This window comes from Danio rerio, chromosome 18 (assembly GCF_049306965.1).
Source record: "Danio rerio strain Tuebingen ecotype United States chromosome 18, GRCz12tu, whole genome shotgun sequence".
In the NCBI taxonomy this organism is placed as follows: Eukaryota; Metazoa; Chordata; class Actinopteri; order Cypriniformes; family Danionidae; genus Danio; species Danio rerio.
The window spans coordinates 43,909,306-44,053,484 of NC_133193.1; the positions used below are offsets into that span (position 1 = coordinate 43,909,306).

The following is a 144,179-nucleotide window of genomic DNA, read 5'->3' on the forward strand; positions in this document are numbered from 1 at the left end:
GCGCCCTAGAATGCTTAGGAACAACTGTAATGTGTTTGCCCATCTGTTATGCTACTGTGAGGAGCTGAATGTTTAAACAAGTACAGACTTCTTTACTCGTAACACCATGGGCCATTTGCTAAAGGTTTGCAGCACTGCACGCCATCAATTGGTGGATTAGATGGATTAGAGTGGACACACACAATGGTGTCATCAGATTTAAACCGTTTTATTTCACTTTGATGGAGTTACGAGCATCAAAGCTTCCCACAAGTGTGTGCTGCAATTCACCACTACACACAACAAAATGAACATTTTCTACAACCCCAAATCATAAAAAGTTGGGACGGTATGAAAAATGAAAAAAGAAGAAAGCTGTGATTTCCAGATTTACTTTAACTTATGTTTCATTGCAGACAATATGAACAAGAAATGTCATGTTTTGTCTGGTCAACTTCATTTTATTTGTAAATATACATCCTTTCCTGTCGTTCAGATCCGCAACACACTCCAAAAAAGGAGCAGTTTAGGGCTAGTAATCAGGTAAATTGGTTAAATAATGATGTGATTTGAAACAGGTGATGTCAACAGGTGATTTTAATTATGATTTGGTTCAAAAGCAGCATCCAAGAAAGGTTTAGTCCTGTAGGAGTAAAAATGTACAGAGGATCGCCAGTTTGCCAACAAATACATGTGAAAATTATTGAAATGTTTAGAACAATGTTCCTCAAAGAAAGATAGGAGCATTTTGGATATTTCACCTTCAACAGTGCATGACATCATTAAAAGTTTTAAGGAATCTGGAGAAATTTCTGTGCATAAAGCACAAGAGCGCAAGCCTAAGCTGAACTACTCTGATCCCTCAGGTGTCACTGCATCAAGAAACAATTCATCACTTGCTGTCTTCAGTTTCTAAATGTAATTTAAGTGTTGTGAAAAGGAATGGCAACATTACAAAGTGGTAATATTTTTCTCTTCCAACTTTTTGAAAATGTGTGGAAAAATGTGTTTTTTTTTTTATTGGAATACATGTTTGTTTTTTATCACAAGGAACACATTAAATAATGTTGTATTATGTTGTTTATTATGTTGTATGTTGTTGTATTGTCTGTAATGAAATACAGGTCAACATAAATTTAGAAATAACTTTTTTTCTTTTTTTTATTTGCTTTGTTTATACTTTCCCAACTAATGTATTTCTGATTTCAGGGTTATACATTATGTTGTAATAGATACTTCATTGTAGGGCTGGGCAATATGAAAAAAATATATAATATAATGGTAAACGTAATTTAAAATAACATTTTAATTAATGATATAATGCCTTTTCTGTAAAATCAGTCAATTAATAGTTTTTATTTACAGTATATACTGACCACATGGAAAAGGATATTTTAAAAACAAATTTGAGAGTTTACTCGTGTGATTTTTATTTTTTATTTATTTTTTGTCACTAATTACATAAGTATTAATGGAAAATAAAACACTTTAAAAATAATGATGCAGGCTAAACATTAAATATTGCTATATATAAAATGCAGCCATGAACATTTTCAGGCTTGCCGTTTTCCCTTCAAGTTGTTATACATGTTTCATGGTGTAGTAAATGTTGTAAAAATGTAAAGAATGTAAAGAACATAATACCAATGACAGACCTATAATTTTATCCATATATATATATATATATATATATATATATATATATATATATATATATATATATATATAAATATATAAATATAAATATATTCATTTATTTATTTATTTTCTTTTTGGCTTAGTCCCTTTATTAATCGGGGGTCACCACAACATAATCAACCGCCACCTTATCCAGCAAATGTGTGTTTTACACAGCAGATGCCCTTCCAGCTGCAACCCATGATTGGGAAACCTATATAGACACTCATTCCCACACATACACTACGGGCAATTATATATATATATAAACCAGCATTTTTAAAAAATATCTTCTTTTGTGTTCAGCAGGTTCTCATACTAGTTTAGAACTACAATTTTTGCACCCACCTCGAATGTTATCACTTGATTGAATGGGCATTATCAGTTGATAGATATGGGTAAGTAAGAGCCTTCTGTGCCTAATGGTAGACTCAGAAGGCTGTTATCATCTATCCACATGGTTAATCAGCTATGCTAATAGAGAAGATTCCAGATCCAGTTCGGTTTTGACATTACTGTGATGGCTAGTTTTAGAGTTGGGGTAGGGATAGACGTTGCAGTTTTTCTTAGTCGCTTTAGTGCATTTCTCACAACACTATTTACATTTGCACCACAGTTAATGCATTTCTCAAAACAATTAGTCATTTGTGCACATCCTAGTAGCACTTTCTCAATCCTTTCAACAAATTGCAAATGCTTTCGGACATGCATCAATTGCTTTCATACAACTCTCTGCTATTTATAACATTATTATTTGCTCATGTCATGTCAGTCAAAATTAACTAAACTTGTGAATCCTGAATAGTCATTCCATATAAAACTAATAGTCCTCATTTCATTACTTGAGTCATTACATACAAAAATGTTGAACTAGTTGTCAAAATCTAGCAGGCTAATTTTATAAAAAATAATGTTTAAATCTTTATTTTACTGAAAATGTCTTCTAAATTGAACAGTTTCATGAATGATTTACAGACCTGTGTATGTATGTTGGTTCAGTTCCAATATGTTCTGCAATATTGTTTACAGTTGTGCACAGCTCGACCAAAAGAAAGGTTATGTTTGTAAATAAGAGTGTATTTATTTTTCTGCACAATGCTGTGAAAAAATTCAAATTGTAAAGAGCAAATGCAGAAAAAATGTGAAACATACATATTTAGTGTCTTGTACTCAGATACACTCACTAAATGCAGTGATTTCTAACTTTTACTGTATTTTTTAATTGGCTGTGCTAATAGTATATAGTACTATCTTGAGCATTTTCAGGAAGTTTCACCAAAATATGACTTTTTTGCATTGAAAAAATGTACAGAGTAAACTGACATAATGAAAACATGACAAAGCCATTTGACTATCTTGTTCATAAACAATGGTGTCAGGACTTTTTATTTTGATAACACTGACGCTTTGATTGACATGAATACTTGCTTTTGCAGGTTATCAGCTAGATTTTGCAGTTTGTACTAATTGTTTTGAGAAATGCATTAACTGTTGTGCAGAAATGCACTGGTGTTGTGAGAAACGCACCAAAGCGACTGAGAAAAACTGTAATGTCTTGCGGGCGAAAAGTTTGTTGTAACGCATGCGTTACTGAACATGTACCGAGTAAAATATTACTAAAAATGTATTAATATTGCCTTACACTACTGCGTTACAGGAAAATGTAATACATTACTGTAATACATTACTTTTGTAACGCATTACTCCCAACACTGTAGATGGATAAATGAACAGATAGATAGATAGATAGATAGATAGATAGATAGATAGATAGATAGATAGATAGATAGATAGATAGATAGATAGATAGATAGATAGATAGATAGATAGACGGACGGATAGACTGATAGACAGATAGATAGATAGATAGATAGATAGATAGATAGATAGATAGATAGATAGATAGATAGATAGATAGATAGATAGATAGATAGATAGATAGATAGATAGATAGATAGATAGATAGATGGATAGACAGACAGACAGACAGACAGATAGATAGATAGATAGATAGATAGATAGATAGATAGATAGATAGATAGATAGATAGATAGATAGATAGATAGATAGATAGATAGATAGATAGATGGACAGATGGACGGACAGATAGATAGATAGATAGATAGATAGATAGATAGATAGATAGATAGATAGATAGATAGATAGATAGATAGATAGATAGATGGATAGATGGATAGATGGACAGATGGACAGACAGACAGATAGATAGATAGATAGATAGATAGATAGATAGATAGATAGATAGATAGATAGATAGATAGATAGATAGATAGACAGACAGATAGATAGATCCCACCTACATTGTTAACAGCTGGGTTTTAACAGAGGGGTGTAATAGATTGCTTTCTGTTCACTGAAGGGCCTCCCTTCATGAAAGATGTTATCAAGAGGATTATGAAGGAAAGATGTTCACAGGAGGATCTCACATCAACAACGAGACAGGGCAACATAAAGAAAAATGAACAAGACATGTCATGTTTATAGCACTCTGTAGCTTGTTCGTAAAGTGTTTCAAGCGCTTTTAGCTTTTTATCTTTGACCTTGTAAGGTTTGGGAGGATCAGTCTCCTTCAGCGAGTCTGATAAATGCTTAGGAATGGAGTGTTTGGGTTTGAGTCTGTGTATGGCGTTAGGGCGGGTGCTTTTGAAGAATCTATCTGATAAATGTAAAGCATGTGAGTGTGTGTCTCATAAGACAAACGCAGCATACCGTGCCATTGTCTTCCCTACAAATTGCTATTATTATTGTTTTTGGAAGCCAAATTCAACCCTCAAACGCACTGTATCCAAAATTGTAATTCAAATCAATAAATATATATGTATCACTCCACACATCTTTATTTTGTTACCTTTAACAGTGGTATCTGCCATTGAGTTTTAACACTTTTCATTTTCAGTATGAGAAAATGTAGCCCAGTAACTTATTAGGGCGTACTCACACTATGCTATCCGAACCGTGGCCAGGCCCGTTTCCCGGATCGTTTAAGAAGTGTGAGTGCGCTGAATAGGGCTCAGGCATGGTTCACTTGGCCGGCCCTGGCCCGGTTGGAAGAGGTGGGCCTGAGCGCGGTTCACTTGGGATTTGGTGCAGTACGCTTGTGTGTGAGTGCAAAACGCGCCTAAGCCTGAAACTGAAAGCGAGACGTGACTTTTAAGGGAGTTTCATATGGAATAATTAATCATTCTTACTGTTCAATGAACGCAAACTGTCGTAGTTTATTAAAGACGCAAACCCCTCACTGCACCACAGCTGCGCACCTTCAGCAAACCTCCTCATTCCTGCAGCAGCAGCAGCACGAGTACTCTATGGTTGTTTATGAGCGCTATAAGTGCCTGATCTGATCAGTGAAATATTTGACTGCCTGTCACCGCACTTAAAACGACTTATACGATATAACTAGAAAAAATCTCCACTGTGCAATGATGTAAGCGTGCCCAGGCCTGAATGTATTGTGAATTTGGACCGTTGGGGGAGATGGGAGGGGGACAAGCGTGCTTTTGCCCGGTTTAAGGCAGCTGTACATAGTGTGAGTACGGCCTTAGAGACTTGCAAAAAAAATGTAGACAGCGCCCTCTAGTGGATTTTTCAACAAAACCTCAGTTTACAAAAACGAATGACTGGGCACATATTTCCAATGAGGCTTTGTTGGATCCAACATAGGGTCATTCTGAAAATAGCGAAGTATGTAGCCAGAGGAACGTATGGCTGCATTTCATCTTCAAAACAAACACTACGCCATTCCTTTTCACGCTAACCAGCTGACCGCTTATACCTCATTGTTACCAGTTTGTCCAGTGGCTCACCGTACACGTCGGAGGATTTGAGATGAAGAGCGGAATTGACCGTGATGACGGGGTTCAAGTTCGGCGAAGAAAGGTTCCAGAAAGCAGGTAAGATAAAAATAAAAGCCAAAAATAATACAAACAAGGAAATAACAGGGTGAGAATGTGGTAAAATCTAGTTAGGTTTAGGTTTAACCCAACTAAATCTAATTAGTTGGGTTTAGGGAAGTGGGTCGGCGCTGGTCAATCTGTGATTTTGAAAACACTATCGGTTGGGTTTAGGGAGGGGCATGGGTTGATGTATTGGTCGGTTGGTCAGTCAGTCGCATACCTGCCAACACTCCTGTTTTTCTCGGGAGTCTCCCGTATTTCAGACCCATCTACTTCTCCGGTATTGTTCTGTCTCCAGGAAAACTCCCTGAATTCCACCCCCCTAAACCCTCCGCCGCCCCACTCCTCAGCTTTTTGGTACAGTCCACATAGCTTTTTGGTTCATTCCCCATGCAAGCCAATGTTCCGAATGTTGGCAGGTATGGTCAGTCGACAGAGGTCTCTGGTGGATTTATGTGAGAAGACCAAGAGCAATTGACACAGTGGCCTCTGGTGGATTTGTGAAAACAAAAACTGCAAAAAAACCTTTGCCCCTGGGATGTATTTAGTGCTTTCCAGAAATGTGTAAAGGGGTACGTAATCAGGATTAGCCTGGGTTGGTTGGGACATCTCACATTTTTAATTATATTGTAGTGACTATTAATTATGACTTAAACTCAAAACTAAAACATATATATCCTGTCCTGACATGGTTTCACGATCATTTTAGTTTGTAGCAGATAACTGTGGAAAATTTTAAACAAAACAGTATTATAACCGTCCTCGGTCTCCTCAAGTTATGATTCACGCATCCGGCATTGGCCCCTGTGAAATCTGAGCAGTTGTTTTCGTCTTATCTCAGTGAACCCTCACTAACCAATCCTGACCATCACTGATAGTTTCAGAGATTCAAGCTGCATGCAGGCTGAGGAAAAAAAAACATCACCCAGCAAGCGCCTCACACTATCAAACGTATCATGTATCACTGTGTGAGTTTAAACACTCAGCAGTATGCATTAAATGTGGCACATAAGCGCAAATAAAGTAATGCATTTGGCGAGAGATACAGACCGCCGACTGAATTTAAAGGTGAAATTACATAAAGAATCTAAGCTTTTATTACAATACAGAACCGTTTTGCTCTGCTAACTAGATCCACCTGCATCTATAGAAGGCTGTGCTGAACTGCAGAAATAATTTACAGCCTGGCAGGAATGTGGCTTTTAAATGAATCCCAGCTTAAAAAGGCATTTTGCTGCACATTTAACGTCTGACTAATTCGGAAAGGCCAGAAACACTACAACACCTAACATGCTGTTAGTTTTATAGCACTCATTTGGAACGACTTTGCTCAGTCCTCAAACCGAATTTTATTTTAGAAAACATCCGTATTTTTCGGGCACTGTTATTTTTACTGCTATATTGTTGTATTAGTGGCATTATATAAAAGTCATTTTAATCTTAAACATCCTAAAATGTGCTTTTTAATTAGGCTACTGCCATGTGGTCAAAAATCTGTTAAAGCTGAAATTGATTTGACTCACCATCTGACTCATTTTTCTCTTAGATCTTTGAATTTTTCACAGAAAACGACATGGAAATAAGGAGAGACTGAAATCTGAAACACAGAAGAAACATTTTAAGACAGGCCAAACATATTGTTATTCTGTAACGATCAACAGCGATCTAGGGACTACTCACTCAAGCTGCGTCCCAAATCACATACTTATGCACTATTTTACTCCATTTTGTAGTATAAACAGTGTAAGTAGTACGTTCACACTGAAAAATCTAAAAGTAATGAGTGCACTTTAATTACCCGGATGATGCACTCATTTAGCCGGTAATATGAAGTGTGTAATGATGGACACTTCACGCACTCAACGATCGCAGCTTTGCTCACGTAGCGGAAGGGGCGGAGCTATCGGGCGCACATGTTGGATAACTTTATTTATTTTGGATGGTGAAAGAAAAATTCTACCACGAAAGTGATTATAGCGCCGTCAGATGGTGAATGCGGTTATACTCACGGCAGCTATTATTTGATAGTACGGAAATTTATTTCACTGATTTAGCAACCGTCAAACGTCATCAGGAAAACGGTTTGAATTTCCGTTTAGTAAAAAAAAACATGGTCACACTTTATTTTGATGGTCCGTTTGTTGAATTCATTGTATCTACATGCTAACTAATTCTCATTAGATTATAAGTAGACTGTTAGGTTGGGGTAAGGGTTTGGGTTAGTGTAAGCTGACATGTACTTGCTATGTTTCTTATAGTCAGTTAAATGTCTGTTGAAGGACCAGTATCAACAGATATTAAGCAGACAGACTACTAATACTCAAATGGACCATCAAAATAAAGTGTTACCAAAAACATTAGTGTGCCATTTGAGACAACACTACATACATATACTATATACTATGCTGTTGAGTGTGTAAGTGCATAAGTACATAGTGCATGGGTGCATAGTGTGCCATTTGAGACGCAGCTTTACACACCAAAAGAACTACCACTACCAGAATGCTTTGCACCGATCTCCCCTGCTTCAGCTGATGGGCATTTGGACACACACAAATGTGGGGAGGGCGGAGACACTCACAGCTGCGTTCACTGCCAATCATTACCGTGAATTTATATTTCAGTTTGTGTTGCCCTCTCGATGTCTGTTGTTTTTTGTTGCTTCCTTGTCCTGTCCTGTTCTGTAATGATCACTAGTGATCTACAGTCCCTAGATCACTGGTGATCATTTCATATTCAGTGCTGGGGAAGGTTAGTTCTGAAAGTAATGCATTAAAATATTGAGTTACTCCCCTAATAAGTAACTAGCTGTGCTACTTAGTTACTTTTTATGGAAAATATGCGTTACATTACTTTTGAGTTACTTTTTTATACCTGCCTGAGGCTTTATCTCTTTCAGAACGTGTTTTTTTTTTTTAAATAGAGGAGTATAACTTACACCTTCATAAAAAAATTGAATAATGGGTATCACTTTATTTTTTTGGCCCGCTTGCATTTTGTCGAATTTAAGTTACATTGCACACTGAAAACCCTAATAAGTTGACTTAACTAAATTAAGTCTGATTAAACTCGTTGTCTCAATTTAATTGAGTAGTGGAGTCTCCCAAAACTTGCATATTTAAGTTTATTTAACTTGCTGGTTTTGTAGACTATATTCAGAACTGAACTATATAGTCTACAAAACCGGTATGCAAGTTTTGGGAGACTCCATTGCTCAATTAAATTGAGGCAATTATCTGCAAGTCGTTGAAACAACGCAAAAGTTGATCAACATATTTTTCTTTTTTTTTCTATGTGTATATATATTATTTCTTAGATGGAACATATGTTGAATTATGTACCCAAAACTAATTCACTAATTAAATATATTAGAGAGATAAAATGAAGGAATAAAAGGCAGACTCCTTTGTGACAACTTGTCTTTAAAATTGTGACATCCCCCACTTTTGTTGTCATGGGTGTCATGAGTCGTGAGCCTGGGCTGTTTTATAGATTTTTCTCATTAACCCGTTTAGAAAATAAAAAATGTGTAATATAAACATCCTATAATGTAAATGTGTGACAATTAACCACCAAATGAAATGAAAATCTAACCTGTGTGTGTGTGTGTGTGTGTGTGTGTGTGTGTGTGTATGTGCGTGTATGTATACATACATAACATTATACTATTATATATATATATATATATATATATATATATATATATATATATATATATATATATATATATATATATATATATATATATATATATATGATATTGTTACACTCAAATTAGACATATTAAATATACCGCATCAAATGGAACAGAAGTTTCCTCTGAAAGTAAAACTAAGAACAACATCACTAAGGAGAGATGCAGCTGAGCTCGTCCACTTTGCTCAGGCTCTAATTTTACGACCTTAAATTCCCCGGTGGGCGCGGGCACGTGTATAAAAGCTCCCGCAGTCTCGGCGGCGTGCAGAGTCCGGTCAATAGCAGTGAGGGATTCCGTGTGGATTATAAACATTTATAACGAGGAGGACAGATGACAAACTCACAGGAAACGACACGGCGCGACGCTGCTCCACCACACACTGTCGCAGGTAAGAAAACAAACACTTCAGCTTAAATAAATGTTTCTAATTAGAGGATTTGTATTGGTTTTGCGGCTCCCATGTTATATTAAAGTAATAATTAATCGAAAATATTTTGTCAAAAATCTGACTCGTTTTGTCACTGAATGATAGCCTAAATACTTTAATGTACCCGACATTAATTACTCCCAGATAACAATACTTACTTTAGTAGCCTAATTTAAATACTTTAGTGTTTTAAATCATACTATAGTTTTCTTAAATTATTTTGTAGCTGTAATTCTTTTACCGAGTAATACAGCAACTAATATAAACAAATACTGTAGTTTTATACAACTTCAGGGTAAACTGTACACCACAGTTATTAAAGATGAGATAAGTTAACTAAAGTGTACTAGAATATTTATTACAGTTTATCAGTTCATTAGTTTCACACTTTTCAATTACAATGTGTTACAAATACTATAAAATATACATTAAAAAAATTAAGTTTTACTCTAGTATGATTCAAAACCACTAGCATTTACTATAGTATTTTTTGTTTCTTGTGGACTTATTCAATGCTGTCTGTCATTCTAAAAATGTTTTAGAATTTTTGACGTCATAAAAGATATGATCAAGCTTATCACTGGATAATGGGAACCGCTTACTGATTTTTAATGACGTATTTTTTCACAATAGAGCTCATTTGACCTCAATGATGATGATGATGATGATAGCAATAATTATTTTCATATTACACATTTTAAACTAAATATTACATGTTTTTATAACTTCAATTGTATAAAACATTTACTTATAACTTTTAGAACAACTTTTTCTGTATGTATTTATTGCATTACAGTCAAGAATGACACTGAATTTCAGCACAATTGCAGAAAAAAAAACGTAATTATTGAAAAGCTGAGATTATTAAACGTCATTTTTAAAATTGATTACTTATATGTCCTAATTCTCACTGAAAACATTTCAATAGCTTAATATAAAACAGAAGAAAAAAAAGTTATTTTTACCACACGGAAAAATGCAGGACAGGGTAATTATTTCACATCTCAAATAAGTTTTTAAATGAAATTCACTTTCAGTTAACTCTGCCTTTCTTTCTCTGGCAGATGTGTTAAAGATAAGGAGGAGAAAAGCTCAGTGGCTGGTTTCTGGGATGTTAAGTCTGTCTTTGCTAATAGTTGTGATGGGCATCTACATCAGTACACGCACGGAAAGTGTCAGCATCACAGGATACATTTCAGGCATTATTGTAAGTGTCATAATTACATTTTTTATATATGTAAAAAAGAAAAAAAAAAAATATATATATATATATATATGCTCATTAACGGAAATTTCTAATCATCCAATCACATGGCAGCAACTCGATGCATTTAGGCATGTACATGGTAAAGAATGGGGAAGAAAGGTGATTTAAGTGACTTTGAACGTAGCATAGTTGTTGGTGTCAGCTACAATTCTCAAAGGCTACCAATCTTCTGATGGCCACTTCCAGCAGGATAACACACCATTTTATAAAGCGTGAATAATCTCAGACTGGTTTCTTGAGCATGACAATGAGTTCACTGTACTATAATGGCCTTCACAGTAACCAGATCTCAATCCAATAGAGGACCATTGGGATGTGGTGGAACGGAAGATTGGCATCATGGATTTGCAGCTGACAAATCTGCAGCAACTGTGTGCTGCTATCATGTCAATATGGTCCAAAATCTCTGAGGATTATTCTCATTATCTTGTTGAACCTATGTCACAGAGGATGTCAGGCAGTTCTGAAGGCAAAAGGGGGTCCAACCCAGGATTAATAAGGTGTACCTAATAAAGTGGCCAGTAGGTGTGAATATATATATATATATATATATATATATATATATATATATATATATATATATATGGCAAAGCAGTGGTGCAGTTGGTAGTGTTGTCGCCTCACAGCAAGAAGGTCGCTGGGTCGCTGGTCCGAGTCTCGGCTCAGTTGGCATTTCTGTGTGGAGTTTGCATGTTCTCCCTGCGTTCGCGAGGGTTTCCTTCGGGTGCTTCGGTGTCCCCCACAGTCCAAAGACATGCGGTACAGGTGAATTGGGTAGGCTAAATTGTCCGTAGTGTATGATTGTGTGTGTGAATGTGTGTGTGGTGGATGTTTCCCAGAGATGGGTTGCGGCTGGAAGGGCATCCGCTGCATAAAAACTCGCTGGATAAGTTGGCGGTTCATTCCGCTGTGGCGACCCCGGATTAATAAAGGGACTAAGCCGACAAGAAAATAAATGAATGAATATATATATATATATATATATATACACACACACACACACACACACACACACACACACACACACACACACACACACACACACACACACACACACACACACACAGTGTTGGTATTCTGATATTTATATAAATCTTTCAGCACATACTGTATCCTGCATGGGAAACTATAGAGTTTATTTTTGATCACAATGAAAATTCCAGTCCATTCCAGCCAACCAATGAACGTACTTAAATCTCTCACTCAGTTGAATCATAGTCTGTGAAGAAAGCAGCCATTAGAAATGTGTCTTCTGTCAAGACAGGAAGAAATCCAATTTCAGCTATAGTAGTCATTCCCTCAAAAGCCAAGGCAAATCCACTTTTCTAAGTCTATGTAACACATAGAAGCTGCCAAAACAGACAGAGCCCCACCAAGCGTTCCAAGGCAAATCTTCATGAGAAAACTGCAAACTGTTAAATAGACTATCACTTTTCATCTGAAATACAATATATAAATGCAGTTTTGGAATAAATGCAGATTTAGCCCTTTCATCCTTACATACAGTTACAGTCAGCATTATTAGCCCCCTTTTGAATTTTTCAAATATTTGAAATATTTCCCAAATTATGTTTAACAGGCCAAGGAAATTTTCACAGTATATCTTATAATGATTTTTTCTTCTGGAGAAAGTCTTATTTTTTTTTATTTGGGCAAGAATAAAAGCAGTTTGAATTTTTTTAAACACCATTTTAAGGACAAAATTATTAGCTCCTTTAAGATGTATGTAAATGTGAATGGGTGTTTCCCAGTACTGGGTTGCAGCTGGAAAAGCGTGTGTAAAACATATGCTGGATAGGTTGGCGGTTCATTCTGATATGGTGACCCCTGATAAATAAAGGGACTAAGCTGATGGGAAATGAATGATTAAACGTTAATAAATGTACAGTTTTCTACTACTGTAGAGTATATTGTACACCACAGTTTACTGTAGTAAAAACTAAAGTATACTACAGAATTTAATACAGTTTACCAACCCATTAGTAACATTACAGTTAGCATTCATTAACCATGTGTAAGCAAATACTATAATATATACATAACAAATATGCTTCACAATAGTATAGTGAACCATCTTTAATTGTGCTGTTTCATTAAAGAAACACTTCTTGGCATAGCATCAGCAAGCTGCTGGAAACTAGAGATTTCAGTCCATATTGATATGATAGCATCTTGCAGTTTCTGTAGACTGTAAATATCCCTTTTCACCAGATACCAAATGTGCTCTTTTGGATTTAAACCCAGTGATTGCAGAGGCTACACTGTAAAAAATACACTTACATTTTATTTTTTATTTGCCTCCGTTCATTTATGATTATGAATTGCATTAGGGGACCTTGATCTTTCTTCCAACAACTTTTAACTTTGAAAAGTTAAAAAAAGTGACTTTTATTGACATTTGTAATAGTTGAAAGTGATATATTGTCTGGGTTGGTGTGGTATATTACGATACAAAAACCTTGTAATAAACTGCCAGGACATTTTCTGTTATTTTACAGACTTATTTCTCTAGTCTTACACATTATATTATTTCAAAGGACTAAAATGTCAATAAAAGCCACTTTGTTAAATCAATTTGAATTTTCAACACCAAAAATCGACAGAGCGGAGATCAATGTCCCATAATGCAATTTACAGCCGTAAATAAATAGAAAACACTTGCGAATCACAAAATACAAAACGGGATATTTATTACAGTGTATGGTGAACTCGCTGTCATGTTAAAGAAACCATTTTTTTTATTCGCTATGCTATGAGGCAAGCCATCACCAGATCAACGCTCTGTGGTAATGAAGAGATGGATATGTTCAGCAACAATACTTAGAAAAGCATATCTGAGAAACAGGGGCAGACTTAACCAATAAGCAAGGTAAGCAGCTGCTTAGGGCCCCAAGGAATTAGGGGGCTCCGACCAATGCCAAGAAGCCTATTTTAATCATATTTGATAAATTTACCGTCATGTTGTCATGATAACCAGCGATCGTACTCCATAAGATCGCTGGATTTCACTCTCTATAACCATGGACTACAAACCCGCCATTTCTGGACTACGTTTTCATACATGCACTCCGGTCACACTCACACATGCTTCCTCATCCAGACTGATTACTCGCACCACCTGAGGATTGTCAGAGACTGATTGCACACACTATTTAAGCAGCACACTCACTCACTTCCATTGCCGAGTCTTGTTAACTGTAATAGTAACACTACAACTCGGTTTCCTTGTCTTGTTTCTCCGTGTTTTGACCTTAGCCTAGCTTATCCCTTTGTCCTTGTTTGCTGCCTGCCTTCTGACCTCCTTGCCTGTTATTCGACTATGATTCTGGATTGTCTGCATATATCTGTTTGCACCTGAATTGACCTTTGCTTGCCTGACTACTGATTAAACCTGCATTTGGATCCAAACCTTAGTTGTTTGTGTCACTCCCCGACGTTGTAAATCTGTCTATAATCATTAAGGTTTTATTGGTATTATTTCTTTTCAATACCTGGGACCCTGTGAATAGTGGAACTTTAGTTAATTTTAATTTAATTGTACATTAAGATAAAGGTTCCACTTGAAATATATTTTTAACATGCAGTTTATTAACAAAAAACAAAAATAACAAAAAAAAATGAATCTACAGTAGAAAAAATAACTATAAAGTGTTTTGAGTTTCAATGCTAGGGTCCCATGCCTGAAATTGTTTAGGGCCCCTAATTTAAGTCCACCCCTGCTGAGAAATAACAAGTGGTTATTCGAGTTATCGTTGGCTTTCTGTCAGTCTAACCATTCTTCTCTGACCTCTGGCTTGAGGCATTTTTCACCGCAGAAAAGATTCAACAGTCATTTTTTAACACCTTATCTGGCATCAACAAATAGGCAACATCAAAAATCACTTCACACATCGTTTCCCCTCATTCCAAAGCTTTTTGTTTTAAATTCAGCTCTTTATTTTGAACATATTTTCATGCCTAAATGCGTTGAGTTGCTGGCATGTGATTTGTTGATTGGATGCTTCCATTGACAACCACACTATTGTACTACATTTTTTTTGCAGTTTTCGTTTTCGCTAATCCACCAGAGGCCGCTGTGTATGCTTTTTCAGATCTCTCGCGAGTGCCATTTGCACCTGCTGTTCTCACGTTAACATTGCTGTACATTACCCCTAAAAAATACAAGCACAGGCTGATTAGGAAAATGTTCACTGGTGTACATTTTTGAGAACCAAGAAATATGTACTCGTGTGTACATATGGCTGCATTTTATATGTAATTGAACACTATGGGGCAGTACCGCTGACTGCTTATCTCTATATCAATGGCTTTTCTGGCGTGCGCGGTTTGCATGGTAGCTCACTGAGAATAGCTCCAGACGTGGGAGCGGAGCGGAGTTTGAGTATTTTGGATTCCATAAACCAGGTTAAACAAATCCTAAAAAATTTAGTGTCAGGACGCTGTAGAATTGTGCAGTCACAATGGTGTTTTTCTTCTAGTTTGCTTTTGAAAACACTGGGCTCTATCATACACCCGGCACAAGACATGTTTGGTGGGATTTGTTGCTATTTTCAGACAAGCGCAACCCTAATTTTCACGTTTTGCACCTTGTTTGCATCCAAATCCATTGTTGCCGCTTTGTGCGCTCATTGTTAGTTTATTCATGACAATTTGTTTAATGTTATTATTATTAGCAGTATCACGTTGCTTAAGACACACTGGATGTAGAGCAATACACAAATATCTTAACAAATGAAAAAGATATAAAGGATTAAAATGTTGCAAAATGTATTATTTTTACATAAATATAAAACACACCGCCTCCATGCCTAATCGGGGGGGGGGGGTTGGTTTATTCATGACAATTTGTTTAATGTTATTATTATTAGCAGTATCATTCATTTTTATTCATATTTATATTTGTTTTAATAAAAATAAGTTTAGATTTGTCCACCTGTCCGGTTTTGGGGATGTATGCATCACCATATGTGGCATAAGTATAGGACGTGTGTTTGGATATAACTTTTATAAATACACTTTGTTATTGTTGTTCATTTATTAATTTGCTGGTAATCGAATTTAGAAATAATTCTGAAACAAATCTTTGCGCTTAACAAACGAAATCAAATATTTAGGCCAATAGATGTCTTCAGTGGAGTGAGTTTCCACTGTTTCCTTACTTCATGAAAATAAAGGAGTAAAGAGTAAAAGTAAAGAGGCTGAATGGAGAAGACTCATTCTTTTAACTCGCGCTGAAGATGGTCTGTTTAATTGTTTTCTCGCTAGTAAAGTATTCAATTTTTCCACTTACAAAGTCCGCCATGTAAACAGCAAATGGCCTGACGCAACTGACTTTTAAAGGGAATGTGAGATGAGACTCTGATTAGTTTAATGCACGTTATGCTCAAAACACACCTATAACTCATTAAGAGAATAAGCACAACCCTGTTAGACCATGCACTGTGGCGCAAAGCGTATTTTTCTGTCCTTAAAATAGCATACCTGGATTCGGACACACCCTTAATGCTTTTGCACCATGCGCTTTAGACTATGCGGCTGTATCATTAAAATAGAGCCCACTAACAGTTGGTTAGGGAAAGAGAAGTGTGGAGTCAGTCCATATCAAACTGATATAATATGCACGACTGGCCGACCGGCTTCTCTCTTGGACGCACACGAGAAGGGCGTTAATATTTGTAGAAATTTACACTCTGGTGGATCCACAAGAAATGGCATGGATGAGTAACATATTTGCCCTAGTTACATATTTGAGATGGCCACAAATATACATGGCACCCTCTAGTGGATTTGTGAAAACCAAAACTGCAAAACAACGTGCTATTTGTGGGTTTTCAAAAATGTCCTGGGCACATTTTTACAATGTCATGTAAAATTAACAATATAATGTTGACGTCATGTTTAGATTCTCTTCATGTTTCATCAGTCCAAACATTTCTATCTGTATTGTATTAATCTACACAGATAGTTGTATGTATTTGTAAATAAGAGAGATAAAAGACTCACATAGGTTGACATAAATTTTCGTTCATATTTCCTTCTTTATACATTGCATTTATAGTCAAAAGTGGTTCATGTACTTTTAAACCAAGCAGCGTTCTGTTGGATAACATAGTGATTGGCACATAAACATGAATCATTTGAGTTGCAAAACCTGCATGGGGAAATCTTTCACCTTGATGTAAAATTCCTGATGGTGTGAAAGGACTGAAGTGAAAATCCGCCAAAGAATGATAAATGTGACAGCACTTTTATCAAACTTCTGCAACTCGCCCAGCATGCTACAGAATGGCTGTTCAAGACTTTATTCTCCCACTTCACATCACATCTCTGCTTTCTATTACAATTTCTGCCAGAATCAGATTAACAGGACCTGTATGTGTCTGTTATCTGTTCGTTTCTTGGAGCTTGATGAACTTCATCAAGGCCTGTATTCACAAAAATTTTATCTTAACCACTAATAGTTCTCCTAAAATTTTTAGCCAGAAGTTTTCTCTTAAAACATTTTTACAAAGCAGCTGAGACCAATTTCATAAAGGAATAGAGACAAGTATTAAAGGGACAGTTCATGAAAAGTTGAGTTCAATATTATGTTGTCACTTCAAATAAAGACTTTAAAATGCAGGCTAAGAAAATAATTGCGTTCTAAAAGGTTAAATTTTCACTAAAATAATTAAAATATATGTATAATAAAATGTTCATATTCGTATTCATAAAGCATAAATCTGCATAAACATTTTTTTAAATATTTTTGTCTTCTTGTTATTAAGAAAATAAATGTAAATATATATATTAAAACATATATTTTAATTCAGCCATTTATTTTATTTTTGTCTTAGCCCCTTTATTAATTAGGGGTCGTCACAGCAGAATGAACTGCCTACTTATCCAGCATATGTTTTACGCAGAGGATGCCCTTCTAGTTCCAACCCATCACTGGGAAACACCCATACACTCTCATTGACACATATGAACTACGGCTAATTTAGCTTACCCAGTTCACCTGTAGCACATGTCTTTGGACTGTAGGGAAAACCGGGGCACCCTGAGGAAACCCACACCAACACAAGGAGAGCATGCCAACTCCACACAGAAATGCCAGATGACTCAGCCAAGACTCGAACCAGCGACCCTCTTGCTGTGAGGTGACAGTTCTACCCACGGAGCCCACATATTTCAAATATTTAAATGTTACATTTGATGTTTTTTTTTTTACCAATGGTGGCTCAGTCCTTAAGATTTCCTCCTAAATCTACATGTTAGGAATTACTTTAATCCTTAAATTAACACTCCACATTTTTTGAAAAAGGTTAATTTTTCAAGTCTCCTAGAGTTAAATGGTTGACTTGAACCTTTTTTACAATCCATTAAGCCGATTTCTTGTTCTTAGGTCACTGTTAGATTAGCTTAGCATAATGAATTGAGTCAGGTTTCATATTTCGTCTGCCTGATGTAGCCATGGTACAGCAGCAGCGTTTCTTGAGAATATAGTTGCTTGCGATGTTAAAAATAGAAAATAGTCATTTGTCATTTAGGCGGCATGGTGACTCAGTGGTTAGCACTGTTGCTTCACAGCAAGAAAGTCACTAGTTTGAGTCCTAACTGGTTCAATTGACATTTCTGTGTGGAGTTTGCATGTTCTCCCTGTGTGTCCCGGTTTCCCTCAAAGTCCAAAGACCTGCTCTCTAAATGACTTGAGTTTGAATGTCAGAGGGTTCCCAGTACTAGGGTTGCAGCTGGAAGGGCATCTGCTGTGTGAAACTTATGCTGAATGCTGGCGGTTAATTCCACTTTGGCGACCCCAGATGAATAAATGGACTAAGCCAAAAGAAAATGAATGAATGAATTTTTCATTTTCCATTGGTTGTATTACACAATAATTTACTTTGAAATACTTTATATATATATATATATATATATATATATATATATATATATATATATATATATATATATATATATATATATATATATATATATATATATAATAAAATACTTATTAAAAATACTTTGGTTGTATTCACAGAAGACTTCAGGTTTAAATAGGATAATAATGAAAAAACTCTTACATTTTTTTAAGGTAATGCTAATGGCCAAACCCGCAAACAAGCTATGCTAAAAATGAAAAGGAAATCGGCTGAACAGATTCAGAAATGGTTCCATTCAACTGTTCAATTCAACTCTAGGAGATTTGTAAAATGAGTCTTTAAAAAAAAAAAAAAGATGGAGTGTTCCTTTAAGGCTAACAATAGTTACAACAACATGCCAATTTAGGAAAAAATCTAAAAAGGATTAAGGTGTTTTGTGAATATGGCCCTGGTGTGTTAAATAAGGGTGACATATAAAATGTGCTGTGTGTCCCCTGGAGCCGGATTAAATAATTAGTTCTAGAGAACAAAACAGTAAATACTCAAGCACAATCCTACATATAGTTATTGAGTTAGGATTGCCATTTGAATGCAATTAAGGAACAACTTGAATATATAGTACACACAGTGTTTCTTCTTTGCTGAATCACGATGGGTCAGTTTGTTTATCAATACAAATTTGTATGATTTTGTACAATATTTTGAGTTATGGGGTGTTTCCCAGTGATGGGTTGCGACTGGAAGGGCATTAGCTGCATAAAACATATGCTGTATAAGTTGGCTGTTCATTCCGCTGTGGCAACCCCAGATTAAGTCGAAAATGAATGAATGAACGAATTTTGAGGTACAGTATGTGCTTCTCAAACCATTGACAGTGCTTGCTTTAGACATTCTGTTGACTCTCATTAAATATTAGTGGAATAGCAGACTCTAAGGTTGGGATTACAAGAAAAACAACATGCACTTGCAAAGTTATTTACAGATGTGGAATGCCTATTGAGAGAGTGTTAACAGAAATTAGGCAGTCAGTACACTACAGTAATACTCTAATGACTGGGTGTTGTTGACATGTACAGTGGAAATTAGGAAACAAGCTACAATTTGCTAAATTTCAAGGTCTCTGCTCAGTCCTTTTAGAAGTTACAAAAGTAAAAGAGCTGTTTTTAAGCATATTTAATGAGTCACATATGCTCTGATGAGTATAATGAGTATAACAAAAACCTAAATGAGATTTATGAAAAAGAACACTGATGAAAATGAGATGAAATCAGATCCTGCCAGATAACCGTGTTAATATGTACCTGATGGAAATAGTTTTTTTTAGGAATAGGCTCATTTTACAACTGCCCCAGAGTTGAACAGTTGAGTTTAACAACCTTTGAATCTATTCAGCAAATCTGTTGGTCTGGCGAAGAACTTTTAGCTTAGCTTAGCATAAATCATTGAATCGAATAAGGCCATTAGCATCTCACACAAAATTTTAAAAAGAGTGTTGATTATTTTCCTGTATAAAGCTTGACTTTTCTGTATTACATTGTGTAGTAAGACCCATAGAAAATGAAAAGTTGTGATTATCTAGGTTGATATGGCTAGGAACTATACTCTCATTCTGATGGAATAATCAAAGTGCTTGCTTTTGTACCATGACTGCAGCAGGCGCAATGATATTACGCAGTGTTTTTACTTAACTACCTTTGTAATATCATTGTGCCTGCTGCAGTCATGATACGACAGCAATGTTCATTGATTATTGCACAAGAATAAACATGTCATATCTGAAATGACAGCAATGATATGAAAATGTAGTTATCAATGTGATCACAGTTTTGTTAAAATCATCTGAAAATGTAAAAAAAATAATTGTTGCACACTTATTCAAGTGTATTATTCCAAAATACACTCATTTTGTATCTGAAAAAAAACAAACGGCAACTAAAATTGGCAGCTTTACGCAATTTTGTGACAAAAAATGTAAACATGGATCCTGCATTTTGGATTTGTTTATGTTTGTATTATTTCATGTACACAATTGTTTGTGTTTTTATTAATAATTCAATGTATTCTTTGCTAAACCTGCATTTGGGAAAAAAATAAGATCAATGTTTGCATTGTTTATTGTAATACTGCACGTAGCTGCTTTATAAAAGCCAAAAGGGTTGTGCGATTTGATGAAAAAATCAAATTGTGATATTTTTGTCTTAATTAAGGACTAATTTCAAATATGACAGGCACTGTACTAATATATAAGTATATGCATGTACTTCCACATACAATATATAGGTACGTTATAAAACAACAAGTGTATTTCAATAGCAGGTGATACAAGTTATACAGAGAAAAGATTTGTATCAGCTTGCTTCAGGAATCCTACAAAGGGATTCCAAAATTTTGAAAAACTATTCAGGTTTTCTCTTGACTGTTTAAGTCAATTTTTCTAAAGCCAAACAATAAAACAATTCCCACAACCGTTGTCCAAAATGCTGCCTTTTTATATTTTTCCAAAAACGAGCTATTATAAGTTTTGCATGTAATAAGCACTAAGTTATTAGTTTCTTATCAGTAAAATATTTAGAATGCAAAATTGTGGACAGTTTGTTTTAATACTATGGATAAAAAGTTTAAAATTTTCTCCCAAAAATTTTCAACCAAAGGACATTTCCATAAACATTCAATCACGGTTTTAATGAAAAGACTAAAGTTTGAAATGGTAATACATTAGAAAATTTACCTTGAAACTGGTAATCGTGACAAAGCTAGTTCTGGCTTGTTTACCCCTCAAAGCGGCATGTTCTCCATTAATGAATCGCATTAGTGACTTCATCGCTGAGCTCAAGTCCGTTCAGACATTATAAATACCAAGCTTCTTATTGATACAGCGTCAAACATTATCAAAAGCTCACAGCAGGAAAAAGAAGATGATAAAACCAGTCTGACAGTGAGAAGTAAACCACATACTGTGTTACCAAAACATCTCTTTTTCCATCTGTGAACTTGGACGCTTTGTGAAACTCCTGCAGATACCCTGCTGGAGACCTGGACTAGGAGAACAACTGCAGTATATCTCTAATAAACCGACAGCCTTGAAGATCATTTACATGCAGAGGGGTTTGGATCTGTCATTTATCCCATGATTGCTGAAATATTTGCGTGTTTCCGACTTCCCCCTCATATTTTCTTGTCACTTAAGCTTGATAGAACCATTGAGGCCGTGTCATAAATCTTTTCGGATGAAATTAATCGAAACGATGATAATGATTTCCAGTGCTCATATGGCGCTGCTTATGTTCTTAAGAGAAGTCTGCTTCATTTGTTTCTCTTCTTGCATTTACGTCTGTCTACTGATTGCAGTTGGCGTTTGGATCGTTCTTGGGAGTTCTTGGACTGAGCTTGGAGGAAAACCGCAAACAGCTGGTAGATATCACCACATAACTTTTTCAGCCTTCCATCATCATCTTGGGCTTTGTCTTCCTGTTTTATGATCCTGCTCAGCATGATACCTAGTCTTTCTGCTATGGTCCTTTCTAGTTATGCTTCACAAAAGATGTACCCTTTTTATGATCCCTTATCTTCATGGTGGTGGTTATGGAAACATTCGAATCTCATGCTTCCAATGTGCAAATATGTGAAGTGCAGACTTAAAAAAACATTTAATGGAGCCTGTATTTAAAATACATCATATGGGTATTCTTGAAGGGATAGTTCACGCTAAATGAAGTTCTGTCATTTATTACTCGCTTTTAAAAATTTATTTCTTTGATTAAACACAAAAAGAAGAAAGCTTTGTCCATTTTTTACCAATAAATGCAGTGTAAGTAGATTAAAAAAAATCTGTTCTAATTCAAAGTATTCTAAAGCCTGTTTCACACTGCAAGTATGAGCAGAACGTGAGCATCGCTGAAGCAGCTGTAGCTCGGTAGTTTCGGCGCAGGGTCTATTTTTGCCACACTTCTCACACTCAATTAAAGCAACAGTGAATTGATAATGCCCAAAAAATACATTAAATGTAGAACTGCACAATTAATCGTTAAAAGATCGCAATCTCAATTCGACTCCCTAGACCAGGGGTGGCCAACCCTGTTCCTGGAGAGCCACCTTCCTGCAGATTTCAGTTGCTACCCAAAAACACCTGAAACAATTAATTAGGACCTGAACACCACGTGATAATTACAGGCAGGTGTGTTTGATATGGGTTGCAACTGAAATCTGCAGGAAGGTGGCTCTCCAGGAACAGGGTTGGCCACCCTGCCCTAGACGATCTTAATCCAGCATTTCTGCAATTCTGTCAATCATATTTTCAAGTTCAGTAGCAATGGTGGCCGCGCAAGTCTTCACATTGTTTTACATACGTTGTTCAGCAATGAGGACACCTCCAAATTGTGTTGAAAGAGTCACATGCTGTATTTGTAAGATATAATTCACCTCAAAAATGCAATTTCTGTCTTCATGTAATGTATTTGCGACTGCAAAATCACACGTGACGTGAGATGACCATCAGCTGTTACCACAGAGAGGGCGGCGTGCGCGCCTCTGAAAAAAAGTCTACTTTAGTTAACAAAACCTGCATAGGCTGTGAATACAAGTAAATTAGTTGTATTCAGTTTGTGGCACAGAGTGATCCTTTAGGAGCCGCATGTTAAGTGAACCGCTCTTAGCAGTGGAAATGAAAGTGCACACAGTGTTGCCAGATTTAGCTGAATGATTCCAGCCCAAAAAGTATCCAACACCTGCCGTTATACAAAAATACCCACCCGGTCTTCTGTATTCACGAAAATCACATCAGTGACAGTTTTTACGCAGAACATTACAGATTGTAAGCATATGTCTCAAACACAATATTTTAACATCAGAATTATCATCAGCATTAATGACCAGGACAAATCTAACTATATATATATATATGTGTGTGTATATATATGTATATATATATATATATAATTTCATATTAACGCAATGTGATTAACTTATTGCAACGTTTCAAATTGCAATTGCGATTCAATTTCAATTAATCACACAGACCTAATATAAAGTGTACTTTTAAAAAGCGCCATTAAGTTTGATAAGAAAGTCGCAAAAGTCTACTCTTCAAAAGACAAATTCTAGAAGCCTTGAAATTATTAAATATTACTTTATCTGATGTACACACTGTTATAAAATATCAGTTAATTAAAAGTCACAGGTGTTTTTCCTTTTATTTACGGTTTTGAATTGCATAATGGGATCTTGATCTCGGTTTGTCAACTTTTGATGTTAAAAATTCAACTCTACAGTTTAACAAAGTGAGTTTTATTGACATTTTAGTAGTCTGAAATAATATAATGTAAAAAAAAATAAGATCTAGAAAAATAAGTCTAAAATAAATGTAAATTAACAGAAAATGTACTGGCAGTTTATTACAAGTTTTTGTATGGTAATATACACCAACCCAGATAATATATCAATTCAAAGTCACTTTTTGGAAATTGTCAAGGCTAAAAGTTGATGGAAGAAAGATCAAGATCCCATAATGCAACTTAAAAGCAAAATGGGGGAAATAACAAATAAAAAAATGAATCACAAAATACAGAAAACTGATAATTTATGTATATTTTTACAGTGCACTTTATTTTTATATGCAGTCATCTCAAAAAATTTGGACCCTCTATCAAATTTCATGGTTCCATATCAATAAATATGGAATTTATTATATTTTTTATAATAAACATAATTTAAAAAGTATGTGGTTTTTGTCAGGTTTTAAAATCTGAAAAGGAAACCTTAGATGAACACCAACACGTGACAAATTGCATTGTGTCATTATTTATTTAACAAAAAAATAAAGCCAATATGTAGAAGCGGTGAGTGCAAAACTATAAACACCCTTACAGTTAACATAAGAATTAAGAGGGTCAGTATTAGCCAAACACTACAAACTGATCATTAACAAGTGTGAGAAGCAGAAGTTTTGTCAGCTTGTGTTTCTAGAGCTTTCAGGTGTGTGAACACAATGCCAAAGATGAATGCATTAGCGATGATCTTAGAGGAGCAACTGCTGCTGCCATCAATCTGGGAGGGAAAATACAGCCATTTCCAAACAATCTAAAGTCCATTATTCCACAGTGAGGAAGTTTATTCACAGGTCGAAGACATTCAAGGCACACACAAACACTTCAGGACTCCAACAAATTCACCCCATGATCAAACTGTGTAACACTGAGAGAAATAGCGGACAACATAAGAACTTCACAACAGACTCTACAGGCTTCAGTTCACGTATTAAATTATACATTTCATGAAAGTACTAATGAAAAAAATGGCACAAGTAGGGTATTTTTGGAAGGGTTACCAAAAGGAAGACTCTGTGGTTAAAAAAAGCACGAAGACCTAACCATAACCATGCATTCATACCTCCGTGGCTAAAAGTTGAGTGTCAAAGTGTCTAGAAGTCATTCATTTACAATGGGATCTGGTGGCAAGTTCCAGTGAATTTGGCACATCGCAGGAGAGGAGAGTTGAAATTAGGTCAACATTATGGTAATAAGATACAGTATGGTGCAGTACGACAGCAAACAATAAGAATGCAGAAGTTCACTACGGCCTGATAATCTTTGATTCTGACCACATTCGTTTCCAAGCAAAATGAAGTAGAGTTTGGTTGTTGCTTTGGTGCAGGAGTGTCAAGATCAGTTCCTAGAGGGTTTATAGGTAGCCCTGCAGAGTTTAGTTCAAGCCCTGCTTCAACACATTACCTGAAGTTTTCAAATAAGCCTGAAGGACTCCGTTAGTTTGATTAGGTGTGTTTAATCAGAGTTGAAGCTAAATTGTGCAGAGCTGTGGACCTCCAGGAATGGAGTTGGACAACTACACACACAGCCATTGGAATTTTTTTGGCTTGAGAGTTGCATTCTCGTTCACTTCTATTAATTTTAACCCAGGCTCATTCTGAAAACGTAGTCCAGCGGACGTTTCTGGAGACCGCGAAAAATGTCCCGGGAGGTACCTATTTGTGCAGTTTTTGTTTTTGCGAATCCGCGAGAGGCCGCTGTGCGCACTTTTTTGTATCTCGAACGTCTCTCGCGAGTGCCGTTCGCGCCCGCGCTGTTCTCGCGTCAACCCACCAGAGGCCACTGTCTGACTGACCGAATGATTGACTGCACAACCGGCCAATTGGCTGACCCACCCTCCTCCTTCCCTGAACCCAACCAGTTTTACAGATTGACCCGATTGACCGTCTAGAAAAATAAAAGCCCTTATCTGTTTTTTTTTTTTTTTTTACCACTTTTTCGGATTTTACCATGTTCTCACCCTGTTATGAACTCATTCGCTTTATTTTTTGGATTCTGTTTTTGTCTTACCTGATTTCTGGAACCGCTCTTCCCCGGACTCAAACCCGGACGCCTTTGTCAACTCCTCCTCTCTGCATCTGAAGTCCGCCGACGCACAAGATGAGCTGACCGAACAAACTCATTGTGGTGGGAAAGCCCTCCACATGGAGGTAAGCGTTCAGCCGGCAAGCGCGAAAGGGAACGGCGTCACACCGCCCCGTAGCGTTCGCTTAAAAAAATAAAATGCTGCCATACGTACCTCCCGGGACGTATTTCGCGGTCTCCAGAAACGTCCACGGGACTACGTTTTCAGAATGAGCCTGCACTGAAAAAAGTGTTGCATGCAGAACTGTTGCAAACAATTTATTTGTGTTGAATTTAAACAAACAAATTAAGTTTAATTATGTTCAACTTAATTTGTTGGTTTAAATTCAACACAAATAAATTGTTTACAACCACTTAACGTAAAAAAATTGAGTAAATCCAAGGAATCATCTTTGAATAATTTTTTTCAGTGTGGGTTGATTAATTTCTAGTGTTAAAACACATAGTTATGATGCTTGATGTTTCAAACTGATGCTGAAAACTCTTCACGATGTAAAATCATGAGAACACTGGTTTGTAGAGCAAGATTGTTTTCTGCCGTTTACTATTTCTCGTAATTTCTCCCATAGACAGCTGAATATTCCATTCCAAAACAATCACAAAAACAACTGCAGTTCCGCATCGTGGAATGAGATCAGTATTGCTTGAATTGAGTCTGAATTGTTTTATGTTATTTCTTTTGCAATGGATTAATTAATATGCATCGGACCAGCCTGACTCCGCGAGGAAACCTAACTATTTTATGTTTTGTCAGTTTAGTGGCTAATTCGTACAAATTTGTACAAGTTAAGCCTTATGAAAATGTCAGATTTTAAAAAGGCATGTCACCCAGCCCCGCTCCTAAACCCAACTATCATTGGGGTATAAGCAAATCATACTAAATAGTACGAATGAGATTGTACAAATTCATATGAATTAGCAACAAAAATCAAAAAGTTACAAATTGCCGTGAGATAGCATCGATAGGACTCATTTGGATACCAACACAAAAACAATGCATTCAAAAATTTTGGATAAAGTATTTCAGAGTTCTAGAACAATGACCTACAACCAATTTGAAAATGTTTGGCCACAATGAGCATCATCACAAGCCAAAAGAGCAGATCAGCCCAAACACCTCATACCCAAACTACAGCGTGTTGTTGAAGGGGTGATGATTTTGTTGGGCTTATATACTAAAGTCTCTTACAGCCAACTGTGAGGTTGTCCATCTGATAGCTAAAGCTTGGCCAAAATTGTGTCATTCAACTGAAAATGATCCAATCCAGTCCAAAAAACAAAAGAATCAAAGTTAAACAGTCCACCTAAAGTCCAGAGCTCATCCTGACTGAAATACTGATGTGGAGAACCAAAGCGCAGCACAATTATTGCACGTGCAGTAATCTTACATTATATATGATGTTTTGTTTTTCTGCAATCTTAACTAATATTCGGTATATACTTACGCTGAAATTAATAAATCGTCACAATGTGTTTATTGTCTAAATACAAGTTTTTACATTGTACTTATGACTGATTAAATGCATACATGTAACTACATCTTTGATTAATTTATGTAATTTCATTTGTAATTACACTGTTGATCTTCCCTATATTTTAACCCACCCTTAAACCTACCCATACCATCAAACCTTTCTCCTACCTTACTCGTATCCCTCCTCAAGAGCCCCAGAAGTGTTCTCCGATACATTATGAACACATTAAGTACATTGTATCTATATTTTGATGCAAGTACATAGTAGTTAAGGACTCTTAATATAAAGTAGGACCACAATTTTACGTCGTGAATAGCTCTATTTATAAAGAATTCACTATTTTCAATGGATTAGAATGATTTTTTAGAGGAGTGAGTCAAGCATTACATATAATAAACTACTTAGAAACATAGGTGAATGCAATAGAGCTCTGATAAAAGTGAAATAAAAGTGCTTTATGGTTTTCTGGGAAGATTAGCAGTATTCAAGTACAGAAATATATTAGTAAAATGTAAAATATCACTGTATAATCTTAATTGTTTAAATAATTAAATAAAATTGACTTTTATTAAAGTTACAAACAATGATATTTCTTGTGCTGAATGCTTTAAACTCGTTTGTAATGCTCACAAAGTCACAGGCCTTAAAAGCACATGAAAATGATTACATTTCACTCCATTCTAGTTCATCTCTGCAGTGACTCCACAATACTCATGTGTTCTGAACTGTGGCTCCTGGTCAACTTTAATCCTGAATCAACATTGCTTATCCTGTGATGTGACTATTCTGGATGCTTGAACACATGCTGAAACGATATATTGTGCAGCCCTAAAATAAAATCCAACAAACCTCAATAAACTGAAGCAACACTGTAATGAAGAGCGGGCCGAAATTCCTCCAGGACGATCTGAAAGACTGAAAGTCATATAGAAAATGGGTAACACTAGAGCATTACTTAAATAATGATGTACTAATATGTACACTTGGACGTCTCGGTGGCGCAGTGGGATTGCCTCGCAGCAAGAAGGTCGCTGGTTTGAACCTCGACTGGGTGAGTTGGCATGTATGTGTGGAGTTTGCATGTTCTCACCCGTGTTTGCATGGGTTTCCTCAGGGTTTGTGAATGGGTGTGTATGGGTGTTTCACAGTGATGGAAGGGCATCCACTGCGTAGAACATGTGCTGGATATGTTGGCAGTTCATTCCGCTGTGGCAACCCCAGAATAATAAAAGGAAGTTAGCCTAAAGGAAAAGAATGACTGATATGTACACTAAACATAAACACTTTATAATGAACTAATGATGTGTTGAGGCATGTGCTAATCAAGAACTTCAAGATGAGTTTATGTGTACCTTGGCTTCCTTCATTTTGTTAGTACATTAAGAATTATTAGACTTATTATACACCTTGGATTTTATTTACAAGTTAAAAGTGCAACTTGACCAACATAGGCTCAAATACTATTTTAATCCAGTGTCAGATTGTTGAACACTAAGCAGTAATGCGTATTTATGTGCTTTTAGTAGGGATGCTCAAAATAATCGATTAACCGTTAACTGAATCGTTTTTAACAGATTAATGGTATCATTTTAAACGATTGAAAATATCATTATCATCATATCATTTTAGATATTTTTAAACCATCTTTTAAATGGTTGACTAACGGCCGTGTGTATTTTGTGCGCTGCTTATCCACCCTGCGCGTTTCACGTTTTCGCGCTCAATCAATACCCAGCTGATTCAGTCGATTCCCAGCGACATAAAAAAGAGCTCTGCACTTCTTTTCTTCTTGTCAACAAAAAAGGCAGTGAGGTGTGCCTCACGTTTTTTAAACAGAAAAGCGCATTCGCTGTGATCGGATCTTTATTCGCTGTGATCGGAAATATGCAACACATATTTGTTAACTTGCGGGATGGTAACGTGCAACCACATGTGCCTACAGACATATTTGTCAAAGAAGCAAAATGGAAGAAGAATATAGAAGAAGTTGATGCCAAAACCAGCTTTGATGCTGATTCCTCCTGGATCTGTGTCATAAACACAACAAATAGGCAATAGTTGTGACGATTTCGTGTACAACCAGCAAACCAACCTTTTTTTTCATTTGGAAAATTACAGGTATTAATTAATTAATTCATTTTCTTTTCGGCTGAGTTCCTCCATTAATCTGGGCTGTCCACAGCGGAATGAGCCGCCACAGTTATTAATAGTTCTTATAAAATATAATTTTTAAAAATAGTCTACATAATCTACGAATAAAAAAAATCCAAAGAACTTCTTGATTTTTGCTTAATGATAACTCCACATCAAACTAAGGCTTTTATTTTACAGCTTATGAAACAAGTATGCAAATTAATGCTATATCATATTTAAACAACAAAACTGTTCACAAAAAGTCAACATGTCGGCATGTTGTCATTGTCTTTCATCAAATGCATATTTTCTGTGGAGCGATCGATTTGAGGTAGGCTGCTATTTTTATTTGACAGAAGAAAAAAATTATTGAAAAACAACAGCCTATGCTCTTTCTTAAAAGGGATTCAGTCAGTGTTTTTGTTTTGTTGTCTAAATTTGTCGTTCATTCATTCATTTTCTTTTGGGCTTAGTCCTTTTATTAATCCGGGGTTGCCACAGCGGAATGAACCGGCATTTTCTCCAGCACGTTTTTACGCATATGATGCCCTTCCAGCCGCAGCTCATCTTCCGGGAAACATTCACACACACTCGTTCACAATCATACACTACGGACAATTTAGCCTCCCCAATTCACCTGTACCGCATGTCTTTGGACTGTGGGGGAAACCGGAGCACCTGGAGGAAACCCACGCGAACGCTGGGTGAACATGCAAACTTCACACAGAAACACCAACTGACCCAGCCGAGGCTCAAACCAGCGACCTTCTTGCTGTGAGGCAACAGCACTACCTACTGTGCCACTGCGTCGCCATTATCCTTGTCATTTAAGTGAAAAATATCTAGGGTAGACCTATTCACTTTATTCTTTTTATTTAGTTTATTCTTTTTTTCTATGCCATTGGATGTTCTGTTGTTATGTTCTATTAGTATGTTCACACGTTAAAATAAAATGCAATATTTAATGTGTCAGACACAAAATAAACACGTCAGTTTTTAATTTCTTATTAATTAAATAATAAGTAAATATTCATCTGACCAGTTAATGGTTAATATTCGATTAATAGGTGGCGGTTATCGGTTGGCAAAATTAACCAAAATGAGCCTCCCTAGTTTTTAGTGTGTGTTTTTTACATTTTTTAATCAGGCTGAAATACTTAAGAGTTCACAAAAAAAATCCCCCTTAGGGGACAATAAAGTATAAAGACAAACAAAAAAACAACAAACAAAACATGCACACATAAGCTGTTATTTTAATCATTATGTCATGACACTACTTTGAGGGCCATATTGCAATTAACTCATTCCTCACAACTTACAAACTGCTGTGTAATATTCAATGCCAAGTCCTGACTGGCAGAGAGGTGGATGATTACTTCCTGACCTGCTTCATTTGTTTCAGCAGGATGAATTTAATTACGCATACAAAGCCTTGCTTCGTAGACTGAAAAACATCTGTAAAGTTTACAATGAAAAACTGGCAGCTGGGGAAATTTAAATAAAAATATAGTAGAATCCATAAAAGAAGCTACCATATTTCATTAATTTATAGTGTTACCAGTGATTTGAAGAACTAACATTTACACGTTGTACCTTTATTACACAGATGAAAACATAAGCATAAGCAGTTGGTGATGAGAAAGTCATAATGAAGCAATGTTTGCAAACAGAATCACAAAACAGATTATCTACATGTAGATAAACATATAATATACATGTAGAAGGCGCTCTGTGTCATTCACATAATTACTAAACGTCATGACAACACACATAACATTAAAGTAATGCTATAAATATAATAAATCAAAATTAGATGAAACTCACATATATGTACAACACATACACTTAATACACAAATACACCATTTAACATGTATGTGCAGTTGAAGTCAAAATTATTAGCCCCCCTGAATTATTCGCTCCCCCTGTTTATTTTTTCCTCCACTTTCTGTTTAACAGAGAGAAGACTTTTTCAACACTTTTCTAAACATAATAGTTTTAATAACTCATTTCTAGTAACTGATTTATTTTATCTTTACCATGATGACAGTAAATAATATTTTACTAGATATTTTTCAAGACACTTTTATTAATTTGTTCTGTAGACTATCAAAAACAATTAGCTTAAAGGGGCTAATAATTTTGACCTTATTTTTATCTGCTTTTACTCTAGCCGAAATAAAACAAATAAGACTTTCTCCAGAAGAAAAAAATATTATCTGACATGCTGTGAAAATTCCCTTGCTCTGTTAAACATCATTTGGGAAATATTTAAAAAAAGAAAAACAAATTAAAGGGGGGCGAATAATGATAACTGCATATAATAACTTAATTTGATTGTAATGCAGTAATTTGCACCTTTTGCAAAGCTGCTTTGAAACAATAACTATTGTTAAAGCGCTATTCAGATAAACCTGAATTTAATAGAATAACTGATGAGAGAAAACAAAAAAAATTTCAACAAAAAAGCATAAAATATAAAGTGTCATGCAAGAAATTCGATGAAAATCAGTTTATGGTTATTTACTGTATATATTAAGGAGAGTTACTGATTTAAAAAATATTAGTGTTCATTTTTCAAATTTTTTTTTACAGTTTACCATCATTGCCATTTTTTTCAGTGTAGACTTCCATTGTAAATCCATACATTATACATGTTTCTGCTTGTTTTGTTTTTTGTTTTTTTTTGTTTTACAAAATGATGAATCAGCATCCAGAGGTGTTTTAATAGAGCATAGCAAACACAACGAGTTCCTTTATTGGTTTACAGATGTAAACTAATGGTCAAAAGTTTGGGGTCAGTTTTTTTTCAGGTTTTTTAAAATTCTGTTTATCAAGGTCGCATTTATTAAGTGTAAAAAAAATTGTTCAATTGTTAAATATGTATTTATTAAATATTTAATTATTACTTATTGTGTGTTGTTTCAAATGAAATTATTACTCCAGTCATTATTTTTTTATCACTAGTACCATTTAAAAAAAATTATAAATAAAACAATATAAAAAAATTTATTAATAAATATTAGAGTGATTTCTGAAGACTGGCACTGTAATTTTGGGGGTCGTGAGTCACTGGCAGTGTAATTTTGGGGGTCGTGAGTCACTGGCAGTGTAATTTTGGGGGTCGTGAGTCACTGGCAGTGTAATTTTGGGGGTCGTGAGTCACTGGCAGTGTAATTTTGGGGGTCGTGAGTCACTGGCAGTGTAATTTTGGGGGTCGTGAGTCATTGGCACTGTAATTTTGGGGGTCGTGAGTCACTGGCACTGTAATTTTGGGGGTCGTGAGTCACTGGCAGTGTAATTTTGGGGGTCGTGAGTCACTGGCAGTGTAATTTTGGGGGTCGTGGGCTGAAAAATTTGGGAACCCCTGAAATAGGCAATTCAGGAGCTAATGATGTTGACTTAAAAAATTAAAAATTAAAAACTGCTTTTATTCCGGCAAAACTGAAGGAAATAAGACTTCCTTCAACAGAAAAAAAAACATATATAGTAGGAAATACAGTAAAAAATGTCCTTGCACTTGGGAAATATCTGACAAACAATTAAAATATCAGCACTTTCATATCTGTATTTTTAAGATTTTTTCAAATGGAGAAGTTGCCAGTTTATACAGTTAAGTGCAGCTTGTATTCGCAAGGGCAGTGTAATGCACTTATAATGGAATTCATTTTTGCGGAAATATGCAGCTTGTGTTGTTGTTAAAGCACTATTTTTCATACAAATTGTCAGTTGCTTCAGCAGGATGAATATAGTTATGCATTACGCACGCAAAGCCTTTCCCTATAGACTCCCATTGCAAGTCCATCCATTATGCGTGTTTTTGTTTGTTTTTACGAAATGATGGACACAATTATTGTGTGTGGACATCGGCAGCATCCAGAGGTGTTGTTGATAGATCCTAGCCAACTTAATGGGTTCCTTTAACGATTCACAGATGTGCGTTTTGTGTTGCTCCATGTAACACAATCCGTTTTATACTTGACCAAAATGCTTTTTTCGCGTGTTTTAACTGAAAACAACAAGAAAAAGTAAATAATGCTCAGAAAAATAAAAAGTACGAATTAAGCAGACCACCCATGTTTTAATGCACTGCTACTTTTACGACCGTCCAGACACTTTGTGTTTGTTACAGTAGGTTGAAGATTTGGCTAATTTAACTTTAAAAGAACTTTTGTTTTCTAATTAGGATGAGTAAAGAGGTTGTAATGCGACAGACGTATGTTCAAGCCACAGGATTTGCTCCAGACTGCTGTTCCAGATCAATTCGGCATGGTTTGTTTCTCCATGAGCCTCCAGAAGTTGAACTTTTGGAAATGGCAGGAGCGCTTATCGTGTTTTTAGGGGTCAGTAATCGCAGCCGATATCCTGTCCAGTTCTTTTGGGCCTGGTGTGAAAATTCTGCAGATGTGTACTACAGAGTGAAGAATCTAACTAAGGATCTGGGAATGCTTGTAGCAAACTTATGTGTGTGTTGTTTGAAGAAAACAACCATTCATTTGTGTTGTGTTTTATTCTCATTTGTTTTTATTCATTTATTCTTCATTTAATCATTTTATTTCATCATATGATCATTAGTCAATTACTTAATTATTATTATATCATTTTTATTGATTATTACCTAATGATTTGATTATTATTGATTATTATTTGTCATTTAATTATGTTTTTATATTTTATTATTATTATTTTCCTATAACTATTGCTTCATTATTATTTCATTTTTCCATAATGTTATAATCTTATGACTGTGGATTCAAGCGATACTTGTTTTCATGAGTAAGACATAAAAGAATGTTTTTATTTCAAGGCCTGCATTGTCTCTGGACAATGTTGTGAAGCAGTAATTTTTCAGTGCTGTTGGTATTGAATCATACACAGTTAAGATTATTCAGTAAACTCTGCTTTTTCTTTATCGTCATTACTTTGTCTCCTGCTTCTGCTCCTCTCTAGCTTTCTTGGTCAACTCTTAAAGTGTATCTGGAAAGTATTCATGGCGCTTTATTTTTTCAACATTTTTTGTTAGAGCCTTATTCCAAAACTGATCTAATTCATTGATTTCCTCAAGATTCTACACACAATACCCCATAATGACAATGTGAAAAAAGAGTTTTTGAAATTGTTGCAAATTTATTAAAAATAAAAACCCTGAAAAATCACATGTACATAAGTACTCACAGCCTTTGCCGTGAAGCTCTAAACTGAGCTCAGGTACATTCTGTTTCCGCTGATCATTCTTGAGATGTTTCAGCAGCTCAATTGGAGTTCACTTGTGGTGAATTCAGCTAATTGGACATAATTTGATATGGCATACACCAGTCTATATGAGGTTTCAGGGTTGTCAGTGCATGGCAATGCACAAACCAAGCATGAAGACAAAGGAATTGTCAACAGGATTGAGACAACAGGATTGTCTCGAGGCACAAGGCTGGGGAAGGTTACAGAAAAATTTCTGCTGCTCTGAAAGTTCCAATGAGCACAGTGGCCTCCATCATCTGTTAGTAAAAGATGTTTAGAACCGCCAGGACTCTTCCTAGAGCTGGCCGGCCATCTAAGCTGAGTGATCAGGGGAGAAGGGCCTTAGTCAGGGAGGTGATCAATAACCCGATGGTCACTCTGTGGTCACTCTGTCTGAGCTCCATCGTTCTTCTGTGGAGAAACGAGAACCTTACTGAAGGACAACCAGCAATCCACCAATCAGGCCTGCATGGTAGAGTGGCCAGGCAGAAGCTACTCCCCGCCTGGAATTTGCCAAAAGGCATCTGAAGAACTCTCAGATGATAAGAAACAAAATTCTCTGGTCTGATGAGACTAAAATTGAACTCTTTCGAGTGAATGTCAGGCGTTACGTTTGGAGAAAACCAGGCACCGCTCATCACCAGGCTAATACCATCTCTACAATGAAGCATGGTGGTGGCAGCATCATGCAGTGGGGATGTTTTTCAGCAGCAGGAACTGGAAGACTAGTCAGGATAGAGGGAAAGATGAATGCAGCGATGTACACAGACATTTTGAATTAAAACCTGCTTCAGAGTGCTCTTGACCTCAGACTGGGGTGATGGTTCAGCAGGACAATGACCCAAAGCACAGAGCCAAAACATCAATGGAGTGGCTTCACAACAACTTGATGAATGTCCTTGAGTGGCCCAGTCAGTGCCAAGACCTAAATCCTATTGAACATCTCTGGAGAGATCTGAAAATGGCTGTACACTGTCGCTTCCCATCCAACCTGATAGAGCTTGAGAGGTGCTGCAAAGAGGAATGGGCAAAAATTCCCAAAGACAGGTGTGCCAAGCTTCTGGCATCATATTCAAAAAGACTTGAGGCTGTAATTGCTGCCAAAGGTGCATCAACAACGCATTGAGCAAAGGCTGTGGATACTGATGTACATTTTTTAGGGTTTCTATTTTTTTATAAATTTGCAAAAATTTCTAAATATATATTTTTTTCACATTGTCAATATGGGATATTGTGTGTAGAATTTTGAGGAAATCAATGAATTTGATCCATTTTGGAATAAGGCTGTAACATAAAAAATGTGAAAAAAGTGAAGCGCTATGAATACTTTCCGGATGCGCTGTATATTGTTAGGAGACTGTTAATTCAGTTGAATACTGGTTAATATGTTTGGGTATTGGGTGGCTACGCTGGCTTGTTGTCTGGATACCCAGAGAAACAGACATTTTCTGACAGGATCTGGCATCCGGGGCTAGATCTCATTTATGTGATCGAACAAGAGTAACTAGATATTGCTTGACCATGTAAAAAGTCACTATGATAGAACATTAATTATTCTTTTTTTGCTAAGGGTGGTTGCTATAGGTAGATACACTGTTGCTGCAGCTGCAGATACACACATCAATGTAGCCTAATTTTTGTGACACTTTATAACAATAATTAATATTTTTACAGAACTGTGATGGGTTTAGGATTGGAGTAAATGTTCTGCGATCGTTACAAATTTAGAATTTATCTACAACATTTTTTTATTAATCTGCGAGTCACATTTGTTCCAAACTATGGGTTGGGATCCATACGTATCACAGATCAACGTTGATCTGTTAAACCCCTAATATTATTATTATTATATTATCAAGTGCATTATTGTGTCCTATTATTGTGATGTCTTGAATTTTAAAAGTATTTTTTATATGCTGTTTGACACAAAAGACAACACAGGCACAAATAATTAAGTAACTAAAAGTAAATGGTACTGGAAATGAATTCCAGAAGCCCAGTAGGCTAATGCCTCATAATGGAAAAGTTAATTTGTGTTCTGAGTGGAGGAGACATGAGAATTGGCTAGCAAATGACCAGAAGAGCCAAAAGCCTGTTAAAGCTGTCTGTTTTCATCACGGTCCAGCTTCAGTGCCATGCTAAACCCAAAAAGATGCTACAAAACCTAAAAGTCTGAAACCAGATATGGCTTGTTGCGTGTCGGTAAAAAGCAAATGCTGCGTGAGGTGGAAGGAAAAGGAACATTCTGTACAGCAGGAAGTGTCCAGAATGTTTCACAGCAGAAAAGAATTTTATAGGCCTGTAATTCCAATGCACTAGTGAGAAGGAGATCACAGAGTGTGCAGAGAGCAGTTCTTATCCCAGAGAGAGTGTATTTAGATAGATAGACTCTGGGTTTCTGTGGAGAGACACAAGCTGTGTATTTTGGACAGCTTGTTACAGAACTACAGTTTACTAAGAAATATTAGAACAGGAGTGTCCAATTGAGTTCCTAAAGGGCCACTGTCATGCAGCGTTCAGCTCCGGACTTAATTAAATACACCTAAACAAGCTGCTCAAGTCCTACTACATTACTAAAAACTTCCAGGCAGGTTTTTAGAGCTGGATGAAGCTAAACTCAAGACAGTGGCCCTCCCAATGGAGTTTGATACATCCAGGCTGTATCTCATTGATTAAACATTCAGGGCTGTTTAAAGTTTGTTAAAGTGTTTTGGTAGTTTTAATTGTTGAAAAAAGGTTGTGTTTTGAAAACATTTAACTTTTACATGAGTTAAAAAAGATGTTTACATATCAGCAAAAACAGACAAAGAACAATGTATAATGTACATACTGTATGCCAGACCAGTATGTAACACTCGTCTTTAAATCAACGGGATACACAAGAAAAAAATAAAAGATATGGTTCAATTCTCTAGTTTCTGTATTCAAATTTCATCATGGATTGAGAGATAGTTCATGTAATAGAACCACAAATGTCTCTGAACAAATCTTAACAATGAAACAAAAACACAAACAACATTTATACAATGACATAATACAAAAATGGTGAGTGAGGGTGTGTGTGTATGTATGTATTTATATGTGCAAAGTCCAAAGTCCGTGGATGAGTAAATGCAAAATGGATTGTTCTCACCAGAAAGGTTTGAGTCCAGATAATTGTACCATCATAAGTTGCAAGTGTCCTCTTAGGATAGTCTTTACTTCAGACCTGAAAGACTAACAAGTCCAAAAAGGGCAAACGATCCACAAAAACGATTGTCCTTCGCACACAAAAACAAGAAAAAGGTAGACCTTGGCAAACTCTTACTCCATGTGCTCCTCTGACTTCTTCGGATGACACTGTGAGTAATGTCCAGGTGCCCTCTATCTCCCCCTTGTGGTGAGTATGTTATGTGAATGTGTATATATAGAAAAAAGATCAACAGAACAGGAAATAGAACACCGATACAATCACCTCACCTCATCCCTTCAAAATAAAGAATCTAAAATAAAAGTCCATTACTCAGTTGTATATTTGGAGCCTCAAGAACCGTGAGTATGCTTTACTGCCAGGCCTATTCACACATTTAATGAACATAACAGAAAGCGTACCTCAATTATGTGGCAGCGCTACATAGATCCCCCCCCCCCCAGCCGGCATCTCGGAGGAAGAACGACCATAAAAGCGTTTTAAATTAACCACATTAAAACAATCAGTTCTTGGTGGATCACCCCATGATACAGAGTAATTTATTGGCCCTTTTCTCTAAGTAATCACCCCAGGTCCTTCCCACTTCGGAGCTAATTTGGAGGTGAATTTACTGACTGCACTGGATAAAGGGTGAGTTTTAAGCCAAACTAAGTCACCCACCTTAAATTGTACATCTTTCCTTTTAAGGTTGTAGTACTTAGCTTGTTTAGCCTGGTTCATCCTCATTCTTTGCACGACCTCCTGTTGAAGGTAGTGTTGTCGATCCAGTACAGTGTATGATGCTTGTTCAGGTGATGGAGGCAAATGTATGAGTCTTTCCAGAGGTCCATGGATCTGACGTCCTACCATAAGCTCCGCTGGGGTACAACCAGTTGTCTCCTGCTGTGCGGTGTTGATGGCATACCTTAACTCGGGCAACCACTGGTCCCAGTTCTGGTGTTGTTGGCCTACATAGGAAGCGATCATGGTTTTAAGAGTCCTATTTACCCTCTCAGAAAGATTGCTTTGTGGATGGTAAGCAGTAGTTAGCTTTTGTATGCAGCCCCAGGATTTACACACATCGGACAAGATGGAAGAAGTAAATTGTGGACCTCTGTCTGAGACCAAATACTTTGGGACACCCCATCGGGTAAATATTTCCTCTTTGAGAATCTTTGCAATCTTTTGGGTCTTACTGTCTCTCAAGGGAAATAATTCAGTCCACTTTGTGAAGTAGTCCACAATCACAAGAATATAAGCATTCCGCTTCTTGCTCATATGGAATGGTCCCATCAGGTCAGTCCCTAGAGTGTGTCCTGGTTCAGTAATTAAATTACTCTGCAAAAGTCCAGAGGGTTTACTATTACTAGGCTTGTACTGCTGACAGAGCTTACAACTCTTAACATAACTCCAGACCTCTTTTCTTACAGATGGCCACCATGCCACTTCCAAGATCTTCAGAAGAGTTTTGAGTTGACCCAAGTGACCAGCTAGTGGATTATCATGGAAGTAGTGAAGAAAGTTCTGAGTGAGTTCTTCTGGTACCACAAGCTGATACTTATTCCCTTCACCTTTTAGGGGAACTTTTCTGTACCAAATACCTTGGATTTTTTCAAAGGTAATGGCTTGATCTTTGGCAACACAGCGTGATGGAGTGGATGTTAACTGGAGGAGAGCTTTGTCATCTTGTTGAGCTTTTTGAATTTCATCCAGACTGATGGGTAACTCTGATGCAGTTGTTGAAGTGATGGAAAGACAAGGGTTAGGTACTGATGAATCACCAGCTCTTGACAGGGCGTCAGGTACTAAGTTTACGCACCCTTTACGGTGATGCACTCTAAAGTCAAATTGCTGAAGCCTCAGGGTCCAGCGTGTTAGACGAGAAGAGGTCTTTGGGCAATTAAATGCCCAAGTCAATGCAGAATGATCTGTGAAAACATCAAAAGGCATTCCTTCCAAGTAATGTCTCCACTTTTCTACTGCCCAGACCACCGCCAAACACTCTTTCTCTGATGTACTATAGTTCTTCTCTGCTGGAGACAGAGTCCTTGAAGCATAGGCGATTACTTTCTCTTGGTTGTCACAAGTTTGAGTAAGTACAGCTCCCAGTCCCACATCACTAGCATCTGTGTGTATCTGGAAAGGCTTAGTGGTATCTGGTTGTGCAAGTATAGGTGCATGTTGTAGGGATTGCTTCAGAGCATTCACACTTGATTGACATTCCTCAGTCCAATCCCATCTCACTCCTTTTTTCTTTAACTGATTTAGGGGGGCAGTGATATCAGCAAAATGAGGAATATAGCGGTGATACCAACCTGCTAACCCCAAAAACCGCTGGAGGGACTTCAGGTCAGATGGTGTAGGAAAATCCACCACTGCTTGAATCTTTTCTTTGTCCATTTCTATCCCTCTTTCAGTGATCAGGTGTCCAAGGAATTTCAGTTGTCTGGTGAAAAACTGACATTTCTTCATGTTCAGGGTGAGGTTGGCCTGAGTAAGTCTCTCGAATACTTGGTGTAAGTGTTTCTCATGTTCTTCTGGGGTTTTTGAATAAATGATGATATCATCGATGTAGACAAAGCATATCTTACCCCTCAACTCTCCCAACACTCTCTCCATTAGTCGTTGGAATGTTGCAGCAGAGTTTTTCAGTCCATATGGCATCGATTTAAAATGGAATAGGCCTTTGGTGGTGATAAAAGCAGTCAACTCCTTGCTTTCCTCTGCCATCTCGACTTGCCAATATCCAGATCTTAAATCCAAGGATGTAAACCAAGTAGCTCCCTCCAATGACTCCAAGATGTCCTGAATTAGAGGCATGGGATAAGCATCAAAGATGGTCTTTTTGTTAAGACGTCTGTAGTCTACACAGAAACGATAAGTTCCATCTTCCTTAGGGACCAGGACCACCGGAGAAGACCAAGGTGAGAAAGAAGGCTCAATGATGTTGTTCTCCAGCATTCGATCTACCTCTTCTTCAATAATGCGTTTCTTCAATGGAGATACTCTATAAGCTCTTGATGTTACTGGAGTGTGGTCTGTGAGGGTGATTTTGTGTTGATAAATCGATGTTTGCCCAAGTTTTTCTGAGGTGGTAATTGGCCATGCAGTGATCAAGTCTCTTACTTCTTCTGGAAAACAGATGTTTGATGTGTCAGATGGATAAGTAACCTTTGGTTGATAGTCAGGTGGAACAGCACAGTACAGGTGGAGTGCAGCATGTCTCACTGAGCAGGATGGACTTACAGGCATTTCCTGGGAACAAGGAGGTAAAACAGACATGAAGGGGAAGTACTCACAGTCTTTTCCTCTTCTCATACCATATCTCCCATGTTCTAAATCCACCACCACTCTGGTGAGCTTCAGAAAGTCAAGTCCAATGATGACAGGGAAAGCCAAATGAGAATCTTTCATAATGAAGGCTCCAATCTCGAACTTTCCTCCATGCCACTCAACACTCATCAACTGATGATCCTTAGAGTGGTGAATGGTTCCATCAGCCATGATGAATTTTTGAGAGGATAGAGTCTTTGATGCTTCAACTCTCTTACATCTTAGTCTCTTCCACACACTCTCTTGAATTAAAGTAAAGGTACTACCTGTATCCAGGATGGCTGTTATCTCCTGTTCATTCACTTTGATGGTTACTCCCAACAAGAAGGATGTTGGATGATGTTGGGTTAAAGTCACACCAGCCGGATGTTTACGTGAACCAGCTTCAGATGATTTCTTGTTCTTGTCTCTTTCATTACTACTTTCCACTTTCTTCCAGTACTCCTTTGTCCCCAAGCAGTCCTTTTCCACCAGTGCTCCCACTTTCACCAGTTGACTAACAGTATTAACTGTCCCCCTCAAGCATCCTGCAACTCTGGGGTTGATGTTATTCAGAATCCTATTCACCAGCTCTTCTTCTGAAGCATCTGGTTTCCATTTCAGGCATAAAGCACGATAATTGTATGCAAAATCCCTGAGCCGTTGATTGGGCTGCTGTACCATATTTCTAAGTCTTTCTTCTACTTCAGACATATAGTCAGCTGGTAGGAATGCATCCATTAATGCTCTTTTAAAGGATTCCCAGTCTTTCACCTTTCCCTTTTCAGCCTTCCACCAACTTAAAGCTGGACCTTGCAGGACAGTGCTAAGTGTACCTAATAGCTCTATATTGGACAATGGTCTCACCTCTAGATAGTCTTCACATTTCTCTATGAAGTTGAATACATCAGCTGTCTCACAGGTTTCACCAAAAGAGGGGAACTCCAGACGTACCGGAGGTCGAGCGAAAAAGGAGGATGAACCAGGTAAAGTGTTAGCGTCAGACCGTGTCTGGTGACCTGAGGAACTAGGGGCAGAAACATGGTAAGTAGCAGATGGTCGGGTTATAGGTGACTGTGCAGCAGAAAAAAGATCAGAATGGATAACATTTGTCTGTCTAGTTTGCCTTCTAGAAGGAAAAGGGGTGTTAGTGGAGTAAATTTGTTTAATTTTACTTTCCCATTTTTCATCTCTTCTTAGAAAACAATCAATGACAGCTTTTTCTAATTTCTTCAATGAATCCTCAAAGTTTTCTTGCATACTGTTCAAACGATCATCTAAAGCTTGTCTAAAGTTTGTTTCACGATTCACTGTACTCTCAAAAGCTTGGTTAAAGTCATGTTCCATATTTTGAACTTTATCAGAAAGGGCCAATAAATCCTCCTTTAACTGAAAAACTTCATCATAAATTCCTTGATTACCCACTTCATCAGAAACAACATCAGCAGTTTGATCATGATCCGATATATATAATGAACTAAGCAGTGATGTTAATTGTTCAGTTGGATTACGTCTAGTTGTAAATTGTTCACCTGTATAATCAGTTTCATTTCCTTCACTTGAATCAACAGTGTGTATTACAGGGTTAATTTGTGGTTCTGTAATTTCAACTTCATCCACAGTTGTATATGCAGTATCCATGATAAAAAATGAAACAGAGAACTAGTGCTAAATATTGAATTGTACCCGTACTGGCCACCACTATGTAACACTCGTCTTTAAATCAACGGGATACACAAGAAAAAAATAAAAGATATGGTTCAATTCTCTAGTTTCTGTATTCAAATTTCATCATGGATTGAGAGATAGTTCATGTAATAGAACCACAAATGTCTCTGAACAAATCTTAACAATGAAACAAAAACACAAACAACATTTATACAATGACATAATACAAAAATGGTGAGTGAGGGTGTGTGTGTATGTATGTATTTATATGTGCAAAGTCCAAAGTCCGTGGATGAGTAAATGCAAAATGGATTGTTCTCACCAGAAAGGTTTGAGTCCAGATAATTGTACCATCATAAGTTGCAAGTGTCCTCTTAGGATAGTCTTTACTTCAGACCTGAAAGACTAACAAGTCCAAAAAGGGCAAACGATCCACAAAAACGATTGTCCTTCGCACACAAAAACAAGAAAAAGGTAGACCTTGGCAAACTCTTACTCCATGTGCTCCTCTGACTTCTTCGGATGACACTGTGAGTAATGTCCAGGTGCCCTCTATCTCCCCCTTGTGGTGAGTATGTTATGTGAATGTGTATATATAGAAAAAAGATCAACAGAACAGGAAATAGAACACCGATACAATCACCTCACCTCATCCCTTCAAAATAAAGAATCTAAAATAAAAGTCCATTACTCAGTTGTATATTTGGAGCCTCAAGAACCGTGAGTATGCTTTACTGCCAGGCCTATTCACACATTTAATGAACATAACAGAAAGCGTACCTCAATTATGTGGCAGCGCTACAAGTATTTGGTGCCTTCACTTAAAGATCTGCACAAGGAGGATTTTTTTTTGTCCCCCCCCCCGCAAAAATAGATGTTAATTTCTCCCTCTCTTGACCACATTAATTATGTTTTGTCCCACCCGCAAAAGCCTGCAGGTAAACATTTTTACTGCTTCTTCCCACAACCCTGTTATTTGTTTCACTTGCTTCACATTTGAATATAAATAATAAAGGAATGGAAATGGAAAAGAAAAATATGCTTCATTTTATTTGAGACGTCCAAACATTGAACATAAGTCATCCTTATTTCTTAATGAATAAAAATGGGACAATTTAGCTAATTAAATAAAAATAAACTGAATTAACTTTAAAAATTAGACCTATGTAATGTGTCCATACTGGAGTAGAATGATATCCATGATGAGAGTCTCTGCTCTGATTTTTATAAAAAATATTCATTCATTCATTTTCTTTTTAGCTTAGTCCCTTTATTAATCAGGGGTTGCCACAGCGAAATGAACCACCAACTTATCCAGCATATGTTTCGTGCAGCGGATGCCTTTCTAGCCGCAAACCAAAACTGGGAAACACCCCATACATACTTGCATTCACTCATACACTATGGCCAATTTAGTTTATTCAATTCACCTATATCGCAAGTCTTTGGACTGTGGGGGAAACCAGAACACCCAGAGGAAACCCAAGCCAACACGGGGAGAACATTTATCTTCTTCCTCTTCTTTGGCCTTAGTCCCTTATGGTTGTGGGGCCAGCTCTTTAGATCAAGCCATTTTAGACTTGTCTAAATGATAACGACTTTTTAGAATATATATATATATATATATATATATATATATATATATATATATATATATATATATATATATATATATACATATATATATATACACTTGAAGTCCAAATAATTAGCCCCTCTTTGAATTAAAACAAGCAAACACAATCACAACAATTTATTGCACAATTCAGGAACAAAACTAAATGATGCTTTTGGTCACTGCAGAGGATGTTGAATGTCACTCAATAAACGTTTTAAGGGTCCCATGAAGTGCTTTGAAATATTAATTTTTATTCGTCATTTGACGTAATCTCAACCGAGACACAAAGACAGGGTGGGGCATAGTGTAGCTCCTCCCCTTTTAAAAAAACAGCTTTTATCACCACCCTGCCAGTGAAAGCGGTTGAGCTTAAGTACATCAAATGAAAAGCAAATGAGAAGTGTCTTAAAGGGGGCGGGCCATGTCAGACACTAGAGAGCATTTGATTGGCCATGATTTGATAAGAAACTGACGTATGAGGTGATGTGAATAAAACTGATGATCCGTGTAGGCTGAATTTACACTGCAGATCTTCGAAAAATTGGAATTGAGTCACTTCAACAATGCAGTGTAAATGCGGCCACAGATGGAAATGACAAACTACAAGCTTTAGATGTTTATGTCAGTTTTATATCTCTTAAACACAAATTTTGTCACTGTTTTGGAGCACACAACATATAGAAGTCCTCAAAACTAACAGACTGAAACTAACATCTAACATTTTAATTTCATGGGACCTTTAATCTGTGTCGGAGAACACAATTGTATGGTTTCCAGCAATTTCTAAACATCATAAAACGTGTTTCTTATGTGCTTTTATGTTGCTGTTACTTCCGGTTCTACAGTCATTTACAACATGTGTACATGATAAGTAATAGTGAAATAATTAAAGAAATGTTACTCGTTTTAAGGTTTGACAGTGCGGTGCTTTTTAAACATTGCTTGATTATTTGGAACTAAATGAAATGTAATAATTTCATATCAAGGAAATTAGTGTGATTTGAAAACTTAATTGCGTGCATATGAAAGGAGTACAGTATGGTCATGTTCGTCAATCAGCAACTATTTCAGCGTTCAATAGGATTCATATTTGAGTCTATAAAGTTGTTCATATAGACCATTTTGAGGGATGTAAACAAAAACAAGCGTCCCAACGTATTTCCTGTTTTATTTCTACAGCTTTTGAGAATCAAAAAAGAGCCACATATTAATAAATAATGTTATGAGAGCTGTTTTAACAATAAGTTATGATTGAATTGCATCTTGCTACGGTTATGACATAGTTTGATAACAAGCAGGAAATGTTCATGGGCCAATGACAACACCACATTGAAATGGTCAATATTAATAATTGATGTGTTGTTAATACATCAGTATTGTAGGCTTATCTTTAGAAGCTGATAAGTTTTTTTTGTTTAGATAGAAATGAATGAATGAATGAATTTATAAACTTAAACACTATATTATAATAGTCATGCACTTCCAGCCGCAACCCACTACTGGAAAACACCCATACACCCTCACATTCACACACACACTCATACACTATGGCCAATTTAGCTAATTCAATTCACCTATAGCACATGTCTTTGGACTGTGGGGGAAACCCGGATCACCCAGAGGAACCCCATGCCAACATAGGGCGGAACATGCAAACTCCACACAGAAATTTCAACTGACCAAGCTGGGATTTGAACCAGGAACCTTCTTGCTGTGAGGCAACAGTGCTAACCTCTGAGCCACCGTGCCACCCGTAGTTTAAACAAGCAAGTAAAAGTCATTTATTCAGTGTAGAGTTTTGTTTACATGTTCTGCTTGGTGAAATAACTGGAACGCTTGAATGTTTGGCGCTATACGTTTCCTGGCACCACTAAACAATTATTTCATCTTAACAGAACACAACTCCCTAAAATAAATTCTTTAAAGGTTGCTGATAAAACATGATACATTACCTAATCGTCAATAAAACTTTGCTTGACATATGCCGAACTTTGTTTTGGAGCCTTATAATCACATAATTAAAAGCAAATGACGCATTAATAGCTGTACATGAAAAGTACTCATAAAGAGGTTTAAAGTTGAAACGACTGTTCAGTAAAACAAAAATCACATTCTGTGACCATTATTAAAGTTTGCGTGCACTTTTCAGCCGTCGAAGGAAAAAAAAAACAATAGAATTTCCACAATAATTCTGTGTTGTCTATATGATTTGGTGGCTGTTGTGTAAGAGTAACGTTTTCAGCGACCATCTGAAAAAGTTCTTTAAGATAATGCGTTTTTCTGGGTCACTATCTTAAACCTAGTTGCTATTATTGCAGCAATTAAATGACCACTTACTTAGGTCAGAGAAGTTGCTGTCCATTATTTTTGGTAGCTTGTCTGCTAGTGCATGATAATGGTATATTTAAAGGGTTTTTAATTATGTTTGGTTTAATTTGATTGGTAACTTAAGCTGTAAGACACAATAATAGTCAATTGTGGCATTTCCAACTGCATAATGATTAGCTACCCACATAGCAAAATTTCTCTGGCCCAGCTCTGGCCCACACAATCAGGTTTTGCTTGGCCCACATGCCGCAGTGAATTACGGTACATGACTGGACCAAATCTGGCTTCCAGACAAGGGCCAAACACAGACCATATCTGGGCCAAGTCTCAGCCAAGTTAATAACTCATAACTGGGCCTGAACTGGGCCAGATAGGTTGGCGTGTCACGATTGCAATGAAATTGATAAACCCATGGAGTGATGCGCTTTAGGCACACTCTGGGCAGGCTTTTTCTCAAAGTGACCTGATAGGTAGAATTTTTTTCTTTATTCAAAAATGATTTTAGTGTATTTTAAATGTGGGTCAAGACTGGCCAAACTCACATGGCCCACTTATCATATTTTTAAATCTGGGCCAAATACTACATTTTTCATCTGGCCCAAATCTTGTGTGCCGCCCTAATGACGGTGCCACCTCTGCCAAACCCGGGCCATGTTTGGCCCACATGCTGTAGGCCAGTTCCGGATGAATGCCTGCTGTGCCAGCTTTATGCCAAATCTGGGCCAGAATTCTTTGCTACTAGGGTAGCTGGCTATACTGATTTTTATTTATTTATTTTTTGTCTGTTAAGTAGTGTAAATTAAATTAACGAAAGAATTTACAATGTAATAAAGAAAAATAGTTTTAGACTATATAAACCCAGAGATTGTTGTGGCTTATGTTTTAACCTTTCCCATGCTATTCACACAGAAACATTCATGCCAGTTTTGAAGTCAACTAGACCAATGGTTGAGTATTTAAGATTTTGTGGTATAATAGCACTGCCATGTGGAGAGTTATATCACTGATCTTATGTCATAACGTTTAAAGACAAAGAGCAGATCCAAGTCTTCTAGGGGCCCCTGTCTTTGTGTTAATAAAACCCCCAAAAGGACCTCTTAATCTGTTTATGTGGGGCCGTTTCACTGTCAACAAACAACAGTGAGATGAAACAGTAAACTTTTAGTTCTAAACAGTAACAAATTAAGAGGATTATCGGCTTGTAGCAATGGCAGAACCATTTTAGGTGAAATCAGAACCCTTTCGTGAAACGCTCATAAAGAACCATGCTTTGAATGTGCAATAGGACCTTAAATATTTGTTTATACGATCATAATAGTATTAATATTAGTATTACAAAATCGGTATTTATTTTTTTATACTGGAATTATTATTGATATTAATTAGAGCTGCACAATAAAAGAAAAAAAGAATCGAAAAAAGAATGTGATCTCAGTTCGACCCCACATGATCCTAATCCAGCATCTCTACAATTTAGCCAGTTATACTGTCAAGTTCAGGAGTCTTCATATTGCTTTATATTCATTGCTGAGCCACTTGGACACCTTCAAATGTTGCTGAAAGAGTCAGCATATTGTAAATATAAGTTATAATTCACCCCAAAATTTTATTTCAGTCTTCATGTAATGTCGTCGCCGCTGCAAAATTTTTATTGATTTGTTCACTATGGAGAAAACACCTGAGGGCCCGCAAATGATGCTACTTTGGTGAACAGAACCAACCGATTTGAATTTTAACACTCAATTGAATGGGTGTCATCAGAAGTCTTTAATTGATTTAAAGTAAGTTACTGGTGAACTTCTGTATGTTACTCTACAGGAAATTGTTAACATTGTGAACCTTAGTCCTTTAATCTTCCTTGCTGTTGCCCTTATCTCTGCTGCTCTATTGACCTTTTACAGACTCTTTTACTGTCTCTGCTGATTTCCTCTCTCCTCTCTTGACGCGCATCTGTCTCTCTGTCTGTGAATTCAGCTTCTGTTGGCAGCAGTCTGTCTCTGATCAGCTGACCAGAGGTTTGTCCCTCTGGATATCATCTTGCATGTTCAAATAAAGAAATGATGACATTTGATTGAGCCATTGCAGTCAGTTAAATGTAAATCATTGCTGGTTTCAAAGCCGCAGTAGTTTTCCCAGGAACCACATTAAATTATTATAGGCTTTGGATAAGGCAGCGTCTCTGTTTATGTGGATATTTTTTAAATATGTGCACTTGTAGCAGAGATATTACATTGTAAATGTAAATTTTGCAGTGCTATTTTGAATAAAAGGGGTAGCCAACCCAAAAAAGTAAAATTCTGTTAATAATTGCTCACTCTCATGTTGTTCTACAACCTAAGATGAGCAACAGTTGGGACAATATGAAAAACGTAACTGTAAATTAAAAAGGAAAGAAGTCATTTCTAAATTTATTTTGACTTGTATTTAATTGCAGACAATACAACAAACATTATTTTATGTGTTCCTCATTATTTTTGTTGCTTTAGTAAAAATCCAAAACCAAAATAAACACGCATTCCGGTTTTTGGTTCTTGCAACACATGTTCAAAAAGTTGAAATAATTAAGCTTTTACCACTTTTTAATGTTGCCATTCCTTTTTTACAACACTTAAAATATGTTTAAGGACCGAGGACAGCAAGTGATGAAGTGTTTCAGGGGTAATTTTCTCCCATTCTTCCTGCAAACAAGTCTTAAGGTGGGAACCAGTACAGGGTCTTTTTTGCACTTCAAACTGTGCCACACATTCTCTATTAGAGACAGGTCGGGACTGCAGGCAGGCCAGTCAATAAAGCTTTTACCACTTTGTAATGTTGCCATTCCTTTTCACAACACTTAAACAGACATCCCAAGTCTCACGGAAGTTCCGGGAGTCTCCCGCAAATGCATAGAGACTCCCGGATGCCCGCAAACGAATGCTAATCTCCCGGAAATCGTACGTCTCCCACCAGGTCCTTACATACGGGGATGTATGCTTAAAAGATGTTTGGGAACTGAAGACAGTAAATGGCGAAGTGTTTCAGGTGTAACTTTGTCCCATTCTTACTGCAAACAAGTCTTAAACTGGGCAGCAGTACTTCGTTGTTGCATTTTGTACTTCAAAATGCACCACACATTCTTAATTACAGACAGGTCAGTACTGCAGACAGGACAGTCAAGTACCTGTATCCTCCTCTATAATGTTCTCATGTATTTGATGGCAAATTGGTGATCCTCAGTCTGTCTTTGCACCTAAAGGACTAAACCTTTCTTGGATGCTGCTTTTGTACCATATCATAATTCGCCTGTTGACATCACCTGTTTCAAATCACATCAATATTTAACCAGTTTACCTGATTAGTAGCCCTAAAGTGTTCCTGTCCCAACTTTTTTCGGAATGTATTGCAGGTCTGAATGACAGGAAAGGAGATATATTTACAAATTAAATGAACTTGACCAGACAAAACATGATATGTTCAAATTGTGTTCAATGGAATACAAGTCAAGTACAAGTAACTACGGAAATCACTACTTTCTTTTTTTATTAGCATTTTCCATACTGTCCTGCTTTTTCTGATTCGAGGTTGTAATCCTCTGAGATTTTTGTTCATCTTTGATATATTAGATGGAATATATGGCAGCAGCCTAAACGGCATGACCATGACAACATTACAAGGAAATATAGGAGTGTGTTATGGCCGTTTACAGCCTTGTGCTTTATTATATATGGTATTGAATCATTATTGTAGAGTCAGTAAGGCTTTATTACCTAAGTGCATATAGGCTAAAATTGATTATGATTTATGAACATTGTAATAATATGCAATTTATACTTAATTCATAACAACAAGAAATCCACAAAAATAAATGATCATGACTGCATCTTTTTTGGATGTATATTTGGATAGGATGGATGGATATTTTAAAGTTCAAATTCATATTTAAATCTGTAATAAATTCGTATTTTTTTCTGTCCAGTTAGTTGCATCCATCGTGTTCCTGAGTTTTGGGATAATTTCCAGCTTCCTGTGTCTTCTGATCGATGGCGTTTTCATCCTGCTCAATATTGTGAGTACCATAAACATTTCAAAGCAGCTTAACTACCAAAATTATTATTATTATTTATTATTATTCCTTTTTTTAGGCAGAAAGACATATTGAGATATTACTATGCCTTTTTCGAGTGAGACCTGGTAAAGACGGCAGCATAAAGAAATTAATTCACAAACTAAACATCACAATTTACACATCTATATCTATAAATAATAATCAAATGATGGAAAACAATAACATCTGCCCTTTAAAATATTATACAAAAGATATTTAAGAATGCCAATAGAACACCATGCTGTTTGCTTGTTCACTTAAGTTATGACTTTGTCAAAATGCATCCATTTCATTTAGAGGAATGAGAAGGTCCTGTTGATGTTGGCGATATTCAATATTTTTGTAAAAAGATCTGTCAAACACCACAGATGCAGCCGATAAGGAGAAGAACGATGAGGGAATGCTGTAGATGTGGTGATGGGAAATGTCCACTATGAACATCTCCTGACAAACAGCCTTCTACTGTATCTTGTCATTAAAAAAGTGACAATCTGATGATATTTCTTACAATCTACCGACAGGATATGCGTCCCATGAAGGCAGGAAGATGTCAGTTCTACACCAGTGGAAACAGTTACATCTATGAAAACTACTACGCTACAGTGAGTCAAAGATAATTGATAATATGATAAACATCCTGTGTGAAAAAGAGATGTGGTTCATTGTTCTAAATGCGCACTTGTACTTCAAATCTCAAAATAAAGTAAACCACATGCAGGTAAAATAATAGTTACACTCATAAGTGTGTTTGAAGACTGATAACTATATGAATATATTTCTTTAGACATTTGTGTATACTTTTAAAAAGTACACTTTGTAGTGATGCCAGATCCAAAGTTAATCTTTTAATTTGTTTTAATTATCTTTTACACTCGGCGAGGCAGTGGCACAGTAGGTAGTGCTGTCGCCTCACAGCAAGAAGGTCCCTGGGTCGCTGGTTCGAACCTCGGCTCAGTTGGCGTTTCTGTGTGCAGTTTGCATGTTCTCTCTGCCTTCGTGTGGGTTTCCTCCGGGTGCTCCAGTTTCCCCCACAGTCCAAAGACATGTGGTACAGGTAAATTGGGTAGGCTAAATTGTCCGTAGTGTATGAGTGTAAGTGTGAATATTTCCCAGAGATGGGTTGCGGCTGGAAGAGCATCCGCTGCGTAAAAACTTGCTGGATAAGTTGGTGGTTCATTTCGCTGTGGTGACCCCGGATTAATAAAGGGACTAAGCTGACAAGAAACTGAATGAATGAATCTTTTACACTCATCTACCATTTTATTAGTGTTATGGACACGAAGCGTCAGTGGAAGACGAAAGAGTAGGGATCCAAAATGCAGCATTTATTAGAGGTTAGTCAAACAATGACTACTTTACATGGGCATTAGTTACCGAATTATTTGCCTTAATCCAGTGCTTAATTTGTGAATTGTGAGGTCCCAGAACAGATCCGTCATGTTACCAGAGGAGGGGGAGGTGTCAGGGACAAAAGTGGGATGGGAGGCTGTTGCCAACGACGAAAGTGACAGTAGGGGAGTCACGGAAGAAAGTGAAGAGCAGGGCGGGTGTGCATGATGTGAGGAGGGAGATCGGTAAAATGAGGTGCCAGATCAGATTTCAGAGGTGCTGGATTTAGATCTGGCTTGTTCCGGCACAAATTAAGCCCTGCCTTAATCTGAATAACACAATTATGATTAAGGTGTTTACATGAGTTACTTTTTGAATGTTCCTTTCATGATCCTGTTTTACATGTTATAGCACATAATTCGATTAACGTTCATTGCATCACCACGCTATCCACATTTCCTCTGGAGTTTCATTTAATTTTGAGTGTTTAATTTTTAATTTGTTGACTTTAACTGCAGTTCGGCACTTTCACTTTAATTTTTTGAATTTGATACCGCATGCAGAATGGGGAAAAAAAAACTCAGTATTTCGAAACGCAAGTGTCTGTGGTCTGGTAGGTGCAGAGAATAGTGCCAGACAGCCATGTGTATAGACTATCCTGTCAAAAAATTCGGCGAAAATTCTACACGATAGAATAATTTGTAGTAACGGTTTAATTGTGGTGGTTGCATGTCCGTACTGCACTTCAATAAAGCGACTAAAAGGCATACTCCACATATCTTCATTTGATTTTTGTTTAGTTCGATTATGACCTTAATCAAATTAAATTAATCAAAATCCGTTGTTTATATGGTAGACTCTTAATCAGAGTATTGTCCTCATGGTATTAAAATTGAATTGTTGGTGTCCATGTAAACTCAAACAAAACATAACTGTGAAAAGGGGGCGTAGTGATCAAGGACATAGTCAGGTAAAGATTATCAGCTGTGGAGGTGCAAATGGTTATGGGAAATTGAGTCCAGGTGACCGGCAGAGGTGATTGGAGTACCCTCAAGGACTACCTTAGTCTCATTTTACTCATTATACATTTTCACTTGGTTTGGTGGGTTAAAAACATACTCTGATGGTTATTTAATTTTATACAACAGTTCTGTCTGGTTCTTGAATCTGATTAGCTGATAGTGTTGCGATATTCTGCAGTAACAGCACTCATACAGCCTCCTCACCCTCCTGTATTACTCTGTCCACATAGAGTGACATGAGGACTCACTACAGTTTGACAAATATTCCAGTTTTTGTCATCACTTTAAACATTACACTAGAGAATCATTCAAATACTAGCTTTAAAGTGATGCTGGTGTACTAGCAATGGTCTTGGCTGTTTTGACGTCAACTGCAGATGTGAATGAATGACAGAAGAAAGTAGTTCCTCTTACAAAAGGGTTTTTAGACTGTCTGTATTTGATTTTCTTTTTTAGGAACACATTTATGCTGTTGAACTGTTGTATCAATGCAATATTACCCTTGTAGCAGTGCAATATGGCTGTATATCGTCACTGGTGGGACACTAATGCATGCCTCCTGCTAGTGCTGATATAGTGCTGATATACAGCCATATTACACTGCTATGATCGTGACACTGCACATACATTTAACATGAATTTAAACAGAAATTACATCCAATTATAAATGACATTAAAAATTAGACATTAAATATATAAAATTTATAAATGACATTAAAAAAAGTGTACAAAATATACTCAGTTTGTATTCGTTTTAATAATACAAGTTGTATTGTTCTCTAATTAAATGGGCTTATTTGAAATTATGGTAAAGTGCACTTTTTTAACAGCAAATGTTTGTATTCCTAACTTATGAATATGAATTAGTTTTTTTTTAATTACTTTGATAAAAACAAGAAGTCCTTATTTTAGTTTTTTAGTATTTAAAGAGTTATTTGAGATCATGAATTGGTATTAAAATAGTAGTTAATGTGAAAATGCTTGTCTTAATTCTAAAAGATGATCAACTGTTTTGTAGGTTCCCTGTCAAGGACTGACAGAGTCCTGTAATATGAAAGTTCGCAGTGGAACGTGTTACTGTTGTGATTTGTATGATTGTGCCAAGTAAGTAATTAACATATTTGTGATGACACTTTGTGTTACAGTATTTTAAAGAAATATTCAACAATAAGGCAATAAGATATGCTAACCTAACAAGGATGTTCTCTTAATTTCTCCTCTGTTTTTTTGTTGAAGTATTTAGCATTACTACTATGTTTAAAGAGCTGAGCTTCTGATTGCAACACTGTAAAAAATACTGTGTTTTACATTATCAATTTGTGTTGAAGACATAAAGGAATGAAATGATTAATTCTTACTAACGGAAGTAGATTGAGCATAAACTAATTATAATGTCCCCAATTCAACAATTGTGTTGTTTAAGCTCATTTTAAATTTTACAAAGCATGAACAAACAGGGAATGTCATTATTTTAAGTGAAGGACAACATAAAGTAAAGTCTAACGCAGATTACTAACTATAAAAGATACCATATTTTGCACATGGCATGCCCATATAATCTTTCTTTAGAACATCTGTTTTAAAAAATATGAAATAGCACATGTAATAGTCATGTAAATCTGTAACTGATTTGTCTACTTGCTTTCTTTTCTAGTGGAGGATATCTGAATAATTACTATGAGTTTGTGGGTGTGCAGAGCTGTCAGGAGGTGCTCTCTCTGTATGTTCTACTCTGGGTTTTAACTGCTCTCAACCTGCTGGCCTTTGTGCTTGGGATCCTGACCACTGCTGTACTGGGCAGTATCAAAGACATGGTGAGTCAGCTGAGTGAATGAATGAGTGAACACTCACACTTCAGTTTAGCTCCATCATTTTCAATTGATTTAAAGGAATAGTCAAAAAATGATATCCTTTACTCATTCTCAGGTTGTTCCAAAGCACTGTGGATTTATTTATTTTGCTTAACAAAAATGATTTTGAGGAATCTGGCTAATCAAAATACGTTGCTCCGATGACATTTTCTTGCAACTTTTGTCGTCAAATCTACTAAAGGCCGCTGTCTACATATCTTTGAATCTTAAATACATTTCTGGGCTTTGTTTTATCATACGTGTCATTTACACCTTGTGATCGACTAACCCACAACCAACCTTAAACTCAATCAATAGTGTTTCAAAAGCAAAGAAAGAGAAAATCGAATCATGATTGCAATCTTTTACCATGACTTCACATGTTTTTACCTGGCTTCTCGAACTGTCCTTCCCTGGATTTGAACATGGGTTTATTTCATGTCCCAAGTATGACACCTTACAAGATGAGCTGCCGAGCAAACTGACCACTCTAGAAAAGTCCTTCATATGACTGAGAATGAGGCGAACATGTTCAATTAAGGCTCGCCGACACATTTAAGTTTTTGTGCTATTTATTTATTTTGGGCAATTTAACCATGCAAAAGCAATCCTTTATCCACTAATAGTATGTCCCTGTGAATGTCAGTAGTGGTAATAGGAACAAAAGATGTCTTTATACTGCACCTAGCGTTTGTTTTACCCAGAAACTGCAAGCAAAGGCATGCCTAGGCATGGATTTGCAGTTTTGCAAAAATGGAGAAATATCCTCAATGAAACTGTTGCTTTGTTGCTTCATGAAATTTTGCACGATGGTGGAAAAGGATTATAGTTGTTCTTGTAAAATAGCGACAAGTTCGTAAATGAGCTACGCTTCTTACATTGAAGAGCCTGACATACTCGAACCTTACTCACCATAATTTAACTTAAAGTAACTAACTTTAAGTTAAGTTACTTTTGTGGCCAATTAGTAACTTACTTGTACTTGGTACCTACTTGTACTTGTACTTGGTAACTCACATTTGTAACTAATTGAAAATTTGATGAAGGCTTGTAAAAAGTGGCATCGGGTGATGCTGTTTTTGGAGTTGTTTAATCGTTCTCTGCTGAGTCTTTGTGATATTTACTGGATTTTTTTCAGCTTATTCCACAGTATGTCGAAATTCTTGTCTGGCTGGAAGTTGTGCAATAAAATTGTTTAAAGTGTGAATATTCATATGTAATAGGTCGGTATTGATCAGTTTTAAATAAAAGTACTACCCTCAAACCTCAGTAGTGCCCATAATTACTGAGTGACAGTTGCTGGAGTCGTCACCTGTGTAATCTTGAGGACACTAGCTGATAGGGTTTAACCAGCTCTGTAAAATGCTCAAAAATCTTTGCAAAGAAGTAGCTAACATGTTTCTATGAGCTATTAGATATGCCCATGCCAATTACATGCACACACATATTCTCTCTTTATCTCTTGCGCACATTCTCCTTCTCTCTCTAGCCGTGGTCTCACTAGAGTTAGAGTAACCAAAAATTACATTGAACAGTTCTGCAAAAAAGAAAAGGGATAAAACATGATGATTTGACCGATAAAATGAGCGATTGCCCCATATTTTACATTTCTGTACAGAGAGGTCAGGTTTTGCTCTTCTATTGGACACCAATTTGCAGGTCAGAGTGAACTCTGGAAAGCTGTGGCATGCAAAATTTGTCACACAAGCTTGCATTTCTTGTCTGGCGAATTTGCATGCACATAAATAGAAGTGATTGGACCAAAGTTGCAGCCCGACCACAAGTTCTGTCTCTCTATGTCTGCCTGTGGCTGATTCAAAACCTGGATCTAACCTGTCATAACTGATCAAACTTTGGTCAAATATTGTGCTGCAGATTTTAGACAGTTCACATGGGGTGGTCTTTGACTTTGCGTGATGCATTTAAAATCCCTAATGCTCATGTAAAACTGACTGTAAATCAGCTGTTTTGCTTCTGTTGGCTTTTTTCTTTGTTCTGTCTTTCAGTGGCTTTGTATTTATTGTTTACATGCAAGCAAATTATCTGTTAGTAATCTGACTAATAGAACAAACTGACTGAAAAGCCCCAGTGTAAACAATAATTAATCTATTTCAGGTTCTAATTAGGATTCTGCTGGTTAACAGCAGTTGTCCATCAGTTACTGATTTCACTCAACTTGTATATATTACTATGTGGATTGTTTGGCTCTACTTTATTTTAGGGTTTCATTGTTAAACATTTCAAGTACTTTCCATATATTAATTACAATTAATTATGCAGAATTATTCCTTTCAACCCTAAACATAGCATGTACTGTGCATGTAAGGTATGAATTACACCTTGACGATAGTGTAACACATGCTTTATGGCCTGTTTCCACTAAGTGGTATGATACAGTATGGGTCACCTCTATCAGGCTTGCGTTTCCACTGCCAAAAGGGTACCAATGGTACAATGGTGTATGAGAGAAAGTTTCAGTCGACGTCATTCTCGCTTGAGGAAATGTCAAAATAAAGCTGTAGAGGTCGTTCACATATCATATGGGAAGCAAAACAGATGCTTTATTCACATAAATTCTTGTGTATAAATATTCACTACTAACCTTTCTATAAGCATGATTTGATCATAACATAGTGTGAAATAGTCTACTGTAACGTCTGCAGTTATATAAAATAAATAAATTAATTAATTAATTAATTAATTAATTAATTAATTAATAAATGCAACATATATAAACACATACAGACCCTTACAGTCTCCGATATGTTACCAATTACAGAAAAACTACACACAGCATACATTTAGTCCTGAATTGGCTTCAAAACACACAACATATACCTTACAGTAAGTGCAAACTTGTACAGCGGAATGAATAGCCAACTTATCCAGCATATGTTAAACACAGTGGATGCCCTTCCAGCTGCAACCCTGCACTGGGAAACATCCATACACACTCATACACTGCAACCAATACTCATACACACTCATACACTGGGGGGGAAACCGGAGCACCCGGAGGAAACCCACACGAACATACTGAGAACATGCAAACCCAACACAGAAATGCCTGCTGACCCTGCCGGGACCAGCGACCTTCTTGCTGTGAGGTGACAGGGCTAACCACTGAGCCATCCTGTTGGCCTTGGCAATGTTCTCTAAAATTATTTTCCAAAATAGATATTTCCCAAAATGCATTGCTTGCTATAATACATTACCATTTTAATGAAAAGCAGTGTGTTACTGACAGAATTTGTCCGTTTTTTTAACAGCACCGTTTTTGCAGTGTATTATTTTCAGTCAGAAACCAACAAATCTTTATTTGTTCCATCATTTTCTCAGAATCACACTCTTTAAATCACAAAAACGCTTTCACATCACATGCCAACATCCTCTGTATCTGGCATTTGTTTAATTGAACGTGACATTTTCAAATAAGAATGAAAGAGAAAGTGTGTGTGTGTGTGTGTGTGCTCAGTTGGGGTCGGATTCTTCTATTTCTGCTTTTGTTTATTGATTAAAGCAGAAAAACAGCTGCAAATATTTGCATTTAGTTTCCAGTAATCTTCCAGTGTTGAAAAATCATCTTATTTATGAATTGCTCTTTCCTGTACGAAAGTAAATCTTGGCTGCAGATGCAGATGTTTGGCTGACCGAAGCAGATTGTGCTCAAGGATGTTTGTGTATTTGTCTTTGTCCTTATTGTCCTCAATGCAAACAAGTTCTCTAGATCATACGGCAAATAGAAAGCAGAACATCATTTATGCTTTCACAGTGTTTGACTGGTGAGGAAGTTAGAGGTTTTATTGATTTTTTTCACCAATAGTGTTTCGCAGATAAAATAAAAAAGGAAATATGTTATTTGAATGCACAAGTGTAGTGATTTTGTAACATAAGGGATACCTTTTAAAATATGAAATGTTAAAGGCATACAGTGTTTTTCTCTCTCTTATAAATACAGTGCCTGCATAAACAAAATTCATAGTATCCATGATAATTAGCATTTTGGTCATAGTCTGTAAATACAGCGCATCCGGGAAGTATTCATAGCGCTTCACTTTTTCCACATTTTTTATGTTACAGCCTTATTCCAAAATGGATCAAATTAATTTATTTCCTCAAAATTCTACACACAATACCCCATAATGACAATGTGAGCAAAGAGTTTTTAAAATTGTTGCAAATTTATTAAAAACAAAAACTCTGAAAAATCACATGTACATCAGTATTCACAGCCTTTGCTCAATGCGTTGTTGATGCTCCTTTGGCAGCAATTACAGCCTCTATTTGAATATGATGCCAGAAGCTTGGCACACCTGTCTTTGGGAATTTTTGCCCATTCCTCTTTGCACCACCCCTCAAGCTCTATTAGGTTGAATGGGAAGCGACGGTCTACAGCCATTTTCAGATCTCTCCAGAGATGTTCAATAGGATTTAGGTCTGGGCTCTGGCTGGGACACTCAAAAGACATTCACAGAGTTGTAGTTAAAGCCACTCCATTGATATTTTGGCAGTGTGCTTTAGGTCATTGTCCTTCTGGAAGATGAACCGTTGCCCCGGTCTGAGGTCAAGGACTGATGATGGAGGCCACTGTGCTCATTGGAACTTTCAGAGTAGCAACAAATTTTCTGTAACCTCCCCTAGCCTTGTGCCCCGAGACAATCCTGTCTCTGAGGTCTACAGACAATTCCTTTTTCTTCATGCTTGGTTTGTGCTTTGTCATGCACTGTCAACCCTGTATGCCTTTTCAAATCTGAAATTTACCACAAGTGAACTCCAATTAGGCTGCTGAAACATCTCAAGAATGATAAGTATAAACAATTTAGAGTTTCATGGTAAAGGCTATGAAAACTTCTACACTCTGTTTTATTTTTAATAAATATGTAACACTTTAAAAAAATATTTTTTTCACATTGTCATTATGGGGTATTGTGTAGAATTTTGAGGAAATCAATGAATTTGATCCATTTTTCAAATAAGACTGTAACCTAACAAAAAATGTGGAAAAAGTGACGCGCTATAAACACTTTCCGCATGCACTGTATATCTGTTCTGAATTTATCTTTAACACCTTCAGTGTAAAAACGACACATTAGTAATAAAAATGATTATTATTGTCATCATTATTTGTATCTTGTAAATGGCTATGTACTAACACTTGGACATGTTTTACTGAAAAATTTCCACCCTTAATTGGATTCTAATATATGAAATAGGTTTGTTATCTGAACATAATAATACTGTGAATATGATTGGCAAAAAAAATTGACATTTTTCTATAGCTCTTTTTTAAGCAAATTGATTAAAAATCAAGCTACAGTTTAATTTAGATGTTTAGATTAGTTTTTAAGAACATATTTTTTCCCTTTTACATAAAATTTGAGTATTACTAAAAACAAATTCATCAGCTACATTTGAATTGTGTTACTTGATGTGTTAAAAGTATGTAAAGTAGCAGTGGCTGTCAGTGCCGAGAGCATCATGGCAAGTGCTGTTGCAAATCAGCAGATCTGGTAATACAGTTTTTGTACTTGTTTAATAATGAAATCTTGAGAGATTAAATGTGTTTCATTTCCATTAAATGCGTATGCATGAAACAAAATGATCAGTTTACATTCATAATAATTAAGCAGCATATATTTGTTTTTGTTAATTGTCAAATTAGACACATCTCTGTATGAGCATGATGCAATTCGATGCCAAACCAATTCTGAAACTTTCTTTTCATTCTGCTACTGTGGAACAAACCACAATCTGGAGAGACTTGGCAAGAAGTTCCAACAGTTGCAGTGTAATTTTTACTCTTTGTGGTGTGTACAGGCAGTATTTTTCCAAAAAACGAAAAGACAGGCTTCCCTATCCCTTTGGGGGAAATTTTGGTTGTCATTTACCCACCCTTAAGCAATTCCAAAACTGTTGTTTTTTTGTATTCTGTTTAACAAAAAAGAAGATATTTAGAAGCATGTTGAAAACCTGTAACCATTGGTTTTGTTATTACTTTTTTACACATAACCATCATTTTGACAATTGATTTTTTTTACCTATTACCCAATATCCACATTGTCAATTTTTTTTTGTGATTATTTTTTACACATTACCCACAAAATGTCAATAGATTATGTCAATAGATATCCAAAATTTAAAAACCACAGACATCCCAATCCTTCCCAAATCTGTACACAGAATGTGAGATGACAGACATTGTTTAGAAAGCTAATCTGATCCGAGTAGTGCTGAAGACACAGATGTTCCTCTGGAAAGAGTTGCCTTGGTCCAATTTTTTTACAAGGGTCAAAATATAGTGCTGCTTTGAAGATCATGAGTAGGACAAAATTGGACCATGTATCCCATTAATCACTTTACATACGTCAGGCTGCTGGAAGGGCTTTTGAAATCTGTCAGCAGAGCATAATGAAGAGAATCATCAGGGGGTTTTTGACATGACCTATCCTGGAGGTAAATCTGTGATGTGTTAAAGACATTATAAATGAACTGTTTCTGCTGATTCATCTGAATATCTCTGGCACTGAGTCAGATTTATCTGTCTGTACTGTACATGTTTTGACCAGTTAATCCAACTGTGTGGTCATCTTAAATGTCGTTTCTAGATTAGGACATTCTAGATCGGGTTTTCCCAATAGCCAACACAAGACATACAGTTGAGAATTATCCACCCTCCTGTTATTTTTTTCTCGTTCAAATATTTCCTAAATTATGTTTAACAGAACAAGGAATTTTTCACAGTATTTCCTATAATACTTTTTCTTCTGTATAAAGTCTAACAAGGTTTCCAAGGTAACTTTAAGACATTTTAAGCCCATTATGTGTAAAATTTTAGACTATAGAGGGCTAAATGCTAAGGATTTTTAAATATCCCAGTTGGGAAAGGTTTTTTTGCCCTATTAAAAAATTATTATAATATATAAAATTTATCTTTATAAAAAATATTGATCAGGTCAGTATCATCACCAGTAAATAAAAGGAGAACTATTAAGCAAATGTTACAGTAAGGAAAGTAATTAAATGCTTTTTTTAAAATAAAAAGTTAAAAGTTTTATTGAGATCGAAGCTATACATGACCAAAGGAAAATAAAAAAGATTTAGGACCTACAACACAATATTTTAGTAGATTTAAGACTTTTTAAGGCCTAAAATTTAGCTTTTGTGATTTAAGACATTTTAAGACTTTAGGACCCCATGGATACCCTGTCTTATTTATTTTATTTTGGCTAGAATAAAAGCAATTTTTATTTTTTAAAACCTTTAAGGTCATTATTATTGGCCGCCTCAAGCAATATTTCTTTTCAATTGTCTACAGAACAAACCATCGTCGTGACTTGCCTAATTAACCTAGTTAAGCTTTTATATGGCACTTTAAGCTTAAGATCTGCGCGGGACTAAATTTTGAATCCCGATCCCGACAGTTTTTAGTCTGAACCTGACCGTTCCGCTAATATTCAGCATTTGTTGTCCCTCACCCGACTCGCCCCGTTTTCTACCCGCCGTGCCCGATCCCGTTCTCTCTCTCATTCACACACATACACACACAGACAGTAACAATCAAGCTAAACACAGCATCATGCTCACTCATTCACACACATACGCTTGCTCATGAGTCTGGAGCAATATTATTACACTGCCCGCTCCCATTTACAAATTACACCAGTTATCGACCGCTCCCGTGCTTTATTCGGAAATTTATTCCCGCGCCACAAGAAATCCAGATTTCTTGGAATGCAGACAAATACTTTAAGCTCTATAGAAGTGTCTTGAAAAATATCTAGTAAAATATTTTTTACTATCATCATGGCAGATATAAAACAAATATTATTTAATATAATATTATATTATTATTATTAAAAATTAGTTATAAAAACGTTTTTGTTTAGGAATGTGTTGAAAAAATATGTTCTCTGTTAAACAGGAATTGAAGAAAAATATGCAGGAGGGCTATTAATTAAGGGGGCCTAATTATTCTAACCTCAACTGTATGTACATACACTTTGATTCATATCTGTAAGCTAATATCATTGTAACCACATAACTTAAACCAGATCTTAAAAGATCAAGCCTAATTGTGTTTGGTGTATTTGACGTTTTTGTTGAACTGAATTAAACAATTCTGAACACAGGATCTAATTTTGTCTTAAAGCTCTGAGGTTTGCTGTATTGATTGGATGGTTTTGGCTTCGTATTTATGGTTTTGATTAATGTGGTATGACTTTCAGGAAATATGCCTCCGCAGTCTGTGCCAGTTTAGCCACCGCTCAATGATTGCATCCCAAGACAGACATTCTGGTTAAATATATCCCATCATGCTTTAAAAGCAAAAACGTGGATTAACAAAAGATTAAATGACAGCAGAATGGCCGTATTCTTTATGTTTTGTTTACAACTGTAGAAAATTAGGCAATGTTCTCAATAATATGTGTGAAATAAATATTTGTTTCAATTAAGTAAAGAGGAAAAATGTTTATTACAACTATAACAAATTGACATCTAAAATTGGCTAAAAAAGCTAGTTAAAAATCGTTTGCAGGACAGTTCAGTTTTTGACGCCAATGTTGGATGTTAATTCGATGTTGTTTTGATAGGGTAGCTTACATGCATTTTAAGGATGCAAAATCCAGTGTAAATATGTCATTTATAATTGAAGCTTTGCGGTAACACTATAGTTTAACTGTTTATCATCACTTATAAAGTATGATAATATTTTAAATCCCTAAATCTTCCCAATAAACCCAACTTCTACTAACTATTAATAACCACATAATTAATAGTTTATTGAGCTAAGTCATACGGCCCTATTATACATCTGGCACTAGAGGTCTGCATTCCTGCGGCTGTACCGCGGGAGCCGTGGGACCCGACCACATTTTCTGCGGCGCGGGAATAAATTTCCGAATAAAGCGCGGGAGCGGTCGGTAACTGGTTTAATTATGGACGGGAGTGGGCGGTTTAACAATATCGCTCCCGGCTACCGAGTGAGCGAGCACGAGTATGTATGTGTGTGAAAGAGACAGCATGATGCTGCGTTTAGCTTGTTTGTTGCTGTCTATGTGTGTGTGCGAATGAGAGAGAGAGCTTTGTGCTGTCTCTGTCTCTCTCTCTCTCTCTCTCTCTGTGTTTGTGTGTGTATGTTTGTGTGTGTGTGAATAAAAGAGAGAGCGAGACACTGTCTGTGTGTGTGTGTATGTTTATACAGACAGTGTGTTATAGGCTGTCTGTATCCTGTATAGCTGGGTGGTTGTCTGTTTTGTTTTTCCCCCGTCTGTTAGCGGGAACGGTCGCAGCGGGTAGAAAACGGGGCGGGTAGGGTAGCGGGACAACAAATGCTGAATATAAGCGGGAGCGGTCGGGTTCGGGCGCAAGATTTGTTGCTATTTTCAGACCAGCACAATAGTAATTGTCACGTTTTGCGCCACGTTGTTTAAATAGCAAATCCATTTGCACCACTTTTTGGACTCATGGGTGTGGTGGTCTATAAAAGAGGTGTTAAGGCGCATTTTTGTTGCATTGCTATTTTGAGGAACTGAAATAGACCAGGCTATTGACCAACTAAAAGCTGGTCTAAAGTCCAGCGCAGAGCTTGTTAGTTATGCGCCTATGCGGGTCAAAATGCTTTTTTTCAGTTTATTCTCAACAATTTGCATCAGAATAATATTATTTTTAGTATTATTTATTATATGCGTATTTATATTTGTTTTAACAAAAACAAGTTTAGATTTTTCCACCTGTCAGGTTTGGGAGATGTATGCATCACCATATGGGGCAATAGGACGTTTGTTTGGATATACAGTAACTCAGTTGTTTGACCACACTTCATTATTATTGTTCATTTATTCATTTGCTGGAAATTATAATTCAATTTGGAAGTAGATTTGAAACAAATCTTTGCACTTAACAAACAAAATGAAAAATGTAGGGTACAGGATGTTTTCGGTGGAGTGAGTACAACACCGTTTTCTTACTCCAAGAAAAGTAAAGGAGTAAAGAGTAAAAGTAAAGTAAAGAGAAAGTAAAGGGAAGTAAAGAGGCCGAATGGAGGAGGCTCGTTCTATAAACTCACACATTGTTTGTTTAAGTGTTTTCTCGCTAGTGAAGCGTTCAGTTTTTCCCACTTACAAAGTCGCCATGTAAATAGCAAATGTGCCATGGTGCGGCGCAACTGACTCATAAAGGGAATGGGAGATGACTCTGATTGGTTTACTTCACGTTATTCTCAAAATACGCTCATAACTCATTAGGAGAACAAGCACAACCCAGTTAGACCATGCGCCCAAGCACAGAGCATATTTTTCCATCCTTAAAGTAGAAAAAGTGGATTCGGACACACCCTTAATGCGTTTGTGCTTTAGACTTTGTGCCTAGATCGTTAAAATAGAGCCTTTAATTATAAACTTTTAAAAAATCTTGCTGCCTTAAATTTTTTTTTGTTGAATCAAATGACCTTTTCTAGTCTCAACTGACAGCATTCAGATTGACTGAAATATTAAGTTAAACTTTGTATAACTTAAATGTAGTTGAGACCTACATTTTAATTAACTTATTAAAATAAGTTAAAGCAACATAAACATATTTATTGTCTTGACTCTGTCATAACATTTTTAACAGTGGGGTTTGCTAATATTGTGAATTGTATATTTAAATGAAGTGTGACCAACTTTTCTTATATTATTATAACTTTTGTATAAAAAAAAATGTGCCTATATTGGTGTAATCTTTAAATGGTTTTAAAATTGCTTTTATTCTAGCTGAAATAAAACAAATCAGATTTTCTCCAGAATAAAAAATCCTTGCTCTATTAAACATTGTTTAAGAAATATTTAAAAACAAAAACAATCCAAAAAAAAAATCATTGGAGGGCGAATAATTGTGACCTCAACTGTAGATGTCAAGATTCTGACATCAAATCGATCTGCATTTTTGACGTGTTTTTGTGTCTGCAAGCCATGTGATCATTCTTTCTTTTTCTCTCACCAGAGGAGAGGAGTGATTGGTCTCAATATGTCCCAATGGGGAGGTTCATCTTTGTTCTCCTTTGATGGAGCCCACTGTTCATCCCCCACTGCGCCCCTGCTAACAGACCCAAATTCGCAAGCAGGACACCAGCTCTATCCGGTCAGTACATCACACACATACAGATCCCACTCATGTCCTGCTTCCTAATTCGCATACCGTTCATCCTAGGTAGTATTTGAAAATAGATATAGTATGTCCCAAATCGTAGTATGTTGAAGAGAGTATGCCAAAGGTTCCCAGATGGTTGCAGCATAGCACAAGCTGTGTGATTGGTCGGCTTGGTAGGGGTGCTGATAGCCGTGAGCCCAAAGGAGCGATTGTTTACAAGTGTCGAGTCTCATGAAGGAGCTCCAGATGGAAACTTTAGTTTTGTGTTTACCTTATAATTAATATTGTTGTACGTCCACCGGTTCCCGGCTCTGAATGAGCGAGTTTGAGCTACTTGTACATCAAGGCAGCGTTTAGAAAAAACAAAACACCAGCGAAGAAACTTGATACAGAGGAACATAACATAACCTACTCCCGGCTACCGTTTTTGGAAATGTTACTGCAGAGCAACACAAACAGCACGCAGAAGTATAAATGCACAACTACGCTAAGGGCGTAGGTTTGCCCTTGACATTGATGGGGACGGGTGGAAAAAAAAAAAAATATATATATATATATATATATATATATATATATATATATATATATATATATATATATATATATATATATATATAGCTATTAATTATTTAACTGTTCTCTTTTTTCATATGGCCAAATTCTCACAGAGGAAAGTAGAATGTAATTAATTCATTAATTTAATAAAAGTTTGAACGGATTTCAAAATAAAATGTAATGACATATGATTAAAAAAAAATTATTCAACATTTTCATTATTTATAAAACTGTAATATAAAACTTACTGTTTAAATGCACATTTGTAAATAAACATTTTAAAATAGTATGGTAAGCAATTTGACAAATTGGTAGGAAATATTTTATGGTACATCAGAAAGTGTGGTTATGATAACCATCTAACAAGATAATCCAGCAAAATGTCACTACAATGCAGTATTTACACCTCATAATTAAATAGAAAATGAAGCGAATGACTACAAAAAAGGTTTAGTTTTTCAGAAAAAAATAAATAACCACCTCTTTCAATAAGCTAGCTACAGGCCTGATAGAGTAATGTTAAAATAATGTTTATTAACTGATAAAGAGAGTTTAATGAAGACTTTTGTTTATTTTAGTCATAGTGCAAATGAAACATGTCTCGTTTTAGATATTAATAATAGATGGAGCACAGGCTGTATTTTTTTCTGACAATTGGACATGCTACTCTGAGAGATTAGGAGAACTGGCAGGGATCATATACTTTTGCATTTTGCTGTTTATTCTGCAGTTAGTTTTCAGGGCATATTATTAACAGAATTCATTAGTCTGCTATAATGATAGACTGTGTGTTAAAGCGGGGGAAAACACAAGCATTATTGGCATTATGATGATGGACTTATTCAGTAGCGAACTCGAGTTTATTTAAAATTGTCATTGAAAAAAGCTCTTTTTTTTTTTTTTGCTGACGCCATTCACAATTGCGTGTGTCAATCACAATGTCCATATGTGTTTGGGGGGCGGTGCGACTCAAGGAGAGATTGTGACTCAACCCATTCTGCAAGTTTAGGTTAATATAACAGCGTTTTTTTTTTTTAAGTGAATTAAAATATTGGCGTGGATATTTCAATAGTTGATGGAAATTGGTGGGGAAATTGGATCCCCGTCCCCACCGTCCATGCTAAATCTACACCCCTGGACTACGTGCAAGGCATGCGCCATGGGTCACGGCGATCGCTCGGCGCAGAAACATAAACCAGTCTTAATAATGCCCACAATTTTCAAATAAAGGGCAGCACTAAAGGCTCACAAGACACCATGGGGTATGGATCTTTATACTCATCCGATTGTGAAATTGATAATTCTCCAAGAAAAGGAACTGTCTCCTATCTTTATTGCTGTCTTTCTACTATTAATACACATACTTTCTCAAAAGAAAGACTATGGCTTTCTAATATGCCTCTGCCTTCGACGATTGATTAGGAAACAGTGTAGGACAATACATTCCACACTTCCACAAACCCTAATCACCAGTTTATTCACTTTAAAACTATTCACAGGGCATATTTAACTAAACTTCTACGACATACAGTATCATAGGTTTGTCTACACATCCTCATTGTAAGTTCTGTAAGTTTTCTTTTTACATATGTTGTGGAAATGTCCAGAGGTGCAAAAACTTTGGGATTCTGTGCTGAACATTGTCTTTGAAGTTAGAAAAATGTGTTTCCCCTATATTGTTACTATGGTATGATAACTCTCAGTTTCCTTTAAATGCAAAGTTTTGTAAATTTTGTAAAAATTTTCTAAAAACTCTCATGATCTGTTAAGCACTGGTTGCATTTAGTATTGGAAATACTGTACCTAGAACTGTTATCAGCATCAACCATGCTAAACTGGACATTTTGACTGTGTGGAAAATTTAAATATGTGACATCAAGGAAATCTTAGACACTTAACCCATTTCTTATTAGGGTAATATGAAAGTCAAATTTCCAAAGGTCTTTTATAAAGTCAAACCAGCGATGGTCTTTTATGGTAGAATGCAATGGCGATGAGTTCCTTTTGTGTACCGTGAAATCACTGTGAAACTGCCTAGCAAATCTCCTGAGGATGCGGTGAATTCTTACAGACTGACCCTGGTCCAAAATCCCACAGCATTCCATTATAAAACGTTTGCTTAAGTACACTGATCTTTGGGCTTGTCCTGATCACACCCCTGCCCTGCAGAGAACACTAGCCAAAAGACCAACCAATCCCAGATCATCCCCCAGCACCTTCACCCCTGTTGAGTGATCTGGAGTTGCTTTTGGACGCACCCCCGCTAACGCTCCTCTAGCCAAATTAAACACACATCGCAAAGCATCAGATATTTGCCCATGTTCATCACAAACACAACAAATAAGCTCAGATAAATAGTATAATATGGCTTAATAAGGTCAAATAAAAGTCTCACTGTGGAAACCCATGTCTTTGGTGGTTTGTGAATAAACTTTATAGGGGTTATGAACTGAGAAATCCAATTCAATGTAATATAAAAACCTCCTGTGTGTTTTATAACTCAAAACGTTCTCAGTCTAAAAACAGATTATATTGAAGCCAGTTGCCAAAATGACTAGTTCTGGAATGCCCCAAAGTATTATGTCACAGTGTGGCTAAACTCCACCTCCACAGGAGATGAACAGTACCCACTTCTACATCATTCACTCTTTAGCTCCGCCCACATTTCTGTACATACAGGTAAATAAAGAGAGGAAAATGTGGGAACCAAACAATAAAGAGGTTTCAAAGGCAACAAGACACTGTGCATTTGGGCCAAGATTTACATTGAGCTATTGAACTATGATGGATCTTACAATAATTTTGCACCACACACACATTAGGGAAATTAAGGATTCAACTTTTTTATGTAGTCACTTTTGCTTTGTCTGTTCATCCAGACCATTTGATACAATATGAAATAGATATTTTAAAATGTGTTTTCTAAAGATGAACGAAGCTCTCAGGTGATTGAAACGATGGGAGGGTGAGTAATTAATAACAGAATTTTCTTTTTTGGTTGAACTAACACATTAAGGGGAACCAAAAACATTTAATTTTCATCAAACATTCCCAACAACTTGGAAAATTCAGGGACTTCTGATGAAAAACAAGTATATATATATTTATTTATATATATATATATATATGAACTATTAAACACAGGGGTGTCTAAACTTGGTTAAGGTTAGGGATTAGGGATTAGGTAAGTAAGGACCATAGTACAGCTTTTAAAGTTTACACAGGTAGCAGAAGCAGATGGGTAGCATATTGCATAAAAATATGCTACCTACTTTTTTAAAAGGAAGTAGGACAAATTAAATCGACAAAACACCGGTGTCCTGGAGAGTTTAGCTCCAACCCTAATCAAACAAACCTAAACCAGCTAATCAAGCTCTTAAGCCGCAGTCACACTAGAGGTTGCACATGCAAAATTCTTTAGTACCGCGCTGCGAAAAGGGGTGGGATTAAACAAGATGATTAGATGTTTAAAAAGTGAGCGATTGCTCCATATTTTGAATTTCTGTCCAGAAAGGTGATGTTTTAATCTTCGATTGGTCTCACGCAGTCAAGTGATGCAATTTCACAGGTCAGAAGAGTTAACCAAGCTTGAACCTTGCAACGCAGCGAACTGCGAAACTTGTTGCACAAGCTTGCATTTCGGTCTGGCGCCTTCGCGTGCGTATGAATGGAAGTCTATGGGGAGAAAAGTCCCGTGTGACCGCAGCTTTACTAGATATACAGTACTAGAAACTTCCAGGCAGGTGTGTTGAAGCAAGTTGGAGATAAACTCAGCAGGACACCGGCCCACCAGAATCAAGTTTGGACACCCCTGATTTAACACAATCATGTGTTCTGTTCACTGCAGACAACAAGCTGATTCAACCGCTTCTGGAGCCCAGCTGAAGCAACACACAATAACATCCAGGAAACGTGTTGCAGATCTTTCCTAAAAACCTCATTAAATCAAAATGCACACACAAATCGAAAAAATATGCTCTATTTTCTCTTTGTTTCTTTCAGAGAGCGTCTCTTTACGCATCTCCGGCAGCAGGATCCACTGTTTCTCCAGGAGGGTCTTCAGATTCAGCCCCTGTGCAGCTTAACCCCCCGCCCTTCGCCCCTTTCCATAACCTCCTTCCCTACAAGAGCTCCGGCTTCTCAGCTTAAGAGCGTCTGGATTCACACCAAAGACATTTACACTGCACTCCCTTTAAACACAACATCAGATAATCGCAGACGGTTTGCTCTCTCAATAAATCTCACCGGTCTTATCCTGCAAGATTCAGCAGTGCACATTATTCTCAAGAAAAAAGCAGCTTGTTTCTGTAATCTTTTTGCACCTCTTTTGTACTGCAAGCCTGTGTGAAAGGGACAAATAATGTTGAATAAGTATATTTTTCTACTTTTTATTATTCTGTTAAACTCTGGTGGATAAGTGAAGACCCACTCTGCTTTCTTTTTTATAAATATCAGTTGAAGAGTTCAGATACAAAAACTTTTCAGTGCCGTCTAAAGTTTCTGTCAAAAAATAAGCTCCTACATTTAGGTTGAGTCACTTCATTTTAAAGACCATGAAAAGAACGTACCTGTGGTCTCATGGGTTTCCTCCAGGTGCTCTAGTTTCCCCCACAGTCCAACGACATGTGGTATAGGTGAATTAAATAAACTAAATTGGCTGTAGTTTATGTGTGTGAATGAGTGTATTTCCTTGTAATGAGTTACAGCTGGAAGGGCATTCGCTGCTTAAAACCAATAAGTTGGTGGTTCATTCCGCTGTGATGACCCCAAATTAATAAAGAGATTAAGTCGAAGGAAAATGAATGAATGAAAAGAACGTATTATTTGTTATAATATTGAAATGACTGAACCTTCAGACAGGAGCCTGATAAAAATGCTCATGTTTGAAGAACATTTCAGACGGCATTTAGAGATTGCATCTGAACTCTTCACTTATAATTGTGTCAAATTAAATGTTCTCTTTAGAGAGACATTAAAGGGATAGTTCAGGGGTCGGGAACTTTTTTTTTTTCTATTTTTGCCAAATGCGTATTATTTTTAAGAGCCACAGGGGTTTGGGTGTGTATATATTAATATCCATGGACAACTCAAAAATAAACAAATATGAAGCATCACATGTTGAGCAAGTTGATGAATGAAGAAAGGACAATTTCTAGAATGTTTTCATTTCGCCATCACCACTCATGAATGTTGTTTAAATTTATGTGTGCAAGGTTATCATAGAAATGCAAAGTGTTTGCTCTTTATTGGTGTCGCGATTCAAATTCATCCACAGAGCCACACACGTTGATTTGTTCGAAACATAAAATGAGTGCGTTTTTATTTTGCTGTAAAAAAAACAATAAAAAAATAATTGGAATTGTTTTTTCAATAAGAAATGTATTCAAGTCTAGAAAAATTTCTGGTGATGGTTAAAATTTTATAACTGTAAAATGTTATTGAAGGGAGACAGCTGGAGAGCCACATTTTTTTTTTATCAAAGAGCCAGATGTGGCTCACGAGCCATTGGTTCCCTACCTCTGGGATAGTTCGACCTAGGGCTGCACAATATCATTTCAGCATCGATATCGCAATGTGACCTTTCGCAATAGTCACATCGCAGGATTTGCAATGTTGAGTTTGTATTATAACTTATCATTTGCATGTGTTTTTGATTGTACGATTTTAAAAACATTCAGGCATAATAAATTGTATAATTTGTGACCTTAACTATGATTAATTTTATTGAATTATTATTTTTATCATACAGTTACTGTACTAGAATACCACTCGGGACATGAAAAAACTTCTATTCTTGATTGTATTTATTACATTTAAATAAAGAAATGCAATACAAATAGCACAGACCACAATGAAAATGTGCAGAGGGACCCCAAAAAGTTTATAGATTGTTATTAAATTTTATGTAAACACAGAGGTCTGCATTCCTGCGGCTGTATCGCTGTACAGTTTTCTTGCGGCGCAAGAATACATTTCCAAATAAAACAATGTTGTAGTGGTCGGTAACACTGGTGTAATTTGAGCGGGCAGCCAATATATATATATATAGAGATAGAGAGAGAGAGTGACCAAATTCCGGATGCCATGGTGCTATATGTGTGAATGAGAGAGAGTGCTCATCCGCCGTGGTGCTGTGTCGCTTGTTATAGGCTGTCTTGACTCTGTAGCGGCGATGCAGTGGCGCAGTAGGTAGTGCTGTCGCCTCACAGCAAGAAGGTCACTGGGTTGAACCTCGGCTCAGTTGGCGTTTCTGTGTGGAGTTTGCATATTCTCCCGGCATTCGCGTGGGTTTCCTCTGACTGCTCCGGTTTCCCCCACAGTCCAAAGACATGCAGTACAGGTGAATTGGGTAAGCTAATTTGTCTAAGTGTATGAGTGTGTGTGTTTGTGGATGTTCCCTGAGATGGGTTGTGGCTGGAAGGGCATCCGCTGCGTAAAAAACCTGCTGGATAAGTTGGCGGTTCATTCTGCTTTGGTGATCCCGGATTAATAAAGGGACTAAGCCGACAAGAAAATGAATGAATGAATGACTCTGTAGCATCTAGTTGGGTGTTTTTTGGGGGGCCTATTTAATCACTAGACATTTTACATTCTTCCTTGGACCAATCTGTACCTGCTATGTGTATAGAAATAATGCTGATATGATGTATAAAACACAATTGGTAGTTAACAAATATATTGAGTGGATATGTTCGTAAATCTGACTTTGAAGAGTTAGTGCCTCACCAGCCACAAACCTCACCGCACGCTACGCGACTCTCGACTCTCATCACAAAAGGGCAAACAAAATTGACATTTAGCCTACAATTCTTGCACAACCTACATTTTTATCTGTTCTCTCTTTCTCTCTTGGTAGTGTCCAATTTTAATGTAAGATTTTGAAAACCAGATCTAAAATAGGGGGAATGGTCAGGTCAGGTAGAAAACGGGCAGGGCAGGCAGAGGGTGAACAAATAATGAATATACGGTGGGGGCAGTGAGGTGCGGAATAAAACCTGGCGGAAGCAGGCAGGAGCAAGATTAAAAAAAACGTCCTGCGCAGATCTCAAACGCAAATAGTAAACATTCATTCATCAATCTCTGACTAAACATGTGCATGAAAATACTCATGCGAATACAGAAACGCACAGCAAATAGCACAGACCACAACAAAACGTGTCGGAGGACCCCAAAATTTGTAAAGATTGTTTATTAGATTTTATAGAGACGCACTTCTACTGCAGAATCGTCCCAATCAGTCTAACATTAAAAATTCTTTCCAAATAGAGACATTGAGTCATCTGGTGAACTTGTGTTTATATTGTAATATATATCGCAAAATAAAAAATATCACAATGTTAGATTTTTCCAATATTGTGCAGTCCTAGTTCGACCCAAAACAAATGAAGATTCCGTAGACATTTCTCATTGTTTATTTGCTCCAAACATGTGTGAGTTTCTTTCTACTGATGAACACAAAAGTAGATATACTGAAGAATGTCGGGGGGAAACAGCCTTTGACCTCCATAGTATTTTCTGTTTGTCTGTTTATACTATGGATTTCAATGGCTTAAAAAATGGTTAGAACCATGTGAGTAAATGAGTATTTTAAATTTTTTTGGGTGAACTATCCCTTTAAGCAGTAGCTGTAGAATATTCTACAATTCTGATGTACATTTTAACAGAGGAACAATTTTAAAAAAAACAACACTAAGGATTAACTACAATCAGACGTATGATTGATATGGTGGCTTGATTTAACCTATCTAATTCTTCTAATCATTCTGCCGTACTTTAAAATCAAGGTCAGCTTGTGAACTTGAGGATTTCCTGAAGCACTTTTTTTAAGGGACGGATGTGAAAATGTAATGTTTGTATATGACGTGTGAATGTTTCTTGTAAAAAAGTATTGTTTCAGTGTATTGTGTCTTTTATACTTAATTTTAACTATATTTTTGTTCAAGACGGGGCATTTCGCCTGTTTTAAGTTCATATTTTATACTAAAGATGATATACTTACAAAAGGTGATGTAAAATTAAGCCTATTGCTATATTTTAAGACTAAAAATAAAAAATATATGTATAGAAACACTTTTGACTGATGCAGCCACATACATGTACATCCAAATTAGAGAAACGCCTACGATTTCTGAAATGTCAAGGTCATTGCTGAGTCCTATTTGAAGTTGCAGGAGTAAAAGAGCATTTAGTTCACCCAAAACAGTTATTTTAATTAAATCACAGTTTGTGTGTATTTTCAGTGTGTGTGTGTATTTATCAGAACTTTAAATGAGTTGAAAGCCTGTCTATGGAGGATCTTAATTTGCGTTCTGAAGATGAAGAAGGTCTACATGGTTTGGAATGACATAAGGGTGAAATTATTAATACATTTCAATTTTGGGTGAACTAACCCTTCAAGTTAATTTCATGAGTTACCTGTAGTTTGAAGCACATCATAAAAAGACTTAAATAAGAAATTTGGAGAGAATACTGAATATTGCCAGAGGAAAGGAAAGGAGTTTTTATTTCGATTGTGTCTTAACATTAGGAAGTGCAAAATGTCGAGCTCATGGGAGTAGTTCAGATTCTGGATGGAGCACACGAGAAGGGTCCAGAATCATTTTTCTTGCTTGTTTAAGAATAATTTTGTCTAAGTAGACTGAAGGTCTTGGTACGCCATCAGACTAACCACTTTCATTGTTATAAACAACTGCCAGCCTGCCGAAAATTGTCTGGAATTTTTATTGTTGTAATAATTGCCAAAGTATTGCATCTTAATAATGTCCCTCAATAATAAATGTTTAAGTTTATATTATAATAAATATGTCCATTGTTAAGTGACCAAACCTCTCATAAACAAAATGATAAAACATTTTATTGATGTTTTTTTTATATATATAAATTTAAAGTGCAATTTTGTTAATAAAGTTGTGTAATAAAGAAATGTTGAATTCATTTCTTAGAGAACCTAGAACCTATAGGACTGGGCAAATGCAGCAACATTTTTTTTATTTTATATATATATATATATATATATATATATATATATATATATATATATATATATATATATATATATATATATATTTAGGGCTGTCAAGATTAATGCGTTAACGCACGTGATTATTTGAAATATTTACACGTTGTGGCTGACGTGTGTTCAAGGCTGGCGCGACCATAGGGGCGGCTTAGGCGGCCGCCTTGGGCAGCAAAATAGTGAGCGAACCCCCAGGTCCTCACTTTCATCCGCTACACCAACCCCCTCCCTCACGGTCCTCAATTTCATTCGCGGATCGCTCACTTTCCGCTCAGCTGACATGCATCCTTATTTTAATTTATGATGATGAGCAATAAGACATTATAAGTGAAAAGCTGCACTTTAGTTTTGAAGTGTCACCCACAGACATTGACACCAGATATAAATCAGAGATAAAACTTTCTCATACATAGCCGTTGGCTAGAATTAGGCATTACAGGCTGTACATTATAAAGAGAGGATAAACCAAGACTGCAGTTCAGTCAATTTTCCTAACAATTAAACAGCTAACAGTTCAGCATGCTTTCACTTTCATATTTAACATTAACCCTACATTTACCGGTAGAAATGACATCCGATCCTACTCATAATTCTCTCTTCATATAGCTGTATGTTTATTACATACATCTATAATACACTGTGATATAGCCTGGTTCGCATCATATTGCTTTCTCACTACAATCGATTCGCTCCAAAGTTCGTTTCAATCAAACTGAGGTCACCTCATCCAGGCGATCTCAGACCGATTGTTATGGTGTGTATCTGAGCGCAATTGCTGGATTTAAATATGTTAAACGTTTTTGCGCTAACTGGGGAAACGCGCCAGGTTCCAGAACATAAGTTTTGGTGTGAAAGCATCCTTAGTCTAGGTCTATTAAGTTGTGTAGTTGTATTAATAATGAAACAAAGTGTTTTTTTTTTTGTCATTTATAAAAACTTTTCATTTATTTTATAAACTTACATAATAATTATGATAAAATTCTGCTGTGGATGCCATCTTGTGATTAGATGTGGGAATTCATTTGGGAAATTCTCACAGTGCATACTGGGTATTCTTTAGCCATTGAGTGTACAATAAAAAGTGCACTTTTTAACAATACAGGCGCTGATTTCAGACACAGCCCATAACAAAAGTAATGTAATGTAATGAACTGAACACTTTTGTCACAAGAATAATGTAAATGCAGCTTACTAACACTTCTGTAATTGACTTAAAGGTGCCATAAGCTGCACTAATTCAATACGTTAAAATGTTCTTTGATACCTAAGCCACATATCTACTATGTAGATAAGTTCAAAAATTCTTCACAAATGGGTTTATATGCTCATTTATTACCCCATAAAATGTACCTAGAATTAGTAGGTCCATATTGACCATATTTGCAATGGTCATGGATTTTATCTTAGTGCTTGTTGTCTCTCCTTCTCAGATATACACGCACACAGCTAGCAAGATCTCATTAGAAAATGCAACTGTTTACGTTTTGTTAGTTTAGTGGCAAATTCATACAAATTCATGAGTCGTATGAAGCTCATCAGGTCTGGATAAGATAGATCAAGACCTAAAGTACATGCAAATCTTTAGGTTGTGAGTAACACAACAGTCTGTATTGTGTTCTTTTTTTCACTAAGATTTTACACAGATAATTTACTTGAGAATGAGGAAACAATGGTATTTGAGCCTCACGGTATGGCCATTTCACTGTCAAGTGACCGGCGTAACCCGGTGCATGCAACGCGCGTAGCTGTGCATTTATACTTCTGTGCGCTGTCTCTGTTGGTCTGAATTAACACTTCCGAAACGCTAGTTGGCTGTGAGGTGTAAATGTTCCTCTGTGTCGAGTTTCTTCGCTGCTGTTTTGCTTTTCCTGAACACTTCCGGGATGTACATGTAGCTCAAACTCGCTCATTTTGAGGCAAGAACCGGCGGACGTGCAACAACTTTAACTATGAGGTGAACACAAAACAAAACTTTCCATCCGGAGCTCCTTCACGAGACTCCACACTTGTAAACAATCGCTCCATCAGGCTCGCACCATTCACGCGGCTCTCGGTCCGGCTAGACTCGTCAGCGCTACCAAGCCGACCAATCACAGAGCTTGCGCTACGCGTCGTTGTGAGGTGTAGTTACATTTTTTGAGAGGTGCACGTCAGCGACGCCGACGCCACGGTGAAGGGCTATGCGTCAGCGCCGTAGCATACGCCGGCGTTTGACGCAGAAGTATAAATCAGCCTTTATAAGTAACCATCATTAGCACCTTGATGTTGGCACTACTTTGCAGATAAAGCGTTAGCAAACAAATTAGCAACAACACTACCAAGTACTCTGAAATTGTTGTTTGTGTGTGCTTGCCTTCAATCTGCACTTCCTAAACATGTATGAACGTGCATGGTGTCACCATCATGGACACGACAACTGCAGATTTTCCAAAAACTTTAACTTTGTAAGCTGTTTTCAGAGTCTCGAAAACACCACAATCAAATAAACGAACAAGCAATACACAATAAATGTGCTGTTTTTGGCTGAAAACATTGTGTAACAGCCCCCGTGTTAAGTCCCACCCATACAGTGGATAAAACACTAGATTTGTTCACTGCACATTCACACCCAAAGTTCACCGTTAGACCCCTAAACTATAACACACGATTATTACCCACTGTACTGCATTGACACTGAAACTCCACTATCAGAAGCCAATTATCTGACTTCAGTTGCTCAGTAAAAGTCTAATCAAATAGGACGGAAGATAAATAACAAATGACTTAAAGTACTGTAACTAAATTAGGAATATCTGACATTATGCGACAGAAAGCAGAGCAGTTGTTCAGTCAGAGGTTTACAGCAGGTCAGTGTTCTGTTCACTGTACTCCACAATTGAGCCTCATTAGCTGATGTCATGTGTTTTAAAAAGCATTATCTGCTTTAATCAAAATGTAATTTCCAGTAATGCCAGGTTTTCCCTGAACCGACCTTCTCTGTCTCAACATGTTAAAGTTATCGATTCAATTCAACTGGATGTACAGTAGACTGTGTAACAAAGCCAAGTTGTTAAAAGATGTGTGAACAGAAATCAGCATTTACTGAACCTTTACTTGTTCAAAAACCTGTTTGAGTTTAAACAAAAAAAATTGGATGTTAGAAACTGGTAGCCATTGACCCGCCAACCTGATTTCACCAAGTAAGACATGTTCCTGGATTATTGTCTTTGCTGATCTTGGAACAACACTCCAACATGCCAATCAGAATTAAAAGATATGTTTATCATTTATGTTAAGTTTAGGCTGTCGGTTAAGTTTATGCACTTCTACATGATTGTTATCCATCTATTATTCCCCATCTGATTTTATGAATTATTTACTGTTAGGGTTGGGATTAGGGCACTTGGTCCTGGAGGGCCGATGTCCTGCAAAGTTTAGTTCAAACCCCAATCAGACAACCTGGGCTAGCTTACTGGGCTTTCTAGAAACTTCCTTGTAGGTGTGTTGAGGCAAGTTGGAGCTAAATTCCGCAGGACACTGAACCTCCAGAGCCGAGTTTGAACACCCCTGGTTTGGGGGCGGGGAATGGGGGGTGTAGGTATGGATTACATTGTCGAACAAAAATGATGTTCCAGGATCAACTGAAATCTTAATACAGGATCACATCGCACTGGGTAAAATCATGCAACATAGGCTCATTTTGAAAACGTAGTCCTATATATATTTCTGCAGATCGCAGAATGTAGCCACAGGATCATATGGCTGCATTTCGTCTTTAAAATGAACGCTATGGGGCGTTCCATATGACACCCTTTCTTTTCACACTTACCAGCATCAGCGTCACTTATGCCTAGTTCAGACTGTGTGATTTTAGCCCTGATTTTGGCTCGCCGACAAGTTTTGAGAAATCGCAGACAAATGCCTGAAATCACAGGCAAATCGGTGCACGTGAGTGACAATCACACTGTATAAACTATTAAAGACACGATCTGAGAGAATCGCTAATGAGTCGCCGATGCCTGCGAGATATTTGGCATGCTAAATATCTGGAGCTGTCGGTGATTCAAATCATGCCGTGAGAAATGAGTTTTGACTGAAAATAACATCAGCGATCGCCTACAGCCAATGAGAGAGTAGCATTCACTTGTGTGTGTGTGTGTGTGTGTGTATACCTGCTGCAGGCCAGCGGGAGGCTGGGGGAGCAGTTAAAAGTGCTCCTTTTCGGTTTATTTGGACCCACGAAATGGAGGAAAGACTAGTGGAGGTTTGACAGGACTCAGAAGCAACCGTGTCTGTTTGAAGTTTCATACTGAAAGAAATTAGTTTATTATCAACATTGAGGAGAAATGGCTAATTCCCTTTAAACCCAGGTGAGCAAATATGTACATTTTCTACCCCATTAAAGGCTTCTTTCTCATTATGTAGTTAAAAACAAAAGATATACTACGTGTTTTTGGCTGTGAGACGTAGTTTGGACGAAGTTGTCGGCGATTCTTCCTATGGTAAAGTCATGCAATGTGAAGCCCCTGTCGCCGATCCATCTTGCAGTGTAAACAAAGCAGCGACGAAACGCTAGCCCAGATAGTCAAGTAGTGTGAAAACATCTGTGACACGACTACTTTGAAAATCATGTAGTCTGAACTCGGCATTACCTGCATGTGGATGGCTTTTCCCCAGTTACCAATTTGTCTAGAGGATCGGGAGGAGGATTTGAGATGCAAAGTTGACCGTGACTACGGGGTTCGAGCCCGGTGCAGTAAGATCCCAGAAAGCAGGTAAGACAAAAACAAAAGCCAAAAAATAAAACAAATAAGTAAATAACAGCGTGAGAATGTGGTACAATCTGAAACCGTGGTAAAATCAGGCTGCCATGAGGGCTTTTCTTTTTCTGGATTGCTTTTAAAAAACACTGTTGGTTGGCTTTAGGGAAGAGGGTGGGTGCTGGTCAATCGGTGCTTTTAAAAACACTATCCGTTGGGTTTAGGGAAGGTGGTTGGTGGGATTATTGGTCGGTCAGTCAATCAGTCAGTCGACAGCAGCCTCTGGAGGATTTTTGTGACAGCAGGCGCGAATGGCACTCGTGAGAGAAGTTTGAGATCTGAAATAGCATACACAGCGACCTCTGGTGGATTCACAAAAACTGCAAATAAACTTAGCTCCTGGGATGTATTTGGCACTCTCCTGAAATGTATATAGAAATACGTAATCAGAATGAGCCTGGCTTGCATGAAGTGCCTACTGACTTCCATTTTTCCCCCCACAGTACTAGTCCAGATGTATGTCAGTGGCTACTGGCTTCATCGTCAGCCCGACATGCAAATGTTTGGTTAAAGGGGAAACTAATAAAATCAATGGCAAAGGTCAAAGACAACCAACCCAGGCTTATTGTTGAAACTGTACGTACCCCTGTATACATTTCTGGAGAGCGTGAAATATGTCCCAGGAGATACGTTTTTTTGGAGTTCATGTTTTCGCAAATACACCAAAGGGCCGCTGTGTACGCTTTTTCAGATCTTATATTTCACTATCGATTGCCATTCGCGACTGCTGTTCTCACGCAAATCCACTAAAAGCCATTGTCGACCGACTGACCGACCGATATCCTCACCCACCCTCCTCCCTAAATGCAACTGTTTTCAAAAGCAATCCAGAAAAAGAAAAGCCCTCATTGCCATTGATTCTTACCACGTTTTCAGACCCTACCATGTTCTCACCCTGTTATTTACTTGTTTATTTCTATTTCTCGCCTTTTGTTTTTATTTTACCTGCTTTCTGGAATCGTTCTTCGCCGGACTAAAACCCTGTCATCGCGGTCAACTCCTCTCTGTGTCTCAAACGGTTACCAGTTTGCCACTCGCCCGTAGTGTTCATTTTAAAGATGAAATGCTGCCATAGCTCTACATAATTTGCGCTCTCCAGAAATGTATACGGGGCTACGTATTCACAACGAGCCTGTGTTGAAGGCATCTATTAAGAGTAAACAACAACAATTTAATGCAGAATGGAAGGCAAAAACAGCTTTTTAAGTGATACTCTTCATCTTTTCAAGTGTCAGTATGTAATAGTCAATATACAAGTATAACAACATGTAGATGCTTCCATTAAGTGTAATAATCAAGAAACTTTTCTCCCATACACGTAATGTCATTGCGCCTGCTGTAGCCATGGTATAGAAGCATGGAGATCCTTGATTATTACATTGGAATGGGAGTATAGTTCCTAATATATACAATATATGTATAGTTTCTATCAACAATAGAAATATAATCTTTTCATTTTTCATTGGCCCTAGAACACAATGTAATGACAGAAGAGTCCAGTTTTACATAGCAAAATTCTAGAAACTTTTTGGACATTTTTGTGTGAGAAGCTAATGGTCTAATCCGATTCAATGATCTATGCTCAGCTAATCTAGAATAGAAGAATCTACCTAAATAGTTTGGCTGAATGGATACAGAAATTATAAAACTCAACTGTTTTCTCTAGGAGTGTTAAAGAAGCCTATTTTTTTTAGTGGAGCGTGAAGTTCCTTTAACTCATCTATCACTTTCCAGGTCACAGCAACTTCTGAAAAATCTCAGTCTTACATAAATCTTACTGTAACCATTCCATCTGTCTTTCTAAAAGTGCATGAACATTAAATGGGTGGTCCACTACAATATCAAGTTTTAAACTTTAGTTGATGTGTAATGTAGCTGTGTGAACATAAACAACATCTCTAAATGTAAGATGCTCAAAGTTCAATGCAAAGGGAGACATTGGCTTTTACAGAGTTAGCTTAGCAAAGTCTACATCTTTGGGGACTAAAAAAATACATCCAGGTTAATGATGTCATAAACCCTTCAGGTTACACACATACACCTCATGCAGCGAAGGGGCATGGCCAGAGGCGTTGTAATAATAGAGATGCTTCCTGGTGATGTGAAGCTGATCTGCGAATCACAGCACATTATGTTAGCTGACCAATCAGAGCCTGTTGAGGGCGGGTCTTCAGAGGAACTAGGAAATATGACAGTCGTTTTCATGTTAGCTGTGTAGCTGTGTATAATCAAAGTAAGATATATTTAAAAAATACTGTTAATTTCTACAAGTGAAGTATGAGCACACATTGCTTTGCATCTTATTAACACAGCCAAGCCTTAAAAATACACTCTGTATCACCCCTTTCATAGTCATTTGATTAGGACATCATTTAAATGGTTGGTTCACCTAAAAATGAAAATTTACTCACAATCTACTGACCCTCAAGTGGTTCCAAACCATAAGGAGTTTCTTTGTTTCGTTTAACGCAAAAGAAGATATTTTGAAAAATGCTAAAAATTTACTTTAATAGTAAGAAAACAAATATTATGGAAGTCGACTGAGAATTATTTTTCAAATTAACTTATTTTGTATTTAACAGAGGAAAGAAACTCAAACAAGAGAGTGAATAATGATATAATTTTCAGTTTTGGGTGTACTATCCTCTGATCTATATAGATTGACTAACGATAGAGTGAATTTAATGAGAAATGTTTAGATTTACTGAGAATAATAATGAGACTAATTTTATATTATAGATCAGTGGTACTATCCCTTTAAACATTTGTGATATTGATACTTGTAGACTATATGTAAAGTGCATCTGGAAAGTATTCATAGCGCTTCACTTTTTAGAATGTCTTTGAGTGGCCCGGCCAGAGCCCAGACCTAAATCCTATTGAACATCTCTGGAGAGATCTAAAAATGGCTGTACACCGTTGCTTCCTATCCAACCTGTTAGAGCTTGAGAGGTACTGCAACGAGGAATGGGCAAATATTCCCAAAGACAGGTGTGCCAAGCTTATGGCATCATATTCAAAAAGACTTGAGGCTGTAATTGCTGCCAAAGGAGCATCAACAACGCATTGAGCAAAGGCTGTGAATACTGATGTACATGTGATTTTTCAGAGTTTTTGTTTTTAACAAATTTGCAACAATTTCAAAAACTCTTTGTACTCATAGTCATTATGGGGTATTGTGTGTAGAATTTTGAAGAAATCAATGAATTTAATCCATTTTAAATAAGGCAATAAAATAAAAAAATGTGGAAAAAGTAAAGCGCTTCAAGTCTTTCTGCATGCACTGTTAGGTGTTTTTTTTCTGAGCTCATTGAGTCACTGTATGTTAAATGCAAAAGTGCAGCTTCAACATTAAACAAAACATCTCTCATCTTCAACGCATGTAAGAATGTCATAATTGTCACGTAAAATGTAATTTAGTGCATAAAAATAGAAAAATATTGTAACATTAAATCCCAAGCAACCACCACAAACCACAGTACCTTGTTAACTCTGAAACTTCATACGGCAAAACTCAGTCTCCTGCTGTGGTGGTTGCCGCCGTGTACGGCAGATTTATTGATCTTAAGTCAGGAAACGAGTAACAGAGACACTCCTGAATGGAAACACGAAACAGGGCTTTAATGAACTACAGTGACCCGTCTTGGCGGTGCGTATTTGCTCGAAATGTGTGATGACACACCAGCCAACTCCAATAAATATACCGAATCTGAAATCAGCAGCTCACTTGGTCTGCAGCATATGTTTCAGCACAGGCTTTAGCTTGATAGGAAGAGCATGTGTGTGTTTTGTTGTTTGGATGATGTTTATGTGTGGATATACTGTATAGGAAGTTTCTACCTCTGATTGTGTCGGCGTCTCTCCAAACACTGTTAATCTGAGCCGCACGCCATCATTTTCATTGTCAGCAGTTTTTTTATACTTCAAAAAGATATAACGCAGAAGCTCATTGGGGATGAAGAAAAAAGGCCTTGAGAAATCTGGAAACAGACATAACATCGATGTCTAGAGCAAAGATCATTGAGGAATTATGGGTGGAAAAATTAAGGAGTGAATGAGAGAAAATGAACTAGGAGGAAAAACATGAAACATGAGGATGGATATTATGACATTTGGCTTGGGAATACAAAGGCGTTTATATCGCTCTGGCTGATGAATGAAAAAGACCAGGCGAAATATGAATTTTAAAATTATATATATAGCAATTATGGCATTCATGCCAAGAGCAACAGCACTTATAGAGATTTGGCTAACATGAGAAGGCATTTTCATCACTAGCTGATGGGTGAAAAGACAGGAGGAAATATGATTTTTACATATGTTTTGGTTATCCCGTTGAATCTGATTACGTTATCCATTTCACTCTGCACTGTTTCACTTTTCATTTTGGGTACGCATATTTCAAAATATTGCATGAGACAATTAGAGTATATACTGAAGAAAAAAAAAGGGGGGGGGGTATATTCAAAGAAAATATATATTTTTCCAGTTTCAACTGAGCATTACTTCAACAAGCCAGAGAGTGAAACTTGAGGGTGGTTTTTAATCAAGTAATATTCTTCTCCACGCCAAAAATGTAAAAGCGACTGAATCTTGATCTTGATGAAATCAATGAATTTGATCCATTTTGGAATTAGGCTGTAGCATGAATAAATGTGGGAAAAGTGAATGTATAAGTGCGATGAATACTTTCTGGATGCCCGGTATATAAATATAGATGTGAACGTATTCACTGTCTGATTCGAAATAAATACATGCGTGTTATTCAGCTGTTGTTATCTGGGAATAACATACCTTGGAATGTCATGACTGACCAATCAGAGTCAAATATTCCAAACATCTGTGTAATAAGGATAATTAACAACTAATGTAAGTGTCATCATAGATGGGGCTGTCAGTGTGCATACTTTTAGAGCTCAATGTGTGGAAAATTAATCAGTCCTAAAAAGTGCTGCAGTCATGAATGAAGTGTTTTTGTTATTGAAACAAAAATATCAGTTAACACAAGATCAAGATTTTTTCAGTTTCATTCACCCAAAAACATTCATGTAATTAATTACTCTCATGTCCTTCTAAACCACTGAGACATTTTTTTCATCTTTGAAACACAAATCAAGGTATTTAGATGAAATCAGAGAACTTCTTCATCCTCCATGAAAAGCAAAATTCTTTAGACTTTATGATATTGCACAGCACCTGAAAGTATTCACTAGCTAGATAACTAGTTAAGAGTGCGGCATTATATCATTGCAGCTGCTGTAGCCATGGTACAGCAGAAATAAATCCTTGATTATTATATTGGAATGAGGATAGTTCCTAGCCATATTAGCCTAGAAAATAGCAACTTTCATTTTCCTTCAGTCTCATTACACAATGTACAAACAGAAGAGTCGAGTTTTAATAAGAAAGATTACCAAAACATTTTTTTTTTTTGGAGCAAGATGCTAATGGTCTAATCAGATTTATTGATTTATGCTAAGCTTAGCTTAAAGTGCTCTGGCAGACACGGAGATCAGCTAAATGGATTTAAAAAGGTAAATCTCAACTGCTTAACATATTACTGATATGTAAAATGAGATATACTGTTTATAATTTCTTGTAGAATCTACAGTAACTTACTGATAGCAGTTTGCCAGTAACTTACTGTAAATAAATTACAGCAAAAATGCTGTATTTACAGCATTATTATTCTTGCTGTAAATGTATTGACAGTACTGTATATCTTTACAGTAAAATATACAGTATTCTTTACAATGAAACTTTAAAACACAGTAACATGCTCCATAATTGTCCTGCAGTAAAATAGTTTATATTACGGCAAAAATACTCTGTAATTTACAAAAAAAATTAACAGTGTATTTTCCAATATTCCTGTCACAATCTCCAGCGATCATAACTCCATAGATCACTGGATCTCACTCACAATAACTCATGGACTACAATTCCGCCATTTCTGGACTACATTTTCATACACGCACTTCACCCTGACACACATGCTCCCTCATCCAAACTGATTACATTCACACCACCTGAGGATTGTCAGAGACTGATTGAACACGCTATTTAAACCACACACTCACCCATTCAGTTTGCCGAGTCTTGTTTATCTGTTGATGACATTACAACATGTTCTTCCTGTCTAGTTTTCCTATGTTTCGACCTAGCCTTGTATTCTTGTTCTCCCTACCTGCCGCCTGCCTTTTGACCTCTCGCCTGTTACTGATTATGATTCTGGATTGCCTACACTTACCCGTTTGCACCTGTATTGACCATTGCTTGCCTGACGACGAATAAACCTGCATTTGGATCTTACCTCAGTTGTATGTGTCATTCCCCGAGGTTACAGTTCCTTTAAGTTGAAAAAACAACAACAGTTATTTTAGTTGTAATGAGTTAAATTATAATTTCTTTTTTAGGTTTTCTTTATTTTCAGTGAACCAATATTCAGTACCCTGTTGACCCTCTTGCTTCCCAGCATCCTAGACTTCACATGTTTCTCTGAGGATCATTAGAGCTGTTCGCACCCAGTCCAAGTATGCGCACAAATGCTGACAGGTCTGCATCTCAAATTACTTGACATCTAAATGCAAAGCATGTGAGTGAAAGACCAGCTTAATTTATTTCTTATTTTTCATGTTTTTAGCCACTCATCAGCCAACAGCCAGTTATTACTCAGTCATTTAGTGCATTGAGAAATATGTTTGTCATTAGCCGTTATATACAGTTGAAGTCAGAATTATTAGCCCCCCTGAATAATTAGACCCCCTGTTAATTTTTTTCTTCAATTTCTGTTTAACGAAGAGAAGTGTTTTCAACACATTTCTAAACATAATAGTTTTAATAAGTCATCTCTAAAAACTGATATATTTTATCTTTTTCATGGTGACAGTAAATAATATTTGACTAGATATTTTTCAAGACACTTCTATACAGCTTAAAGTGACATTTAAAGGCTTACCTAGGCTAATTATGTTAACTAGGCAGGTTAGGGTAATTAAGCAAGTTGTTTTATAACAATGGTTTGTTCTGTAGACTGTCGAAAAAATATATAGCTTAAAGGGGCTAATAATTTTGTCCTTAAAATGATGTTTAAAAAATTTTAAACAGTTTTTGTTCTAGCCGAAATAAAACAAACAAGACTTTCTCCAGAAGAAAAAAATATTATCAGACATAAAGTGAAAATGTCCTTGCCCTGTTAAACATCATTTGGGAAATATTTACAAAAGAATAAAAATTCAAAGGGGAGCAAATAATTCTAGCTTCAACTGTATATACTTTACATCACCTCACTGTATAATAATTAGTTATACATAAACAATCATTGTTTCTCTATTGTTTACGTTTTCTCCTGACTTGTTTATCGTCCAAAGCTCACTATATGAATTTGTTGAACAGTATGTGCATTTTCCTAAACCACATTTCGTGTTTCTCTGTACTAAAATGGCAGTAACTCTGACAGAGCTGCAGTATTGTTGTTGGCATTCTCTGGTTTCCATTTAAAGGTGTGATTGGCATTGAAAGGTCAGAGGATGTAAAAACATGAAGTAATCCTAATGAGTTGTTTGGATAAACATGCTGCGGTTTGAAGATGAAAAGCCATCCTTTATGACTTTACTCAACCATAAAACTGTACTGTTTTGGAAAATGCATCAAAAGTTGTGTTGGTTTAACTTTGGCAGACAGTTGTGAATGTCAATATAGAGACTCCAATAAAGGCCCCAAAAAGCTAAATAAATATGTGAGTTATTTGATATGACATTTATGTTTAAAACATTTGATATGTCTTAAAAATAAAACATTTAATAAGATAAATTAATTGTGATTAATTGCATCTAAAATAAAACTTTGTTTTGACATAATATATGTGTATATATTTATTATGTGATACACACATATACACTACCTGACAAAAGTCTTGTTGCCTGTTGGAGTTTTAGGAACAACAAATAATAACTTGTCTTCTAGTTGATCATTTGTTATCAGAAGTGGCCTATATGAAAGGCAAAGATCATGGTTATTTTACCAAAACAAAATATGATCATGATTTTACTTATTTAATTAGGACAGTAAAGTCTGACTTTGCTTAGACAAAAGTCTTGTCACTTAATAAATAATGTACAGTTTGGAATATAAAGTCATGGGGCAGTGTAAAAAGAATTAATATTGTGTATGACTCCCATGAGCTTGGAGGACTGCATCCAAACATCTCTGCAATGACTCAAATAACATTAATAAAATCATCTGGAATGGCAAAGAAAGCGTTCTTTCACCACTCCCAGAGTTCATCAAGATTCTTTAGATTCATCTTCAATGCCTCCTCTTTCAAATTACTCCAGACATGCTCAATAATGTTCATGTCTGCTGACTGGGCTGGCCATACCTGGAGCACCTTGACCTCCTTGCTTTTTTTTAAAGGATCAACTAGAAGTCAAGTTATTATTTGTTGCTCTTCCAACTGGGATCGACGACAAGACTTTAGTCATTTAGTGTGCATACAGTAGAAACAAAAATATACACATTTTTTTAACACTGATGTTTAAACTAGTAAATAATTTAAATCAAATAAACATATTTTATTTGTAAAAATAAACATTTTCTTAAATATACAGCATGCCTGTTTGTATTTATATATACATAATAAATATACACAGTACACGGACTTAAATTATGTGAAAGCAAACTTATTTTGCATGGAATTTTAACGTTATTAATGTAACATGTAATTTTTTTAATCACAAATAACTTGTGCCAAGATCTAATATTTATTAATGTTTGTTAATTTTAGTTAATGAAAATAAAGCCATTCATTGATATTTCTTGCAAACTTATGAAATTAATAATGAATTAGTAAATAATAAACAACTAATGGAATCTTTTTTAAAAATGTGACCAGCAATTATATAAATATTTATATTTATCATAACATTTTTATATGATAAATAAAAAAATATCTTGTAATTCTGCAATTAATATTCAAGATAGTTAATTAGATAGTTATTATAACAGTGATTTATGTATTTATTCTAAGAGTTAATGCCAAAATAATGACATTGTCCAAATGTATTTTATGGATACGATCGATAAAGGACACGACACATTTGATGTACTTGCAACGAGTTACTTTTTTTGCTGGTGTTTTTACCGAGAGATAAAAGTGTATGGAGATTAGAAATGTGTTCTTTTAAACCCACATGATTCACAGCAGCAGATTCTCTCACTATAAAGTGAAACCATGTGGGTTTACAATCAATGAGACTTTCAATTTGTCCTCAGCACTGTTTGAATACGACCAATATCACTTAGATTACTGCTGACAGCGAGTGCTTGAGATAAAATGCTTCGTATGTGCACGTACAAACAACCCTCCAATGTATGTTTTCATTTGCACTGGAGTGATTCCCAGTCTTTGATAATATTCAGTTAATCACAGTTCATGCGAGGAGAAGCAGGCAAACTTAACACAGAGTTTCCTTATAGACTGAAGGCCACAGGAGAGAGTTGGACATGATATTTGTATTTTTTTTTTGTACAAAATCTGGAAATAAGTAGAAAGCTCATCTACGTGTTCCAGTTAAATCCACACGCAACCACCACGTGCATTGTAAAGACAATTGCCACAGTTCATATTTTACAAGTTTCTGGGCGAAACTGATGACAGTTTTGTGATAGCGGTTGTCGCAATTTCTTCAAACGTGCCAAATTCACACATGTGCTTTCTTTACATGCAAATAAAAGGCATTCTTTGTACGATTAGACAGCTAGTTGTGCTATTATTCACAATGAAGAGGTTTGATAGTTTTCTTCTTAATTTGAAATGCAGCCATTTTGTTCATTTTCTTGACACTAAATCACTAACAGTTGATTTACATTTAGCAGGCTAAACGTTAAGCGTTATTTTGAGTCTACTTGGTATGATTTTTATTAGCTTGGCATTAGACATGGGAGGATAACCGGTTTCAAAGTGTACCGTGGTTTGGAATAGTCAAGGTTTTAAAACCACCAAAGTTACCTTTCCTAAAGTGTGTAAGCTTTTTTTAAAACATGTTTTTTTACAACTATATTATTGAGATGTTGGTATTCTCAGAAGAAAAGAAACCTCTACATTAAAAGCTACTGGTCCTAAATATTTTAAATGTTTCTTAAAACAAAATATATTGTGTTCAATAGGGTAAAAAGTTGTTGCTTTTTATCTAGACATTTAAATATAACCTACTTTGGAGCAGTAATCACAATTCTGGGATATTTTTATCCATTATCATACCGTCAAAATCTTAAATCAGCCCATACTAGGCATATATATATACAGTTGAAGTAATTGAAATTATTAGCCCCCCTGTATATTTTATTCCCTGATTTCTGTTTAACGGAAAGCTGTTTTTTTTTTAACACATTTCTAAACATAATAGTTTTAGGAACTAATTTCTAATAAGATACTAGTATTCAGCTTAAATCCAGGCTTAACTAGGTTAATTAGGCAAGTTAGGATAATTAGACAAGTCATTTTATAATGATGGTTTGTTCTGTAGACAATCCAAAATTTATATAGCTTAAGGGGCTAATAATATTGACCTTAATTTTTTTTTTATATGTTTCTTTAAGAATATCCCCAACAAAGTCCAGAATTTGGCTCCTATATGAACTCATTCGACCCATTTTTGACATTATGGCATCATAAATTGTTAAAATAAACAATAGAACAATAGAATATCCCTGCTTCCATTCATGGCCAAGATTCTGGAGAAAGTAGTGTTCAATCGAGTCCTGGACTTTCTTACTCAAAACAATCTCATGGACAACAAGCAATCCGGCTTTAAGAAAGGCCACTCAACTGAGACTGCCCTGCTCTCGGTCGTGGAGGATCTCAGACTGGCTAAAGCAGACTCTAAATCATCAGTCCTCATTTTGCTGGACTTGTCAGCTGCTTTTGACACTGTCAACCACCAGATCCTGCTATCTACGCTCGAGTCACTGGGCGTTGCGGGCACTGTTATACAATGGTTTAGATCTTACCTCTCTGACAGGTCATTCTGGGTGTCTTGGAGGGGAGAGGTGTCCAACCTACAGCATCTAAACACTGGGGTACCTCAAGGCTCTGTTGTTGGGCCACTTCTCTTCTCCATCTACACATCATCTCTAGGACCAGTCATCCATAGACATGGATTCTCCTACCACTGCTATGCTGATGATACCCAGCTATACCTCTCTTTTCATCCTGATGATCCCTCGGTTCCAGCTCGCATCTCAGCCTGCCTGTTGGATATTTCACACTGGATGAAAGATCATCATCTTCAGCTGAACCACGCAAAAACGGAAATGCTTGTAGTTTCTGCCAACTCGACTCTACACCATAACTTTTCAATCCAGATGGATGGGGCAACCATTACTGCATCCAAAATGGTGAAAAGCCTTGGAGTAACGATTGATGACCAACTAAACTTCTCTGACCACATTTCTAGAACTGCTCGATCGTGCAGATTCACACTCTACAACATCAGAAAGATCCGACCCTTCTTATCTGAACATGCAGCTCAACTCCTTGTTCAAGCTCTTGTTCTCTCCAAACTGGATTACTGCAACTCTCTACTAGCTGGGCTTCCAGCTAACTCTATCAAGCCTCTTCATCTGCTCCAGAACGCAGCAGCACGAGTGGTCTTCAATGAACCTAAACGAGCACATGTCACTCCGCTGCTAGTCCGTTTGCACTGGCTGCCAGTTGCTGCTTGCATCAAATTCAAAGCTCTGATGTTTGCCTACAAAGTGACTTCTGGCCTTGCTCCTTCTTATCTGCTCTCACTTCTGCAGATCTATGTGCCCTCCAGAAACTTGCGTTCTGTGAATGAACGTCACCTCGTGGTTCCATCCCAAAGAGGGAAGAAATCTATCTTCCTATCGCGAACGCTCACGCTCAATCTGCCCAGTTGGTGGAATGAACTCCCTAACTGCATCAGAACAGCAGAGTCACTCGCTATTTTCAAGAAACGACTAAAAACTATTTAGTCTCCACTTCACTTCCTAATCTGCAATTGCCTCTCTGGATATCACACTAACTGTACCCAAAAAATAAAAATAAAAATACTTATACTACTAATACTTCCCTTCTTAGACTTTACAGACCTGAAACTTGCCTACAGCACTTATTCATTCGTGCTCTTAGTTGTGTAAATTGCTTCCTTGTCCTCATTTGTAAGTCGCTTTGGATAAAAGCGTCTGCTAAATGACTAAATGTAAATGTAAATGTAAATGTAGAAGAAGGCTTTATAAAGAATAACCAATAAAATTACCAATTAAACAAGGCTTTTATTATTTAAAAGGACAGATTCTGACAGTAAATGAGCTGGCCAGTTTGTTATTTGCTATAGGCTACAGTTTTTCATTTAAAATAAGTTTTAACAGATTCCTAGTTTTTTTGTTTGTATGTTTTTATGATGGATCATAATAAATTAGCATTTAAAAAAGCATTTTTTTTCATATTCCTAAAATTGTAATTTCATTACATTGTATATAAAACAGTAATAACTTTCTTTCGTATTTTGCAGTTCTATCCCGCTATCATCCCATAAAGGTATTGTCCCGTATTTCTCCCATATTTTCAATCTTTCTATAAAGGGTGGCAATGAACATTAAAGAACCAATCCTCCCTATACGCAACCCATAGCACCAAACCACCAGGGGACGCCCCCGCTCTTAAATGTAACTCTGTTCTGGTCTTTATTTAGGCATGAAAACATTTTGAAATAAATATAAAAACAGTGGGATTCCATTCCATTACAGGCGCTGTTGCCCCTCCCATGCAATCCTCAAAATAGTCGAGTAGCAGTGCGTGATTGTTAACTGATGCGCTCCACAGCAATAAATAGACGCTGTTTGTCAAACAGTTTCTGTAGACACATTTTAAAGCAAAGCGAAAGTCTTTTGATCTGGTTTTTGCAAGGTTTTGGGTTCGTGTTTGAACAGACATATACAAATAATTAATTATAATAATAATAATATCTTAACATGTCGATCTTGTGGGCTCTTACAAACACAACAAATTTTGTCATAAATGAGCATAAAAGGTTAGGTAAGCAATCGAATGCTTTCATTATAATGTTTGATGTGTGCATTTCTAAAGTGACACTTCTGTTATTTAATTTAATCAAACGAAACATCTAAATGAGAGATTCATTCGTTGATTTTTATTCAGACTTTAAATTATACAGTGAAAAAATTTTTATGAGAATTGATAACTTTAGGCTACACAGTTTGATAATTTATTTGCACCTTTTTCTAATCTATACTATTTATTCTATCCTTTGTAAATAATAATAATATGGACATATCCCTTATAATCACATCCCAATGTTGACAGGTATGGTTTAAATGCACATTTGTAAATAATTCTTTTTGTAAACAACAAAATAGTATAAGCACTTTTACAAAAATGGAGGAAGTATTTGCAAACTAATCCAGCACAAATAAGTGCTTAAAATGTCACTAACAGTATTTGAACCTCATAATTTGAGGCTAATAACTGCAAAAAGGTCCACTTTTTGAGAAAAAAACACCCCTTATAACTCACTGTTAATTGGAATACACTTGAATGGTGAAAATGTGAGATATTTTTCGCCTAATTCAGATAATACCCAGCACAGTGGAGATTAAAATTAGTAAACAATATAGATTTTATTTTCTGAGGTAACTTAATAATGTTATTTAGAAAACTGCTCCGTTTGTCGAGCATATAAATTTTTTCACGAGGGACATTTCTGAAGCACATTAAAATTACATTGAGAACAAAATTACAGCATATTTCCACGAAGGAAACAATGATTCAAAGAGTACTTGAGACACCAAATATTTTAGGAGGCTGTTCTGTTTCTGTTTACACCTTCTGATGTTAAGTTACTGACTTTTGCATTGAAGTTTTCCTCTCAACGACTTCGCTTTTCCCGCCTTCACATAGGACTTGATTAATATGAAAATGTGATTGGATGGTAATTAGTTTTGCTTCAAAATAAACTAACATGATTGGCTATGATTGATTAGGACATAAGACGTCATTATCGTTCAGTAAATAAAAAGACATTATAAAATATCCAAAAAACCAAACAATTACTTAAACAGTGCTGGCTTATGCACTTACATTACCCTAAAAGTTTTAAAGAATATTTAAGTCCAGAGTGAATACCTTACCTCATCAGTGAATATGATTTCTGCAGGACTCTTCTGTAATGAAGACCACAACTCCCATGAGTCCACACTCGCGCCCTCTAGAGTCGGAAATTACATATTGCGTATTTAAGGGATTTTACTTCGTCATTATTCAATTATCACTTCGATTTTATGAATAATTTACCTGTAGGGATTAGGTTTGAACCAAATCTTCACACATGTTCCAGAATCAACAAAATATGTGGACCACAACTTCTCAAAACATCTGGCAATCCTATTCATAACCAGCAATTAAATGATTACAATTATTATTATATAATCTGTTACTGGGATGTTTATGTCATTTTCTAGATTGCCTATTTGTTTTGTTGATCACAACTACATTGCCGTCATCATTTTACTGCCTTGCTGTCAATCATTCGCTACACTGCTGATCATGGTTTTGAGTATCAGTACATCTGCCCTTTCTAGTGAACACACAGTATTCTCAGACAACTTCATCCAGACATTTTAATCAAATCCACACACTTGTTTGAACAGTTCTCAGGAAAACATCTGGTATCTGTCAAACCATATCGGATGAATTAAGCGGGTAAAAGACCACTGACGCTGCAGATTTTCTCTTTATACATGTATACTGTACAGTATGTACGAGTAGTTGAAGAATAAACAGTACAAACAATTTTTCCCCCCCTAAAGCAGTTTTTGAAGGGCAAATATATTTATGTAATTTGAAGTCTGATGTTTAGGAAGTTTTCAAGGTCCATATAAGTATTAACTAAGTTCAAAATAAGCACTAATTATATAAATTTATGTTATGTGTGACGGTGAAAATGCTTTAAATCACTTCAAGTTCACATAAATCACATTTCTTTCTGATTTGAATTGGACTTCCAGCAGATCATTTGATCATGTCAGCATTCCTAAAAGCATTTATTGAAGCCCTTTTGATTCATAGAATGGTTTGAGAGCTTCATTATCATATTGAGATGCTGATTGGTTGTCTGAATCAAATAAGCCCATCCCCAAAGATGTGCATCTATGGGCCTCTCACCATGGCAGTCAGTGGAATCAAATATTAAGGGTATGTAAATGGTATGGGGGGGCACAGTGGATAGTGCTGGCCCAGTGGCACAGTGGATAGTGCTGTCACCACACAGCAAGGTCACTGGTTTGAGGCCCAGCTGGGTCAGTTGGCATTTCTGTGGGGAGTTTGCATGTTCTCTCTGTGTTGGTGTGGGTTTCCTCTGGATGCTTTGGGTAAGCTAGGTAAATTAGGTAAGCTAAATTGTCCGTAGTGTATGTATGTATGTCCCATGTTCGATGTTAAGAAAAATTCGATGTTCCAAAACACCAATATGGTGCAGCTAAATATCAACTTCAATATAAACGGCCCTGGGAGTAAGTAGGTAAATGGTGTAGGGGCATTACTTGAAAGCTTCATTATCATATTGAGAGCCTGATTGATTGCATTTGTCAAATAAGGCCACCCCAAAGTTGTATAACACTGCTATGTAATGTTATTGATGTGTGACATTTAGAAAGGAAGTCAATGGAATCAATGTATTTCAATGGGCCGTTCCATCCTTATGATAAGTCAATGGGACCACTTTGGGACTTCCTAGTCTCAGGGGTACAACTTATAGCAGGCATGGAACGATAACCAGTTTTAAGGTATACCGCAGTTAGAAAAAGTCAAGGTTTTATAACCGCCAAACTTTTCTGCTCTACCGTTGCTGAGGTATGTGTACGTTTTATTATTTTTTGTGTTTGTTTGTTTTTAAATACGTTTTGTTTTTTAGGACAGCAGTATCTTCAGCAGAAAAGATATAATAAAATCTGTTTTGGAACCTAATGAAAACAACAGAAGATAATAAATCATTTTTATGATTTAGCCTGATATGTTTACTGCTCCAAAATATTTAAAAAGTTTAGCAAAATAAAATATATTGTGTTCAAAATTATTTTTTACCCAGATATTTAAAAAGAATATATTTTAGAGCAGTAATCAATACCATAAAACCGTGATATTTTTATCCAAGGTTATCATACCATCAGAATCTTAAGCTGGATCGTGCCTACCCCGTTGCAGGGTATGTTCTCACTCAGGGCGCAACCACCTACAGTTGTCATGAATCTCTTTTTCTACTATATTCCCACTTGGTGCTATGATGCCTCAAAGTTGAATGTAATGTTGAGTCTATGGGTTTTGGGGGTTATGGGTTATGCTGATTGCATAAGCAATTTGCAAATTAATCACATTTAAAGTTTGTACCTACAAAAGTGGTCAGTGTGTGTAAAAAAAATACAAAGCTTTATCTTTCTGGAGCCATATTCTAAATGATAAGCATAACACCAACATTTACATAGCATTTTTGTTATAAACAGCAAAAATAACAGTTACGATTACAGTTAACCTTATGAAGGCACTTCTTTGCCGAAACACTTGGGTTTTTTAAATTTTAGCAATGTGAATAAAGGCTTTTTAATATTTCTTGCATATTTCTCGAGTGCCCTGGACTGATTTTTGCTGTTCATACTGCTGATTCTCTTACCCAAAGAGCAACGACACTTTATTTAAGCTACCCCTGAGCTCTTTTTGTTTTATTTAGCACAACTTTATTTTTGATCATTACATTGACTGTGTGTTGCTTGTTGAATACGACATCCAAACCATGAAAATCAGTATGTTTACATGGACACCAATTATCCAATTTTAATACGATTAAGACAATACTTTGATTGAGAGTCTACCATGTAAACTGATTTTTGATTAATTTAATCCGATTAAGGTCATAATTGAACTAAACAGAAATGGAATTAAGACATGTGGAGTGTGCCGATTTTAGTCAGATTATTGAAGTGCAGCACAGACATGTAAACACAGCAATCAAACTATTACCATTGTGTAGGATTTTCACCACATTTTGCGACAGAATAGTCTATATACACACGGCTGTTTGACACTATTCTCTGCACCAATCAAGTCAGTAAAGCACCACAGACACCTGCATCGTGAAATGCGGAGGTTTATTCCCATATGGCATGCGCTATCAAATTCCATTGAAAACTACACTCTTCCAACAGTTCACATGTGCATCCAATATCTTGTTAGTCATGGAGGGGGCATGCATGAAATGTTCCTGAATGAAAGTGAAAGTGCCAAACTGCAGTTAAAGTCGGCAAATTAAAAATGAAACACCCGAAGTTACATGAAACTCTAAAGGAAACATTAGACAGTGCAGTGACATTAATCGAATTACGTGCTATAACATGTGAAACATGATCATGAAAGCAACTCATGTAAACACCTTCATCATATTATTGTCATATTCAGATTAAGGCAAATAATCCGATTACTGATGTCCATGTAAACGCAGTCAATCATTGTACTCAAAGCTGTAATGCAGAGTCACTGACAACATACGCACACACAGAAAACACACAATCACACAAACAATATATTTATTGCAAATTAATTCCACAGAACTAATAACAGAGGAATTACGTGAGCTTGTATTGTGAAAATAACAGTATAAAAACATTTAAATAACAAAATGAAGCAAACATGTCCAGTACAATTAGTAATACACGGAAAGAAGAACAAGAATCGAGTGGACAAAACGAGTGGTCAAATTTGTGCAAATATTTATAGCTGTTTCGACAGACCTACATTATTGATCTAAAAAATATAATAATTTAAAAAAGAAATGCATTATTTCAACTACAACGTTTTCAAAATGGTCGACTTGTGGACCAAATTACGGCAACAGGGTGGAACTGGAGAACAAATATCATTAGAAGAGGAGCACGTAACTAGTTTTACGATATGGTGATTGTAGATTCGTACCAATATACATTCGAGACTTCAATAAAAAAGGAGAGAAAAACAAGGCATTGCAGAAATGCAGACATTGTTCCATCGACTCAAAGATAAGTGCTAAATTCGGAATGTTAACGAATGATCGTCCAAAAATTGGGGGTCTTTAAAGGCCACTGAATGCTGGTTTTAATAGTTTCTGTATGTTGACACACTTTGAAAATTATGGCCAGTTCAGAGATGGGGGTGGGGAGGATTCAATGGATGAGCAGAAACCACTAAATTTAATCCGACAAGTATAATGAATGGAGGAGGTCTGCGGTACCACCACAATGCTAAGTGAGCCCAAAGGCCTCTCTGAATTACCACAGCTATGAAGTGAAGATGATCAGTACCACATTTTCTCTGAAGCTCGCTGGAGCCTCAGAGGACCAGATCGACACGTACCATTCAATCAATCAGTTCGCAACGTGCTATGAACATCTACATCACACAACACAAATGAGAAACACACACACACTCATACTGATGGATTGTAATTGATAAGGTGAATTTTGCATAATTGTTTGTGCTAAAACGGCACGCCTCTTTGTCAATCCTTGATACAATCTGATAGCTTTCTAATTTCATGATTACAAAAATAGACTGTTTACAAAACTCTGAGAGGCACATCACTTACTAACAAATGTAGACTGGTGTCCTGTAAGACTTACTTGTGTTTTGACTGGAGAATTAAAAAGTGCTTGTATGTTTGGTCATTAATTACACGTTTTTCTCCTTTGTGAAAAGCAACTTTGGACATTATTTTGTCTGATAAATGACTAACTGTAAAGGTTAATGCACTGAGGTTGACGTATTTTTGATTTGCTTCATCTACACTAAAAAATGATGTGTTTTTTTCTGTTTTGCTTCTACTAACTGTCCTTCATTGTCGAAGAACTCTTTCAGCATGGTTTCGAATATATCTCCGTCTATCTGTTTATTATTAATCTTGTACTTATTGATTTTGAGCTGGGTTAATATTGCCCCTACATGTTTAGTTATTGCTCTTTTTGGTGTAGAATTTGTATATATATATATATATATATATATATATATATATATATATATATATATATATATATATTTTTTTTTTTTTTTTTTTTTTTGAGTATATCTCTGTCATTTATTTTTTAGTTTGTCCTTTTTATTTCCACTATTGTTGTTGGGATATTATTAATATTATTATTTAACAACCTTTTGTATTTTGTTTATTACATGCATTTATTATGTTAACTGTTATATGCTGATTAACTGTTATTTTGTGTTCACATAATTTCGAAATAAAAGAATAATAAAAATTTGATGGCTGGCACACAGCGTCTTAAGTCATTAATATTAGGGTAGACTTAGGTTATTATGTCAGGTGACCAAAATTCAATGTCTAGCAAGCGTCTAAGGACAACATTATTTTGATGTACAATAAAAACGTCAAATAACATTGATGTTTAATTGTTTTTAGGTAGGAAAGTTACCAAAATCCAACATCTGTCCGATGTTAAACTCTGACGTCAACCTGATTTTCATTTCCACCCAAAATACAACATACTCACAATGTTGTGGTACAACATGTTGATGTCCTGTACCTGCTAAGGATGTTTGCTATTTAAACAATGCTGGGTTTAAAATTTTATGACAAAATGAAACTCAACGGTTGAGTCTGTCCATATTAGACAATTTCAAAGTTGGGTTTAAACAACCTAGCAGACTGATTGCTGTGTTCACCAATTAATATTTTTTGGCATATCCTTCTCTCATACTGGTAGACAACAAAACAATAAATATATAAACAAATGTGTTGTTTCAACTGAAATTTGGATAAAATATGGAGAAACCCAAGTACTCCCTCTCATGTCGTTCCAATTTCCTGAGACATTTGTTCATCTTCAGAACACAAAATAAGACATTTTAAATGACATCCAAGAGCTCTCAATAGACAACAAGGGTTCAGTGATTTCCAAAGTTCAGAAAATTAACCAAAATTATTATGTCATAACTTAAGTTAAAATATAGAGAAAACTAACCCTTCATAAAAAGTTTATCCGGTAATTGGGTTACTCACAATTTTATTCAAATTAGGATTAAAACAACCCAGCATTTTAAAGAATAAGATGTCTTTTTTTTAAAGAAAGTGAAATGATCATGCGAAGCACAATTTCATTTGACAGGATAGATTTCAGTAGATCTAGATCAGTGGTTCTCAAGTAGTTTTGCTTCATGACCCAGAGTTTACACTGGATATCAGCTGGTGACCCAACACATGGTTTCATGCTCTCAGCGGCCAATAACTCTCTGCGCAAAACTTATGCGGTTTAAACAAACCATGACCATATGGCAAGCCTTATTTAATGTTTTCAAGAAGGTTTGCTCAACCTTCGCCTGATTTGTCAATCTTCATGACAGACATCATCGAGAATAGATATGGGACGCATTTCTCTCCTTTTTAAAATTAATATTGTGGATTCATAGAACAAACATGAATCAGAATCATTCTAGCATGAAAACATACTTTCTTGTATTAATCTAAGATTACTTGTATGATATTGAAAAATGTAATAAAGCAGTTTGAAAGGATTTTAAACGGTCTCCTAGGTTAGCGGTAAACACAATAACAAGATATTTCAAGTTTAAGCCTACAACTTGTAATACATCAGTAATACACACTTGTCATTCAACACCACCTTAAAGGGCCATGACACCCCCCACTTTCGCTTAAAGTCTACTTCAGAATTTTTTCAAAAGATGCATGATTAATGGTTGTGGAGCTCCGCGAGCATCGGGCAGGAGTGGGCGTGGCCAGCAGGGGAGAACGCGAACGAACGAAGCTAGCTCACAAAATGAGACAAACCGTGAGGAGACGCATGAGTTTATAGTTTACAAAGTTAAAATGCAAAGAAATGAACAGTGATTTAATGCCCTGCTACATTTGTCATTCGTAATTTCATATACACATAACCACAATTTATATCATTATAAAGATAAGTGTGTTCATGTAAACACTATAAATGAGGACTTCTCCCTCAATCCCCGTATCCAGCAGACTCAGTGCAGCAGGTCTCCTGACCTGTCTATTTTAACCATTAGCCCTGCTGGTAATCTGGAGGATTTAGGCAAACACAGCAGCACAGTGATGTGTCTGAATGTGAATGAACTCCTGATAAAAGACAGCGTCCGCCATTCTCTAATTCTCGTGCTGCTCTCCCGACAAAAATGCTAGCAGCACACACACAGCTTTGCTGTATGATCGGCCCTGACAAGATCGCGGGGGAAAACATGCAACAAACCGCGTGGATCATAGAAACAAACGCATGTGAGCCTTCATGAACGGCTAAATAGTGTGTGCCCGTGCCGTGGGTCCGTGACGTGTCTCACAGCTCGGGCTTGACTCTGGCAGGTCTCATGAATAATTAAGCAGCCGACTCTTCTCATAGGATAAGAAAACTCCGCTATGAATAATAATGAGAAACCGACGCGTCATCATTGCACTTGCAGTACTGCGCTACATCGCCGATTTTGATCCCGCCCCAAAAATCATTTTAAACCCGGAAGCTGAAATTAGCTGACAAAAGCTCAAAATTATCCAGTTTTCCCCACAATTAAAACTGACAGGTGCTAACATCGTCTTAACTGATGCTCAACACACACAAATCTGTTAATATAAAAAAAAAAAAAGTTCTCCAGGGTGTCCTGAACCTTTAAATGGCCTGTTCACACCAAGCAAAATAAATATAAATACACTTGTAATGCTACATATATTTGCATCTATACTAAATGATAAAGATTTTGTGTATTTTTTTTTAGTTTAAGCTTTAAAATTGCACAATACTTGCACATCTAACCCTAATCTGACCAGTGAGGCCAGCTCGTGTAATCAATCTAACCAAACAGTGAAATTAGCAATCACAGTAAGTGGAATAGTAGTGGAATAAAACAACTACTGTAATTACTTTTTCCCAGCATTTTCATAGAAGATAGCACAAAGATGCCAAAAACAAGCACGGGATACCTGAGGTACTTTTATTTTTATGCTTGAATTTACTTTCAATCATCATTTCTCCACAGTATAACCAATTGATTTCAAGAAAGTCATCTTTATCTTCAAATAATCTTTGAAAAGAGGAATAAACAGGCGGTACACAATACGCAGTATAAAGAGATTACGAAGATGTGTTTAGGCAGCCTAATCTCACGAGGAAACGTAAATATTTTACGTTTTGTCAGTTTAGTGGCTAATTCGAGTTCAGTCGTACAAAAATGTAAGATTTTTAAAAAGTGGCTTGGCACCCAACCCCACCCCTAACACCAACCATGAGCAAATCGCACTAAATTGTATGAATTATATCGTAAGAAACAAAAAAGCTACGAATAGCCATGAGATTGCGCTGGTTTACGTGTGACAGCAGTTTGCGACAATGCTGCAAGGGGGCACAAAGGGATGGGGTGCAAATAGAAGAAATATTTCAGTGGATTATGACTGGCTGTAAATATTTCATAGTTTACTTGCTGGGAATCACTCTGAAAGTGAAGCTAATGGTTTCGCTTTTCTTCATGTATCTGTTATAGTTGTGGTTTGCCGTTTTTAATTTTTATAATTCTTAAGCATTATCTATATAGTTATCGTGCTTGGTATGAATGGTCCTTTATCCTTTTTTATTAAAAAAAGGGCATTTGCATTATCAAATGTAAAAATGCAAACAGATAAAATCATCCACTCGCTGATGTGGCTTTAAATCCCCAGTGGTGGTGAATTTAAGGATGGCCTTAAATTCAGAAGATCGTGGTGAAGTTCATTTCTAGCCTACATTTACCATTATGCTTTTGAGAATTGTATTTAGGCTTCCAAACTTAATTTGTTCACTGTTTGCTGAAATTTAATTATTAGTGAAGATTATCATGATGAACAAAATTTGTAAGAATCAAAAACTGTAGTTGGACACAGAGTTTAAGGAATTAAGGATAATAAATATCCATCATGGCTGCATTATGGTTCTCAGAAGGCTATATTTTGGCCAAAACTGCACAGTGTGCACCGAGCTTTGTTAAAATGCAGTACATTTATACTAATTATGGCTAAAATGTATCAGATTCCATTTACATCTCTATTTTGCATTGTTTATGTGTGATCAGACTGATGAATACTCATCTTAATACCAGGTGTTAACTGGTAAATGGTTTGTAATCATATTTTATAACTACAGACTAATAAAACTGAACTGATAAAATATCAATCACATTTAGTTAGTTTTAGAATTCTAGGTTTGTTTATTTTTTAGTTTAAATGTTTATCTTATTTACTTATTATTAATATTACTATTATTATATCATTGTACAACAGAATAGACCTACAATACATTTGTTACCGTTTGGAAATCACCTTTTTAGCCTACATTTTATATATCTGCAAAACACAAGTATACCAAACAGTACAAATCAGTCTACAACGTCAAAGCAAAGACACAAAAAACCTTCAGTGCAGTTTAAAATATGTGTGAATGTGTAGACAGGTAATAATCATTAGGGGGAAGTTATCAGGAAATTAGACATCAAACCCAAAACAAAGTTAGAACATAACTGCGAAACCACAGACGCGATGCAGGCGATTGTTACTTGTCACGCTGAATTATTATCAAACAACCAACATGTATAGCTCTCTTAAAACCCTAGTGAGCTGCCTTATTGACAAGGAATTCTAATTCCAAATAATGGGCTATATGCACACAGACTTTTCATTTTCAGCCAGGCAGCCCAAGGGCTTGCGGAGAACTGTCTTTCCATTACAAAATTGTCATGTTTAAGATCTGATTCCTTTAAAAACCAGCGATATTCACTGCCTGTTAGATATACATAATGAATTTGGTCTCAGATCAGACAAGAAGCACTGCATTAAAGTCCATTTCCCCCCACCATGTCTTTAAAATATGACAGTTTATTTTACCCCAGTATTTTCAAAGGAATTTCTGCGCTAGCCAGTGATACTGATGGCGCTTGTGGTTACAACGACCTTTCATCTCATTCGTGTAAATGAATGCTTCTGTCTATTTAACTGAATGTATTGTAATTACATTACAACACCGATGCTGTAAAAACAACCTTGTGAAATTGATTAAGCTTCCAAAGCTTATCGTTGGCTATAAAACTCTAGCTGTGCTTAGAGCCCATTGTCAACAGAATCTGCTGTTAGCATGTTGCTAAGCTAACACTTGAGCAAAATATACATAAAACATGCTGATATTGAAAAATACGTCATCAATACTTGTAGTATTTCATTGAAAATTAGATTTACAATCATTATTTTGCTTTTTGGATGATTTTCAAAATAGTTTTTTCTTGCAGTGCATTATGGGAAGGCATTCCCTGCTAAAAAAAGACCTTCCCTGAATTAATTTATGTTAATGCTAACATTTCAATGAAAAAAATGAAAATTTTAGGCAGCTCACTAGGTTTTGGAGCTTCTGACAGCATATTACAAAATATCCAATCTTTTGTCATTAAACGGTAAAAATCGTTAACAATGTTTCATCAAAAAAAAAAAAGACTGAATAGAACTTTCCTCCATGTTTATCAAAATGTATTACGCTCCCAAAACGTACGACCGTGAAGGATAGACATTTTCCTTTTTGTTTTTAAAGAACTGTAATTGAAAAAACAACAGGTATACCATTTTCAAGTCATGAAAACCTACAAAACAACATCTTTGGCGTAAGAAAAATAGCTAGTAAAAATCTACAGGATATGAATGTTATCTACAGAACATTACACAAGAGTTGATCATGTAACTGATCGATATTGGGAAAAAAACCAAAACAAAAACAAAAAGGTTGATACCACGTATCTAAAACAATCTCATCTGGAATATTTCCAAATATCTAAAGTGCTTCTGCATTAGTCCCTAATTCATACACAAATGTGGGATTGTAAGTACCTCCACTGAATTTATAAGGCAGATTAAATCTATCCTCTACAGATAGAAAACCGTGCACATGCTCAAAAATGACGGGCCAAAAGGGATGATACTACAAGATTAAAAGAACGACAAGAATTCCCTTTGACATCGTTATTTTACTTGTCGAAACATCAGACCAGCAGTAGTCTGAAAGAACCGATGGTTTACGAAGAAAAGAAAATATGTGAAGGTTTGAGTACTTTCATAGACTATTTTAGCAGCTATAATTTCTCAGACTTACTCTTGGTGTCTGGACTTTCACAGCCTGTTTAGGAATGGATAAGAGGTGATTGAATCTTTTCTTACTGTGCGGACTGGCAATTGAGGTTACTTATAAATCTTAAAAACCGATACAAGACTGAGATCTGACAGGCACACAGAGAAAAGAGCTTGATTTTCTTTTTTTCCCAATGATTAGCAACTCACAGACACGCCACTGGACTCTTGACTGGCCGAATTCTTCCATGTACACTGTCACTCTAGATCAGGCTGCTGCTGGAGAGGCTGGACTCAGTCTTGTGTGGAATGGCAGCGATTTTCGGAGCATTACCAGAGCGCTGTCACGATCCTGTATATTAACAAATATGGCGCCCTCTGCTGGTGTGGATGTATCAGCTCCACCTGGTCCCACGATTGCAGTGTTACGCTGTCTTTCCAACTATAGGATTCTCTCTACAAACAAGATGAAAGATGCAAATTTACTGTGGGTACGAGATATAAGACATGATTTTATGAAGCATAAATGAGGCATTTTAGGGAGAAATAAAAATGATTGCACAAACAAGAATGAATATTAAATGTAAGTTAAATATTATTAATATAAATATTTAATGTTACCATCAGATCATCCGAGACTAAGGTGAAAAACTCAATACCTGTGGCTCTCAATAATAAATTAAAGAGGTGGTTTACCCAAAAATCAAACTTATTTTAACAATTTACTCACTAAAGTGGTTGTCTCTGTCTTACGTTTAACACAAAACACGATATTCTGAAGAAAAACAGCCATTGACATTTATAGGTGGGGAAAAAAAAGGAAATCAATAGCTGTTTTTCCTCAACATTCATCAGCGTAACTTCATCGTATCTGCAGGTTTCTAAAGGCTCCTACACACCGGGATGCTTTTTGTTTGCGTTTATCATCAGCGGTTTACGAGACGTTTTTCCATAAACAAACCCAAGCGATTTTCACTGCCGTCAAGCAGAAGAGTATGCAAAATCACTCCTTGACTTTAGATGGCGCTACACAACTTCTGACACCCGCTTATAACACAGAAGAAGAGGAGGAGAGGAAGTTCACGTGCTAGTTGTTGAAGTTACTGGTGTCTCGAACAAGCATGGATGGTTCAAGCAGCAGCTCCAGCTCTAGCGATGAAGAAATGATTATTGTTCACAAGACCAATAAGCAGCTGAACGTTCATATCGCCTCTGGGCATCGTCTTCAATGTGCGCTCGCATTGACGGTTTTGCGTTTGAGCGCCTCCAAGTGCTGTTTGCTGTAACTTCAGCAGCTCCGTGCACGTGAACAAAAGTGCCAATCTGATTGGTGGAGAAGGATTTGACGTGGCGCGTCAAAACAAAAAAAACGAGCATGAGGTGTTTTTTTTTTTAATATATAAATGACGCTTTTGCATCTGGCGTTTTGCACGTTAGTGTGCACGATCACATTGACGCCCTTTATTTAGTCACAAGGCGTTAAACGTTGATGGAAAATACGAGCAAAAATTTTTTCGGTGTGCACGGGCCTTATCCGAAATCGCATACTTCCATATTGTATAGTATGCTAAAACTAGTATGCGTGCGGAGTAGTATGTCCAAATTCAATTCGAAAAACAGTGTGCAGGAAGAACCCGAATGACCTACTACTTTCGGGGAGAAGTGTGCATCCAATGGACATGCACAGATATACAATGCTCATAGATATTTACATTAGCTGCCGCCTACCCTGTTGTTCTCTATTGGAAGGAATGCGTCAATAGAGCCACCATTTTAGTACAGGGTAGCGCTCCATTAAAATGAATGTGGAACCAAGGTGCAGTGGAGGAGGACTGGCCATCCAGAGCCAGTAATATACAGACACACTTATACACACACACACGCATACATACATACATACATACATAATGCATAATACATACAAACATACATACATACATGCATACATGCAAACATACATACATGCATACATACACACATACATACATACATACATACATGCATAGATGCACACATTACACACATACATACATACATACATACATAGATACATGCATACATAAACATACACACATACATTACATACATAGATACATAGATACATAGATACATACATACATACATACATACATACATACATACATACATACATACATACATACATACATACATAAACATACACACATACATTACATACATACATACATAACATACATAGATACATACATACATACATACATACATACATACATACATACATACATACATACATACATACATAAACATACACACATACATTACATACATACATACATACATACATACATACATAAACATACACACATACATTACATACATACATACATACATACATACATACATACATACATACATACATACATACATACATACATACATTGCCGCCTAGGCAATGCGGCCCAAGAGCATATTGTATGCATGGAAATGTATTATCCTCCCTCCCTGTTTAATTTGATCAATGAGATCACACCCCCTCTCCTACTTTCACTTCTCATTCTAAAGGAGGGAGCGATTCATTTGTGAATGAATCTCCATTATGAACGACTTATTCACTAAGCCGACAATAATACAAGTTTCTGGCACCGCAGCATCTTGTTGTCATTTTTCATTTACATTTTTTGCTTGATTTATTCAACAAAACCAGCATAAGCCTAGAACTTAGTGCGAGGCGGTTCCACTTTGCCTTATGGTGAATGCAGTAAGAGACTTTATTATCATCAATAACGTTGTGTTGTTAAGCACAAAAGTTCATTACATACAAATGAATTACCCATGAAATGTTCTGCCTTTGTGCTTTGTTTTCTTTGCCTGCTCGTTACTACACCCGTAAGCAGCGCTAAAGTCCAGCATCTTCAGATTGGCGTGCGAATGAAGCGAGTAAACTCAAAATGTTCAAGCGTGTATTTACGTTTGAATATCGCGATTTATTCGCTAGTGCTGTGTCTGGTGTGAAAGCAGCATTACAGTGCATTATGGTTATTCTCTAGCTTTTGAGTGTACATCGGTGCATTGTGAGAATGATTGAGTGCATTTCAGAATGTTTACTAACGTTTTAGACAACTCTACATTAGATTTCTTCCTCAAATAAAGCACTATTTAAGGGTACAGGGGTGATTTCATCTCACATAGATAACATAGGTTTTTGCATAGTATCTGGAAGCTGAACATTAAGCGCTAATACTTCAAAGGAGCTAAACATAAGTCCATTTCTCTAATTAACATTAAGGAAATCACTAAAGATTGATGCAACTCCACCACCACAACCAGTTTGACGAGCCTCATGTTTATATAAGAATCCTGAAGGAGTTGCTTCATTTAAACTAATATAGTCATTTTGTTTCAGCCAGGTTTCAGTGAGACAGAGTGCATTAAGATTGTTATCTGTTATTATTTCATTTATGATAAGCGCTTTAGGTGCCAGTGACCTGGGGCCTCATGTATCAACGCTACGTACGCACAAAAACTTTGCGTACGCCAGGTTTCACGCTCAGAATCGCTCACGTTTGGATTTACTAACAATGAACTGAACGTGGCAATGTGCGCAGCTTCACGGCAGCTTTCTGGCTGGCGTACGCACATTTTTTGTGCGTGTGTGTTTTATTTCCATTGGCGACTCCTAGAGGCAGTTGTATTAAATTCCTCTCTACAAAGTGTCTGAGCCTTGCAATGGCAGCTGTATGAGACGGGTTCATCTAGCAGGTATATAAGGTTTCCATACCATACGGTTGACCAGCTAAACATTAAAGCACAATTTGCAGCGGTCGCCTGTTTTCCCAATGTAATCTGAGCTATCTACTGCACACACATTGCTATAAAGACACTATCTGAAGATGAATTTGCATGCGTGAATCAGAAACATTTCCATTCAATAAATGTGCAAATAAAATATGATGCACAAACTTCCTACTTGTCTTTCTTGTGATAAATAGTGGGCAAAATCTGATATGTAGCGGGGAAAAAAAAGAAGAAAGAGTTCATTAGACGCCGGATTCGAGCCGAGTTTTTGCTCGAACGTGTCAATACATGATCACATGCGTCTTACGGTGCGCCACAGAGACTGCTAAAGGTATTGCAACATTTTACAGATATAAACCACACTATTTCCTTTTTAATGCACTATGCGATATGTTCACTATGCGATATGTTCAGACCCAACTGTGTTAACCGCATCAGCTAAACTCTCCCACTCTATTTTTTCTTTTGTTGTTAATTCCGGAGAACAAACTTGCAAATAACACCGCTTTTCTCCGGTCTACCTCCGAAAGCAGCACCTCCATTTCACATTCTGTTCAAAGTTTCTCTTTTTGCTTGATTTTGCCATTGCTTTTTCGTTGGGTTTTTCCATTAGCATAGTCATTAGCATATTCATACGGGGGAGGAGGCAGGGAGGGGTTTTGTGCTCGTGCATGTTGCGCTCAGTTTCACGTTCATTCGGATGTACAAAAGAATATGCGTGAGATTCGGCGTACGCACTGTTTCATACATCTGAATTTTTTCTGTGTACGCACATTTACAGCTTTGTGCGTACGCAATGTTTTAGTAAGATTTCCACGCAAGTCTTCGTACATGAGGCCCCTGATGTTTAGGAGGCCGAGCGAAATTTGTATTTTCCCTCTCCGCTGTCACCACTGGCTTGCATGGTTCAGGATCTGTAAAGCTACGCATCGATGAATTTGCTCTTCAGTGTTTGAACTCTCAGTAATGATTTCAAACCACACTGAACTGAGCTAAACTGAACTGAACTTAAACACTAAAAACTGAACTACCCTGATCCAGTTACTATGACCATTTATGTGAAGCTGCTTTGACACAATCTACATTGTAAAAGCGCTATACAAATAAAGCTGAATTGAATTGAATATAGATCCTGCAAATTTTACCACATTTTGTTTGCCTTACATAGTGCCTGGTTCATCAGTTAGTGCCCCCTTTGAGTCATGGTGAGACTGCAGCTCGTCCAGCACCTCTCCGAGCTCTTTAATGGTGCGGAAGGTCTCTTTAGGGTCCTGTATAGTGAAGGCCGAACACTCCTCCTGCTGCCCAAGATACACTGACATACCGGCACAGACGTCTGCAGAGACCAGCACAAACAAATCAGTACATTTTATGGGGGTCATGATAACAAGATAAACCCAATTTGCTGGTGAAATATCCTCCAAGTTTCATAGCTTTAATCATCGTCCTTGTGATAAACCAATCATTTTACCATACAAAAAAAGATTTGTTTGCATAATATAAAGGAATTAATGACTAAACATTAATGACTAATATAAACTGTATGTTTTAATTAATCATGAACAGTAAACGGGGATGTTTCTCAATGTTATAAGGCTACACACCCTCCATCTTCTGTAGTCTGGAGCGGTAGGTGGAGAAGAAGGAGAAGATTCGCTCTGTTTCCCGGTCACAGTCGATATCCAGTTGAATGTTAGCCAACACTGTCCTATATTGTGAAGTCGAACATAAAAAATAATGGCACCAGGTACATTTTTGTATATAAACTAATCAAATGTGCAAATTAATATGATTTCTTACGCAGTGCAGGGTTTGCAGCCTGGAGCACTTTCATTGGGCTCCTTACAGCATAACCAGGATCCACCGACGTATGCAGAGAGGTGAAATGTGCTGAGGCGTCCCGGGTTACACCGGCTGACCTGACTCAACACCTCAATCCAGCTGTTGGTCTCTACACAGTTACTCGCCTGGACGTACAGGGGCTTCTCTGAGTGGATTACCTGAAACATCTGCAAAACAAAACAGGGTAGAGGAGTGTGTTACATTTACATACAGATCAAATGTTTGGAATAATTATTGCTGGGGTCAGACTGATTGTGTGATATACACTGGAAAGTATCATTTGTTGACTTTGCTTAAAGGGTCACGAAACACCAAAACACATATTTTGAGCTGTTGACAGTTGTATATGTGTCCCACACTGCTAAAAACACTATTAGGACACCTATATTTCACTAAAAAGTGTAAATTGGTTGTTTTTGCGTTATTTCAAGCAAATTCGTACTTCCGGTTTGAAACGAATTTTTGAAGCTGCGTCACGGTCATGACATAATAGCCTGTATTCCAGCGTGCAGACTGGGCGTCTGTGCCAGAGTGTGTCTTATTACGTCTTACAGTGTGCTGCATTTATGCATGAGTAAGGCTTGGTTCAAACCAATCAGCGCGCTCTATTGTGCAACTTCATTAATGTTCATTACTATCACCGTGTTTTCAGGACAGAGACGCCACGTTATGTTGGCAAGTGTTGCTTTTATAGTTTGCTGCAGTTAAGTTTCATTTTCATTTTCTCTCTGTGAGAGCTCATCTGGATCACGTGTGGATTAACAGTGTACGCGACGCTCGACAACAATAACTTACGTGTCTAAGGAGGATTATTGTTTACCTGAGAGCTGTTCTCATCTGCAAACGCTGAGATCCGGATTCGCTTGTAGTCTCCTCTTAATAAAGACGCGTCTCTAGTTGCTGGTGATTGTCCTGTCTCTACAGATTTGGTAAGTGAGCGACCAGTGCTCTTTGTTTATTCAGTTTGTTCGTATCTAACAAACTATTGCACAGAGTGTAAACACGTTAGCACCACAACCAAACTTTAACCTCGTGCAGGGTTTTTACCGCATTTAGTGACCGGAATAACACGCGCGGCTTTCTGACACTACCTGTCGTGTGCATCTAAGTTTCTGGGAAATGCTGAGGTTTTTTCTCTCTCATTCGCCGTGCGGTATCAAACATTGCATGAAAAATACACGCTTAGAGCAGCTCCTCGAATCAAATATCTCGTGTGTCGCGAGGGGCATGAATGAATTCCCTGAGTGAAAGAGCCAAACTGCAGTTAAAGTCCACCATTTAATAATTTGGCAAATAATTCGACTACAGATGTCCATGTAGGTTAAACACCATCACTTTCTCCTGTATGTGTGTGTGTGTGTGTGTGTGTGTGTGTGTGTGTGTGTGTGTATTTTGACTCTGAAACTCGCGCGTGCCCAAATAGACACTCCCACAACATCCCACTTTTCTTCCTCCGACACTCCCCCCTAAACAGAGCTGGACACGCCCACTTTTCTGACTTTTTCCAAAGTAGAGGTGTGAAAACACCCTGCTGAAAAGAGGGGGTTTCATGGCCCTTTAAAGGTGCAGTGTGCAAGTTTGACACGCAGTGGTTGAACTAGGTATTGCATGCTTGGTTCAAAACCATTCATTCTTTTCGGCTAAGTCCCTTTATTAATCCGGGGTCGCCACAGCGGAATGAACCGCCAACTTATCCAGCACTTTTTTACGCAGCGGATGCCCTTCCAGCCACAACCCATCTCTGGGGGGTTGTGGCTAGAAGGGCTGCGTTTAATAAGAAAGCACATTTTCCCATTGAACTCTTTGAAGGCAAAACACCTTATGACGAGCACAAACTGTCACATACACACACATTTTTTTCTCGTTTCCAGTTCAAATATCCAAAAAATCTTACATCAAGACCAGACAAGAAAAATGGCATGAGGAAATGAAGTGATGCTGAAAACTTTTGAGATTATATCTTAAGATATTTTTTCTTACCCCATTGGCAAATAATTCTGCTTGTTTTAGGCAAATAATCACTCAATTTTGAGGTCAAGTGATTTCTAATGCCATTTCATGTGTCTAGTACAGGGGTGGGCAAACTCGGTCCTGGAGGGCCGGTGTCCTGCACAGTTTAGCTCCAACTCTATTCAAACACACCTGCTTATAGAGTTGTAGTGATTTTGAAAACACTGATTACCATGTTCAGGTGTGTTTGATTAGTGTTGGAGCAAAACTGTGCAGGACACCGGCCCTCCAGGACCGAGTTTGCCCACCCCTGGTCTAGTATGTATCTTCATTTAAAAGCATTTGTATATTTGGATTGAAAACAGGACAAAACTAGTTAGTTTTTTATTTATTAATATTATTATTATTATTATTATTATAACAGCTCAGGGATGAGCTTTTTCGAATAAAGTGTTGGAAATGAATGCTTTTCTTTCTTGTTTTTTTTTTATCCGATTAATCGAAAAAATAATCGACAGATTAATTGATTAATCAAATATTCGTTAGTTGCAGCCCTAGTGTATTTCTTCCACTTTACTTTGTTCATTGTATCAATTTTCCGATGGGTAGTGCATTAGGATTTTAACAAAAATATTAAGCAGCAAACATGTTTCAGCACTGATGGCTTTTATTTAAAAACATATAAAAATAAAACAGCCTTTATAGTTTAGCATAATGTTTAAACAATACTAAAGTTTTTACAACGTTTTTGGCAAAGTACATGCAAGCTTGGATAAGCGTCAAAGACTTCTTATTATAGTCGTAATTTTTCCAAACTTTGGAACAGTAAACATACCGTAAATTTGCATTTGTCATTCACTTTTATTCAAAGCAATGGTGAAGATTTTACATTTATTTGTATGTTTGCCTCCTGGGAATCAAACATAAATAAACACATAAAACACACGCAAATGCAATTGAGCTACTCACGTTTTTGCGATTAAAGGCACTTTCTTCCAGTTTCTCAATACCAAGGATGTGTTTCACAGGAATGACACACAGCGCTTCCTTCCCTGAACACAAACACAAAAACAGATTTGTCCATGTGGAAAAATAAAAACAAAATTCACACTTGGCCCTTTGGTCACACTTTATTTTAATGGTCTGTTTGTTGAATGTAAGTTTTTTTATAAAGAAGGAAGGGTCGGCGATTCAGGTAGCACAAAGATTTTCATTTGTTTTGTTATTGTTTTTTTCAAGCATAACTCTCAAAGCATCTCTCTCTCTCTCGTCTCTGTCGACTCCTTTTTGAAGCGTCTCTCCGGCCCAATCACTGAGAGAAAACAGGTGTTAATTATTATTCTGATTGACCCACTTTATCAGCTGCCGGTCTCCCAACCAGTCACACTTTATTTTGATGGTCCGTTAGTTGAATTTAAGTTACATTGCAACTAATTCTCCTTATATTATAAGTAGACTGTTTGGTTGGGCTTTTAGGGGTTAATGCAAGTTAACATGTACTAGCTACGTTTCTTATAGTCAGTTAAATGTCTGTTAAAGGAGCAGTATCAACAGATATTAAGCAGACAGTCTACTAATACTCAAATGGACCATTAAAATAAAGTGTTACCAGCCATTTTTTTTACTTGTGTATGGACATTAATAAATAATACACATTGTTAAACAAATGGTGAAATAAACACAAATTCAGAGAGTAGACCTTTTACAGTGAGCCAATTTTTTGTCATCTGGGGACTGTGGTTCAGACACAGACACTAAATCTCACTATATCCTGTAATGACCCATGACTTTGTCCAGTCGGGCCAGGGCCTGTGGAGCTGATAACAAACCAAAGTGCTTCGCCAACACAAACACCCAGCCGTTTTCTCAAGCACATTCTACACAGCTGACAAATTCCTATTTTCATCTCCACTTTGACCACAAGACAGCCAAAGTACACAGATTCCTGAAAACAAGAGCTCTTTTTTGATTCTTCTTCCTGAACATTTAGCGGGTGTGAACTGCCACTAGCTGGCTGGATGCCTGAAATGTTGGTATTCCAGCTGTAGGACTCTGTTATACGAGCGTAAATGTTTGTTCACTTGTTTCTGGAAGTCTCCTACAAAAGGTTTACATTCATCCAAGACCAAAAACCAAAAACATTTTGTCATAATTTCTACTTAAGGCTTAATGTTACACAATGAATACGTAATTTTCGTACGTAAAAAAAATAAATTCGACCTTTCATTGTGTGAATCATATTGACACACTGTCTCTGAAACTTTTGTCTGTCATAAAAGTTTTTAGCGTCCATATATTTGACATACTCATGGACATTATAATCGCCTCATGGTCCGCTTCGGTCCGTTGCTTCGATACATCAAAGAGGCCACCATCTATTATATTAAAAAAAATTGCTTAAACCAGTCTGAGCTGGTTTTAGCTGGTTGACCAGCCTGGTTTTAGAAGGGGTTTTGAGCATTCCAGGCTGGTTTCTAGCCATTTGGTTTTGGATGGTCATTTTCCAGCATGACCAGCTGAGACCAGGCTGGAAATGACTGGAAAACAGCCTGAAAATGGCCAAAACCCCTCTTAAACAAGGATGCTCAAGCTGGTTTAGGCTGTTTTTTCTGCAGGTACATTATAGGTACTGTCTTTGTTCCAGATTTGTTTACGTATGTAATTGTGTAAAAAAATCACAAGCAATGTGTTAAAATTTGACTCATTTCCTGAAATAAACTGCATTTAAGGAAAATCCAACACAGCTCTTTGATGATAAGTTGAACTCTTCTTCTAGTATTGAATGAGCGCAATATGTAGCTTATTCCTCATTCCTTTTCTTTGGAGAAGAGAGAGAAGAACAAAGTATCACTGCTTGAATTTACTCTAAAATGTTTTGCATTTTTTCTGAATATATTTATTAATAGCATCGGATTCAGTGTGCGAGGTTTATGAACGTGACATTTTTCAGATATTATTAGGGAAAAAATCCATATGAAATTTTCGGACTTCAGCGTGCAAAGATCTTTACTGTGTCTTAAAAAAAAATCAGTATCTTATTCTTAGACTAGTCTGCTCTGATTGGTCAGATGATTGGGTTATTCAGTTGTGATTGGTCTACTGCTGGAGAACCTAAATAGTCTTTCAAAGTCGACATGAAATGGAAATTAAGATTTGCCTTTTTTTTCACCAATCATGGCGCACATCCATTTGAAACAAAAAAGTAGAACCGTAAAGAAATAAAAAAAAAAAACATAGAAATGAAAATGATTGGATCGTGTTGCCACCAATATGGAGGAGGATTTGAATGCCAGTTTGTACTCAGATGTGGAAGACTACAATGTCATGAATCACTGTTGGAGGTTTTAGGACGTTCAATGATGATGAGAACGAGAAGCTAAACTTTACAGCTCGCATCATAAACAAGACACCGACTGATAACCCTGCCCTAAAGCAATGATAGCCCCGCCCTAAAGACATTCCATGTGACCAGAAGTGACGAAAAGTCATTTTGAGGGGGGAACAAAAGTTATGGTATTTGATTTAAGATTATGAAGGCAAAAGAATTTTGACAAAACAATGAAGTGCACAGATGCATAGTTTATAACAAGCACTATTACATACATGTAAACATAAGAAATGACAATTTTGATTTAATACCAACTTCTTACCTCTTGTAAACAAAGTTCTGCAAACTGTAACAATGATGTCGGTTTTGCCGCATCAATTCCAGCCTGAGCCCTTTGAAACTGGATGCACAGTCAACTCTAAAGTCTTGTAATCAACTTGGAACATATTCAGATATAATTTAATAAAAGTTGAAATGTTTACAGTCAAAATTAAATGCGATCCCCAAATAAAACTACACTCTGTTGATAGCATTGAATGGAAAAAAACAAACATTGGACATTCTCCAGCATATCTTTCCCCACCACACAACAAAGACCAAACTAGTTTGGAACAATATAAAGGCGAATAAATGAGTTTTTGCATTCAGGTGAACTAGAATAAAATTCTAACGACTCTTTTTTTATATATATATACATATATCAGGTTTTACTACACAGTAAATGTTTAAGAGCAGCAATAACAGGCTTGCTTCATATTGTTGTAAAGACATTACAGTGAATCATGCCTGACAACAACTTAACTCTTATACTTTTATTTTTTTCTACATGCATACATTTAAAACTGGAAATTATGAAAGATTGTGAACACATTCTGCCTTGTTCTCCATGCACAGATATTTTCACTTCGTAAGTTGCTATTTCTAACAGTCATTTTCACAGATTCTCAATATAGTAATTCACTACAGCACCACAAACACATGGTTTTTAGCTTCCTAACATAAAAAGGCGAAGAGCAAACCATAGTGGTTTAACACGGTGTCAGCAAATTCGTCTATATTTAGTTGATGTATAATAACAGAAAACTCTTAGCTGTGGTCAACGTGTTGAGAGTTTAGTAACTCAAACGTTTTTTTTTTTAACCTTTCTGTATCCGTTGACGGCTGTAGGCTATAGACTCTGGAGTACCGCAGTATGTCTGTTAAACCACTTTCTCAGAATTTACTCTTTTAAATGAGCAAAAGAAAAGGAAAGAAATTAAGTTGAGGCTTGTTGTTGCTATCCTGCCATGCAGGATTAGGAATTCAGTAAAAGCCTAAAGAAAATAGGTCAAATTGTAATTCATCTAAAGGTGTCTTTCTCATTTTGGGTAATGTACAATATGGATGTCAGTCTTATACAGTAGATCTCTTTTCACAAGCGACACATTTCCAAAAATATCTTGTCGCCTATCAAAGTTTTAGGAAAAACAAATAATAACTCGACTTCTAGTTGGTATCAGAAGTGGCTTATATAAAAGGCAAAGGCCTCTAGATTACGCTTATTTTATCAAAATAAATATTTTTTTATTATTTTATTAGGACAGTAAGGTCTGACTTTGCTTAGACAAAAGGCTCGTCATTTTACAGAAATAATGTACAGTATAAAATATAAAGTCATGGGGCAGTGAGAAAAAAATTAATGCTGTGTATGACTCCCATGAGCTTAGAGGACTGCATCCACACATCTCTGCAATGACTCAAATAACCTATTAATAAAGTCATCTGGAATGGCAAAGAAAGTGTTGTTGCAGGACTCCCAGAGTTCATCAAGATTCTTTGGATTCATCTTCATTCCCTTCTCCTCCATCTTACTCCAGACATGCTTAATAACGTTTAATCTGGTGACTGGGCTGGCCAATCCTTGAGCACCTTGATCTTCTTCTGCTTTCATAAACTTTGATGTGGAGGCTGAAGTATGAGAGGAATTAGCCTGTGGTTTGTAATGTAATGGGCAGCACAAATGTCTTGATACCTGCCATCCACTCTGCAGATCTCTCACACACCCCCATACTGAATATAACCCCAAACCATGATTTTACCTTCACCAAACTTGACTGATTTCTTTGAGAATCTTGGATCCATGAGGGTTCCAGTAGGTCTTCTGTGGGTCTTCAAATACTTCTGCAGTATTTGTGATGATTGGAATGCAGCTCAACAGATGACTCATTGGAAAAATTAACCTTCAGCCACTTTTTAAAATGATCAACTAGAAGTCAAGTTACTGTTTGTTACTCTTACAACTGAGATCGACGACAAGACTTTTATGAGGTGGTGTAGATCTCTTAATGGGTTGTCACAAAATATAAGCATGTTTAATTTAGTGTAATTAAGCACAAACACCACAAATAATATTTCAAATTAAATATAAAGTAAAAAACAAATGTGTAAGTGCAATCAATCAATCAATAAATGAAGAGTTCAGATGCAAAAACCTCCAAGTGCCATCTGAAATTTCCATTGAAAATTAGTATGTTTCTCAGACTCCTATGTTTATGTTGAGATATTTCATTTTAAAGATCTTTAAAAGAGTGTATTCTTTGTTATAAACTGGAAATTACTGAACTACACACAGGAGCCTGATAAAAATGCTCATTTTTTGAAGGATATTTCCCAACAGCTTTTAGCGGGTTTTGCATCTGAACTCTTTAAATATAGATATACTAATGTATACTACACATTATTCATACTAAACTAATACTTAGTTTGCAATAATTGCTTATAAGTACATTTTTCCATCTACACTTTAATCAAATGTCTACGACAACATAATTCATTTATGAAATTACATTTAAAGTTCAGCCTAAGTGTTTCAAAAAGCACAGTTAAATAATTTCATATACATTTGACCTATAATGTATTCCTATTTAATTACAACTAATATAGGAAATAATATTGTGTAATAAGTACTTAAAAGCATACTTTACTTGAAATATGTACTTGCATTGTTCAATGCTGAAAAAAAAAATGAAAGAAAGAGAGAAGATCATACTGTAGTGTTTTGGTGATTCACCAAATGTTCTCAACAAGTTACAATCATCTTTTGTTTTGAAACGCTGATTATGTAAGGATAAAATAAGTGCCGAAAGCATGGGAACAGATTTTGAAAGAATGACTAATTGTGTTACAAGTGTAATAATTTGGTCTGAAAAATGACCACTTACTTGTGCAAATAGCACTAAAGTAAAAAAAAAAAAAAGATTCATCCGTGGAGATGAATGACTACCATATATGAACTGATTCTGAGATTGAGCGTGTTTGTTGGACGACGAAACGCTTTTAGCATCTTGATTGTGTTTGCAGTAAGATTTCTACAATCATTAAAAGGGGTCGGCTTGAGTTTAGCCAATAAGGAGCACAATGCAATTTCATAACATCCTCATCCGCCCCAGTTGTGGTATCTGGTGGACAGTTACAAATGGAAAGTGCACATCTATCGAGGACAGTCCATCATTTAGTCCAGATGCTCAGTGTTCTTGATTCTAGGAAATGAAGCTCCACTGATCAAACGAGAGAAAAAAAATTAATAATAAAACATAAATTTTGCTCCATCCTGTAACTGATGTTTAGTCAAATGGCAATGTCTAGTTAAAATGCAAGCATCCCAACTTACTGTATAGTCACCACACTCCCTGATCTTGCTGTGAATTTCAGAAACATGGCAAAGTGTAATCAAAGCGCACTGGGATGACACAGACGAAATAAAATTAGCGTGTTATCCTTCTGACATAGTCAATTTATTTGCAAAAACATCTCAGTATTGGGCCTAAGTCACTCTCAATCACATTATCATGTATTCAGCTGCTCTCATGTTTCACAAAAAAAAATTGTGAAAGTGAATAGCACAGCAGGGACATACCGGTATAAACATACTGTAAAATCTACAGGTGAAAATATGCAGCACATGACTAAACGTGTCAGTGTTTATACAGTACACATACAAGGTGAAAGCAGCATTTTCAGATGCATTCACGTGAAAGTGTGTGTTCAAAATAGCCCTTTTCTGTCGGATAGAAGTACTGTCTATACCAGGGGTGTCAAACTCAATTCCTGGAGGGCCGAAGCCCTGCTCAGTTTAGTTCCAACCCTGCTCCAACACACTTACCTGTAGGTTTCGAACAAGCCTGTAGGACTCAATTAGTTTGATCAGGTGTGTTTAATTAGGGTTGGAACTAAACTGCGGCCCTTTTGGAACTGAGTTTGACACCTGTGATCTATACAGTACACAAAAATGGAAAACATTTTGGAAGTCATCTTACTGAATTCGATAGCATTTCTGGGGGATGTGTGTGTTATCCTCTTTAACAGTCCAACTACCCTCATAAATGATGTGTGCTGCTTGTTCAAACTACATATTTAAAATGAACTGAATCAAAATAATTCTTGAGCTTTTGGGGAGGACAACTTAATTGTTTCATGTTCAATCCACTTAAATGTGTAAAAACGGTAACACTTTATTTTAATGGTCCATTTGAGTATTAGTAAAGTGTCTGCTTAACATCTGTTGATACTGTTGCTGAACAAACATTTAACGGATTATAAGAAACTTTGCAAGCACATGTCAACTTACACTAACCCCAAACCCAAACTAATATTCTACTTATAATCTAAGGAGAATTAATCGACATGTAGAAACCAAATGGACCATCCAAAAAAGTGTGACCGTAAAAACAATTAGGCTAACTTAATGGATTTGTGTTGGGACAACATGAATTGTGCATAACCCAGCATGTTTCACAGTGTCGACACAAAGCCTACATGTACATGATGCAAACTCCCTCACAAAAAGTCACTGAGTCCTTATCAGGATTCACTAAAAGCTTTTTTTATACATGTTTACAGCATAAACGATTGAAAAGATGTTCAGACGTTTTGCTTGAGGCACTTTGGCCTGTTATTACAGGAACATTGACTTCAGATTTTCACATCGAACTGTGACTGGTCGCAAACATGCCAGTTAAACTGCCTTTTGGCCAGTTCTCAGCCGATGAGAATCTGTAAAAAAAAAAATCCAGACTTTCTGCCGTCAATCTGAAGGCCTGTCTACAGTATGTGTAACATGTGTAAACTGTAGCCTATGTTTGGATTAAAAGTGTGAATGGCAAATTTACTACCCTTTTGTTATGTTCGGGATGAAATCATCCACTAAACTAAACTGCTGAAAAAATGCATCAGATTAATTCATTCATTTATTTTCCTTTCGGCTTAGTCCCTTTATTAATCTGGGGTCACTACAGCAGAATGAACCAGCAACATATCCAGCATATGTGTTACGTAGCAGATGCCCTTTCAGCTGCAACCCAACACTGGGAAACACCCACACACTCTCATTCACACACATACAATATTGATGGAGTATAACAGCAAATTAAAGTGTGTGTATGTGCGTCTGAGTGTGACAGTGACCTTTGCACACTTACCTTGATTTGTCTGAGAAAATTAAAATATGCATTTTAGCTCTCAGAACTACATGAAGTAAACAAAAACAAAGACTGTGTATTGATGCACCATCAAATGTGCTTATAATGGAAGTCAATGGGCAAAAACAGCCACCAACGAACAAGTACAAAGAAAAAATGAAAATCTAACAATGCATCAAAGCCAATATTGCTACTAATTGTTCACATGTGAATAAAATGTTAAATAAAATCCATCCTTTCATAATGAAAATACGTCATTTTCTGTTTTTTTTTTCCATCAAATCAGTGACACCATTCATGGATTTGACAATTAAAGGGTTAAAATCCTGTTAGTTTCTAAACAAATGTGTAGTTTTGACCCGGACACAGGTTGATTAACAGATCTATGCAAAAAAATTAAAGAAATATTTATCTGATGCATATTTACAGCAGTTTAATTCAGTGGATGCTTTCATCACGGACATAAAAAAGGGTAGTAAATTTTAACTGTGCTCAAGGGTTAAACTGAAGTGTTACCAAAAAAATGTATTGATGAAATAAATTGGCACCGCCTAAAATGAGCTAGGAAAGTCTCAACCCAACAACAAACTCAACTATTGAATAAATATTATAAATCTTGCCATGTGTTTAAACACAAACAAGACACAAGATTTATAGTAACTCCCAGCACAAGTGCTTAAATAAGACAAATTACACTATTATATAATAAAAGCAGGGAGGAATATCCAAAAGCACTGGAGGGAGAAAACCTGCAAAGGAGATAACCATCAAAACAACGGTTCATGTCAATATGACCTAGTTTTGCCTTCCAATCTCCTGGATGAGTACACAGCACACCGCCTGTCGTTTAATCAACAATCAGTCTGTAAAAAATAACTAGACTGCATTATAACAGCATGTTTGGTCAGATTTCCAGTCAAAACGTCAACAGCTGAAGTCCAGCTTTGGTGACAGTCTGGCGAAAGAAGGTCAAGCCAACATGCCGGCTCCTTCCGAGTTGGTCACATTGAAGGATGTTGATTATTACAACAGCAATAAACGTCTTAAGCATGGAGGAACACCAATAATTGGTGACCTTAAAACTCATGATACATCTTGGGAACTTGCGAACGGACAGCCCGCTCAAAGAAAATGAGAGAATTTTTGTTGGGAGTACAAATAAGTGTTACGACTAGGAGCCAGATTTACAGCTTCCGCCAGTGCAAACCCATTTGTCTGTTAAAACTGTCAGGATTTACAGAAGACAAGCAGGGAAACATTAGTGCTGGAAAGCATGGAGACAGGTTATTTTGTGTCATACAATGTATTGTAAAATTATTGTTACGGTGATGATAGTATATCTAATATACGCATCGCATGCATGTGTGATAAATTGCATTTATTTTATATGCCAAGCATTTATGTGTTCCATGTAAATTTGGCCAATCGAATAGGGCCTTACTATCTTTATCCCCACCTCCTGAGTAGTTGCAGTTCTGCTGTTGGCTGGAGCCAAAGGTGAATCCAGAGCTGGAAATAAATACTAATGGTGGCCAAACAAAGTGAGAATACACTCTAAAAAAAATGACGTGTGTTGTTTGTTCAAACTACAATCTAAAACTAAAAATGGGCTGAAACAACTTTTTTTTCAACTGAGGTTTTTTTGGTACAACTTAAATTTTTTAATATTCAATCGACTTAAATTAATAAAAACTAAAGACTTAACTTAATTCCTTCATGTTGTCCCAACATAAATTAATTTTGTGGATGCCAGCATTTTTTTACAGTGTATATGTGGAGGTTTTCAGTCATTCAAAGTGTTTTAAAGATGAAATATTTGCACCTTGCCACAGTTTTTTTTAGCATGAATTAGATTTAATTAGATCTAAAATATATCTTTTACCTGTTCATTTTAATATCATAACATAAATAAATGATTTAAAAACATTCAAAGTATTTTCTAGGGTAATTATTTATCCCACTGTAAAAAAAAATGTTGGGTTCCACACAATCTCTTTATGTTGTCGTGTGTACGTTTTTGACTCTTTTAAAGCCCAAAATTACCATAATATGTTTGCAGATATTAAAGAATCATGCTAAGTAAACATTCTTGTTTATCTGAAAAAGAAAGTCAGATATTCTGCTTTGAAAATGTGCGTTACGTGTCGGAACATCTGTCTTTGTTTTAGAGTCTTTAACCCGCCAAATGCCCAAATTATTGGGTTGCCTTTTTGGAAAATAGCGTCATTCATTTAGTCAGAAAGGCTCTCAAAGTATGCATCCGTGACCAAAATGAGACCTCTGGTGGACAGTAGCATCCTCTAAAATGAGATGCAGATTCAGAGTTCCACATGAGGTAGGTATTAATTATCAAATAATATAAATATTACGAGCGTAAACATTAGGTGAGCAGGTTACATTATAACCCTGTGTACAAACAACACGCTTTTGTTAACAAAACAATTTGGTTGTTTGCACCACAACAAAAGTTTAAATACAGCCATTTAAAATAGCAAATCAAGCACAAAATAGTGCACTTACTCCACTTCAACGAAATGGTAAGGTTTATTATCTAATTAATACACATTAAACCTTTAACACTGTTGTCAATCTGGCAACCTGCGCTTGCGTGTGTTTTGAACCAGGCATGCAATACCTAGTTAATCACTGGGTGTCAAACTTACATACTGCACCTTTAAAGTTTTTACTATTTTAAGTTGATTGAACACACAACAATTAAGAAGTTCTTTTAAAAAAACGTGAAGAATTGCGCTGTCTCAGCTCATTTTAAGTAAATAATTTAAACCAGCTGCATAAAATATTTTTTTAAGTAATATCGTAACAAAATAAGAATTAAAAAATATCCCACGTAGACATGGGGAGAAAATGGAAACTTTAAGAGCTGGAACTCAAACCAGCAACCTTCTTGATGTGATGGGACAATGCTACCCGCTTAGCCACCATGCCACCTATTGACCTTATTCTAAAATGCGGAAGTGCGCCTGTTTTCGCGATTGTCTTAGAACTTCCGATTCAGTCGCCTATGGGAGAAATGACAGGGAATAATAAACGGCACAAAATGGCCAAACAACTTGCTCAACAAACAAATGTTTGCATGACTACACAGATCAAGTAGCATAATATAATAAGGAAATATCAGTTTGCAACATCAAACAGCGAAACGAGCAGTTGTTAACGTCAAAAAATGAATGGAAGTGAATGTGACCGGAAGTCGTGAGACAAAAAGATTCAAATGGCAGCGCCCACTCGTCAGCTGAGAATAAGGTGAATAACATCCTATAATATCTATTATATCATAATTATATATGCTATGACCTCAGAATAAGCCATACAAATCACTAACCCATCTCAATATACTGCTAAATCCATAAGATACCCATGAACAGTCATGACAAAGCTGATTGCATAAATACGTAAGGGGAAGCAGAAAGTTTCACATCCAGAACTGGCCGACCGCATTACATGAACAGGAGCTCCACAAACAACAATGTGAAACTGAGGACAAGCTAAAAGAATCCAGAGATAATGTTCATGTTATTTCAACTCCATTCCCAAAATAAAGCAGCCAACAAAAACAAGCGCCTGAAGGACCACATTTACAGGGTTCTTACACATTTTTCAAAGTCACTTTTCAAGCCAAAGTTCCCAGGTTCATTTTCAAACTTTTCCACTACTTTACAAGTGTGGCAAATTACATACTTATCAGATTTTATCAGATGCTTTTTGTTAGACTTCTATGCTTTACTATTGAACACTTTAAGAAAATGTTTTGATGGTATGTTTGCCTCAAGCCCAGCATTGAATTAGAATCAGAATCAGAAAGAGCTTTATTGCCAGGTGTGTTCGCACATACGAGGAACTTGTTTTTGTGATAGAGCTTCAACAGTGCAAGAGAATTACAGAGACAGGACAAAAAAAAAAAAACAGATAATAAATATATAAAAAAGCAGTAAGTAGTGAATGCAAATATACAAATACACAAGTGTATGTAGAGCAATATTACTATATACAATGTTATATGTGCAGCTGTTATGTGCAAATTGGCATGTAAAGTGTGTTGTTAAATAAGTGTATATGTGTATAAAAGTGTATGGCAAGTAGTGATGTTTGTTCCACAATTATTATTATCAAGTGTTCATGAGATGGATTGTCTGAGGGAAGAAACTGTTTCTGTGTCAGGCTGTTCCGGCGCACAGTGCTCTGTAGCGTCGACCAGAAGGTAACAGTTCAAAGAGGTAGTGTGCTGGGTGTGAGCGGTCCAGAGTGATTTTGGCAGCCCATCTGCTCGCTCTGGATATGTACAATTCTTGGGTAGTAGCGAGGGTTGTACCAATGATTCGCTCAGCAATCCGAACTATTCGACGTAGTCTTTGGAGGTCGGATTTGGTAGTTGAGCTAAACCAGACAGTTATTGGTGTGCAGATGACTGATTCAATAATGATTCAATAAATTCAATGAATTACTGCCATCTACTATCCTAAATATAATTTACTCACATCTTAAATGTGTAATCCTTCATCTTAACCTTATATTTATTTTAAAGTCATGCACTGTTCACTCATGAAGCTGTGATCTCCAGCCTGAGCCCACAAAGATGGGGGTGTAAAAAATTATTGTTTCTTCTGTGAACCACAATGCAGATGGGGACAATTCGATATCAGTTCAGTAATAGATCATAACCGATTATTACGTACTGGCGTCATTTATCTCCGATGTGCAATGTCGGAGTAGAATGCTATGGCGAAGGAGGCGAGGGCAAGTAAATAAAACGCTTCTACAACTTAAAAGGTGTATAGTTATGCACAGTTCAGCTGGTGAGGTTGCTGGAAAGTCTTCCGTTGACAGTGAAGAAGGCACAGCACACAAGTCGCTATTTCACTACTAGAGAGAAATGCTGTAAAAATCAATTTCTGCCTCTCTCTCACACACTTTGAACATTTGAGCCACTGCGCTGGCCTGTTTGTGTGGTAACTTTTCCTCTCCTCTTGACTTTTAAAGCGATATTCGTGGATCCAGACACGAGCGTGCCTGAGTTGCGAGTTTTCTCCACTGTGTCTATTACGAATTACCTGTGATAATCGCGTATTATGCACATATAGACTGTAACCGTGGCTGTTCTTCCCGCGTCACTCATCAGTAAACACTCGTCAGGCAGCGCTGGAGCAGTGTGAGAGAGTGGACCACAGCGCATCAAGCGAAAAGTATTAACAAAAATAAATAAATAAACAACTCAAGACAATTAAATGCTTGTATTTGTACCAGGTCTGTGATGCTTGTCCACAATTCATGCATTGGGTTAAATTAGGCAGTCCAGTCTCTGTGTTCAGTCCGTTACAATCATGGTTGAAACCCAGACAGGCAGTCAGGCAAATAATATAGAGTGTGGAGCAAAGCGCATCAAATGATCGGTAATTAAACAGAAAAAAGAAAAATAGAATAAATATATATACTTCTATATTAGACACACATCTGATGCTTGTATTTGCAGCAGCTCCACATCCACAACTTCACGCATTGGGTTAAATTAGGCTTTATAATCTCCTTTACTTCCAATGTATCTGTACAGCGGAGGGAACTGAACCAACCCCGTGACGTCAGACACAGCGATATTCCAAGATGGCTGCGCCCTAGGTCTAAAATCTATAGTAAAACATGCCGTTTTCTTCTAAATGGTTACAATAATTGAGTTTGTTTAATATATTTTCACTAAAGTGGAATGCAATGTACAAAATAAGGTAAACTTGACTGAGTGCTTCATTTCCCCTTTAAACAGCAGCATATCCTTTGAAAAAGAGTAGGGGTTTAAAAGTCGCAGTATATCCTTCGAAAAAGAGTAGGGGTTTAACGCCGGCATCCCGGGCAAATTTGCCCACTGGCCCCCAACCATCCCCATATCATAATTGGTCTCCTCTCCACCAATCAGTGGGTTTATGGTAAGCAATATGGCTGACGTTGCATAATCTAGTTGGGTGCTGCAAACTGGTGGTGGATAAGGGGATTCTACTTCATAATTGTAAGAAATTCATATTGATTATTATCACTAAAGAAGATATTTTATAGAAAGCTGAAATAAACTATAATCCACAGTAGGAAAAACAAATACTATAGAAGTCAATGGTTACAGGTTGCCAACATTGTTCAAAATATCTTCTTTTGTGTTCAACAGAAACTCATGAAGTTTTGAAATAAGTAAAGGATAAATCCCTTCAAGAGCTGAACTGAATAATCCAAAGCAGAACGTTCTCTCACCTTTCTGCTTGTGATAGGACAGCTCTTGATTGGTCACTCGTAACCAGCGTTTCTTAAAGTTCTTCTTTCCTATTCGCTTTTTGCCCTGGGCCCGCTTATGTATCTCTCTGGTAAAAAATAAATTAATTTGATTAAATTCACACATATAACTGTCAGCATTGTGGTAGAAACTGAGCGACTCATAATAAAAACTGAACTAATGAATGAAGCTTTTTTCTTACCCTTCCTTCAGCACAAAGGAATCCTCCACTCCACTGGACTCCTTACTGACATTAGAGGAGATTTCATCTAAGAACTAATACAAAGAGATCATAGGAGAATTTACATTTGATGACTTTGTATTCACGAAATGTAGTTGTATTTTTAAGAAGTGATCAAAATTAATAATGACAAAATAGTTTTGCTTACACGTTAAATATGTTTTCAAAAGCGTTTGTAAACATGCATGCATGTTTTATTCCTATTTAAAAGTGTTTCACAGTTTCTGTTATTTACAAACTTGTTTATAAATCGGTGCTTTGTAAAATTCATAAAATATTTTGGGGAGTCGTACTAAGACATGACATTTTTATGACACACACGAAGGAGCCTTTCCCTTGTAAAAATGCCAAACTACCTGATATTTAAGGAGACTTCTGTGAACTTGACACAGTTATGAGAGTTTTCTTGGTATTTTCGGAGAATCAAGACTAAACTATTTATTTTCTTTTTACAAAACTATAAATAATATTATCAGGACAAGTGTTCTTATGCTCTGCTAAAAAAGAGAAAGCTGAGTTCAGTCATAATAAAAGAAACAATCATAATAAAACAGTTCAAGTCAATGTTTTTATAAACTGCACTTTAATAACACAGTGTATTTCAGAATCAGGGTTTCTGCAGGATTAATCAAGTCAAATTTAAGACTTTTCAAGACACTTTTAAGACCGTTATGAATTAAATTAAATGTAATTATTTCTAAGTGACGTATTTTAATGTGTCAAAACAGAAAAAATGTAGTTGTATACTTTTTTTTCCAACATAATGTTTATTTTTTTTAAAGACAAGATTAACATAGTTGAAGGTATATTTATTATGGAGACAATGACATAACTAGTAATATACATTTTTTGGCTTTTGGTCAAACTGATCGAGTATAAGGGGCGACGCAGTGGGTAGCACATTCGCCTCACAGCAAGAAGGTCGCTGGTTTGATCCTCGGCTCAGTTGGCGTTTCTGTGTGGAGTTTGCATGTTCTCCCTGCGTTCGCGTGGGTTTCCTCCGGGTGCTCCGGTTTCCCCCACAGTCCAAAGACATGCGGTACAAGTGAATTGGGTAGGCTAAATTGTCCGTAGTGTGTGTGTGTGTGTGCGTGTGTGTATGTGTGGATGTTTCCCAGAGATGAGTTGCGGCTGGAAGGGCATCTGCTGCGTAAAAACTTGCTGGAAAAATTGGCGGTTCATTCCGCCTTGGCGACCCCAGATTAATAAAGGGACTAAGCCGACAAGAAAATGAATGAATGAATGATCGAGTATAATGTATCATATAAATTGATATGTCGCTCTGTTATTATCATGAGGAATTGTGTAATTGTTTTTAGTTTTCTTTCCCTGATTAAGGAATTTCATTTGCGGAAACATCTATTGTAATGTCGAACATCTATTGAAAATTGGATCTCTTTGTAATAAAAAAAATGTAAATACTAAAAACAATGTTTTATTGAGATGAATTGTTGGTGACTGGATGGATTTTGCCCAAATGGGTACTTGGACAGAGGAAAATTAAGACCCGTTTAAAATGATTTAAGATAATATTTCAGTTAATTTAATACTTTTCAATAAGGATGGTTATCGTGAAACTGATGTTTCGGCACAGTGTCGGGATCCAGAAGCGCAAGTGTTTCGAAACACTGCACCGAAGCATGATCTGAAACACAGAGGTCACATGACTAAGGTGATTCGAGAAACACAGGCCACGTGACTACAGTATTTTGAAACACCGGGTCTGTGACTAAAGCGATTCAAAGCATCGGTCATTTCAGATGTGTTTCGAGACCTGGCGAATCTCCGACTGACAAGATCGAAATAATTTCAGTCTCATGTAGCCTAGTGGGGCGTTATGGTGGCGCAGTGGGTAGCATGATCAACTCACAGCTAGAAGGTTGCTGGTTCGAGACCTGCATTTTTCCTACATCTAGCTGCATTACCCTGGATTCGAAACCATTATCTCTGCATGCTAGTCAAGAACTCTTACCGCTCTACTAAATCACTTGAAGCTTTAACTTTACAACGTGGGGTTTACTAACTCAATTTGCTTAACTGTTTCTTTGCTGAAGCTTCCAGTGCAATACATAAAAATGACCACTAGGTGTCACTGTAGAGAGGGGTTTCAAAACGTTTCGAAGCTTCAACATATTTGCTTCGACTACTTCAGTGTTTCATGAAGCCTCGCTTTGCCCTCCACTAATTTTTGAGCCCTAAAATTTTACCCTCAACTTTCCTCAACACAACTGCATGGATGTTTCTAGAAAGCTTAGTAAGAGCTTGATTAGCTAGCCCAGGAGTGTCTGATTGAGGTTGGAGGGCACCGGCCCTCCAGGTTAGAGTTCGGGCTCCCCTGATCTCAAGTATTCTTTCAACCTATACTGATTAAAGGAATTGCAATGCCACAAAACAGATTGTCTCAATGCATGATCTTGATCTCTTCTCATGCATCAATGAAAAGGATTAGTAGGAAATGCTTACCTTTTTAACTTTCTCTATACATTCATCTTCTTGGAATAACTTGAAGAAATCACACATAAATGTTTCTTTAAAGCTAGACTGGAAACAAAGGAACAAACAAAAAAAGGTCACAACAATAACTGAAAAAATGTAGAGAAGCAAACGTATTCTGGTTGGGCTGAATGTCAAGTGGAAAGTGATTTAATAGTTGGTTCCTATAACTAAAAGCTGACATACCAGTTTGTTCTTGGAAAGGCTGCCCCAGCTGCCCAGGGACTGAATGGTTTTGGAGATGAGAGTCAGGGTGCGGGATATTTCAGGGTCCTGAGAAAGAGAAAATGGAAGACAGGTAAGTTCTAGCTCATTAGTTCATTCATTTATTCAGTCATTCATTTTCTTGTCAGCTTAGTCCCTTTAATTACCCTTTATTAAACTACTTCAAAACCTTTATAAGTTTCTTATGTTGAGCAGAGAAAAATATATTCTGAAGGACAGAGACTACATACTACCGGTAAAATGTTTAGGGTCAGGTTTTTTTTTTTTTTTTTTTTTTATTCTGTTTATCAAGATTCATTTATTTAATGTTAAAAATTTTATATTTTATTAATATTTTAAATAACTGCTTTCTTATTGTATGTATTTTCAAATTAAATTATTACTCCAGTCATTATTGCTTTCATTACTACTACTTCTACTACTACTACTACTACTACTAATAATAATAATAATAATAATAATAGTAATAATTAACATTAGAGTTATTTCTGAAGGATCATGTGACTCTGAAGACTGGAGTAATGGAGCTAAAAATTAATCTTTAAAGTCACTGGATTAAATTATTAAATTAAACTATAAACTTAACTACTATAAACTAGTTCTGAGCAGTTATTTTAGTACAATAACATTTCACAATTTTACAATTTGTATTTGTATTTTTTATTAAATAAATGCAGCTTTGGTGGGCAGGAGAAGCTTATTTAAAAACATTTAAAAATCCTACTACCCCAAACGTTTGACTGGTAGTCTACATTTTTTTATATATTTATGTATGCTTTTTTTATTTAGAATATATACATGCATATATATTATCATGCATTAAAAATTTTTGTGTAAGTTTATGTATATATGTACATGTATATGTTTGTGTGTAAGTGTGTGTGAGTGTGTGTGAGTGTGTGTGTGTGTGTGTGTGTGTGTGTGTGTGTGTGTATTTGTTTTTTGTTTTGTTTTAGTTTTTTTTTCTTTTCGCTGTTGTGTAACTGTTTGTTAGTGGATGTGTTTGAGCATAAAAAAAAATCAAAGAAATAATGTCATTAAAAATTGAATTTAAAAAAATGTGGAAAAAAAAACTGTTACTATTGATTTACATAGTATCTGTAAGTCAATAGTATATGTAAAGTGCTCAGCATATATGCGTGCACCCCACAAAAGTCTATCTATTAAATTAATATTTTTAATGGGAAGCTTTACAATATTATATTTGAGCGTATACATCAGTTCTGATTCCAAATATGGAGCTTATCAAACAAGATAACTTCAATAACAGTCCAAAAACTAGTACATCCAAGTTTATGTTATAGAAAAATATCAAATACAATTTAAAAAAAAAAAAAGAGGAAAAATGCAAAAAAAAGATTTTGTTTTGTTAAAATTTTGTAGGTTGTAATTATTATTATTATTATTTTTTTTTTTTTTTGCAAAATTAAGCTTGAATTTAATTGTATTATAACTTAATTTCTACATGGGGGTACTCAACTATGCTGAGCACTGTATATGGAATATATGGAAGTCAATGGTTAGCATGTTCCAACATTTTTCAAAACATCTTCCTTTGTGTTCAACAGAAAAAAGAAACTCATAAAAGTTATTTTACTTAAAGGTGCAAAAGGTCTTCAGAAACAGCTTTTGTTATGATGGTTGAAAGTCTCTTCACATCCTAATACCAATAAAGAAATTAAATGATCCAAATATATTTATGTTTCTTAATATATTTTGAAAGGTGTAGGACCAAGAAAAATTAGTCGAATTAAAATGTTCGGTCGGAACATTACAATTAAATTGTCATAGGTGCATTCGCAAATGCATTCTGACAGAGAATGGCAGACAAACATCAAAAAACTACCTTCTTTTCTGAATTTGGTATTGCACTTACTAACTCTACTATAAAGTTTTTTTCCTCTGGTTAATGTCACATGACGTGTTGTAATGTTTTCTAGTTTCGATTTTCTACCATTCATACCATGGCAATGACAATCTTTGGGGCAATTTTTAGGGTGGGACGTACGTAGGCTTACAGTGCTATCAGGTTAATGTTTGCATTTTCCAAGATCTCCTTTTGCACCTTTTAAGGTTAAGCAAATGCTCATTTACGGGTAAACTATGCCTTTTAACCTATGCCTATAACTGTTGTTAGCATGTCTGTTTTTGTCACACACTCACGGGATGATGGGATCTCAGCTGGAAAGTGTGTGGAGAGAGAACTGCCACCGCAAAAAACCTCAGAAAGATGAAACTGCTGACCGCCGAGTACTGAACATGAGGATCAGCTGTGGCGAGACACACAAACACAGATTATTAGTTATAACTGGGTATCTAGCGCCTCCTAGTGGTGAGGTCATGACAAAATTCAAACACTGAAAGAATCCCAGACTAAACATAAGCTTGCACATGTGAATGAGAGTGAGAGTAAAAGTGTGTCACCTGGAAAGCGTTTCGATGCGAGCTGCCGGAGTGACCTGAAGACGTCACACATGAGGGGGGGACAGCTAGAGCTGGACTGTGTTATAGATGTAAAAACCTTCTGTACATAACCTTGCAGATTCTCCTGAACACACACAGAAATGCACACTATATGTAGATAAATACTTACTTTTTAGACCTTTTTTAACTCTATAGGCTTAAAGGGCTAATTAAGAACTACGCTACCAGACAAAAGTCTTGTCGTCTATCCAGGTTTTAGAAACAACAAATAATAACTTGACTTCTAGTTGATCATTTGGTATCAGAAGTGGCTAACGCCTCTAGATTACGCTTATTTTACCAAAATAAAATACGCTAATGTCTTGATTTTTAATTATTTAATTAGTACAGTAAGATCTGATGTTAGAATATAAGTCATGGTGCAGAGGAAAAATAATTAATATTGTGTATGACTACATGAGCATGGAGGACAGCATCGATACATCTCTGCAATGACTCAAATAACTTATTAATAAAGTCATCTGAAATGACAAACAAGCGTTCTTGCAGGAATCCCAGAGTTTATCAAGATTATTTGGATTCAACTTCAACGCCTCCTCCTTCATCTTACGCTAGACATCCTCAATAATATTCATTTCTGGTGACTGGGCTGGCCAATCCTTTAGCAACTTGACCTTTTTTGCTTTCAGGAACTTTGATGTGGAGGCTGCCATCCAGTCTGCAGATGCCCTCATACCGAATGTAACCCAAAACCAGGATTTTTACTTCACCAAACTTGAACTCTATGAGAATCTTGGGTCCATGCGGGTTCCAATAGGTCTTCTGCAGTATTTGTGATGATTGGGATGCAGTTCAGCAGAGGATTCTTCTGAAAAATCTACCTTCAGCCACTTTTTTCAACTAGAAGTCAAGTTATTATTTGTTCCTCTCTACAACTGGGATCGACAACAAAACTTTTGTCAGGTAGTGTATAATATCAACATAGTCATTTAATATTTAATATTTGTATTATTAATATTAATATTAGGCGCAATTTTAACAATTTAGTAGCTCAACGTCTACAATTACTTTGACTACTTATGATGAGGGACAAATTGTGTAAAAATAAATAAATTAATAAATAAATAGATGACTAAAGAAAGAAAGAAAGAAAGAAAGAAAGAAAGAAAGAAAGAAAGAAAGAAAGAAAGAAAGAAAGAAAGAAAGAAAGAAAGAAAGAAAGAAAGAAAGAAAGAAAGAAAGGACAAGCGATTAAAAACAATGGTTCACCTTGTTGACCTCCACATTATCGCCCTCTTTCAGTTTGACTGGATCAATCTCGCAGGTTTTAATTGATTCAAAGATCTATAACATCAAAATGACAACAACAAACCATTTTAAAGAGAGTAAGAGTTCAAATCTGAGTCACAAATGTAAAGTAATCATGCAGAGTTAACATTAAAAAGGAATTTTGTGTCCCACTTCATTGAGAACGGGTTTTAGAGTGACAGTCAAGTAACTTCGGCCAACAATCTTCATCATGTCATCTATACAGCGGGTGGCCAGAGAGTTGCCTCTGAATATGGTGTTGGCCTCTCTGGACAGAGAAAGAAAGGATTTAGAGGGTAAAGAATAAAGTGTATGCCTACAATCAAGACAAAACAATAGGAAATGATGAATGAAAAAATATGCATTTTAAAAAGCAAACAAAATATATTAATATTCCACAAACAACAAAGACCATGAAAACACTTAATAAAAGAATTAACAATTAAGAAGAACAAAAATTTTATGAAAAAAAGAATATGCATAGTCACAAAATAAAAGCAAAACAATCTAGCTGAAGGCTAGATGGCTTGATGCTTGCGCCATGGTGCCACCATCCTCCTGCTAGTTTTAGGAAAGCCATGCACTGCGGTCACATACATTTAACTCTTTAATATGTATATTTAGTATACAGTGGTCCCTCGCTATAACACGCTTCACGTTTTGCAGCCTGGCAATTTCGCAGATTTTTTTTACAGTGCATTGTGTTCTGCGTCCCAATTAGCGAATTGTGTTCTGCGTCCTGATTGGTTATAGACAAGTCAATCAATCTCATGTATTCAATCAAAGGCATCTCTGGTAGCACCTAAAAGGCAGAGGAAGATACTAACCCTCGCACAAAAAGTTGAACGTCTGCACATACTAAAGGAAGGTAGAAGTTACGTGGCTGCCATTACGGAATAAATAAATGAAGATCAAATGGTTTTGATCTTTGATTTCATTCTATAATACTGGACTGGATTTTTCTATGAAGGTTTGAACTTTGAGAGTGTTTAAACAAGAGAGAAAGTGTAAAAATGTTAATGCATGTCTGAGAAAAGTGTATAAAGTGTGTAGTGAGGGGTTTTACAGCCTTAACACATCTATAATAATTGTACTACTTTGTGGATTTCGTCTATTGAAGGTTATTTTTAGAACATAACTCCCGTGAATAACAAGGTACCACTGTATTTACCTATTTAAGGTCTTCGTACTCTATCTGAATGCATGAGACTTTCGTTGCATAAGGGAAATTCAAATTTAACCAACGAAAACAAGTATTACCAAAACATTTATGCACATTAGCAAAAGGAAAAAAAGAAAACAAATAACATGCACATTATATTATCTAACAAAATAAATAATTTATTATCTATTTTGTAGATTTGTTCATATTTTAAAACATATATATATATATATATATATATGTGTGTGTGTGTGTGTGTGTGTGTGTGTGTGTGTGTGTGTGTGTGTGTGTGTGTGTTTTTAAAATATGTACAAATATACAAAATAAAAACAATAGATATATGCACATTAACAAAACAAAATAAACTACTAAAATAAGGACTATGTGCATATTAACAAATAAAAGAAACCAAAAAAGCTAAAGAACTGTTGATCATGATTTTTTTTTTAACTATGTAACTGTGATACTGAACTGTGTATTCTCCAGCTCCAGTGCAGCAACAGCAGTGAGAAAGGGCAGCAGGCGGTTGTGATGAAGCAGCAGTCTGACCACAGGGAGCAGCGCATCATATCCGACACCCTCCCTGCAAATATCTCCCAGAACATGAGCTGCTGATGCTGAGATCGGCTACACACACAAAAGAAATAAACAGAAGTTACAAACAAACTGAACGTTAAACACGGTTGCCAGTCCTAAAGCAATAGTTTAAACAAAAATTTAAATCACCTCTTAACTTAGACACCCTCAAGCCATCTTTTGTGTATATGACTTTCTTCTTTCAGATGAAGACATTGTTGGTGTAGTTTTACATTTTAGCTCTTTAATGCTATATAATGGTGTTGGATAGTGGCTTTTATTTTGAAGCATCCAAAAGTGCATAAACCCATCGTAAAACAAACCTATACACTGCAAGGGGGTTAACGCATGTCTTATAAAACAGATTTAAAGATGTTTTTGCAGGAAAACATTTATCTTTTTTTCAATTATAAACTGAAATCAATGACTCCATAGCTGAAAAATGTTCATTCTTGACAACTTCTAGGCTCACCTCAAATTCTACGCATGATATATGACAAAAGACACATTCATCGCGAAAGAGTAAGAGTGATATACTGTATAAAATATACAGTAATGCAAAGCTAACTAGTTTTCTTGTTTGTCAACATCTTCTGTTGTAAACAAACTGTGTAGAAAAATTTACTCTATAAATACGTCTTACGTCATGTGTTATGCTTTAAATCAGCCAAAAGTTATTGAGAATATGTATTTTAAGGACGCAAGAAGCCAGTAAATCGAGTTCATGATTTATAACTTGAAATATTTTAGTTACAAAACTCATCGGTCCACTTTATAAGACATGCGTTAACCCCTGGTGGTGTATGGGCAAAGTCCTTTAAGGCAAGTCATTTCACTTGGCAGCCATCTTTGAAAAGCCTCTCGGGCAGTATGCTTGGGGCATTCTGTTTAAATGGGGAATTCTGCAGAATTGATTGCCAAGCTTATGATTCAATTTCATATTAGCAATCATCAATAAAATTAAACAACAACTGTCTCTAGTTTCATTTTTTAAATGTTCGAATCACACAAAAATCTGCAGAAACTCACGATTGAACTGAACCCCTCTGCCAGAGAATTGTCAGTCTATAACGATGGCTAATTGGCTCCTGTACTAGAAGGCGGGGCTTCATTTGCCATATTGACCGTTACACTTTTCCCCATTTAGGTATGCTACAGTCTTTGGTATGGGTTAGTTTGATGGATTTCTATGATTTTTGGAAGCTTAAATGAAAATGAACACTACTCAACATTATTAAACAGCATGAAAGAGCCAGGATAACATTTTAAACTACTCTGACTGTAACTATGCTTGCATCCAAAAATGGGTTTTTCAAAAAAGCGTTTTCATTCGATGAGTTAAAGAGAACAAAATCGTCACTTCCTGATTAACTGGCGCCAGATATCAACAGTAAAAACTGAATTTGCTGCAGTAGGAGAAGCTGCATGAATCTTTTCTTTATTTAATAAATGACTTGCGCCGATGACTATGCCGACACGCAATGAACGCGCTGTGGCGTTTGAAGGCGTGAGACGCAGAGCACAGATGCTCTTGACAATTCTGGAGGTAATAATAATATAATAACAGTAATACTGAGATGGTTAAGGCATTTTAGAATGTCCAAAACAACATTTCATATGTTTTACAATGTGCTCCGCCTGCTGGTTCGTCTATTCGCACACATTTTTATCATCACATGATCTCTTATAACAAAATCACATGACATTTTCTTTAATGCGCATACGGAAACTTGTTCGGTAAAAGTGTTTCCATCGTAGTTTATGTACATTTTTTTATTGATTAAAAAGTTTATTCTACTCAATTATGTGCATATGGTTTTATGCGCATTTTCAAAATGTATGCGCATCTTGGCATTTCCATCAACCATTTTTTATGCACATATCCAAAATGCACATAAAAATAGGTTGATGGAAACAGCTTGTGTTTGTCTCACTGAAAAAAGTCACAGAGGATGGTTTAGTACGAGTAAATTATAGGTAATTTTCACATTTGGGTAAACTATTCCTCCAAACAGAAAGAAGGTGCTGTCGTACCTTGACATCTGGAGACTTGAGCATTAGGTTGCGGAGTGCTGTGTAGCAGGCAGAGGGCAGGACGTTGTCCTCTGTGTATGTTACCTTCAAACGGAGAGAGCCCAGATCATCTGGCTTTGACTTCGTACCGTTTCCTTTCGGCTGTAGCAAATACCTACAAAACACAAAGCAACTAGTTTTAGCTAAGCTATTCGACCATTTTATACATTTAGGGCCAATCCTAAATCCATTCTGTCACTCGATGACACTTGAATCCCCTGTCAGTAAGGTCTAGTGGCTAGGAATGACATTTTTACAGTGTCTGCTATAATATTAAGGTTGTTTTTTGTCTGTTTACATAGATGAATATGGCCACTGAGTAAATACACATTACATCTGTATACATCTTACGATCTTATTGCCACATTATATCGTTATGGTGACATGATATTGCTGCATTCAGTGATTTCCTGAAGATGAATATCAAAAAATAGCCCAACGGGAAAAACTACATCAGTCATGATCATCGATCTCATGGGAAGCAAGAGATCGCGATGACATATGATGACGTGTGCAGGTGCTGAAGTGCTGTCCCATTTCTTAGGAGTCAAGTTTGAAGCCCTCCCCCTTTACACTCTGTTTCAAGGGCCAAGAGGAAGGGGAACAAAAATAGAATTGGGATTGGGTCTAAATGACCTGTATAGGTAAATACAGATTACATTCACAATGATTTAGCTGGTGATGTAAAATAAGGAAACATTTTGACTAGTGCAATGACTTTTTTGCGCAACTTGTGTTGAGAAATATTACAAAAAAGAGATATTACTTATATTAAGTTTCCATTGATCAGGTCAAACTATTTTAACAATTGCACTGAAAACATTGCTTCAGAAAGTGGTTCATGCATCGTTTGCATCATAAATTGTAATTTAAATTACAGTCCTCAGCATAAGGTATAAGCTATACCGTATTATATTTGTGCATATACATTAAATTAATCAGAACTGAAGCCAAATTTGGAGCTTATCTAACAAAATAACCTATGATAACAGCCCAAATTGAGTACACCCAAATGTATACGTTCTAGAAAAACATTAAATACTAATTTTAAAAAGAGGAAAAATCAAGAGAAGCAAAACATTTGAAAAACTTGAAATTTTGTAGGTTGTAATTTTTTTGGTAATATTTAGCTTGAAATTAATTGTGTTATCTTTCAATTTCTAAATATATTTGGTGACTAAAATATTATTTTATAAATACATCTGTTTAATAAATCTGTTTTGTTTAAATGCACCAAAATACATTGCCTATACTCAGTGAAAAAATGAATAAAAATATTAATTTTTAAAATGGAGCAAACTTAATTTTGCTGGGCACTGTATATTTCACAATATTACTTATTTTATTACTCTACAGATCAAACAAAAGCAGAACAGAAGAGACTTCTGTAAACAGCTTTAAAAAAATTAAGAGACCATGTGACAATTCTACATTTAAATGAATTTATATTTTATAGTTATGCAATTTTTGTTTTATTCTCTAAACTACGAATTCTCTAAACCACATTTCTTCAATATTTAAAATAAACGTGGTCATTTAAAAATCTAGAACAAAAATTGACATTTTATGAAAAAAAAAAAACTTATGATTTTATCTGCTTGAAATTTTATCAGGCATTTATTGACCTTATAATTTGCGCACGAGCTGGTTCAGCCAATTAAATCCCTTTAGCTCAAGTCTCACTTACTTCCATTCATTTTTAGACATTAAAAACAGCTTGTTTTGCTGCTTGATGTTGCAAATAATATTTTCTTATTATATTATTTTGCCTTGTTTTCTGCCATTTATTATTCCGAGTCATTTCTCCCATAGGAAACTAAATCAGAAGTTCTTAAACAAATCGCAAAAATGAGCGCACTTATGCATTTTAAAATAAGGTTAAATCTAGTAAATCTACAAGGAATTAAGAATCTTCAAGTGGTAAAGAAAGAAAGAGAGATGGACACACACACACACACACACACACAGACACACACATTTTCAATACTAACTGGTGTCAGGAGCTTAATTTGTCACATTTTCCTAGCTACGATTTTCCTTAGTGTGTGTGTGTGTGTGCGCATGTCAAACATGTATAATTTTATCCTTTGTGTCATTTGCATTGCTCAAACTACAAAGTACAGGAATTAGTGTGGCAAGACTGTTTAAGAGTGTCAGTGTCTCTCTGTGTGTGTGTTTGTGTTTGTGTTTGTGTGTGTGTGTGTGTGTGTGTGAGAGAGAGAGAGAGAGAGAGAGAGAGTGTGTGTTTTATGCTAGGTTCATGCAAAAGCTCACCCACGCAGTAGACTCGCTGCCCTCATTCAAAACATGCAGATCAGTATCAACAAGTTCCCTCTCAGTCTCCACACACACACACACACACACACACACACACACACACACACACACACACACACACACACACACACACACACACACACACACTCTCAAATGCACGCACATACAATGTTTACACAACACTACCGGCAGGACGCTGTGATCCTCTGTCTGAGGACACAAGGGAAGCGGGCAACGGAAGCAATCTGCCCAAAACACACACACCTACACACACCCAGTCTCTTTAACACTTCGTCACCGAAAAAAAATGGCAGAGATAAGACACACTCGCAGTTGATGTATATACACACATATACATATACATATACATATACATATATATATATATATATATATATATATATATATATATATATATATATATATATATGAATGTCCCAATGCTTGGCCTTGAGTAATGGCCTCTAGAGTTAGTGAAGTAATGCTGAAGTGTGTTCACTTGAGCTCTGATGTCAGAGAGGTGGTGCTTTCACGCCTGATTGGCCAGATAACAGCAGCAGAGGGTCGGGATTGGCTGTTATCTCCCTTCCTCATCTGTTCAACAGTATACCTCACTCTGACAGCAGATGATGAGAAAGGAAAAGGACACAAATATCAGCATTTAAGCGTGTGCATGAGCACCTCGTTTGCCTCTGTTTTGCCATTGCAATTGTTATATTTAATTTGCGTTTGGATTTTGTCGAGTAGAATTTGTTGAAATCAAACTACAAAAATGAGATGAGTGTGTGCAAAAATGTCATCTTACTTTTGAAATAAAGGTTGGAGTATTTAGGATAAATGCTGTACAAAACAATGCAACGTTTTGTTTACATTTATGCATTTAGCTTTATCCAAGGTGACTTATAAAGAAAGGGATAAAGTACATCCAGATGGTTGTTATCGTAGAATAAAGCAAGACAGGCTTTTCAGTATGGAGTTACACATTCACCGGCCACTTAATGAGGTACACCTTACTAGTACCCGCTTTCGCCTTTAGAACTGCTTTAATCCTTCACGACATAGTTTCAACCAAGATACTGGGAATATTCCTTAGAAATTTTGGTCCATATTGACATGATAGCATCAAGCAGTTACTGCAGATTTGTCGGCTGCACATCCATGATGCAAATCTCCAGTTCCACCACATTCCAAAGGTGCTCTATTTGATTGAGATCTGGTGACTGTGGAGGCCATTTGTGTACAGTGAACTCATAGTCATGTTCAAGAAACCAGTCTGAGATGATTTGCGCTTTATGACATGGTGCGTTATCCTGCTGGAAGTAGCCATCAGAAGATGTGTACACTGTGGTCATAAAGGGATGGACATGGTCAGCAACAATACTAGGGTAGGCTCTGGGGTTGACCTGATGCTCAGTTGATGGAGCTAATGGGCCCAAAGTGTGCCAAGAAAATATCCCCCACACCATTACACCACCACCACCAGCCTAAACCGTTCATTCAAGGCAAGATGGATCCATGCTTTCATTTTGTTGATGCCAAATTCGGACCTTTTCATCCAAATGTCGCAGCAGAAATTAAGACTCATCAGACCATTTATTCATTTATTCAGCATCAATGTACGTTGTCTAATTTTTCACTATGAGTATATACACAGTAGTAATGACAGTATGCATAAGCACATTCTGGGTACTAATTTTCAAAATAAATAAAAAATCTAATTACAAGGGTAACAATGGCATTTCAAGAATTCACACTTATCTGATAATCAATAAGCGAAAGAGAGAGTCCCGGGAGAGAGCCCTGAGCTTGTAATATCCTCGAGCCCGGGGCTCAGGGCTCCCTCCCTTTAGAAGGGCGAAACGGGAGTTCGAGCTCAGGTAGGTCCTGAGAACTCCCCTGCTTGTCTCTGTGTGAGAAGTGTAAACTAAGGTTGTCTTAAGTGATAATTTGGTTCGATTGACTATGGTGTATGTGGGAGGAAACAGGGGAACCAGGGGGAAACCTATGGAACACAAGGAGAACATGCAAACTCTGCACAGAAACGCCAACCGGCCCGAGGTTGGACTAGTGGCGTTCTTGATGTGAGGCAACAGTGCTAGCCACTGGGCCACTGTGTCGCTCTATCTGTAAAAAGGGTGGGCAGTAGGGGTAGAGGAGCTTCAAGACGAAGATAACAGGAGTGAAAAACTCTGGTTATTTAAAATGCTCCGTAATCATCAAATAGGGCAGATTACGAAGCTAATGAGGTTCCAGCCATGTTGATCATAAGCACATGTTTCTCTCAATATTAGTTAATAAATAAACCACACTTATCCAAGTATACTAGAAAGCTAGCAAACATACATAAAAAGTTACATAAAAGTCTGCAGTGCACAATATGTGCAAACCATTATACTTTGGATTTGCCGCTTCCCATAGATTTAGATTGTTTATTATGGATTTCTGTAATATTGTAACTCTGGTTTTATGTTGGGCAAGCAAGTCGGCTGGCACAGGCAAAACATTCACCATATTAAGACTTTATCTTTAAATGGAACATATGGAGCTGAAATTGTTTTCATTCATTTCTTTCGGCTTAGTCCCTTTATTCATCCTTTATTTATGTTTATCACCACAGTGGAATGGTCCGTCAACTTATCCAGCATATTTTTTAAGCAGCAGA

At 36.4% G+C, this 144,179-nt stretch overlaps 2 protein-coding genes across 4 annotated transcripts in view; one reads left to right on the forward strand and one right to left on the reverse strand.

The window, feature by feature from the left end:
- Window positions 1-9,335: 9,335 nt before the first annotated feature.
- LOC100332250 (transmembrane protein 255B) lies at window positions 9,336-72,841 on the forward strand. Its single transcript, XM_002665398.8, has 9 exons — window positions 9,336-9,655; window positions 10,759-10,901; window positions 22,175-22,237; window positions 51,125-51,214; window positions 51,775-51,855; window positions 54,623-54,708; window positions 55,259-55,418; window positions 66,435-66,572; window positions 71,139-72,841. Exons 1-9 carry the CDS (start codon window positions 9,598-9,600, stop codon window positions 71,283-71,285), a joined length of 966 nt encoding a protein of 321 aa, XP_002665444.3. The 5' UTR covers window positions 9,336-9,597; the 3' UTR covers window positions 71,286-72,841.
- Window positions 72,842-105,503: 32,662 nt separating this feature from the next.
- rasa2 (RAS p21 protein activator 2) overlaps window positions 105,504-144,179 on the reverse strand; it is a 97,395-nt gene continuing 58,719 nt past the window's right edge. For 2 of the 3 annotated variants that reach the window (XM_017352121.4, XM_073930041.1), the window contains 15 exons: window positions 139,202-139,355; window positions 137,064-137,218; window positions 135,583-135,697; window positions 135,391-135,465; window positions 134,122-134,245; window positions 133,861-133,967; window positions 131,659-131,745; window positions 131,443-131,520; window positions 128,941-129,014; window positions 128,720-128,826; window positions 114,656-114,738; window positions 111,695-111,903; window positions 111,499-111,602; window positions 111,059-111,230; window positions 105,504-106,576 (listed from right to left, as the gene is read on the reverse strand). In XM_017352121.4, coding sequence (XP_017207610.2) covers window positions 106,546-106,576; window positions 111,059-111,230; window positions 111,499-111,602; window positions 111,695-111,903; window positions 114,656-114,738; window positions 128,720-128,826; window positions 128,941-129,014; window positions 131,443-131,520; window positions 131,659-131,745; window positions 133,861-133,967; window positions 134,122-134,245; window positions 135,391-135,465; window positions 135,583-135,697; window positions 137,064-137,218; window positions 139,202-139,355 — 1,675 coding nt within the window. In that variant the 3' untranslated portion in view covers window positions 105,504-106,545. Of the gene's footprint in view, window positions 106,577-111,058; window positions 111,231-111,498; window positions 111,603-111,694; window positions 111,904-114,655; window positions 114,739-128,719; window positions 128,827-128,940; window positions 129,015-131,442; window positions 131,521-131,658; window positions 131,746-133,860; window positions 133,968-134,121; window positions 134,804-134,849; window positions 135,466-135,582; window positions 135,698-137,063; window positions 137,219-139,201; window positions 139,356-144,179 lie in introns of all 3 variants that reach the window. The other variant, XR_012394094.1, reaches the window with a different exon arrangement.

Bases quoted from the DNA above. Each gene is read 5' to 3' on its own strand.
- LOC100332250 (XM_002665398.8), top strand. From the start codon at position 9,598: ATGACAAACTCACAGGAAACGACACGGCGCGACGCTGCTCCACCACAC. The intron at 9,656-10,758 runs GTAAGAAAACAA...TTTCTCTGGCAG, and splicing joins TCCACCACACACTGTCGCAG to ATGTGTTAAAGATAAGGAGG. The intron at 55,419-66,434 runs GTGAGTCAGCTG...TTCTCTCACCAG, and splicing joins TGGGCAGTATCAAAGACATG to AGGAGAGGAGTGATTGGTCT.